Genomic DNA, 121,896 nt, shown 5'->3' on the forward strand with positions numbered 1-121,896 from the left:
GTGGCCCATGCGCAGAAGTTGGTTTTCGGCCTGGGCGAGTCTATTTTGAAGAAGTGGCGTTAGAACACTCAAGGGCCAAAGAGCCTCATGTGGCTCTCGAGCCACGATTTGCCGGCCACTGGGGTAGACCATTAGGGCTAAAGTAAAGAAAAATCAGTGAGCTTGGCTGGTGTGGCTCAGTGGTTGAGCATCAACCATGAAACAGGAAGTCACGGTTTGATTCCTGGTCAGGGCACATGCCCGGGGTGTAGGCTTGATCCCCAGTGTGGGGTGTGCAGGAAGCAGCTGATGAATGGTTCTCTCTCATCATTGATGTTTCTATCTCTCTCTCCCTCTCCCTTCCTCTCAAAAATAATATATATATATATATATATATATATATATATATATATATTTTAAAGAAAGAAAAAATCAATGAAAATTATCTGGGAGTGTGTATGTGTGTTTGTGTACAAGGGCTTTTTAAAAACAGGGTATTTTATTTTATTTGTTTTTTAAAATATATTTTTATTGATTTCAGAGAAGAAGGGAGAGGGAGAGAGAGATAGAAACATTAATGATCAGAGAGAATCATTGATCAGCTGCCTCCTGCGTGCCCCCCACACTGGGGATGGAGTTGAAACCCTGGGCATGTGCCTTGACCAGGAACAGAACCACCACCTCCTGGTTCATAGGTCGATGCTCAACCACTGAGCCACACCTGCCAGGCCAGGGTATCTAATTTTAAATTTTCAGTTGCTTGTTGGGCCTTTGCTACAAATCATCAGCCAGGTGTCCTACCTGCATGGCATGGAATTAGGGGAACTTTTGGAGTGAAAGCTTAGTAAGTGACCAGGAAAAAGGAGAGCTACAGAGGAGTCAAAAGCAGGTGGGAGATTCAGAAATCAGCAAAATTCAGAGATTCAGAGATCAGCAGAATCTAAGTTCCTTAAGAATTCCTGAGGTTTTTGGTAGGGATGCTGGCAATCCTACTTTAATAGGAGATACCTGGCTGGGTCCTTTTAATTAAATCTTAAGAGGCAAGGTGCTCTCAGCAAGTTGAATGAGATAGGAGATATTCAAGAGGCTGACATCTGGGGCACCTGTATCACTCATTTTTCAATGGAGTCTCTTCGCCCTTAGATAAAACTCCTCCCATGGCCTAGAAAGCCCTGAGTGGTCTGGTCCTTCCCAGCTTTTCTGACTCATCTCAGCATGACCTTCTTTGCTCCAATCACAATGCCCTTTTCATTGGTCCTTTTAGAAGGTCAGGCTAAATCCTCAGCCCTCCACCCCCGCAAGGACCTGGAATGGCCAAAAGTTCAAGGCCAGCTCCCTCTCACTACTGAGGCCTGGCTCAAACCTCACTTCCTCGGAGGTTTTTCCTGCCCACCCAATTCCTACCACAATACTCTGCTTTATGTTTTTTATAGCACTAATCAGTAGGTCAAATTCTCTTGGTTATTGATTTGTTTAATGGCTTATCCATCTTCTCTTGAAGGTAATCTCTGTGCCATGCAAACCAGAACCTGGTCTACACCTCTTCTTGCTCTGCAGCCCTAGAGCCCAGCATGGCACTTGGCCTAGCACACAGGTGCTCCAGAAATATGAGCTCATGTCCTACATTCACTGAGCAAATATTTGAGCACCTACTGTGTGTGAGATCCTGTGTACAAAGTTGGCCACAACAGACCCAGACTCAGCCCTCCAGGGTCCCCTGAGATACAGGGGATGAGTGCTGTCACTGGAGAGGTACAAGGTGCAGTGTGGACTCCTAGTCCAGATGGGGGAGGAGGGTTGTATCAATGAAGGCCTCTGGAGAAAATGAAAGCCAAGATATGAGGCTAAATAAGAGTTGACTGAGGGGAAGGAGGAGAGAAGGTGATGCCTATTCCAGGCAGAGAGAACAGAATGTGCAGAGGCTTGGTGGGAAGAGAGCCCAGACATTGAGCCCAAGAGAAATTGAAAGTAGTTCAACCTGGCTAGATCCTGACAGCAAGTGGTAAGGGATGATGCTGAAAACACAGGCAGAGCCAGACTGTGCAGGACCTTATAACCTGAGCTAAGGAGTTGAGGACGAGCACTGGGGAGCCATAAAAGGGGTTTGTGTGAGCAGGGGAGTGGCACCATCAGACTTGTAAACATTAGACAGTTTATTGTGTTGTGGGGAGTGGGTTGGAAGACAGGAAGACAGTGAAGAAATCATGGTAAGAAATGTGGAGATGGAGAGAAGTACACAGGTTCCAGCAGGATTTGATAGTTAGAATCAAGAGGGTTTAGTGATTAATTAGGCTTTTTTTGGGGAGTGGGGTGGGGGGAGTTGTTGGGATAATGCTCAGATTTCTAGCTTAAACTAGTGGTTGGTAACGCTACTTACTAAACAGGGACACCCAGATATAGGTGTAGGTGGCAAAATTCTTAGTGGGACAGGTTGAGTTTCAGGAGACTACAGGGTATTCAAGTCATCATTGGATTATTCTAGGAGTTTCTCAAGGACAAAAGCCTGTCTTATTTATCTGTATGGTCCCAATCCCACGCTGCCCTCACACATAGAACACTAAATTTGCTGAATAAACAGTGAACAGAACTAGCCTTAATAACTGGCTGGAAAAGAGGTTTCAGGTAAACCCACAGGTTTCAGGTAAACCCTCAGTCAGGATGGGCTATGTTAGGCTGCTCTAATAAACAACCCCCAATCTCAGTAGTTTGGAGCAGCAAAGGTTTATTTCTCACTCACTCTCTATGTCCATCTTGAGTCAATGAAGACTTTGCTCCTGGTTGGCTCTCAGAGCCACATAGGTTGATGGAGCCTCCACCTCCTGGAACATCACTGATCACCTTGAAGCAAGGGAACTTGACAATTGTGTTCGGGTCCTTGAAGGCTTCTGCTTGGGGGGGCACTTCCACTCACATTTCATTGGCCAAAGCATGTCATAGGGCCACACCTCACTTCAAGAGGGTAGGGAAGTGCAAAGCTACCACATACCAGGAAGGTGAAGAACTGGACATGTTGGTGACCAGTATTAATGTGCATCAAGAATCTTAGTCCTGGGCCCACTGTACAAATTTGGATAAGTCATTTCTCCTCTCTGAGCCTCAGTTTTCCCTGTCTGTAAAATGGGACAATAACAATTCCCTCCCAGGGCTGCTATGAGGGTCAAATAAGAGATCATCAATAAAAACACTTTGTTTAGATGGGAAAGGGGACTTAAGGGGTAGGAAGCTGTGATATTTCTGGGACAACAGAGAGGCACACTCAAATGTGGGTATGCTGGAGTGGCTATGACTACAGTCTAAGCAGATTCTGAGTGTGCTGAGTTCAGATCTGGGGGCTGTGAGGTGGATAGACCATCCCTGTCCAACTCCCTGAATTCTTAATTAAGCATTTTCATTCCTCCATCCTTCATCTCTCCAATGACACAGTGGGTCTCAGAGAACTCCCTAACAAATGGAGACAAGGCCATTACTGCCAAGAGCTTGGAGCTCATGTCTGCCTCCCTCCTTGGCTGAGAGCCAGGACCCAGATTTAGAGCCTGTGGGAGGCAAAATAATGGCCCCTCCAAGATGTTCACATCCTAATCCCCGGAGCTCCTGAATATGTTACTTTACATGGCTAAAGGGATTATGCAGATGTGATTAAATTAAGGGCGTTGAGATGGGGAGATTATCCTGGATTATCCAGGTGGGTCTAACATAAGCATAAGAAGCTTTAGACTGGAAGAGGGAGGCAGAAGAGTCAGAAGAGAGTGTGATGGTAAAGCAGCAGTCAGAGTGATGTAATTGCTGGCTGGAAGGAGCACATGAGCAAGCATGGAATGAGGCAGCCTGTAGAAGCTGGAAAAGGTAAGGAAGCAGATTCTCCCCTAGAGCTTCCAGAAAGAACACCACTCTGCAGACACCTTGAACTTAGTCCATTTCAGACTAGTGACCTCAAGAACTGTAAGATAATCAATTTGTGTTGTTTTTAGCCACTAAGTTTGTGGTCATTTGGTACAGCAGCTGTAGGAAACTAATGCAGAGCCTGCTGGCTGGACCTGTAGGGCAGAGGCTTGACGCCAGACAGCTGCTACTGGCAAGACCCTGGGGCTGAGAGAGGCTCTGGCAGGATCTGCCACTTCTCTAAGCCCCTAGGACTGCAGGTGAGGTGCCCCCAAAGAAGCCTCTGCAAAAGCCCCAATGCTGCTTTGCTCTACCTTATCTGCCTTACTGCCTCCTCTCAATTTTTTCTGTTCTAATGACTCCACCACCTTGCTGTGTGACCTTGAGTAGACCCTTCTTTTGCAGGACCTAGATTTCTCTATATGAAAATGCAAAACAGGGATAGACTAGGAGACTCTCTAGGGGCCTTCCAGGCCTGATACTGAGTCAGCATTTCCAGGATGTGATAGGTCTGCAGAGAGCTCTCTGATGATGCTCTTGAACCGTCCTCCATCCCCAAGCCTCCAAAAAATCTTTATCAGTCTTTCCTGCTGCCACAAACAATGCACTTGTGTCCAAACACTGACCTCAGTTAAAAGACAGGGGGAACAATGCTTTATTGACTTGGCACCTATGAATGGATGGCTACAGGCCCCCACAGTTCTTTGCTGTTGCAAAGTGGAGGCTCTGTGGTGGGGGCAGCATAAATCACAGATGCTGGTTCTAGCTGCAGGGAGGGGCCACTGTCCCCGCTTTGGCCCCTCCAGTCCCCTTATCCAGTCAAGCACCATCTGAGTCTGGGCCCTCATGGAACAACGACCCAGGTTCTTCTACAGTCCCAGGAAGGCTAAGGTAAGAGCTGCAGGTTTTTCCTGTCTCCCCTCTTCTTGGGGATCCCAAGATGGGTCGGGGGAAGGGAGAGACCCCATTTTCTCCTGAATCACCTGGAGTGGGTTCCAGGAAGGTAGGATTAGGGGTGCTGTACCTGGAGCCCTACCAAAGAGAGAGTCAGAAGTTTTGGAATTAGAATTTTCCCCACTTTTCTGTTTTGGCTGAGCAGAAAGTGGGAGCTCTCGTTGAATTGGGTCCACAGCAGTTGATGGGATAAAGCCAGGCTGTCCCATGCAGGACCACACCATTTGGGCAGGCTCTCCCCCAGGCAAGGGGAGGGAAGGGCTGAGTGAACTGCAGTTGTCACAGGAGGAAGGCTTCCTGGAGGCAGAGGGGCAGGCCATAGCAGGTTCCTAGAAGAGGTGGTCTGCAGGTCACGACAGCCGGCACAGAACACTGGCATCCTCGCTGTGGTCACAGTTGTGGGCATCCCAGCGGATATGAGAGCAGAGCAGAAGGGTGCTTTCGTCCCCACGGCACTTGACATTGTCCAGGAGGATAGGGCCTCGGCCTGGGCCAAAGTGGGCTTCTCCAGGGGCTGCCAGAGCTTGACCACAGCCCAGCTGGTGGCACAGGACACCGGCCGCCCTCAGGTCCCAAGCATCATCACAAACAGTGCCCCACCGCTGTCCTAGGAAGAGCTCCACACGCCCCTCGCATCGATGGGCTCCATTGGCCAGACGTAGGTGCCCTGTAAGGGGACAAGGCCGGGAGCTGGAAGGGGCTGGCCCATGCCACGCCACTCCCAAGCAAGGCCAGGGAAGGGGTAGAGGAGGCAAAGGGAGTTGGTATGAGACACAGCACTGCCCTGGGAGCCACTGGACAAGGGCAGACAAATGAGATTAAAATGGGATGGACATCAGTCAATACTCAGCCTCCACATGGAAGAACATGTACCAGCCTTTGTGGGGTGCTCTGGGCATGTTGGGTTCCATGTCTGCTCTCTCCTTAGTCCACGGTTCATAATCCCAGTACCTCAACTACAGGGCTGCTCTCTGGAGACTGTGATTGTGGCCCCTGAAGTCATCATTGTCTCCTGAAGTTATCATTGCCCTGGACTCCCCAGGCTAAAGAGCAACTTCTTTCATGTCCCTCCTCAGGAAAGGAGCCCTATCCCCTCATTTTAAGCTACAGATTCCTCTAACTTAAAATCCATCTCCCTCTTTCTGAACACTATACCTCTATTAACGAGACTTGAGACTAGCACAAAAGGGCAAAGGTTCCAGGACATGGTAAAATCTGCTGAGCTACCTAACCCCAGGCTGTGACCTCTCCTGATCCTGGTCCTTACTATCCTGATGCCTCTACTTCCCTCTTAGGGGTTGTGGGCACCTACCGTCCCTGGGCCGAGGCGTGGGAACTCGGGTGGTCTCAGAACCATCCTGCTGGACTTGCAGTCCTAGCTCCTCTGGGCCTGGCTCGTCAAGGACAAAGAAAAAGAGGTGGCTGTCACATTGGGGAACATGTTCCTTGAGGACAGGTCACCTCCTAACCTCGCAAGGGAAGTCTGACCTAGTGACAACGAACTTCACTGGACCCTGAAGAAGGACACCCTCCCCCCCCCCCCCCCCCCCCCCCCGCGCCGCACCCCTTGGATCAGAAATGGTGATTGTACTCTTTTCACCCTGGCGCCCAAAGCAGAATCCTTTGCAGCCTACCCTTTGTGGCCAAGGCTACTAGGCCCGGGGTTACCAAACTAGGGCGAATATATCAATTCCCAAACCAAGCAATGAACAGCATTTTAAAATGTGTAAGACTGCAAACACCCCTATCTTACTGATTTCTTCCAAAGGTCAGGCACTTGCTTCCAAAAGCTGATTAACTCTCCGTTTATTAGAGCTTTGCGGGGGAGGGGGGGGTCCTTGACTCAGCAGAGCAATAACACCCCAGCCCCGCCCTTGACAGACTTTCTGAATTCATCCGGGGTCTCGGTCTCTCCCCCCCACCCCACCCCGCCCCGCCCCTCACTGCGGCAGAACGCGCGCCCTCCCCAGGCCCGGCCCCACGCTCGCACTGCAGAGGCTCCCGTCCGGGCGGGCTCCGCCTCTGCGGATGGCGCGTCCGCTCCGGCTCCGCCCGCGGGGCACTGCCGCCGAGAGCCGTCACGCGCGGCCCCGCCCAGGGCTGAGCTGCCTCCGTGCGCGACCCCGCGGCGGGCTCACCTGAGCAGAGCGCTCCCGCATCCTCGTGGTGGCCGCAGTTGTGCTGACCCCAACCCAGGTGGAAGCAGTCGCTCAGGCGGACCTCCGTGCCGGCACAGCCCACGTTGTCCAGCAGAACGGGGCCGCGGCCGAAGCCGAAGTGACCGAGGCCGGTGGCGCCCAGGGCAGGCCCGCATCCTGCCTCACGGCAGGCCACGCGCGCATCCGCGAAATCCCAATCATCGTCGCACACGGTGCCCCAGCCCCCGGCGTACATAACCTCCACGCGGCCGCGGCACGGTCCCGGGCCGCCCACCAGCCGCAGCCGCCCGCCTGCAGGGCGCACAGGCCCGGGGCCAGAGGGACTGGGCTGGAGCCACCAGCTCCCAGGCAGGGCCCCAGCCTCATCTTTCCCCACCCGCCGCGGAATCCCCCGCTCTGCCACTTACTTTTCTTCCCCGCGACCCAGGAGGCTGTGGTGAACAATGCTGTCTCCCTGGAAGGCAGGGCACCAACTCTTGTAGCTGCGGAGACAGGGCACCTAGATAGAGCATTTGAAAGGGACAAAGAGGCCTTCTGGCCTACAGTAGGGCAGGGGAGCTCCTGCTGAAGTCCCACAACTGTACCACATGTGCACCCCACACTCATCCTCAACTCCAGAGTCACCATCTAGATTGGTGTGGTGGGGTTCTCTGGAAACTGGATTGGAATGAACCAAATCCTATTTCCAGGCGTTATCCTCATTTCAATCCCAATGATAGTTTCAACCCTAATTTTAAATGTACTTCTATCCTTCATTCAACCTTTATCTCAAACCTCTCACAAGGCCTCTTAATTCCCACCCTCACCACCAACCCAAATTTTACTTAAGAGCTTTGAAGAAATCGCTTATTACTTCTTCCCACCTCACTGAACTTTTCAGAGGTCTGGATTTCATCCTTGCTCTCTATCTGTTCCTCTGTTCTCTCACCTATCTCTACCATCTGGTCAAAAGCTCTGGCCTTCCAGTCAGGCCCCCTTCCTATGAATCTCAACTGCCTTCTCAATTCCCAGCCCTACACACCTTCCCCCTACCATTATAGCCTGGAGGCTAGCAGGCTCAAGCTGGGCTCCTTACCCTCTGGCTCTGTGTGCCAGGCCCAGTCCTCTCTTGTGGCTGAGGGTGGCAGTGCTGTGAGAGTCGGGGGCCCTAGAACTAGAGCAGGAAAGAAGGGAGCAGAGTCAGAGGCTGAGGTTCTAGTTCCTGGTCAGCCTTTGGCTGTCAGGATAGAGGATTTCTCTGACGAAGACCACAGAGTGTACTTCTAGAGCTGGGGGCTTAGCCCCAACGGGGGTCCAAGGAGGTCTGCCCCGCTTTGACAAGGGTCGTAATTCACTTGTGTTGTACAGGCGTACACATCACAGTTTACACAGGACTTTCACAGACATGCTTTCATTTCTTTCCGATGTTCTCAGAAACCCAATGGGTGTCCAAAATGGAGAGATAGAGAAGGTCTTGACCACAGGGGGAGGGCCATGCACAGTCCTGAGGGACTTGAAGAACAAGACTCGTTATCCCCATCCTACAGATAAAATAGGACTAGAAAGGGCAAAGGTCATGCTTGAGACCATGCAGCAAAGTTAGCCGTGACTTTGCCAAGGCTCACTGTGTGACCATGGGTGTGGCTCTGCCTCACTGGGCCTCAGCTTTCCCATCTGTAAACTGGAAATTATGGCCCCTGGTTTGCTGTGAGGCATGGGCAAGCATTTATATCTTATAGAGTGGAATCCATTTGTGAAGTGCCATTATTGGCCCTATTATTTTTGTATTGGCTCAAAAAACTTCTTAAAATGGAGAGGGGGCCAGGTGGGGCATTATAAGAGCATCAGGATTAAAGAGGGTTGTGCTAGGTAATTCTAGGGACATACTTGGGCTGCAATGTAGTGTTTCTGGGGCAATTATAGAGTTCTATTATTTTGAAGTGTTCCATGAAAAGTACTTAGGATATGCTCGAAAATTCCTGGGGCATTCTTGGGGTACTGCTGGATAGTTCTAGAGTATTGGTAGAACAATACTCCAGTATTACACAGCTGTGGAGCTCACCACAAAGAGTACTGGCGTTTCCTGGGGCACTTCTAGAGCAGCACTGATATTAACAGTAATTTCGGGGCCTTTCTGGATTACTCTGGGGAACATCAAGGTAGCCACCAACCCCCCTCACCGCCCAAGCCCCACTTAGGCTCCTCCGTTATCTGGACACGGCCCGGTCCCGCCCCCCGCCCCCCCCCCCCACCGCGCTCCGCCCCCGGAGCCCGCACCTGCACAGAGCGCTCCAGCGTCCTCGTGGTGGCCGCAGTTGTGCACGCCCCAGCCCAGGCTCAGGCAGGCTGCCAGGCGGGGCTCGCCGCCTTCACAGTTCACGTTGTCCAGCAGGATGTGTCCCGTGCCATAGCCGAAGAAGGCGTTAGTGGTGGCGGCCAGGGCCTCCCCGCAGCCCAGCTGGCGGCAGACCACGGTGGCGTCTGGCAGCCCCCAGTCATCGTCGCACACAGTGCCCCACAGGCCTCCGTGCAGGATCTCCACTCGGCCCTGACAGGGGCCTGCGCCCCCCACCAGGCGCACACTGCCCTCACCTGGTGACGGTGGAGGCAGAAGAGGGGGCAAGGAGCAAATCCCACAGGACTCTGCCTCCCATCACCTCCTAACCTAGCCCAATGCACTTCTACAATGCCCTAGGCCCACCCCATACCCACAGCGCATGGTGTCCGGGAAGCTAAAGCCCTGGAGGAGCTGCTCATTCACCCCCAAGGCACTGTCTCCTCACAGTCCAGATTGGGGGTGGTTTGTAGGATCAGAGGACAGACTGGCTTTGACTGTGTCTCTCCCTGCCTAAAAGCAACCCTCCCTGCCTTTGCCCATGCTCTCCTGAGCGTCTAGGTTGTGCTGCTTCCTCGTTGAAGACTGCAGTGAAAGCCTTCTCACCTTCCTCGGTGCAGCACCAACAACTCCTCCAGGAAGCCCTGCCTGGTCTCTGATGGACTGGACGCTCTTCCTCCTCTGGACTTCCTTGCCTTTCATCTGTTGTGCCTCTTTTAGATTGCTTTTCATTTTCTTGTTCTACATCATTGTCAGCATTTCTGTGCATATCTGACTCTCCCGTTAGATCAAGCCCTGGCGCTCACCTCTCACTTTCTCCAGCTGTGTGCTGACTATTCTTAATCATTCTACAGGAATGAATCCTCTTTCCCTATCCAGAAGGTGAGCAGCCTGAGGGGGTACAGGAGGCAGGATGGGGAGGAGGAATGACCAAACTCAACCATCAGTGATCCTCTCTTCCACTTAGGGTTGGTATCAGGGACTGTTCTCTGGGCCCCTCCCCTAAGACCCCGGTGGCCCCCCACATTGCCTTTACTTACCTTTCCCATTCTGGGTAGTGGTAGGGGGTGCCCTACTGGTTAACACTTTCTTTGTTGGGGGTTGTGTGAGCAGGAACTCTGGAAAGGAAGGGAGGATGACAAATGGATCTTTCTGCTCTCCATCCTCACACCCACAGGTGGATAAGTAGCGGGGCGTGGATCCCCTAAGGTGCCTGCTCTTCAGGGCCTTTGGTAACACAAAGGATGAGAGCCAGGGAGATGAGAGGTGAAAGGGCCCCCTGGGTCCAGAAAGCAGTAGCTCTAGAGGAGTTCTTTTAGTTCTTAAAGCAGCATCACATCATCTGAGAACTTGTTAGAAAGGTAAATTCTCAGGCTCAGTAGAAACTGGGATGGGGCCACAATCTGAGCCTTCCAGGGGATTTTCTTGAGAATTAAAACGACTGCTCTCAAGATCAAAGCCTCTCAGAGGTTTCTGCTGCAACTCTATGCCAAGTGGACCTGTGGCCAGTGTTGACCCCAATCATCTGATTTTAAAAATGGGAAGGGGCCTTTGCTGGAATAGCCAGAGTCCTATATGGAAGGAGTAATGTTGAGTTTTGACCAAAGTCACACGCTGAGCTAGAAGCACCTCTGGGGTCCAGGGCTCTTGGCCAGCCTGGAGCTCTTCCCCAACACCATGCAATGCAGCCACTGGCTTGGTCTTCTACATGGAACAGTGTTACCGCTGGGAAGTCCCTTCATTTATCTAGCCTTCAGCCCTGCTATCTGACACAGTCTGCCCTCCTAGGTCACGGGACTCTGCTCACCGTCACACAGGACAGCCACATCCTCGTAGTGAAAGCAGTTGTGGACTCCCCAGCCTCGGCTGCCGCACTCACTCAGAGCAGCTTCCTGACCACGGCAGTCCACGTTGTCCAGCAGGATGGGGCCTCGGCCCTGCCCAAAGGCAAGGGGCCTCGGCACAGGGAGCGCCAGGCCGCAGCCCAACTGACGACATACCACATTGGCGTCCACCACGTCCCAGTCATCGTCACAGACGCTGCCCCAGGAGCCACCATGCAGGACCTCCAGACGCCCCCGGCAGCGGCTCGGACCCCCCACCAACCTCAGTTCTGTGGAGAGGGTTGAACTGGCACCTGGGGGATCCCTGGGTCCAACCTACAGGATGCCCATCTTGCCATGAAGTTATGGGAGCCTCAGGAACAGTCCCTTCTAGATCTCATTTCTCCCTTCCTATATAATGGGGAGACTGGTGCGATCCCTTTGGGGCATCTAAAACAATAGAGGTCTTCTGTCTGAGCATCTGAGTACCTGGGGTCAGAGTGGGGGGCGGGGTGTTGGGAGGAGCAGGGGCACCTACCTGGAAAAGGCAGTGGGGTGGGCTGTAGGGCACTGGCTGAAACAGAGTGAGGAGAGCATTGGCCCCCCCTCTTCCATCATGCCCCTCCTCTTCACTACTCCTACTTTCCCAAAGTCTCACCTCTTTCCCTGACTGTTCCTGTTGGCCTCCTTGCTTCACCCCTCTCCCATTGGTCATGGACCACCCAGAGAGAGCTGCCTAAGACAGATCTGTTTATCTTCACTCCACGGCTAATTTTCTCAAAGACTCCTCATTTCTTATAGGAGTCCCAGCCCCTGAGCTTTCTCTACAAAGCCTTCTGGTATCTTCTGACCAGCCTCACCTTACTTCTTAATATCCCATCAGTCTTGTCTCCAGGACTTGAACCATGCAGTCTCCTCTGGTCAATCCTGCTCATTACAGCCCTAGGGAGCCTTCAAGACCCAGCTCGGAACCCCCTCCTCCAGAAAGCCTTCCTGGAGCCCTCAGTAAAAGTGCTCTCTATTCCTTCTGAGTCACTGGGCACCACATGCACCCCCCTTTCTGGGCCTTCTGCCTGGTGATGTGCCCATGCCTCTCACATCTTGGTGTGTCCCCCAGAGCCCTCTGCCCAGAGCCTGTTACTCAGCAGAGGCTCAGTAGCTCTGCTTTAACTGTGTAAACTGGTTTGGGGGTTCATTATGATTTTCCCCCAAAGCTTTACCTAGATGAGTCCTTCTGCTTCAGTTCTCATGGATGTACATTCCAGGCACTGTGCTCACTGCTTTACGTGGCCTGGCCCACTTAATCATCAGGACAACTTATAAAGTAGGTAGGATTTTGCAGATGGGGAAACTTCAGGTTTAGAGAGGTTAGGCAACTTGCTCAAGGCCACACAGCAAAAGGTAGAACTGGGATTCCAACCGAAATCGCCACACTCGCCTTTACCTTACAATTCTGAGTACGTGGCCTGAGAGGCAGGGAGGAAACAGGGAAACTGGCCTACCAAGGGAAATTGGAAACGCCATAATAGTCCACTTGCTCACAAGCTATTCCTGTGTTTAGACACTTTCACATACATCACTTCAGAGAATCCTTATAAACAATGCTCTGAGACATGTACTGAGGTACCCATTTTACAGAAAGAAGAAACAGACTTGGTTTCTTCATTTTTCAAGTTAGGATAGTCCCTAAGTCATTTGATTCCATTTATTCTACCAGCTGCCTTGCCCACAGCCATTAGTAAGCCCACCCCCTCTCCCTCCTTTCCTGTTTCCAATGTCCCTTAACTGCCCATACTCTGTGCTCATTGATCCCTCACCTCCAGCACTGAGCCCTCCGCTTCTCCAAGTCAGACCCTTAGCTCTAATCAACGCTGGACAAATGTCGGAGATGGAAAGAATGTTGGAAACGGCCTCATTTACAGACCACCTCCCTCCATAATTTTACAGAAAACTGAGAGTCAGAAAGGGAAGTGGTTGGGGTTAGGGGGACAGCACTCACCCAGTGGCAAGAGGAGGAGGAAGGATAGGGCTGGGGGGATAGGTGCAGCTACTGCACTCCGGTCTCCAGGGCTCCACCCCCCGCTCTGATCTGGTTGGGGACCAATTCGAGTTTCTGCTTCCTTGTGTGTCCAGCCAGTCGATGGTTCCATCGTGGAGCTGGTGAAGAAGTCACAGCAGGAACATCTGGAATTAAAAATTCCAAGTCACTTCTTCCAGCTGGAAGGGCCCAGGGAGAGCTTCAGGGGGAAGTGATATTTCCACGTGGGTTTGGCATTCTGAGTGGAGGCAGCAGGAGCAACAGCTGGGAGATGGGAAGGAAGGGAGCACAGATGGAAGCTAAGGAGGAGTTAGGTCTGGCTGAAGCAGAGAGTGTGTGAAATGAATGGTGGGAGATGAAGTTGGAAGGTTGCCTGGGTCCAAACCCAGAAAGGCCACTCAGTAGCTGTGCCCAGGACTGAGTTTGTCCTCCAGGGCAGTGCATCCCAAAGGGTGGTGTTGGTGCTTCTGGGGGCAACCCACATAAATTTAGGGCGAGATAAATGAATATTTATGGTTTTGTTTTCATTGCTTATTTTTTTTAACAATGCCTTCTATTTATGGCAAATGATCCTGATTTCCCATTTATTGGAACAATATAAAGTTTCTCTTTAAAGTTAATTTAAATCAGAAGAAATGAGTCAATTAAAAAAATCAAGGAAATATAGTTCCTGTGACTCACAAATATGCAAAAAAAAAAATGGTGAAGGGTTAAGAGAATAAATGCCAATTGGGATGCTCTGTCTTATTGGGATGAGAAGCCCTTGAGGATTTTTTGTTGTTGTTAAATTTTGGATTGCGGTATACAAATAAAAAAGTACTTAAGTCATAAGTGTAGAACTCAGTGAACATTTACATCATGTAACCAGCAGAAAGAAAGTCCAGAAAGACTCCCATGCCTGCTTTCTTCACATAAAAACAGGGGTGGGTGCTGGCTTAGGGGATAGTTCTGTTTTCAATATATTGAGAGTACAGGTACATGGGTGCCCCTCCCAGCACACACACCCCTCCCCCATCTCTCCCTGGCTGTGCCTCGGCACTGGCATACAAAGAGTCTGGTTGGGGAGAGGATGAAAACCTATCTGGATGTGAGCACGGGGTTTTCAATACCCCATTCATGGGGCCTAGGACAGCCCCCAGTGGAATAATCAGCTTTTGTCCTCCCTTTGCCTGGCCTGGAGACAGCTGGGAGATGGGAGTTGAGAGCTGTGAGTAGGGGGAGCCACAGCCCAATCTTTGCTGAGGAGATCCATAGTGATTGGGGTCTGCCCCCCCACTTCCTGGGCCTCAGGCCACACAACCTTCAGGCTGTTGGGACACTTGCCTGCAGGTCAGGTCAGCCCCCACCATGTGAATAAGGGGACACCCAGTTTCCAGGGACCCTGGCTGGGAATCCTCAAGTCACCCCACCGTATCCCCTGCTCCCCCCAGTCTAGGGGTGATGGAGAAGGGCCCTTGATCCTGATCTCCACTGACCTCAAGTCCCAGCTGACCCAAGAGCTCCCAGTGGGCTCTTGGAGCCTGCCTACCTCCAGCTCCAAACTTGGCCCCAAGCCTGCTTCTGCCTCACTCCCTGGGAACCTTGGTCAAAGTGAAGGTTAACCATTCCCTGCCCTCTTTGAACTTGGCTCTCTAAAGCAGTGACCGCCAACCTCTCGGACCTCACGGATCACCAGTGGTCCACGGACCACCGGTTGGCGACTGCTGCTCTAAAGCACTCTCTCGCTCCCTCCCCACCCTTCATGAGTACACCTTTTGCCCTGAACTGTCTCTTTAAGTGCAGGGCAGGCAGGCAGCATAACACAACTCCACCAGCTCCATCAACTACTATCTACTCTGTGTGACCTCACCTTGCTGAGTAAGACTCACTGTCCTCATCTGTAAAATGGGGTTAGTAATACACTTACCTCTTACAGTTGTTGCTGGGTTAAATAAGTTTATAAAAGGGGTAGCTCAGTGTCTGACCCACTGTAAGTATGGTAGCTATTATTACTATTACTGTCTTCCCATCTAGACTGTGGATCCTTGAAGGCAGGGACTGACTAGGTTTTATTCAATAGTAGGACCTGGCCCAGGATGGGCACTCAGGAGATGTTTATTGAATGAGGTCTAGTGCCGCAGAATCATGGAATGAAGCAGTCAGAAGGGGTCTGGGAGATCATCAAGAACAACTCCACATCTGACCAGTGGAAAACTCATCACACACACACCCCTCACCACCACCACCACCAAAAGTGAAGAATTCATACCTGGGGGAATGCTCTGGGCTCTCTCTGTCCCTTCTTCTACAGTCAATCCAAGGTCAAATCACTTTTTCTGCCCCCAGAAGTTTAGGAGGGGGTAGGATCCCCCAAATGCAAATCAACACAGATCTTTCTTCCTTTCTTTCCAAAGCTAGAAGGTGAGCAGAGGCAATGTCTCTGTCCATGGAGCTGGCTGGTGGCCCCAGCCTGTCTCCACCCGGCCTTAGGGGCAGAGGGAGGCAAAGGGAGAGTGGAGGTGTCCTGCACAGACTGGAGCAGCCCTAGAGAAGGGGCATCCAGGCAGAGGAGGAGCTATAAGGGGGGGTGGGGGACTGGCTTGGACACTCAGGGCCAGGCAGCCCCTCCTCCCCCTCCCCCCAACTCCAGGTCTCAGGTTTCAAAAATGCCTGGATTGGTCTCCACCCCTTTGCAGGGCAGCCAAGCATCCCTGATCTCCTGTGATGGCCCTGATTCAACCCCTTAGTCCTGTTGCCTGGGGAGTCCCTTTTACCAAGACCTGCCCCACAGCCCACCTGGGGGCTTGGAAACACGGCCACAGGAGCCAGAGTGTGCGTGGTGAGTTTCCCACGTAGGTAGGGTCTCTGATTTTGCTACTGATTTTATCTTACTGTGGTTCCTCTTGAGTTCTGGTACCTTTTGGGCCTTTGTAGTTATAGGTGACAGGAGGTGTGGCATGTGGCTTATTCTATAGTTTATACCTTCAGTAAAATGCTGCACCTTCTCCCTGGAACCACAGAGCTGGAGGCCCTGCAGGGTGGTTCCCAAACCTGACTATGCATCCCATCATGCCCAAGGGCACTTTTTTTCTCATGTGATTTTAATTTATTTTTAAAAATCCTCACCCAAGGATATTTTTCCATTGATTTTTAGAGAGAGTGGAAGAGAGGAAAAGACAGAGAGAAATATTTTTTTAATAAAGAACATTTTATTTATTTATTTATTTATTTATTTATTTATTGTTAATCCTCACTGGAGGATATTTTTCCATTGATTTTTAGGGAGAATGGAAGAGAGAGGGAAAGACAGAAACATCAATGTGAGAGAAATACATCGATTGATTGCCTCCTGCACATGCCTTGAACAGGGCCTGGGGCGGGGAGGAGCCTACAACTGAGGTACATGTCCTTGACCAGAATCAAACCTGGGACCCTTAGGTCCACAGGCCATGGCTCTCTCCACTGAGCCAAACCAGCTAGGGCCCAAGGGCACTTTTAAAAATATATAGGGTGTCCCAAAAATGTATATACATACTTTGAATAATTATAAAGGCAGTGTTTATTAAAATACATTTCATTTTCAATATTGAGCTATCAGCTGTTAAAGTGTTTATATATTTTTTGGGGACACCCTGTATATAGATTATTGCCCCCACTACTTCTGCCCCAGAGATTCCGGTCAAGGAGTTCAGGGATGGGTTCCCCCTAAAAGTGTATTTCTTAAAAGCCCCTGAGGCTCAGACATGTTTGGGGACCAGGGTTCAGCCAAAGCTGTTTATGTTGCAGGTGGGAAGACCAAGGCCAAGAGTAAAAAATGGAGACGCAGCCCATGCACCTAGAAGGACTTAGTTTCCTGACTCTCAGATCTCACCTTGCTTCCCACTTTTCAGAAAAAGAAAACTCTCTGATGGGAGGTCTGCCATCACCCTGCTCTCATTCCTCCTTCCCTCCTGCCTTTTCCTTCCTCCCTGGCCTGAGCAACCACTCCCCCTCAGTCCAGACCTCTTCGCCTTCTGCCTTCACAGGGACCTCCCTCTCTCCATCTGGGTGTCTTTTCTCTTCCCTAGTCATCTGCTCTTTCCCAACTGGATTCTTCACTTTGAGTTTCTAAGCACACTCTGCTCTTTATCATTAAAAGCAAACAACAGCCTGCCTGGTGTGGCTCAGCGGTTGAGCATCAATCTATGAACCAGGAGGTCACAGTTCGATTCCCAGTCAGGGCACATGGCAGGTTGCAGGCTCAATCCCCAGTTGGGGTGTGCAGGAGGCAGTCGATCAATGATTCTCCCTCATCATTGATGGTTCTATCTCTCCCTCCCTCTCTCTTCCTCTATGTTTCAACCTGTGTTGGTTGGGTCTTCAGGGTAGAAATAGCCAGGTGCTGGTATCCCTGCCATGCTCTGTCACTGACTGGGAAATGCCCGGGAAGAGTGTGGTCTTGGCTCAAATGAGGCAGTACACCTGGAAGGTGCTAGACTGGAGGCTGTCAGCTGACTGAATTCCTCACATCTCATCAGCAAGGCCTCTCTCCAGGGCAGGTCTGAGCAGCACTTCTGCAAGGCTGCCCCTGGACTCCACACCCCCTCCTCCAGCTAGTGCCCACCCCGCTCCTTCCCATCACGGCCACACTTCTCTAAAGAGCTGTCTGCACACACATCTCCATCTCCTTACCTCTCACTCACTGCTCAGCGTGCTCCAGTCTGCCTTCTGGCCTCACCTCTCCACTGAGGCAACTCTTCCTGAGGTCACCGTACCAAGGTCTGTTCGTGCCATGAGATTCAAGGGTCTATTTTCATCCCTTGTGTTAGTTAGAATATGAGCTCTGATAGGATAACAGAGAGAACCTGTATTCTTCAGTTTTTGCTGTGATAACATGCAAAACAAACAACCCCTAAATTGCAATGGCTTAAAGCAGAGATTTTCAACCGGTGTGCCACAAGAATTTTTAAAACATGCAATTCCTGATTATTTAGTGAGGGGCTCGGGCCACTTTTCCTTGAGATTATAAAATTTAAAAAATGACAACAGACAACACAACAATAGCTGTTTGGTATGAATGAATCAAAATGATATCTTTTTTTTTTTTGGTCAGATCCGCAAAAAATAATTTTTTTGGTGTGCTGAAGAATTTTAGTATTAGTTTATGGGTGCCATCCGATGAAAAGAGTTGAAAATCACTGGTTTAAAGCAAAAATTACTTTCCTCCCATGGTTCTGCATGTTGGCTGTGATGGTTCTGTTTCAGGCTGTGGGTTGGGTTCAGGTCTGTTTTATTAGCCTCTCATTCCAGGATCCAGGAAAGGAACAGCAGTTTCCTAGGGCATGTTCTTCCTGTAGAGGAGGCAGGAACCCAGAAACCAAACCAGACTACACAACCGTATCTAAAGTCTGCTATGGCATGATGCATATCCCATATGCTCAGATTTTGTTGTCTAAAGCAAGTCACATGGCCAAGCCTGTGATCTATCAGTGGGGCAGGGGAAATATATTTCTCTTATAAAGGGGAAGAGGAGGGGGAATGAATACCAGTATTTGCTGAAAAGTAGTATAATATACCAGAAAATAACAGGCTTGAACAACATCCAAATTTATTTTTCTCTTTCATTTACAAGTCCTGGTAGGAGATCTAGAACTGGAGATCTAGAGCTCATGATTGTTAAGGATCCAAATTCCTTGTCTTTTATTGCTCTGCCACTCTTTTCTTTTTTGGAAATCCTCACCCAAGGATAGGTTTATTGATTTGAGAGAGAGAGAGAGAGAGAGAGAGAGAGAGAGAGAGAGAGAGAGAGAGAAGGGAGGGGGAAATATCAAAGTGAGAGAGAAACATCGGTTGCCTCCTGCACATGCCCCAATTAGGAATTGAACCCTCAACCTAGGTATGTGCCCCGACCAGGAATCAAACCCACAACATTTTTGGTATACGGGAAGATGCTCTAACCAACTGAGCATTGGCTGGGGACATTCTGCCATTCTTAATACAGCACTTCCTTCTCATGCTCCAAGAGGGCTGCTCTAGTCTCTGCCATCAAGCTTTTATTTTAGCCAATGTATCAGTCAGATTGGGCTGCCCATCAAAATATCATAGACTATGTAGCGGAAACAACAGAAATTTATTTTCTCACAGTTCTGGAGGCTGTAAAGTCCAAGATCAAGCTTCTGGCAGGATTTGGTTCCTGGTGAAGAGTCTCTTCCTAGCCTGCAGTTAGCCACCTTCTCACTGAGTCCTCACATGGGAAGGGAAAGCACTCTTTGGTGTCTCTTCTTATAAGGGCACTAATCCTATGGAATCATGGCCCCCTCCTTATGACCTCATTGAATCTTAAGTACCCCTCAAAGGCCCTATTTCCATACAATGTCATATTTGGGGTTAGGGATTCAACATAAATTTTAGAGGACATGAAATTTTTCAGTCCATGAAAGAAAATTGAAAAGGGAAAGAAAGGAGAACCAGAGGGCATGCTCAAGCTTTTTCCTTAGAGGGTATGACCACACCCTTCTGCTTGTACCTCATGGCTAGAACTTCGTCTCACGGCCACAACCCAGCTATGAATTCCATTATTGCAAAGAAGAGAAAGCAGATACCAGGGGACAACTACAGCTTCTGTGTTGTCCTTGTATTACTTGATATCTCAGCAGCATTTGATACTCTATTAGTGACAGTGCTTTTGGCTACAAGTAACAGAAAACACAAATCAAAGTTGCTCAAAAAGGGGTTTTATCTCACTTAACAAGAAGTCAGAGTGAGCCCATTTCAGAACTGGTTAATTCAGTGGAGTTACATCATCAGGGGCCCGGGTCCTTCCTATCAGCCTACTCTGCCAACATCAGCAAGTTGGCTGCTCTTCTTTTTCTTTTTTAAAAAAATATATTTAATTGATTTTTTAACAGAGAGGAAGGGAGAGAGATAGAGAGTTAGAATAATCGATGAAAGATAAACATTGATTAGCTGCCTCCTGCAAACCCCCCACTGGGGATGTGCCCGCAACCAAGGTACATGCCCTTGACCGGAATCGAACCTGGGACCCTTCAGTCCGCAGGCCGACGCTCTATCCACTGAGCCACACTGGTTAGGGTTTGGCTGCTCTTCTTGGTGGCTTTCCTCATGGCTCAAGATGGTGGCCTCAGTTCAGAGTATCTCATGAATAGGACAATGTTCTGAGCCAGAAAAGGGAAAACATCTCTATCTTGTGTCCTGTTTTAAAAGCTAGGAAGACTTTCCAGAAAACTCCCAACAGATATCCCCTCATGCCTTGTTGGCTATACCCAGTTACTTGCCCATTGTAAAGAGTGACCGGCAAGTGGAGGGAAGCCCTAGGCTCAATCCCAGTCCTTCTCTGTCCATACTCCCTCTTTAGCAGACCTCCAACAAGCTCATGGTGTATGACTCTTTGGTTTTGAGTATATTCACAGAGTTGTACAACCATCACCGTTACCTAATTCCAGAACATTTTCATCACCCCAAAAATAAACCCTGTACCCATTAGAAGTCAATCCCTCTTCCCGTTCCCTCAGGCCTTGGGCAACCACTAATTTACTTCCTGTCTTTATGGATTTGCTTATTCTGGACATTTCAGATCAAGAGAATTTATATATTCCTATCTAGAATATGTAAAGAACTCTCAAAATTCAACATTAAAGAACCAAACACTCTAGTTAGACAATGGGTAAGCCATAAAGAGACATTTCACCAAACGGTACATCCAGTTGGCAAATGAACACATGAAAAGATAGTCAACAGCACTCTAGCCACTAGGAAGATGCAATTTAAGGCCACAATGGGTTATCACTACACACCTATCAGAATGGCTAAAATGAAAATGGTGACAATATAAAATACTAACAAGGATGTGGAGAAACTGGATACATTGCTTGTGGAAATGTAAAAAATTATTCAGGCACTCTGGGACACAGTTTGGCAGTTTAAAAAAGAACTAAACAGCCCTAGCCGGCTTGGCTCAGTGGATAGAGTGTCAGCCTGCGGACTGAAGGGCACATGCCTGGGTTGCAGGCTTGATCCCCAGTAGGGGGCGTGCAGGAGGCAGCCAATCAATGATTCTCTCTCATCATTGATGCTTCTATCTCTCTCTCCCTCTCCCTTCCTCTCTGAAATCAATAAAGAAATATATTTTTTAAAAAAGTTAAAAAGAGAACTAAACATATACTTATCATTCAACCCAGCAAATGTACTCCTAAGCATTTATTCCAGAGAAAGGAAAACTTATGTTCACACAAAAGCCTTATAAAAATGGTCATAGCAACTTTATTTGTAATAGTAAAAAACTGAAAATAATAAAAATATCCTACAATAGGTAAATGGTTAAACAAATCATGGTACAGCCAGTCCATGGACTGATTCTCAACAATAAAAAGGAACAAACTATTGATACTGCCCTCCCCTGCCGGCCATCTTGTGACCACATGCGGGCAGCCATCTTGTGCAAGGGTGTGATGGTCAATTTGCATATTACCTCTTTATTATATAGGACTATGAAAGATGTAACTAACTATTGTGAGACTCCAGGTGAAGGAACTTTCCTATACATTTCTTCACAACTTCTTTTTTTTATTTTTTTATTGATTTTTTACAGAGAGGAAGAGAGAGGGATAGAGAGTTAGAAACATCGATGAGAGAGAAACATCGATCAGCTGCCTCCTGCACAACCCCCACTGGGGATGTGCCCGCAACCAAGGTACATGCCCTTGACCGGAATCGAACCTGGGACCCTTGAGTCCGCAGGCTGACGCTCTATCCACTGAGCCAAACCGGTTTCGGCTCTTCACAACTTCTTGTGAATCTATAATTATTTGAAAATAAAATGTGTGTTTTTTTAAGTCTCACTGAACAAAACAGACTAAGAGTTAGAAATAAAAGCAAAAAATTTTTGCACTTCTCTAAATCATCACCTTGAGGTGTAAAAAATGGATTTGGACAAGTGGTTTTTCCCTGGTACGAGAAACTGCAGGCACCCAGGGGTCGAGTCACTGGTTTACCTTCTCAAAGATCGTTTGGAAGCACCGGGGCTGGGCAGGAGTGAAGGAGAATCTGGTGTACAGTGTGAGTGGCTTTCACTGGGCCTCCGCGTTCTGGAATGCCTTTCCCAGATGGAGTGCCTCTTCCACTATTCTGCTTCCTGGGAGGACAGAGACACTCAAATGCTTGAATGATTCCATTTAGGTCTGTTTAGGTTCCATTAGGAGGTCAGAAAAGACCTCCTAGTGTAATTCTTTTTTTCTGATTAATAATGTAGAAAATTATTAATAAAAATGCAGAACTTTTAGTGCATATATACATAATGGGGGGTGTCAAGAGGGAGTGAGAATAAGTGGAAGCAAAGTTTCTTTATCTATGATCTACTTCGTGGTGCTGTCATCTTCTGCGGTCTGTGAAATTGCCCTGGAAATCCTTAGTGTAAGGCCTCCCAGTTGTCTTGAGAATGATCATGATTTGGGTCTATTTTGGCATGGTTTGCATGGATCCAGGAAGTTTTTTGTATGTTTTTAAAATATATATATTTTGCCGAAACTGGTTTGGCTCAGTGGATAGAGCGTCGGTCTGTGGACTGAAAGGTCCCAGGTTCGATTCCGGTCAAGGGCATGTACCTTGGTTGCGGGCACATCCCCGGTAGGGGTTGTGCAGGGGGCAGCTGGTCGATGTTTCTCTCTCCTCGGTGTTTCTAGCTCTCTGTCCCTCTCCCTTTCTCTCTGTAAAAAATCGATAAAATATATTTAAAAAAATTTTTTTTTTAAATATATATTTTTATTGATTTCAGAGAGGAAAGGAGAGGGAGAGAAAGATAGAAATGTAAATGATGAGAATCATTGATCAGCTGCCTCTCTCCCCCTAGCACATGCTCCCATTGGTCATGCTCATATGCATGGATACAAGTCCTTTGGTTGATCTCTTACCTCACCTTCCCACCCTCCCCTGCCTTCCCTCTGAAGTTTGATGGTCTGTTCAATGTTTCTGTGTCTCTGGATCTATTTTTGTTCATCAGTTTATGTTGTTCATTATATTCCACAAATGAGTGAGATCATGTGATATTTATCTTTCTCCGACTGGTTTATTTTGTTTAGCATAATGCTCTCCAGGTCCATCCATGCTGTTGCAAATGGTAAGAGTTCTTTTTGTTTTTACAGCAACATAGTATTCCATTGTGTAGATGTACCAAAGTTTTTTAATCCACTCATCTGCTGATGGGCACTTAGGCTGTTTCCAAATCTTAGCTATAATAAATTGTGCTGCTTTGGACATAGCGGTGCATATATTCTTTCTGATTGGTGTTTCTGATTTCTTGGGATATATTCCTAAAAGTGGGATTACTGGATCAAATGGGAGTTCCATTTTTAATTTTTTGAGGAAACTCCATACTGTTTTCCACAGTGGCTGCACCAGTCTGCATTCTCACAAGCAGTATATGAGGGTTCCTTTTTTCTCCACATCCTTGCCAGCACTTGTCATTTGTTGATTTGTTGAAAAACTTACCATCTTAATAAGTGTACAGTTCAGTAGTGTTAAATATATTCATACTAGAAGCCCGGTGCACGAAATTCTACAGGGTGGGGTCCCTCCGCCTGGCTGGCGATTGGGGTCGATCAGGGCCATCTCGCCCAGTCCCTATGGGAGCCGACTGGGGCCGGTGGCTGGGGAGGGACTGCGAGAAGGACTGCAGGAAGGCTCCAGGGTGTGTTCGGCCCTGTCTCGCCCAGTCCCAGTCGGCCAGACCCCAGCAGCTGTGGTGCATCCATATAATGATGTTCTATTGCCATAAAAAATAGTGATTTTCAGCAGGGAAGATGTCCCCACATCTTGTTATGTGAAAAATCAATTTGTGTGATAGTGTAGAATATGATTCCCACTTTAAAATATATTTTTAAAATAAAGTTTTTCTTTTGGAATAATTTTAGGTGTACAGAAAAGTTGCCAAAAAGCTACACAGAGTTCCTATGTATTCTTTATCTAGTTTTCCCCTAATGTTAACATCCATTTTATATAACCATGATACTGTGAAAACTGATAAATTGACACTGATACATTAATGTTAGCCAAACTCCAGACTTTATTTAGTTAATTACTACCTGTTTTCCCACTCGTGTGTTTTTTCTGTTCCAAGATCCAATCCACATTGCATTTAGTTAGTGTATTTTGAAATGCTTATATATGCCTAGAAGAAAATGTCTGGCCCTGGCCAGTTTGGCTCAGTGGATAGAGCGTGGGCCTGCAAACTGAAAGGTCCCAGGTTCGATTCCAGTCAAGGGCACATTCCAGGGTTGTGGGCTCGATCCCCGGTGGGAGACTTGCAGGGGGCAGCCTATCCATGATTCTCATCATGGATGTTTCTATCTCTCTCTCCCTCTTCCTTCCTCTCTGAAATCAATAAAAATATATTAAAAAGAAAAGAAAATGTTTGGAAGGTCTCACCACTAACTGTTAACTATGGTTGGGGCTCGAAGGGAGTGGATTTCCTTTTTACTTTAGGCACTTATTTTTTAAGGTAATTTTTTAACACTCTATTATAAAAAGCCAAAATATTGTACAAAACTTTGAAAAATATCAATCTTCCTTAGCTGTGATGAGGGTCACATAGTCTGTCAAGTGGGTTATAAATTTTATATGTTATTTGACATTTAACAATGAGATAATGAAAAATTTCCCACATACTCCAGAGTCCCTTTCCTTTTGTATCCCTAAAATGCCTTTCACTTCACCCACTGAACAAAACAGTATACCAAATCTTAGTCCATTAGGGTCCCTCCAACAAAAGTCTGACTACAGAATTAACGAATGGGGGCGTGTACATAGGCGTGTCTGGCAAATTCCAGCTGCCCAATTTGTCTCTATTACATGCCAGCTGTTTTGTCTTCATAAGGCGACAGGCAGAAAGGAAAAGTCCTATTTTTTTTTTTACACTAACTGCTTTTTATTATTAAATTTTGAAATCTTTCACAAGATGATTTAAAAAAAAAAAAAAACAAGAAAAAAACACACACACAATAATGTGACAACCACAGCTGATGTAATTTCCCATTGTTCCCAGTCAGCTCCAAACCTCCTGTGTGCAAAGCCCATTTCCATGCACCTAAATGAGATACAGGTTCTGAAATCCTTTATTCTAGCTGTAGCAGCTTATTATGCAGGCGCAGCCAAACACAAAGCTTCAGGACAGAGTGCACACAAACTTTACAACGTGGGCTTTGAATTTCAAATATGGGAACAAAAAAATCTACTACATGAAACTGACGGAAACCGAGCACAGATGTCTAAGACTGAACCTTGGAACTTGAGTGTAAGTCTTGCTTCCTCAAGTGCTTTCCTCTGCTACAGAACAGGCAGGTGAAGATGTAGAGCTTTGTAGTTAGTTTACATTATACACTCTGTAGATACCATACCAATTTTATTTTATTTTAAAAATACTAGAGGCCCAGTGCACGAAAATCACACACTGGTAGGGTCCCTAGTGGCTGCCGGCTGCTGGCTGGGGCCTCCCTCCCTTCCCCCTGCTGGCCCTGCCCCCTGGTTGAACTTGCGGTTGAGGGGACAATTTGCATACTATGCTTTTATTGTATAGGATATTTTTATTGATTTCAGAAAGGAAGGGAGATTCCAGTCAAGGGCACATTCCAGGGTTGTTGAGGGGAGAGAGATAGAAACATCAATGATGAGAGAGAATCAATGACCGGCTGCCTCCTGCATGCCCCACAGTGGGGATCAAGCCCACAGCCCTGGCATGTGCCCTGATGGGGAATCGAACCATGACTTCCTATTTCATAAGTCAATGCTCAACCACTGAGCCACACTCACCGGGTGGTACTATACCAATTTTAAAAGTTACACATAGGCCAGGAAATGTCCATCTGTTCGTTTGAATTGACCAGACCTTCCAGCTGGATCGCTGAAAACCAACCAGGGCACATGGGTGCGGTTTACTGATGGGCACACTGCACTCCTGATCTGTGGTGGCTCCTGCTTTCCTCATCGGAGCTGTCGCTATAGGCTTTGCGCCTCTGCCTGCCTCTCGAGCCCCGAGTGCTGTTGAATTCCTGGAGCTCTACCTCCTCTGTGTCTCTGATAATGTTCTGGACTTCTGGTCTGGATGGCAGGTCTTCTAGTTCAGAAAGCTTCTCAGGGTTGATCCAGTTGTTTTGAGGAAACTGCACATCAATCTTTATGTAAAGGTCACCTTTCACGAAGGGATTATAATACTGTGGCATTTCCTCACCTCGAACCACATGGACACATGCTGGTTAGTGACTTTGCCAGGGGGTATTTCACCATGACCTGACGTGCATCACGGTGCTTGAATGTGAACTGAAACCTGCAGAGGGCTTCCACAATGCTATCTTGTGTGTCACGTGCAAATCGTTGCCATCCCTCTGGGACACCTCATGTCCTTTCTCTTGTATGTCTCCTGGCTCCACTCCTGGGGTCTGGTCTGCTTCCTCAGTGAATGTAACTCTCCATCCATGTTTCATGCCTTTGTCTACGTGGGGAGCCGGTGGGGAACAGTGGACCCTTGTTTGTACCTGGCACTGCAGGGTGGTCCTGGGTATACTTCTTTAGAATTTTGTCAACTGCATCAAGTAAATGTTGATGTAAGAAATGTCCAACCCTGTAGAAAATTTTTATAAGAATTTATTTGATTCAAACTTACTATATATGCCAGGGAGCAAGATTTCAAATGCTCCCTGTTCTCTTTCTTCAAAAGTCTTAGATTCCTTGGCCCTTAGCCTTTCCATATAAATTTTAGAATCAGTTTCTAAAGTTTCTCTCTGTCTCTCTCTCTCTCTCACCTGTTGGAATTTTTATATAAATGATAGATTAATTTAGGGGAAAATATCTTTATGATATTGCATTTCCCATCCATGAATATGGACTATCTCTTTTTGCATTTAGGTATTCTTTGATGATTTTTCAATAAATTTTCATAAAATTTTCCTCAGTCCTAACTGGTTTGGCTCAGTGGATAGAGCGTCAGCCTGTGGACTCAAGGGTTCCAGGTTCGATTCCGGTCAAGGGCATGTACCTTGGTTGCAGGCACATCCTCAGTGCAGGAGGCAGCTGATTGATGTTTCTCTCTCATCAATGTTTCTAACTCTCTCTCCCTCTCCCTTCCTCTCTGTAAAAAAAATCAATAAAATATATTTTAAAATCTCACATTAATTAATTATCATGTGCTCTGCCCTATGCTAAATACTTCACCAACATTATAAAAAAATAAAAATTTCCTCAAAGATCTTACAGCTCTTTTGTTGGTTTGTTTTATGCCTAGTAACCTCGTATTTTGTTTCAGTAGTTACTTTTGCAACTTGTTAATAGCCTTTTTCTGAAATTGGATCCCATTGTCTTCTCTTTCACTTGAATCTGACTTAGAGAGGGTTTATTTTGGGAGAGAGAGAGAGGTTGATTTGTTGGTCCATTCATCCAGTGGCTGATTCTTGTATGTGCCCTGACCAGGGATCAAACCTGCAACCTTGGCTTATCAAGATGACACTCTAACCAACTGAGCTCCTCTGCCAGGGCGAGAGAGGGTTTGAAATTCTGTTCACCCTTTACCCAGATTCAGCAAATGTGACCATTTGCTACACATGCTCTCTCTGTATCTCTTTACACGTGTATAAATATGTGTCTATATATGTATGTACATATATACATATATACCGACATATGCTTTTTTAAAAAACACTCAGCATCATCCCCTCACATCAGGAGGCACCTGATGTCAGTTTATCCCATTATCCCACTAATGGTTAGTTAACTTGGACAATATGGCTAAAGTAGTGTCTGCCAGATTTATCCACTATAAAGAAACCACTTAATCCTTTGTAATTAATAAAGAATCTTTAGGGAGAAATTTTGAAACTATGCATTCAAACTTCCATCAACTAGGTTTATTGTGGTAAAACATACATACCATAAAATTTACCATTTTAAATAATTTTAAGTGCACAATTCAGTGGCATTCAGTACATTCACATTTTTGTGCAACCATCATTACTATCCATCTTCAGAACTTTTCCTCCAACTTTCTCAAGATATAAGTGACATATAGCATTGTAGACGTTTAAAGTGTACAGCACATTGATTTGATACTTTTATATATTGTAAATGATCATCACCATAGATTTAGCTAATATCTCCATCATACCATCAACTAACTTTTTAACATGCATGGATAATTCTTGCCTGAATCTATTACTGTGATGATTGCAAATGGTTATTAGCTGGCATTCTAGTGTAAGGAAATTTCAATTTTACAGAAAAAGTTTTCCCACCTATGTGTTTTTATCATCAGCATGGATGCTCATGGATTCTTATTCAGTGTGTAGTTTTTATTGTCCTATTCATTTGATGCACAGTTGTCCCCAGTTGGGCCAGTGGGATTATCTCCCTCCTCCCCTCCCCCCACCCAGTCACCACCACCATTCAGTTTGCTCTTGTGTTCTTTTGACACATCCTTGTCATTTTGTGAGCATTTTTTTTTTTTTGCTTAACAATATGTTCCAGAGTCTCCTTGTATTTTTCGGCCTTACCCTTGAATCAGCCAACTCTCCAAGGATCCCTAGGTTCTGCTTTTACAGCGGAATAGTACTTAGAAATCAACATCTGGGAAGATACGAAAAATGCTATGCTCTGGGCTAGTGGCCGGGCCTTTGATGCATTCTGGCCACCAGAGGGCAGCACTTCTCAGAAAAACAATGCAAAAGACCCAGAATCTGGCTTGGGCTGGGCAGGCCATGCTTCCTGATGGAAGTGTCTCTAGTTCTCTTTCCAAAAAAGAGAAACACACACACACTCACACTCACACTCACACAGAAACAAACAAAAAGAGAGAAATACAAGCCTCATACCACTTGCTTACCACCACTCCATGCGTTTAAAGACACTCCTATCACCCTAGCTGGTTTAGCTCAGTGGATAGAGCATCGGCCTGAGGACTGAAGGGTCCCAGATTCGATTCTGGGTCCAGGATTCGATTCTGGTCAAGGGCACATGCCCCAGTTGTGGGCTCAATCCCCTGTGGAGGGCATGCAGGAAGCAGCCAATCAATGATTCTCTCTCATCATTGATGTTTCTATCTCTCTCTCCCTCTCCCTTTCTCTCTGAAATCAATAAAAATATATATATTTTAAAAAAGACACCCTTATCCCTCACCCAGACTGCCCCCACCAGTACATGCTTCATCTGACCCTCACCAATTTCTTCATGTCTTTTTTTCTGAAGTCTTCTAATTGGGGTTAGCTCTGAGGCAAAGAGCAAGAGGGGATGGATATGAGGCTTCAGGGAGTTCCTGATTTCTCATTACCGGCCCACCCCACCCTATTGCGAGCACAACTCGAAAACACAGCTGTGGGTAACAAATACAAGAGGCCCCTTCCTTCCCCAGTGAGGCCCCACTGGTAGGATACAGTCTCTCAGCTCATTGTCCCTCAGGGCCTCAGGCCACAGCTGGCTCCCTCCTTCTGGGCCTGGAAGGCAGGAAACCCAGAGAGGAGGGCTTCCACGGGGGCAGGCCACCAAAGTGAGCTTGCAGCCTGTGCTCTGAGTTCCTACCTGCTTCTCTGTTGACTGTATCTGCCCTCCACCCCCCATGTTGATCAGCTCAGAGGAAGTTGTGGGGTAATCTCTTCCCTCCGTTTATTTATTTTTTCACAAGTAAACTAGAATATTAAACACACACACACACACAAATACCAGTGGGGTATTTCAGCAATTTAAATTTATGGTTCAATTACTTTATTTTATTTATTTATTTTATCTTTTTCTTCCTTTTTTCTTTTTTGTGGTTCAATTACTTTAGAGGCATGCATTTACAACTGAGTACATACTTCTACCCTAGGAATTAAGTGCCATTAATTTTTGTATTTCTCCTTCCCTCCGGAAGGAGTTTTACCCAGGCCTGGCAGAGTAGGCCATTGTAAATGCTGACCCTGTCCATCCTTCTCTACCCTCTGCCACCAGGACTGGTGCCATAGCCTCTTGACCCTTGACTCCAGTCAAGGCTTCCAGGCAGAGCTAACCAGATTCCTCACCTGATTCAGGCCCCTCTGTGGTGCTTCTCCACAGCAGAGTAAAATCCAACCTCTCAGCCTGCACCTTCAGGATCCTCCCCAGCCCTCTAAACTGCCACTCTTGCTCTTCCGCTCCCCCAATCTGAAGCTCCAGCAACTCTGAGCTCAAATTGCTCCCTCCCCCGCCCATCCAGTGTCCTGTCTACACCTCTACCCACACAGCTGCCTCTACCTAAACTGACCTCCCCTCCTATCTTCCATAATGTTGGGCAGCAGGTCAAAATTTGCCAGCTCCTAATGATGCCTCTTCCTGCTCTTACTTGGAATAAGCTACCTGCCTTCTCCAATAAAATTCTACCCACCCTTCAATCAAGACCTTTCTCTTGGCCTCCCCCATCCACCTGGGACAGCTCTTAGCTCCCTCAGTAGGCTATGAGGACAGGGCCAGCAAAGGATGGGCACGAGGGGTGGGAGTAGAAAGGGATGAGAAATTATGATTGACCAGGCTGCCAGGTCACACTTCTCACACTTTAACATGAATGCAAATCAACTGGGGAGGGAGTGTAAAACCAGATTCTGACTCTGTGATTTGGATGGGGCTGAGAGCCTGCATTGCCAACAAGCTCCAGGTGATGCCCATGCTGCTGCACGGGATGCCAGTTTGAGCAGCAAGAGCTTAGCTGACTGGATTGGCTGAGGTGGGGGGGCAGGTGGGAGCCCAGGTGTGAGTGGCCATCATCCAGGGTATAAGAGGGCAGGTGGTGGCTGCCCAGCAGTTACTAGAGGGAGTGTTTGGAGGTGTCATGGCGCTGAGCTATGGGCTTTTCATCATCTGCTTTCTGCTCTGGGGAGGCACGGAGCTGTGCTACTCCCAGCCCATATGGCAGAGGGGGACCCCCCGCATTGTGGTGAAGTGTCTGGAGGCCCAGCTCATGGTCACTGTCAGCAAAGACCTTTTTGGCACCGGGAAGCTCATCAGGCCTGCAGACCTCACCCTGGGCCCCGAGGACTGTGAGCCCCTGGTCTCTATGGACACCGATGATGTGGTCAGGTTTGAGGTTGGGCTACATGAGTGTGGCAACAGCCTGCAGGTGAGGCTTGGGCCTGGCATGGGTGGGAGGACACGGGAGAGGTGGCCCCCAATGGGGAGTGTGGATTCAGAGATAGTGTAGCTGGGACTAGGGCAGCTCCCTTTCACTTGTGGGGTGGGAGGAGGAGCAGCTGAGGCCTAAAGCTGGGCTGGGGGGAGAGGAGGGAGGAGGCACTGGGAGGGGGGGAGAGGTGGTGGCTTCTGCCTTTAGTTGGCCAAATTAGGTAGGTGGGTGGAGTCCAGAGGGCAGTGCATTTTAGGTCAGACTGGGGAGTGAGGGCTTAATGTAGGAGGCATGTTTGGGAGGAGAACTGAGTTCTCCAGGCCAGACCTCTCCCCTAAAGTGGGGGGTTAGTAAGTCCTCACTTAATGTCATGAATAGGTTCTGTGCCTTTCAGCAAAATGGCCTATAACGAAACCAATTTTACCACAGGCTAATTGAATTAATGCATTAATGAAACTGCTATCCTCAGACTAGGAGGGACCTTCCGGCAAGGCAGGGCTGGCGGGGCACAGATCCCTAGCTGGTCCACAATCCCCTGGACCAACTTCATTCTGCTTCATGGAGAACCTGTCCTCCCCTCCATCATGGGGCTCCCACTTCTGCCCACCCAGCTCTGGACTGGAATCTTAGTAGCTGGCTGGGGCGGGACAAGCCCAGCCCCTGGAGGCATCCCCTGGAGCTCTAGCTTTAGGTGTGGTTCCCAGGGTTTGCCTTGAAGACTCCTGGGTCCTTGTATCCCTGGGGAGAGGGCTGGGAAGCCAGCGAGGTGCGGTAGTTATTTAAGGAATTAGTCTAGCTTAGTAACTCTCAGATCCTTGCATTAGATTCAGCTGTTAAAACTAAGCTGGGGCTTTTAGAACTCCCGGTTCCCATAGGCTAAACCAGAACAGAAGGGGGAGCCAGACATCAGTATCTCTAAGATCCCAGATGGCTCCACTAGCCTGACAAGTGCAGCGTTTCCCACAAGTGAAAGGGAGCTTTCCCAATCTCGCCTGATAAGGATCACCTGGGGTCAGGGCTGCTTGGGAACGACTCCTGGGCCATTCCACAGCCCACACTTGGTTTACTACCCTGCTGTCCTGAAAATCTTACCTTTTCAACCTTTTCATTTTGCAATGGGCCCCACAAATTATGCAGCTGGTCTGTCTGGGCACTCTTTACTAGAAAGCTAGGGCTCTCCCCTGAAGGTTGAGGGGTTGGGTGGGCCAGGCAACCACTTGGGCCCCAGGTGATCTCCTGAAAAGCTGATTAGAAGCCGCAAATTGCTCCAGTGGCACCTGCCTGTACTCGTCCTGCCTCAGGCAGCCACTGAACCCATTTGGCTTTCTGTGAAATGGGCCAGAGAACAAGTCAGAAGAGGCAGGGCACCCTGGTGCTGACTGAGCCTCCAAGGGGACCTTAACAAGGAGCAGATGTGGGCCTAGAAACCAAAGTAACTTGGAACTTTCTGGCTTCATCCTGGTGGCGTTCTGGGCCCCAGGCCTCCCCTGGAAGAGGAAACTGGGTGTGGATTGGGGTGGCAGCCTGAGCAGAGGAACATGCCCAACACCTCGAGCTCTGGGAGTTGAACCAGACCCCTGCAGTGCCCTCAACACTTCAAGAACAAAAAAACCGAGGTGTGCGGGTGGCGCCTGCCCAGGCTCTCCATGGTCGCAGCAGAGCAGGCTTTGGGTCGGGGCCTGTGTCCTCCCGGCCTCCGTTGGGCTCCCCTCCCTGCTCCCTGGCATAGGTTGGGCCCAGCTCTGACAGGTGAAGCTGGTGGGGTTGACCCTCCCCTTTCCTTCAGGTGACCGAGGACGCCTTGGTGTACAGCACCTTCCTGCTCCACAACCCCCGCCCTGTGGGAAACCTGTCCATCGTGAGGACAAACCGCGTGGAGGTGCCCATAGAATGCCGCTTCCCCAGGTCAGTGCGGGAGGAGCTGTCGCTGCCACTGGTGCCAAGGCCCCTTGGCAATCCCGTCGGCCTCCCAGCCACATCTGGCAGCATGGCTGCAAGAAGGTGGACGTGCGTGGGCTGTGGTCACTGCCCTCAGCCCTGGGTAGAGTCAGGGGCCTCCTGAGCCTCTGAAATGCATCTGGGCCACAGCTGCCCCTTGGAGTTCAGGACACTTTTTCAAAAGTGTAGGGGGAGGTTCCGAGCTCTGACCAACACATCCGGCTGTTTCCCTGTGGTTTAACCCAGTCCACGTGTGTGGGTGGGGGAAGCCCCTCAAGCCCTGAGCGCTAAGCAGTGACCGTGAACTTTGGCACTGCGGTGTGAGGAGAGGGTGGCTGTGGCTTATAACACAACACAGGGTCCTGTGCTGGGCTGAGTGCACAGTGTGTAGGTCTTAATCCCTGTCCTCCCCTCTGGGGGAAGGTAGGGGAGGATGGTGCTGATACCATGAGGGTACAGGGATGAGCTTGCGCCAGGAGAGAGGTCAAGGGAGGAGTTCCCAGAACAAGATCCTGGATGGGGCCTTGGGACAGGTGAGGCTGAGATCTAGGCAGAGCCACATACACCCCAGGGGAGAGCAGTGAGTCACTAGTCGGGGCTACAGCCCGGGGGCCTGGTGCCTATGGCTTAATAAAGGGAGGGGGACAGATGGGTTCTAAAGGCCAGAGATGCAGTGAAGGTGTTCAGGCTCAGTTTAGCAGGTGCCCCTCCCCAAGCACCAAACAGAATGAGAACTGATTCTTCAACCTGGAAGGTCCTCTGGTAGCTGGTAGGAGAGACACGTGGGAGCTGGTGGGACCAGTTGGAGACTGGGATGAGAGAAGACCTGACCTGTGGCAGCTGACTTAGAGAGCTAAGGAGAGTTGGAGGAGCTGGGCGCCTGATGATGTTGGGTGGGGGAGATGGAGTCACCAAGGGCAGGGCTCTGTGCCTGCCCTCCTATTGGCCAGAGAGACTTGAAGCCTTGCTGGGATCATGGCCATCTCTCACTTCAAAATAGCTCTGCTGGGGACGGAACAGAGCATGTTGGCTCACCGGCCTGATGTCTGCGGACCGTGGGGAGGCTTGTCTCGGGCTGAGGTACCTTATCCCAGCTCCAGTTAGCGGAGGTCTGGTTCTTGAAGTAGCCTTTTCCATTAGACCCCCCTGGGGTCAGCGGGGCAGATGTCTTGAGACACCTGACTGCTTCCAGGGACTTCCTGTCTCAGTTTAGGCTCAGAGTATCTCACTAGCTTCTCAAGAACCAGAGGCCTGCGGACCCCGCCTGCTGCTGCTTGGTCCGGAAGGAAGGGTGTCTGGTCTAATTAGCATACTACGCTTTTATTATTATAGATTGTTTAGTGAATTTTGGTGCATTGCTAAAAATCCTGGCCTAAGAGCAAGGTCAAGCATGCACACGTGTTAGAGAAGTGGATTTAAAAGATTGCCTCAAGCCCTGACCGGTGTGGCTCAGTTGGTTGAGCGTCATCCCTTACACCAAAAAGTTTGCTGATTTGATTCTGGTCAGGGCACATGCCTGGGCTGCGGGCTCCATCCCCAGAAGGGAGTATGCAGGAGGCAGGTGATCAATGTTTTTCTCTCCCCCCCCAGTCCCCTCTCAAGTCAATAAAAACATATTTATATGTATAAAAAATAACCAGAGGCCTAGCTGCATCTGTCTCTGAAGACTCCTTCACTAGGACTGGCCTCAAGAATCCTGAGAAGTACAGAGAGGGACTGTGGCCTCAGACCCCACACCTGAGCCTCCCAGGTGAACCTTAACAAGGAGCCTCCCAGGTGAACCTTCACAAGGAGCAGATGTGGGTCTAGAAACCAAAGTAACTTGAGATGGCTGCCTTCATACTGTAGCTCAGATGTCCTCATGGCTGGGAGGAACCACTCACACATGTTGAGTGCAGGAGGTTAAGGGACAGGCTGAGACTTCATGTGTCTGTTCAGCTGCCTTGACTAGCTGTCTGGCTGGGTCACAGCTAAAGACTTTGCAATGAGGTAGAAGTGAGACCCCCTCTAATGTGGAGCCATATGGGGTGAGCCCCACGACAAGTAGCTCCTGTTCTCTTCCCAGGCAGGGCAACGTGAGCAGCCATGCCATCCTTCCCACCTGGGTGCCCTTCAGGACCACAGTGTTTTCGGAGGAGAAGCTGGTTTTCTCCCTGTACCTGATGGAGGGTAAGCAAGGAGGGCTGGTGGGGGGGAGCTGGTGGGGGGGAGCTGGCGGGGAGGGGAGCTCTCACTCCTGACTGTGTCCTTCAGAGAACTGGAGCTCTAAGAAGAGGTCCCCCACCTTCCAGCTGGGAGACACAGCCCACCTCCAGGCCGAAGTTCACACTGGCAGCCACGTGCCACTGCGACTGTTCGTGGACCACTGTGTGGCTACACCGACGCCAAATCGGAATGCCTCCCCGTATCACACCATTGTGGACTTCCATGGGTGAGGGCTGGGCTGCCTTTCTGGGGAACCCTCATAACATGACCTATGCCACCTTCCTCGGCCTTTAACTTCATTCTTCACTCATTCTCTTCAAAGTTGTCTCGTGGATGGCCTCTCCGATGCTTCATCTGCTTTCAAAGCGCCCAGACCGGGGCCAGAGACTCTCCAGTTCACAGTGGATGTGTTCCACTTTGCTAATGACTCCAGAAACATGGTAATACCTCTTCTTAATACCCAGAACTTTAGGGGTCAGGCCAATCAGGCTTACTCTGCTGCTTTAGCTCACTAGTTGTCTCAAGTAATAACTTAATAGCTCTGCCCCCTTCCTAGTAACTCCACAACTTGCCAAGTAGATAAAGCCATGGGCTCTAGAGAGATCTTCAAGCCATGGGTGACACAGTCCCTTAGATAGGTAGCAAATCCATGAAGGATAGAGACAGAATCAGGGATCCTAGAAATAGAACAAAGAAGAGGAACCCAGGAGACTTAGCTGATGGTTCAAATAAGATGAGCACCAACAACCATGGTATTTGGTGACCAGGTTACTGATCTTGTCCTTGCCAAGGTCAGCAGGGCCAGAACCCAGATGATGGGGAGGGCGGGTGGGTTTGAGTAAAGAAGTTGACAAAAGCAGGTGTCAGCTTTCCAGAGGCTTTCTAGAAGGGCAAGGAAAGCAGATGAGAACTTCTCATACAGCGAAGCATCTTAAACTTGATCATAGGCTAGACCAGTGACTTTGTGAAACCCAAATGCATCAGCATCGCCTAGAGGGCCTGTTGAACTAGATTGCTGGGCCCTGCCTCCAGGGTCTGGCTCAGTAGGTCTGGATTGGAGCCTACAATTTGCATTGCTGACAAGTCCCCGATGCAAATTCTCTGGGGGCCACCCCTTCAGAACCACTAAGTGAGAAAGCCCACTTGAAACTAAGGGGATGGAGGGAGTGGGAGCTAAAATGTAGACTGCTCCTGATGACTGAGGTATGGACAGATGGGACATGAAGCACCAGTAGGACTGCCCTATAATCAGACAGTGCTGGTAGAATTTGACAAATAAAAATCAAGTAGCTTTTATTTAAATATATTTTGATTTCAGAGAGGAAGGGAGAGGGAGAGAGAAACATGAGAATCATTGATCAGCTGCCTCCTGGATGCCCCTTACTGGGGATCTAGCCTGTAACCCGGGCATATGCCCTGACCAGGAATCCAACCATGACCCTCTGGCTCATAGGTTGACACTCAACCACTGAGCCATGCCAGCTGGGCTCAAGTAGCTTTTAAGCAAGTTAGGAATAGGGGTTGTAAAGTTTGGAATAGCTGGTCAGGAGGGAGAAGTGATTAAAACGGGGGTTCTCAACTCCAGCTCTATACTAATCCCCTGGAAAGTGATTATGATACTTGCATATATTCCCATATAGTTTCACTTAAGTGGGGGAGGGGGTTGGCAATGCCTTTTCCAACATCTTATAAAAATCTTCAAACATTAAGCTGAAAGAATTTTATAGCAAACATCTATGTACCTACCATCTAGGTTCTACCATTAATGTTTTACTATATCATCATCCATCCACTAGTCTATCTTGTTTTACTTGAAAATGCATCAAAAGCCACTTAAGCTCCCCATGACGCTAATAAGCAGCCAGGTTTGCAAACCACTGAACCAGAGGCTCAAAGGCTGGGAGGCATCAGGGGCAAGCAGTGGGAATTTGTAGAAGAGTATGTTGCTGCTCCCTCACCTCGCCCAGAGTTCTGTTCTGAGAACAGAAGTAGTTTGATACAGACTGGTAGATAGCAGGAGGGGCAGGAATGAAAGCTGTTAGTGCGATGTCCCAAAGCTTCTGATGGCAGGTCCTGGATTGAACGGAACTGGGGATAAAGGAGAACAGACTTTGAGAAAGGGTCCTGGTCCCCCCCTTGTGGGTCATAGGCTAGAGCAGTGGTCGGCAAACTGCGGCTCGCGAGCCACATGCGGCTCTTTGGCCCCTTGAGTGTGGCTCTTCCACAAAATACCATGGCCTGGGCGAGTCTATTTTGAAGAAGTGGCGTTAGAAGAAGTTTAAGTTTAAAAAATTTGGCTCTCAAAAGAAATGTCAATCGTTGTACTGTTGATATTTGGCTCTGTTGACTAATGAGTTTGCCGACCCCTGGCCTAGAGGACCCTTTGGGGGATAGGGAGTTGAGGTTGACTTCCGAGGTGGTCCAGTGGGGAGGACGGGCCTAAGATTTCGTACAGGGGGTCGCCTGAGCTGGTATCTGCATCTCCAGGGATAGGGAGGTACTAAGAGACCAGAGGACAATGCTGATCAGTGGCAGGTAGCCCAAGCTCTGGGAGGGTTCTCCCTCAAAGGTGGGCTGTGTGGCCTGGCTGACTGTGGCCATGGCAGAAGAGAGAAGGAACAGCTTATTCAAGAGCTAATGGGGAACCACCCTAGGATCTTAGGCCCCAGTTAGCATCCGAAAAAATGTACTGAGAAGAAGCTGAGGATAAGAACAGTTCCCTCCTGGAATAGGGACTCTCAAGGCCCCAGAACCCTTCTGTGGTGGGGCCGATAGAAGTGCCTCCTGCCTTGTTTGTTTCCAAAATGGATTCCCTGCCTGTATACTTGGCCACTAGGTGGTGGCCAAGGTTTGTGGCTCTGCAGAAGGCTTCAGCGAGAAGGTGATAGCATTTCCATGCCCTTGCAGGGTTGGCAGGGGGCTGTTGATGTGCCACGTAGAGTATAAAATAGGACCTCTGGCTGAGGATGTCCCTCTCAAGAGGACCAGAGCTGACTTGAGCCTTGGCTTTGTCCAAATTTGACCTATCCCAGGTGGTCTGGGGGATAATAGCCCCTTTGGGCTTGATTCCTGGCCTGGGCCCCAAGATTCTGATTTAATGGGCCTAGGTTGGGCATGCTTGGTGATTAGACAAGTTTGGGATAGGCTGGGAAGTTAAAGATGATGGGTTCCAATTTAGAATCCAATTTGCTACTTGCTCTGAAGTTTTAGACAAGTTAACCTCTGACCTTCTGTGGCCCATCTCTAAAATGTAGCTCTTCCACCCCTCCTCCCAAGGGTTAAGGGTTATATAAGAAATGACTTTTTATTAAAGTCACTGATACAGCTTAGAGCTCCCCTAGTAATAACTGCTTTTACTTCCAGATATATATCACCTGCCATCTGAAGGTCACTTCAGCTGACCAAGTCCCAGACCAACTAAACAAAGCCTGCTCCTTCAGCAAGTCTTCCAACAGGTGAAGAGAGGAGATTGGACATGGCGGGGGTAGAAAACCTGACTGACCACCCTGTGTCTGTTCCCCAACATGAATATTATCAGCAAACTGCTTCTTGCAGGCAACCGTCATCTAACCCTCTCGTCTTTCCCTCTCAGCTGGTCCCCAGTAGAAGGCACTGCTGATATCTGTCACTGCTGTAACAACGGCAGCTGTGGCATTCCAAGTCGGTCCAGGAGACTGGTGGGACAGCGGCAAGAGTCTGCTTCCCGCAGGCGCAGGCACGGTAAGTCTTAAGTTGGCCATAGGGCTATTGCTCTCCCCTTGGGGTACTTGCTGTCATTTTAGGGTGACATTTTCCTCCCTTATCCCCCATTTAAAGATGTTTACTCCTAGGGGTGCAATTTTGAGCTTTCTTTTAACAATATATATTTTTATTGCTATCAGAGCGGAAGGGAGAGGGAGAGAGAGATAGAAACATCAATGATGAGAGAGAATCATTGATTTGCTGCCTTCTGCATGACCCCTACTAGGGATCAAGCCTGCAACCCGGGCATGTGCCCTTGACTGGAATCGAACCTGGGACTCTTTAGTCCACAGGCCGATGCTCTATCCACTGAGCCAACCCAGCTAGGGCTTGAGCTTTCTTGATTAAAACAAAACCTAGTTCAGTCCACCGAGGCAGAGCAAAACCCTTAACCTGATTCCTGGTGAGGGACAAAGGTGACCCTTGGGTGTCTCATCTTTCAGTGACAGAAGAGGCAGATGTCACAGTGGGGCCACTGATCTTCTTGGGGAAGACTGCTAACCCTGATGTGGAGGAGTCGACCTCTTCTCTCACCTCTTTGATGCTGGGGTTAGTCCTAGCGATGGTGGCTTTCCTGACTCTGGCCAACATTGTTCTGGGTCTTGCCAAGTGGCGTCGGGCTGCTTTCCACCCTGTGAAGTGACCTGTGTATGCTTCCCAATAAAAGTGTTAGCAAAACATTCAAACCTGTAAAGAATTTTGTGAGTTTATTTGAGCCAAACTGTCGACAATTGCCAGGAAGCAATATCTCAACGGAATGGTGGTTTCTCATCTATTTTTATACATTGCAATCAAAGGAAGGGATGTAGGTAGGTTACATGAAATTCATTGGTGATAGATTCGAGAGGTGGGAGAAAGCAAAGCGGGGGCGGGGGTGGGGCAGAAACCCCTGGGATTGGATAAAAAGTAAAATTATAGACACGTACTTAGGTGGGTGCAGGAACAATTAACATAACAATGAAGGAATTTGTGGTATCTGTCCTGGAGCCCAGGCACATTAGGTTGAGCCCAAAGAGGTTTGTAAAAAGGGAAGTTACAAGTTACCCAGACATTTCAAGGATGTTATTATAGATGCAAAAAGACAAGCTCAGTTAAGGTAAACGTTGACCTTGTCAGTGAAGATACAGGTCTAGGATGTAACTACCCACCATAACTGCTTTTAGTTAAAGTGTAATTTCAGACCATCCTTTGTGGTTACTTTAGGTCTCCGAGTTTGTAAGACCACCATGCAGGCCTTCCCTGAGCTTGTCAAGTTAGCATGTGGCCCCTTTCGTCCACAAAAGAAAGTAACCTTTGGGGTGTAGCGCAGTGACTACAGATGGGGGTGAATTGGAGTGGTTGTGGGCGGGAGGGACAGACTGGAAAACAGCACCATAGGTTCAAATAGCACAATCTTAGGTACTGTTGCGCCTCTAGTGTGAGTCTGCCTATCTACATAGTGGAGAGGGCAGGCTGGTTTGTGAAGGCAAGTCTGTATTTCCCTGGCTTTCAGCCACATGTCCTTCCTGGGGGGAAGGTTCATCTTCCCAGGGACAACTATAATGTCCTGTCTCCAAGGAGGACAATACAAAAGCTGGGGGCAAACGCTGTGAAGCCCCTCAGAGTGGGCTGGCCCTTAGCTGGCTCCAGCATCATCTGAGATGGGACTCTTCTCTCTGGGTGAAGGTTGCCTTCACTGCAGAATCCCAGCTTTTCTAGTTACTTGTTATGAGTCCTGAATAGGCTGGTACCTGCTGGCCAGGTGGTTAAGCATAAACTGATCGGAGCCAATAAATGTCATGTCTTATGGCTCTGTTTCCGTGGCCTTGCGTCTGGCTGAGGCCAGAGGCTCAGATGTGTTGACATGGGCATAGAAGCCGACGTCTAAAGTACATTCAGAGCAGGGTCTTGTGATTCTGGGTCTGAGAAGTACAGAAAGGACCACGACCTAGGTCCTTGCCCCTCCTAGCCTGATCTGCAAACACCATGGGCATCACCTGGGGATTTGTGGGAAGGTTAATGTTTTAGGCCCCATCCTAGAATCTGCATCGTAACAAAATCCCCTAGTGGTTCAGGTGTGTTGAAGTGCACTGGGTCAGGGGATTTGTATCAAGAAGGAATCATGCCCCCAAAGTAGGTCATGGTGTGCTGTGTGAAGGAGTAAAAGACTAGGTGTAGGAGGGGTGGGCTTCCTGGAGTTAGTGATCCTGTAGCAAACCCTCAAAGAACTAGCAGGTGCTAGATCAGCAAAGGGGGAGCCATGGGTGTGGAGGGAGGAAAGAACAGGGAGAACCTGTGCCCTGGAGGAGGATGGAGTAGAGAGGGAGTAGGGCTTGTGAAAAGGAGCCACTGAAGCCATGGAAGGACCATGCCTGGTTAGGAAAATCAGCTGAAGCAGCAGAGAGCATGGCCTGGAGGCTGAGAGAAAGCCAGCCTGTCTCCTTGCCACCGCGGGCTTGGCAGGTCCCTTCAGGTGTAGGATGGGAATGTCTGGAGGCTGGGTAAGTAGAGCACATGGGCTCCTGGTTCATGCTGCAGGACTCTCAGGGCCAGATGGCTTGTCTCTCAAGCACCCCGCTCTACCCCTGCCGGAGCCTGTTTACTGCTGCTTAGCAACATCATCCTGTTTCAGATGAGGAAGTTCTCCACTTCAGGGTTGTTGTGAGGATTAACGTGAAACGTGGTGTCCAGCATGTGTTCAATCCAAGCTGTTTTATAAGCAAAGGCTACTCCCAGGACACCCTGGGGACCGTCCCTGCCTTAACACCCATTACTTGCCCTCATGTTCCTGAATGTTGCAACACCCTGGGAACTCCTCTCTCATTCAACTTCTGTTGTCTTCCGCAGAAAGAGGAAGTAGATGTGCCTGGTGTGGAGAGGAAGGGTGACCAGGAATTGACCTGAAAGTTAGCCCCAGCCAGTTCCAGATGGCCTCAACTCAGCACGAAGCTGGTCCTGGGCAGGCCCAAGAGGCAACCTCCAGCAGTAATGTCAGAGGGTCCTGCCTTCCTCCTCAAGATGGAACTTGAGTGGGAAAGGGAGGGAGATGGCAGAGGACTGTCAGTTGTCCTGATTTCATTGCTTACAGCTGCCCCTTTCCCTGGTGTTTGGGGTAGCTTCATGTTCTATTCTGTGACACTCTCAGTGAACTAACACTTTTTGTGCAGGTTTAAAATTTTGCCTTTTCAGTCAGGAAAAAAAAAAAAGGGATGAGGTATGTTAAAGGACAAGAGAGGAAAAAAGTAAAGTCATGATCATGCAAATACAAAATGAAAATGAGTCAAAGATTTTGTTTTAACTCATGCACTGAGGGAAACTAAGATGTAAAAAACTGGTTCAAAGGAAATTGCAAATAACAGATTTATATAAAAGGCAATCAGGAATGCAGAGATGAATTTGCTGATAGATGCACAAATGGCTTCTCCCATGGGCAGAAATCGAAATTGATTGCATCTCTAAGGACACGATCATTTGCAAACATTTGCATTACTATAGATTTTCTACAATTTACAGAATTGTAAAATATCTTAGACAAAGACTAGGAAATGCACAGACTCTTATGGAATCAGATAACCTGAAAGAGCTGGAGAACACCCAGTAATATTTTTGCTTATTTCAAAGACTTGTCACAAATCTTCCTCACAGGTTACAGGTATTTTTAGTGATGGATTCTAAGCTGCTCCTAAGGGCTAATGGAAGTTTTCATGGAAAGGATGGAGACCACCAGAAAGATAAAGCTGTGTCTCCCAAAGGGCCTCTCGCCCTCGGGCTTTAGGATAAAAAGCCTGGTTTGTCCACACACTATAATCGATCCCTTCTCTTGAGCAACTCTAGATCCCAAACCAGGGTGCCAGAGTACTTATAACTAGAACACTATCTGGGGATGGGGTGATACAGGTCCACTGTGACTATTTAGTGTAAAAGCAAGCTCCTTAGATGAATTCACTGAGTGCAGTTCATTTCGGATTTGCCGCAAGGGAACTAGCAAGGATGAGCCAGTTCAAAACGTATTCCACAGGGCAGGACTTACATAAGACGATTCCTTTAGGGAAGGGGGCTGCAAAGCCATTGTACTTTCATTGGCTGTGTAGCTCACACCTAGGCCCTTGAGCGGGCACCATCACCCAGAGATGCCAGGTGTTATTAAATAGAAATAATGAGCAAAGCAGCTGTGGCTTCTAAACAGACACTCCCTCCAGAGTGTTGGATGGAGGCCAATTAGCTGAGGCACTGACTGAGCAACAAAATTCTGCCTTCACAAGCAAAGTATCAGAAAGTGCTCAAGCCCATTAACAGCGGCCTGGGTTTACTTTGATCTGTGCTTGCTCCAGGGAGAGCTGGGGGCTGGTTCCAGGATTGGAGCCTTTGAAAGCAGTAAATCCTGACACCTGGAGTAAGGTTTAAGAACTTTTAAAAAAATTTTAAGTTTCTCTTGGTTTCTCGCGGCCACCACTCCCCATTCCATGGCTAATAGCCACATTCCATCTTGCGCCATGTCATTCATTCTCAGTTATTGGGAAGGCCTGAAGGCTACACTAACTCCAGCCTTTGAGACATTAAAAAAGCTGCCTCTCTGGGCAGATGATTTAGACAGTGGTTCTCAACCCTTTTAATGCCGCGACCCTTTAATACAGTTCCTCATGTTGTGGTGACCCCCAACCATAAAATTATTTTCGTTGCTACTTCATAACTGTAATTTTGCTACTGTTAATGAATCGTAATGTAAATATCTGTGTTTTCCGATGGTTTTAGGCTCTACAGCAGCAGTTCTCAACCTGTGGGTAGCGACAAATCTGTGTTTTCCGATGGTCTTAGGCGACCCTGCTAGCGGTTCTCAACCTGTGGGTCGCTACCCACAGGTTGAGAACTGCTGCTGTAGAGCCTAAAACCATCGGAAAACACAGATATTTACATTACGATTCATTAACAGTAGCAAAATTACAGTTATGAAGTAGCAACGAAAATAATTTTATGGTTGGGGGTCACCACAACATGAGGAACTGTATTAAAGGGTCGCGGCATTAAAAGGGTTGAGAACCACTGATTTAGGACAAAGAGCCCCAACCAGGAAGGTTTCAGCTCCCACTTACCCCTAGGCTTCATGCCTGTGTGCAAGGCAAACCTAATCCACTGTGTGTGTGTGTGTGTGTGTGTGCACGCATTCTCACATTTTTCTAATAGAAAAAAAATAGTATAAGTACATAGTAAATAAAAATCTTAGCTCATCCCCTACTGTCTTGGAGCATCTTAAGTTTCCTCCCAGAAATTTTCTATGCCTACAAGCCTGTTTGTGCATTAAAAACAAAACAACACACCCCAACCCTACCCCCCACACAAATAGGTACATGTTCTACTTTACACTCTGCTCTCAAAGTTTCTTTTTTCACCTTTCTTACCCTTTTTACTTAACAATAGACCTGTGAGTCTTCCTCAGTCTTTCTACCTAGCATTCCAGGGTTATTGAACCAGCCTCCTTCTGCTGTGCAGGTGATTCTGACCCTTGGCCATTTGTATTGGTTTAAAGTTCCGTTTGCAGGGGGCCAATCCTGCTTCCCTCATTTCCAGCTTCCTGAAGGCCATCCTGCTGCAGCCACAGGACACAGCACATCACTCTCTCCTGTCTAAAAAGTAGAAGTCTATTCTCGCCATACTCCCTCTTGCTGCTGTCCTATTTTGCTTCTTTTCATGATCAGAACTCATTATTTCCCCCCAAATATAGTCTTTCTTTTCAGGTTATAAAAATGGAAACTATTCATTGGGATACACTCAAATGATATAGGAAAAGCACAAAGAAAGTGAAATTCACCCGCTATCCTGCCCCTTGGATGTTACTGTGTTGGCTGGTGTCCTTCCAGGCACACATAGCCATGAGCAACCTTATGTAAGTGGCATCATTACACACAAGTGAGTTTATCCTCTGCTGCCCCCTCCACCCTACCCCATAGTGTGTGGAACACAAAGATTGTTCTTGAAAGAGCTGTCTACTCCTAGATTGCATTCCTGACCTTCATGACCACAGGTATATCTGCTCCAGCTCCTACCTGTCAATGGAAACACTCTGTGGTCACCAATGGCCTCCGTGTAGTAAGGTCAGAGGTTTGGAACCTTTCTTGAAGTCAGCTGGCAGACTGAAAGCTGAAAGAGCCCAAAGCTGGGAGGCGGGAGCCGCTATCCCAGAGATAGGCTGTCCTCCCAGGAGACTAGCCTGTTAGGCTTCCCAGGAGTGTCTGTTACCACTGAGCACCGCCTTCCTGGGTTCTCTGCCATCATGCTCATCCAGTGTCCCCAGTCCAGCCTTCTTCCCAGACACTTCCACCTCTCACCTGTTCTTGGAAGGCCAGTGTTCCTCAACCCTGGACTCACTTTTTCTCATCTGTGGTCTTTCCAGGTGATCTGGAAATGTCATTGCCGGTGACTCCCAAATCCCTATCTATACCCCAGATCTCTCCAGAGCCTCACACCTGGCAGTGCTTCCCTCTCCCCTTATTCACACTCAATGTGTTGACTTCCCCCTTTTCTAGGGTTCTCTCCTCCATGCAACCCAGTCTTCCAGGCAGTGTCCTTCCTGCCTCTGTGGAGCTTCTCTATCCCGGCCTCCCCACATTATCCTTAACCCTGGCAGGCTCAGCAAACCTCCCCCAGAGCTCCACCTCTTCCCCTCTCCAGAGCCTTGGTTCCAGAACCTTTCTAGTCTACCCTCCCACCAGTATTCTATTGGAGTCCCTAGGTGTGTATGCAGTGGGTATTTAAAAAACAATAATATGGGCATACAGTTTATTTATTTAATCTTCACCCAAGGATATTTTTTCCATTGATTTCTAGAGAGAGATGGAAGGGCGGGAGGAGGGAGAGTGAGAGAGGAAAAACAGCAATGTGAGAGGGAACCTATAACTGAGGTTACATGCCCTTGACCAGAATTGAACCTGTGACCCTTAGGGTACACAGCCAACACTTTAACCACTGAGCCAAACCAGCCATTGCTATAGTGGGGTTTTTATCAATAACTACCACTTCAGCATTTCACTAAGGGAAATGGAAGCACTTAAGAAAATATCTTTTGAATGTTAAAAGCCTTTTCTAATACTCAGACTATGTCATCTGTACCCCTCCCCCAATTGGGGCCAGTCATATGGGGGTGCTCAAATCTGGAGTTAGATACTACCTCAATTTAAAGACGAGTTAGCCCAGCCGGCGTGGCTCAGTGGTTGAGTGTCCACCTACGAACCAGGAGGTCATGGTTCAATTCCCCGATTCCCCGTCAGAGTATGTATATGCCCAGGTTGCAGGCTCAATCCCTATTGTGGGGCGTGCAGGAGGCAGCCTATCAATGATTCTCTCTCATCAATGATGTTTCTATCCCTCTCCCTTCCTCTCTGAAATCAATAAAAATATATTTTAAAAATAAATAAAGATGAGCTCTGCCAGTTGCCAACTGGTGACCTTAGACACATTGTTTAAGCTCCGAGCTTCAAAGTCCTCATCTTTAAAATGGAGATAACAATAGCACCTACCTCATTGAGAGGATTCAGGGAAGTGATATCTGTCAAGTGCTTGGCACATGCTAGGTGCTTTAGAAATGTTGTAGGTGGTTATAGCTGAGAAAACAGAGACTGAGTGGGGAAGGGAAATGTTCCCATCCTAAACTGTAGCCAACAAAGTCATCTGGTGTAAATCACAGGTAAAATGCTACCCTTCATTTCTGAATGGATTTCTGGCTCTGAAAGTAATTGGGAGAACCTGACTTTGGTGTCCCTCAGACTCAAGGCCTGTGTCCTTTAAGTCAGCTCCCAGGTGGGTGGTAGAGCCCTGGGTACCAGAGACTTGGCCTACTATAGGCACTCCTCCTCCTTCACTAATTTTGGGTGGGTGACTCCCCCTTTCTAGGCCTCAGCTTCCTCTTCTATAAAATGAAGTTTTTAAACTGAATGATTGGGGATGTCTCTTCCTCTATCCCCAGCAGTCCAAGTCTTCTTCAAATCCCTGATAAAGTATGAGTGACATTAGATTATGTAAAAATACTTAACTAGAGTTTAAGAGTCAGGGGACTCTGTACCCCTGAAACTATATGCAAAATATGTGTGTAATGTGTATGCATACATGTGTGAAAACTGACACTTGAGCATTTTTCTGGGAATGGCTTTGGAAAACAGGTCTGTGATCTCAAAAGATTAGTCACCAGCCTTATTTAGGCCTCATCACCTTCGACCTGGACTAGAGCAACAGTCTTCAAACTGGTCTCCCACCTACTTTCTCAAACTTCAATCTATCCTCCACCCACCACACAGGGTATCTTTCTAAGGTGAATGCTGACCATCATTCCCCTGCTTAAAATCCTTCCATTGGCTCCAGTTGCCTAAATTCCTTGCATGCCATTTAAAGACCATTATAATCTTACCCAGTCTTCTCCCCATACTCATATCCTGTCACACCCTAATCTATTTTCTCTGTCCTCAGCCCCTTCATGAATCCTCTGCCCTGGCCACAAGGAACATTTTACTGCTTGCTGAGTGCATCAGGCACTTTCACATCTCTCTTCTTTTGCATGGGGTTCCCTGCATTCCATCAGGCAAACCCCTATGTGGGTTTGGAAATCCAACTCAAACGTCACCCCTCTGTGATGTCTTCCTGACCCAACTTCCAAATTAGGGGCATCCTTCTATGCTCCCACTCCTTTATCATAATATTTATCCCACTATATTGTAATTGTGTGTTTGTGTCTATTTCCACAACTAACAGGTGTCCTCAAACTACGGCCCGCGGGCCACATGCGGGTGTTTTTGCTGTTTTGTTTTTTTACTTCAAAATAAGATATGTGCAGTGTGCATAGGAATTTGTTCATAGTTTTTTTTAAACTATAGTCCAGCCCTCCAACGGTCTGAGGGACAGTGAACTGGCTCCCTGTTTAAAAAGTTTGAGGACCCCTGTAGGTCCGAAGTTCTTCCAGGAGAGAAACCAAGTTTTCAATTGACATGTTAATCCCCAGTACCCAGCACAGGGCCTGGAACCATGTATATACCGGTAAAAAGTATGTAAAAAAAAAACACGATGTAAAATAATCAGTAAATTAATGAAGGAGCAAGTCATGAGCAAACAGGCTAACGAGAAAGGATAACAGCTGAACAGGTCTGCCCCGCCTCCGCCCCACGCCACGCCCCCAACCCAGGGAACTACATAACCCAGAAGCCCCCGCGTGCTGGACATGCGCACCGGAGCGCAAGGAAGCTGCGACGCGGAGTTTCACTCTGGCTGTCTCCTGAGAGTCGGAGCCACAGCCGGAGTTGTGCCCAGGCCCGAGGGTAGCGGTGCCCCCCTCCTGCCTCCTCGCCCTCCTCAGCCTCGGTGAGAGGGGGCGGTCAGGCCACCTGCTGGTCGCCAGGGCTGGGGTTCCGTGGGCGGGGGGAGACCAAACTGTGCTGGGACCGGAAGGGGGCGGGCGTGGAAGTGAAGGGGGGCTGGGCCGGCCGGAGGGGCGTCCCAGGACGCGGTCAGGGGGGGATTGGGAGGACTGGTCTCTGGACTGGAGGTCTCTGAGGTTAGAGTTGAGGAATTGGGAGGCGCTGGGAGCTTAGACTGGGTGCCGGGTGGGAGGGTAAACGCCGGGGTGGAAGCCAAAGGGCTAGCAGGTGGAGGGGCGCAGACCCTGGGAGTTGGAGTCGGTCGGTTGGAGTGAACCTCGTCCCACAGGACCTGGAGGAAGCGGGGCGATACTGCCGCCGGGCTACGGGTTAGGGTGTGGTTTCTGTTGGGGTCTGCCTCCTAGTGAACGACTCACTGGAGCGGGGGCTGTAATTGAGAGAGGACTATGCCTCCTAACTCGGCTTTCCTGTCCCGAGTGGGGTCCGCCTTCCGGGAATCTCCTGTTTCCAGAGACCTTGGGTTACTTTTGCGGGGTTCGTAATGTATGCTGAAGAGGATTTAGAAGATTTTTTTCTGGAGCTACCCTTCCATCCCGCCTTTCTCAGCCAGTTACTGGTTCCACTTCCCTAAGTGCCGGTAGCAGTGGAAATAGTGTGTGCACAGACGCTTGGACCCTTAAGAAACTCAAAATATTTCTGCATGCCGTCCCAGCTCCTCTAGAGTTCTAGAAGGTGGACTTTCTGGTGGCCAAAATTAGGCTTTCACTTAAGCCATCAGAGTAACTATAACTAGGCCTCTTGTTCATTGGCGTGTGACTTTGGCTAAACTTGAACCCTCTCTGGTGTGTTGATTTCCTTGATGCGTATACAACAGACTGGGCTTATAAAGTCCCTTTGGGCTTTTCTATGAAAGAGCTCAGGTTATTATAATTTTTTTTTGTTGTTTTTGACCATTCCCTTGATTATTTGAGTGGGCAGAGGAAGACTACTGTACCGTCTGCTCTGCCTAGGGTTTTGGGAAATAATTCTGGTGGTTTCCAGTCCCCAGTCACACGGACCCAACATCTGTGCATTCATTTTCACTAACTGCTGTTTCTCAATTTAAAACCTGATCATCTTCTTCCTTGTTGGCAAAGGTGTCTTGAAATTTGTGTTGCTGAGTCAGCAAGCCTTTCAGATTTGCCTGGGTTTTGTTGTTTGCGTTTTATATCAAGATGGGAACTTGAACAAGTCATTCCTCCTAAGGATCTGGTGTCGCCACCGAGAAGGGACTGTTTGTGCCAGCTCTCCAGAGAGAAAAGGTGAGAGCCATGGGGACTTTACATTGCTGCCTTCTTTATCTGGTTTTCAATAGAAAAGGTGAGGACTGGGGAGGGTAGAATTTGAGATCTCCAGGATGAAAGTGAGCCCTGGGTCTAGATTGCTATTGCTCTCTCAAAGAAATTCAAGTGGCTTCTTGCCAATGACTTCTCCTGTTTAACCAGTCTTAGAGGGTGCTTTCTACATGGTTTGCACTTTAAGACATGCTTTATGGGATGAAGGACATAAGCCATGATTTCTGCATTTGAACTGGAAATTTTTATTTCTTTTGCATGAATCTTGACTGGGTGCCTCCTTTGTGTCAAGTCCCATGCTCAGTGCTGGGGGTACTGTGAGGAGCAACAAGAGCTCTGTCTTCTGGAACTTGTTTTTTTTTTGGTAGAAAAGACAGACAAGGCATAGACAGTGACAGGTTTTGTCAGTGTGATATGCGTTGAGGAGGGGGGGACTAACAGGACAGAACTACCACCATTCCAGGAAGGGGGTAGGAAGGAAGGTGAGACGCTCAGGAAGGCTTCTAGAAGATGACAGCAAGGTGAATTGTGAAGGAGAAGGATTTAGAAAGTAGGGGCAGTAGCCTGGCAGAGGAGTGGGCAAAGCTGTGAAGCTACCTGGCATGTCTGGACCACTATAAGTAGCTCAGTGGCTAGAGCAACAAAGGGTCGGTGTGGGATAGAGGATGCTGGATAGGTGGGCAGAGGTCTGAGTGTGGAGGGTTTGGTGAGCCATGCCAAGGCTCTGGGGAGCAGAAGGATTTTAGGGGAAGAATTCCAATTGGGGAGGGGGGACATTTAAAGTTTACACACTCACCGGAAAGTGTAGGTTGGATTTGATTGGATTATTACCTTTGTGACTGTTCCATGCCAGCTTCTGGTAAGGGGGAGATTTTGCCCTCAGCTTGATGATGAACATAGAGAACTCTGCAGGACAGACAGAATGCTGTGCAAGTTGATAAAAGGGTATTTTCTTTCAGTTGGGCACACCAAGGCATCATGGAGGTGCTATTTATTTATTTATTAAAATACATTTTTATTGATTTCAGAGAGGAAGGGAGAGGGAGAGAGAGATAGACACATCAATGATGAGAGAGAGTCATTGATCAGCTGCCTCCTGCACGTCCTCTACTGGGGATCGAGCCCGCAACCTGGGCATGTGCCCTTGACTGGAATCAAACCCAGCACCCTTCAGTCTGCAGGCCGATGATCTATCCACTGAGCCAAACCAGCTAGGGCTGAAGGTACTATTTAAATGGGGCCTTGAAAATATGGGTCAGGTGAGGGTGGGTGCCCAAGTGAATGGGATTCTGTGTGGAGCTGAGGCATAGAGGTGGGGAAACAGGATGTATATGTGGTAGCAGATCATCACTTAAAATCTTTGGGAGGGGTTGGGGAGAGGGAGGTATAGATGAAAGAGGGTATTGAAGGGAGGTGCACTGGCAAATAGGGTTGATAGGGAAGGACCAGATTGTGATGAGCTTCAGTGTCAACCCAAGGAGCTTGAACTTTATTCCAGAAATGCAGTGGAGATGTGGAAGAAACAGGATCAGAACTATATTTCAGGAAGCACAATCTTGCACCTGTCTCTGAGGTGGACTAGGAGGAGAGACAAGAGTTGGGGAAAGCCAGTAGGAAAGAATACTTATCAAGGTGAGAGGCATAGAAGTCCCAACCAGAGGGCTCTGAGGAGTTGAGGAAGGAGGAGAGAGCAAGCCATGGCAGCTGCGGGGCAGTGGGAGAGAAGGTTGAGGAGGAGCAAGACTCCTAGGTTTTACTTCTAACTGCCTGGGTCAGAGTGGAGCGAGCCAGAGAATCTAGGAGGAAAAGCTAATTGGGAAGAAGGAAGGTGAATTTGGCTTTAGACATGCTGAAAGTACCTAAGGTGCCAACAGGAAGGGGATGGTAGGCTAGGGAGAAAAGTCCCTGATTCATTCTACACATGCCTGCAGAAATTGTAGGCCAGGGCTTGCGCTTGGCACTTGGAGTACAAAGATAAATGGTCTCTTTTCTGTTTGTTTTAATTTTTACCTCAGACTTGTTTATATTTATTTACTAAGCTATTTTTAATGAATGTAGTAAGCATCTGTATTCCAACCACTCAAAACAAAAGCTTGGGGCTTGAAACAAAAAAGTATACATCTAAGCATGAAATCTTTCTTCCCATTTTCATCCTCAGATAATCATTACACCCTTGCTTTCATTTTAATAGTTTTATTGTACCTATATATTTCAGAGGAAAGTAACATAATATAATTTTGCTAAGATTTGTCCTCCATATTGTTTTATGTCATTTGGTTCATTTGTTTTTACTACTAATATTCTATGGTGTAAGTACACCACAGTTTATCACCTGATCTTCACTGATGGACACTTAGTTGTTTCCAGGTGTTAGCTGTTGCAAGTGTGCTGCTCTGAACATTTCCATATACACATCTCCTGTTGAACATGTGCAAGAGGTTTTCGTGGGTATAAACTTAGGGGTGATGTTTTGCTGGGTCATCAAGTAAATGTTCGACTTTTGTTGATATTGCCTGACTGTTTTCTGAAGTGGTTGTACCAGTTACATTCTGCCAACAGCCGTGTTCAGGACTTCCAATTGCTCCACATTTTTGCCAACACTTGATATAGGCAGACTTTTTATTTTATTTTTTTTTTGTCAATTGAATGGATATAAAATGGGATCTTTGGATTCTTGATTTCTATGTCTCTGAGCCCTGACATTGAACATATCCTTTAAAAAAATATATATATATATATATTGATTTCAGAGAGGAAGGGAGAGGGAGAGAGGGATAGAGACATCAATGATGAAAGAGAATTATTGATAGGCTGCCTCCTACACTGGGGTTTGAGCCTGAAACCTGGGATGAGGTGGGGTGGACCTTGTGGCCTGACTGGGAATTGAATCGTGACCTCCTGGTTCATAGGTAGATCCTCAACCACTGAGCCTTGCTGGCTGGGCTGAACAGCTCTTCATCAGTTTATTGGCTTATGAGTTTCTTGTGAAATATTTGTTCATGTCTCTTGCCAATTTTTCTTTGGGGTTTTTGGTGCTTTATTATTATTATTGATTTGTAAGAGTTCTTTATATATTTGTTTTAATTCTTAATGCATAAGGCAGATATTTTTTCCAGCTCGTAACTTGTCTTTCTACTTTCTTTAAGGCATATTTAGTTGAATGACCATTGTTGTTGTTTTTTCTTTTTTAAAAATATTTTTATATGTTTTTATTTTTTTAGTTGTTTTTTTAATCTTTATTGTTGAAAGTTTTACATAGGTCCTCGTTTTTCCCTCATTAACCTCTTCCAGCCCGCTCCCACCCCTCCCTGCCCAGGCCCTCACCACCCCATTGTCTGTGTCCGTGGGTTATGCATATATGCATACAAGTTCATTGGTTGATATCTTTGATATGTTTTTTATTTCAGAGAGGAAGGGAGAGGAAGAGACAGATAAGAACATCAGTGATGAGAGATTTATCAGTCGGCTACCTCCTGCACTCCCCCTACTGGGGATTGAGCCTGCAACCCAGGCATGTGCCCTGACTGGGAATCGAACTGTGACCTCCTGGTTCCTGGGTCGATGTTTAACCACTGAGACACACAATTCTTAGTTTTAATATAGTGTAATGTCTTTTTTCATTTTTAGTCAGTGTTTTGTGTCTTGTTTAAGATACCTTTTCCTGAGCACATCCTTGCCTTGAAGAAGCCTATGCCCTAGTGGAGGGGACAGGTAGATAATTGCACTCAGATGTTACCTGGACATTGATTGTTGTCCCTGTGTGGCAGGAGCGGCTGTAGGAATGATTTCACAGTATAGAGTCTCAAGCTGGGAATTAAGAGAGGAGTAGGTGGACAGGTAGGGTAGACATTCTCTCAGAGGGGTTGAAGGGCATGGAACAGCCTGGCCTCTTCTGGGTCCTCCCTCGAGTTCCTGATGGCTGAAGCAGAGGGCTCATCTGAAAAAGGATTTGGGTGATCTGTGTGCATGGCATTATAAAAGATAAGAGGGTCCAGGGGAAGTGTAGAGAGGGAGGGCAGAACCTGATTTCCTTACACAGGGAAAGGTGTTAATGCCTGGTGTGGCTCTGGGAAGTAGTTGTGGTTTCTAGGGGTGGCGCTGACAACATGCTGCCTGCTGTACTATTGGATGCGGTATTTCACCATCAGATGTTGGGCAAAGACCACATGTCTGCAGAGGGAAGGGCATGTCCTTGGGGTAGCTAGCCAGAGACATAGGCACTCTCCTATTTTAGTAGAAAGAATGGGTTCAGATAAGTGTTTCTCATTTATAGGATAGTGGAACACAGTGATAGATGTTGGGTAGGTAGTAGGGGAGAGGTCGACACACCATGGCCCATGAGTCAAATTCGGCTCACTGCCTGTTTTTGTTAATAAAGTTGTTATTGGAATTGTGTACCTGAAACCTGTATAATTTTGTAAACCAGTGTCACTCCAATAAATTCAATAAAAAGGGGGAAAAAATTTTTATTGGGACACAACCACTCCAGTTAGTTTACACATCATCTGTGGCTGTTTTTGCATTACAGTACCAGGGTTGCATAGTTGCAACAGACACCCTTTGTTCTGAAAAGCATAAAATAAGTAGTTTCTGACCTTTTATAGGAAAAGTTGGCCGACTCCTGCCAAGGGGAGTCATGGTAACTGTGGTAACCTGGAGAGTGTGTACTAGCAAGTTGTTTCTGGATGAATAATGAATCTAGGTCAGGCCTGCAAATGCTGCCAACTTTTCTGGTTTTCAAGAAGCTGGAAATCTGGATTAAAAATGTTTTATTTATTGATTGATTCTAGAGAGGAAGGGGGGAGAGAGAGAGAGACATCAGTTTGTTCCATTTATTTATGTATTCATTGGTTGCAGTCTGTGGACAGGGATTTGCAGCTAAATTCCACAAGAGAATAAAAGGGAAAGCAGGATGGTGGCTTTTTTTTTGTGGTCACAGCTGTTGATATTAAAAAAATTTTTTTTTTGTTTGATCATAAAAAGTAATATGTCCACTGTAGGACATTTGCAAGTGCAGAAACAGGTAAAAGAAATCCTACAATTCCATCATTGCTATTAATATTTCAGAGTGGTTCCTTCCGGCCTTTTACAAATTGTTTTATATAAGGTAGAAAGAACATGGGCTTTATGGTGTCTCAGACTGGCCGCCTGACCTTGGGTAAATTCTTAATTTCTTTTGGCTTCAGTTCCCTTGTGTGCAAAATGGAAATAATTTCTATTTTCAAGGGTGGTTGAGGGTTGAGAGACTGGATGACAAAAGCACCAAGCAGAGCGTGTGCCACATAGTAGGTGCTCAATAAATGACATACCCGCTGCCTAAGAACATAGTGTGTCCACTGATATAGCCTGTATTTTTTATTTGTTGTGAGCATTATCTTAGGTCCATAAGCTTTTTGTAAAACATTTTTCAAGACTTATAGTCCATCATTAGGATGTACCATAATTTATTTAGGAATTTCATTATTTTAAGGTGTTTAGATTGCTTCCAGATTGAGGATTTCTTCCATGGCCAGTAATAATAATAATAATAATTTTCATAATTAAGAACACTAAATAGCCCTGTCATTAGGAGCTGAAACAAATTAGATTTTTTGAACAGAAGCTCCCCAATGGCTGAGGTAGTTGTACAGAATGGGTGCATTGACAGGACTGCTATATGCACATAATTGCTGTGCTCAAGTTGAACGCCCGTGGGCATTTCTGGTCAGTGCCTCAACTGCCTGGCCCCTGCAGCTGAAGGTTCACCTCTCTTTTGTCCTCTGGTGTATCAGACCCTCTGGGATACTGGACATTGAAGAGCTGCAGCTGCAGCTTTGGGTCAGCGCTAGGTCTGCCCTTGAGTTCCTGTTCCAGTGGGGAGATAGACACTGAGGCCAAGCATAAGTGGAATGTGTGTAAAGACACTGATGAAGGTGGAGGTCAGAAGGCTCAGGAGGAGGGTGCTGTGGCTGAGTTAGAAAGATGGACAAATTTGCTTGATGCTTAGGTGGAAAGAGGACAGAAGTCTAGACACATGCACCAGCAAGATCAATGGCTGGAGGTGGAAATGGCTCTGAATGTTCTGGCATTTGCTAGAATTTAATGTGACTAGACATGAGGTGGAGGTCTTGAAATGAGTGGGGACAGCAGCTGGGCACAGAGGGGCTGTGTGCCATGACTGTTTCATCTCTGGGTCTCCAGTACCTAGACAGGGCCTGGACCGTGGTGGGTCCCGGTCTATGGAGACTGAACACTTTTATGAAAAGATTTAGCTCAAGTTCTCAACTGTCTTTCTCAGGCTGTTTGGCAAAATTCTACGAGTTGGTTCATCTGGGAATCTGTGGACATACTATGTGCTGATATATAGGAGGCTTCTGCTGCCTGAGAGGTGAATGATGCCTGCCAGGAGTTGCCAGGGAAGTCTGGATTTAGGAGTAATTGGCTCTGAAAGTGGTCCTGGGATTTGTACCGGATGTGGTTCCAGAGACTTCTAATTGCAGGCACTGAGCTAATAAGCCAGCCTGCTATCCCAAGGGCATCCCAGGCCCAATCCTCCAGTGCGGGATGTGTCCTTTTATTGGAGCAGTTGGCAGCTCAGTGGCAGCCTTGGCACTCACAGGTGTGCTCAGTTATTGCAGGTCTGACTCATCGCCTGTGTTCTCCTGCTTTGTGGCTCAGTGCTGCTGTAGGCTGCCACGCCTCACCCAGACTTGAGGGTTGGGGAGGTACTGGGGTTGAGGGAGCAGGGAAAGGGAGGGAGGCCAATATTTGCTGATACCTGCTGTGTCCCTGGTGCTTTGCTGGGTTCTCTATACACATCTATGCTTTAATCCCCATGAAAGGCACTTAGAATAGATGTTGGTATCTTCATTTCCAAATGAAAGAAAAATAAAGCAAGCTTGAAGAATTGAGGTACCTTTATCAGGATGATACCTGAATAGAGTCAGTCAGCAGCATGTTGACACCAGAGCCCATGCCTATTCCTTTTCATGTGCTGCTCCAGATCTACCTTCCTTGTGGGGTGGTGGTCTTGGCCTTCTTACTGAAACCTTAATGGTGTAGTGCAATATTAGGGACGTCAGCAAAAGCCCAGGGTCCCAGCCTTATTACTAGCCATATAAGCAAGTCACTGCAACTGACTGGCCTTATTACTAGCCATATAAGCAAGTCACTGCAACTCAGTTTTCTCACCTGCAAAATGGGGATAAATTTCAATGTCTGCACTTAAGTGATTTGTATGGGAATCAGAGTAGATGGTATGACTGGGAACCCTGCTGGTACCAGGCCTGCATGAGCATGCTATAACAGACTTGAGATGCGGGTTCCTCTCTCTGTTCCTCCTTTTCTGTCTCTAAGTGGGGCCTATAAGTAGAGCCCAAGGTAGAGTTCAGGCTAATCTTTCTTCTCTAAGAAAATGGGTGTCAGAGCTGACACTTAGCAGTATGTGTGTGACCCTCAATAAGACCTTGACCTCTTTGAGCTTTGGATTCCTGTCCATAAAGTAGAAGAAAAAGCACCTTGTTGGTCTGTTAGGCTTAAATGACACGCACATTTCGTGTTTGCCACTAAATGTTGGTCCTGTTCCTCACACACTCTGGGGCACCGCCACGATATAGTGCATTCACAGATTTTTCTCCTTCAAACAGCTGCAGGTGCATAGTACCATCATCCCCTTCCATTCAGCTGTGTTTTGAATCAACATGTGTATAACACTGTGTGACACGGCCTTTGCTGGGGCTGGTGATATGGCTGTGGACAGGACAGACTCACCAGGTTGTTGTTGGTGGGGAGAAAAGGGGTAAAAAGACACAGAACAACATCATAGCCATACATGTATATGGGCATAGAATACTGGCTGGTGCTGTGAAGAAGTTCATATACTGGGTGGCTTGGGAAAGGCTCCCTGAGTGACAGGCTGGGCCTGAAGGATGAATAGAGTGCACAAGGGAAGAAGGTGGGCTGGAGTGACTTGGAAAAGAATGTCTTAGAAGATGGGTGTAAACTCTCTGGACCTGACCCAGTGAGGCCCAGGCACAGGGAGTGGAGTACAGAGACCAGGCTTCAGCAGCCAGGAGATTTTAATGTTTATCAAGGGCATCCTTCATGGTTAATGATGCCTCCTTGGGCAGCCTGCAGACTCAGTGGAGCTAGGGCCCGTGCTGTGCGTCTCAGCTCTGCCATTGAACTCCTGGTATCCTAGAGCCCTGGTCTTTTTTGAGACAGTTTTCTTTTCCCATCAGTAGCATGGGAAAAAAAACAACCTGCTTTGGAAACCATAGCATCCTCACACAGGTCCTGAGAGGTCATGATAACCTCAGTCCATTGGGGGTTTGGAGTCATGAAAACACATTTAGTACTGGGTCAGAGAGAAATTGTTGGTAAAAAGACAGAAGCTGGGCTGATGATCAGCACCTAAAATTCTCTTCACTGTATCTTCCTGAACAATGCAGAGGTAGGTAGGCTGCTAGATTGAATTCTTCCTGGCTGCCTGAGCAAAGGACAGGGTTGGGTACTTGATTCAAGATGCCTTAAGATATTAGGGAAAAAAGCGACTGTGGAAAAGCATGATTTTTTTCTCTGCATTGAGGCTGACTCTGCCATTGTTTGTCCTGTTTACAGGTCTGCTGGAAACACTGGGCAATGAGCCGGAGACGCCAGCCCAGAGTGGTCTGAAGCCATTTGGGAAAGCAGAGAGATCCTGGGGAAGATGGCCATGGCCCCAAGCTCTTCCTTGGCTCAGGTGTACGCCAGCCCTGTGGCAGTGGTCGTGTGGGAGTGGCAGGATGAGATGGGCACCTGGCACCCCTACAGTGCCACTGTCTGTAACTTTATCGAGCAGCAGTTTGTCCAGCAGAAGGGCCAGCGCTTCGGGCTGGGGAGCCTGGCCCATAGCATCCCCTTAGGCCAAGCTGACCCCTCGCTGGCCCCTTACATCATCGATCTCCCCAGCTGGACCCAGTTCCGCCAGGACACTGGTAAGACATGTTCTGCTTCTAGTATTATCCAAGCACCTGCTTTGGGTCGGCTGCCACACTAGATGTTGGAGTTACAGAATTGACTCTCAGAGCTTAGCCCTGTCCCTGATATGCATACATTTGGGAGGTGGGTACTGTGAGTGACAGCAGGTACCACACAATGTGCGATGTACAGTAGGTCTTCACTTAACATCATCGATAGGTTCTATGACTTTAAGTGAAATGATGTACGCTAATGAAACCAGTTTTACCACAGGTTAATTGATAGAAAGAAGAGTTAAGTTTCTGTGGCATCTCATCAACATTTTAATGAGATAATGCTGTTTGAGTCCCTGCTAGTAGTAGAGGCCCTCACAGCCCCTTTCCTCGTTTCCCAAACCAAAAATGCCTGTTTCTACCTGCAGAGATTTGATGATCTCGTTGTCAGGCGGCTAGCATGGAGGTGGTGTGCCATGCTAGTTCTGGCTCCAGTGCACCGTAGCTGTGTGGCCTGGGCAGGTTACTCCTGTGCACTCGTGTTTGTTTTTGTGTGTGTGTTTTTTAAAAATATATTTCTTTATTGATTTCAGAGAGGAAGGGAGAAGGGGAGAGAGAGATAGAAACATCAATGATGAGAGAGAATCATTGATCGGCTACCTCCTGCACACCCCCTACTGGGGATCGAGCCCACAACCCAGGCATGTGCCCTTGGCTGGAATTGAATCTGGGACCCTTCAGTCCGCAGGCTGACACTCTATCCACTGAGCCAAGCTGGCTAGGGCTCGTGTTTGGTTTTATTATAGGTTTTGATTGGTATTACTGAGAATGGGGCCAACAACTTCCTCCCAGAGTTTGCCTTGTTTCTCTAGGCCAGTGGTTCTCAGCTGGGGGTGATTTTGTCCCCCAGTAGATGTGATAATGTCTGGAGACAGTTCTGATTGTCATGACTGTGGGGCAGGGCACTTCCGGCATCTGTTGGGTAGAAGCCAGGGATGCTGCTAAACATCCCATAGTGCGCAGGACTGGCCCTGTGACAAACAATTATTACCCAGAGTATCACTTGTTTCAAGAAATCCTGCTCTGATCCCTGTAGCAGCATCCTCAGGCTAGTGAGACTAAGGCTTCCAATCAGTTGGATGCAGGTGCAAGTCCCTGCCTTCACGATGTTTGCAGGAAACTGAGAAAGGTGGCACACAAAATAAATAATATGTGCATTGTGTTTTATGTTAGATAGCAAGCAATAAGTGTTCATCGGAGTGGAAGTGAGGGTAGGGAAAGGTTGATTTGAAGTTTGAGCTTCAGTGGCATTGGCAAGGGACAGAGATAGACCTGAAGGACGGGCAGGAGAGGGGCAAGTTCTGCGGTGCTTTTCAGTCACTCGGAGGGATTGCTTTTATTCTGAAAGAGGGAGCCAAGGAAGGATTAGGGCAGAGCAGTGATGTAATCTGATTTGGAGTAAAGAGCATCGCTCTGGCTGCTGTGGATGGAGGGAAGGGCTGCTGCAGTTGAGAGACCAGGTGCAAGGTAATTGCAGTGATCATCTTTTGGCAAGTGCTTGGAAGCATGGCCTAAATTTATCTTTTTCTTTTTCTCCGTAATCTTCAGGTTTGATTTTATTAAGTATATAGGCTAAGCTAAGCACAGGGTGTTACCCAATATTTGCTACTTAAGAAGTCAAAGGAAATGGTACATCCATGTAAGAGAATTATGTAACAATAATGAGTTTTACGAAGTTTTAGAGACACACAAAATACTTACGGCATAATATGTGAAAATAGCAGGAAACATTTTTCAGTATGATTCTCAGCTACCTGAATGTATGTGCCTAGATGGGAAGAAATGCATTGCAGTATAAATGATGTGCTTTCCTTTTGGTGGTTAGATTATGGATGGTTTCATTTTCTTTATAATTTTTTTTCATTTTTTTAAGTGAAGGTGCATAGGTTTCATCATTAGAAATATTTTTATTTATTTATTTATTTTTAAAAATCCTCACCAGAGGATATTTCCTCCCTCCCCCATTGATTTTTAGAGAGAGTGGAAGGGAGGGAGGACATGGGAGAGAGAGCGAGAGAAACACCCATGTTCTCACATCAGTTGGTTGCCTCCCACACACCCTGACCCAGGCCAAGGATGGAACCTGCAACCCAGGTACGTGCTCTTGACCGAGAATCGAACCCGATACCCTTCGGTGTGTAGGCTGATGCTCTAACCATGAGCAGTGCCGGCCACGGCTAGAAATCATTTTTAAAGCCTCATTGAGTCTGAGCCACAGCACTTCTTTGACCTAAACTTTTAGCATCCCCCATTCCTGCCCAGGAGCATGGATCCCCTGCTGCTACTTGATCCTTTTGGGCCACAGGTTTTTTACCTAAAGAGTGCTCTCTAGCCTTCACCCAAAATTTGGGAAGAACAACCAATGCCAGACTTTAGGTCAGATGGCACCATGACCCTATATATACCGTGATCATATTAATTTAATTTGGTTGTGGAAAAAAATAAAACTCCATTTGTTTGGGGTGCTAGCAGATTAACCATTTATATGTAACATTCCTTGCAAAACAGGCACCATGCGGGCTGTGCGAAGGCACCTGTTTTCCCAGCTCTCAGCCCCGGGCCGGGGCATTGTCTGGGAGTGGCTGAACGACGATGGCTCCTGGACAGCCTATGAAGCCAGCATTTGTGACTATCTGGAGCAGCAGGTGGCCAGGGGCAACCAGCTTGTGGACTTGGCACCTTTGGGGTACAACTACATCGTCAACTATGCCACCCACATACAGACCAACAAGGCTTCGAACTACTGCCGTAGTGTGCGGCGCCAAGCAGGGCCCCCTTACCCAGTGACCACCATCATCGCTCCACCAGGCCACATGGGAGTCGCCTGCTCTTGCCATCAGTGCCTCAACAGTGGCGGAACTGGCCCTGTGTTAGGTCGCTACCGCCACTCCATGACCAGCCTCCCTGCATACCCTACCCCTCAGACCCCCCAAAGGACTGCTGTTATCTTTGGGGCCCACCAGGCCTTTGCCCCATACAATAAGCCCTCACTCTCTGGAGCTAGGTCTGCACCCAGGCTGAACACCACAAACCCCTGGAGTGGGGTGCTGCCCTCCTTGGGGAACCAGCCCTTTTACTGCTCCAGCCTCTCCCACCTGGGACCTCAGCGCCAGCCCCCAGGATCATCCACTGCCAGTGGAGCCAGGTATCTTGTGTTATTGAGGGTCGTTTTGTCCACCTGTGTACCTGGTCAGCAGGCTTGGGTTTTGCTTTTCCTTAGTTGGGAAGACTCACCCAAATACCTGCAGACTTAGCACCTGCTTCTTTCGTTGTTTCTGCTATGTCATCTCCTTTGCATGTGCCATGTGGTGCCACAGCTGTCCACAGCCTTGCATCCCACAAAGCCTTGACCTCTGGGACTTGAGTGTTGATAGTTGCCACACAGGTTAAAACCAGTAATCCCTCCATTCACTCAGGAGAATCGCACTCTCTGTATAGAGCAACTAACCACTTTTGACTGTGCCTGTGTGCCATGTGGCTGGTACCATGTGCCTGAGAACATTTCACTGACATTTCACCTCATAAACATGGAAGGTTCAGTCCCCTTCCTAAGTCCACAGTCTTGTCCAGGAGAAAGTTTGGAGCTCAGCTTTGGTTGAGGGGAGAGCAAAATGTTGGGGAGGGGCACTTAGGAGGTGGCAACAGGTGACATAGGACAGCCCCTCTGTGCTGATGCATTCTAGCCCGCTGTCTATCAGAGCTCTCTGCACCTTGAGAAAGATGATGAAACAGGCCCATCCAGACCAGTTGGCTCTTTAAAGTGAGAAAAGTTCCTGGAGTGGCCAGTTGGGCTGTGCTCCTGGGGTGCTCAGACACCTGTCAGTGACAAGGGCCTCATTGGTCATTACTGAGAGAGTTGGGTTTGGAGAACATCTTGAGAATTCAGAGTGGTAGTTGGGATGGGGGCTGATTTCTGAGAGAGGGTGACCTGGGCAGGTAGTGATTGGACATGTGGGCCCGTGGCTGCCCTATTTCTCAGGGAGTCAGCATCTTGTTGATTCGCACTGCTGTCAGCCAGTCAGTATCTTCTTGCTGCCTCACTCACCCAGCTCCCTCCCTGCCCACTTGACCACGGTAAGGGCTGAAGCTTTCTAGTGTGGCCAAGGCCTTGGTACTTGGGCCTTTAGCATTTTTTAAAGCTAGGTTTCAGAGGACCCTGCCAACTTCTAGCCGACACAGTGACAGCTGCCGTTCACTGAGTACGTTAAGCCAGCCCCATTGAGCAGGCTCTGTGAGTGAGTTCATTCATCCTCATAACAGCCATGCGGTGAGGGGTGTCCTCAGCTTACAGGTGAGGACATTGAGGCTGACAGGGTTGGCAGCCCAGCTAGCAAGTGGCAGAGCTGGGATTAAACCGAGGCCCCAGAGTGGGCCATGTGGGACACATGGAGTTCTGAAGCTCTCTTAAAGGCAGAAGGAGAGGAAGATAGAAGGTATCTGGAGGGATTAGTGTGGAGGAGTCCAACAGACAGGAGAGGAATGGGTCCTGGATGTGTCAGGGCATCTTCCTGGGCATTTTCTCCTGAGAGTTGGGGCATGTGGAGCTAAGATTTTTCTGGGAATTGGGAGCACAGGGAGGTTTTACTTGAGCCTTCTCTGTGGACTTTTACATAGACATTAGCAAGCAGGACTCTGTGCGAGCCCAGTTTCACCCAGTGCCCTTTTGAAGCCCCCTCCAATGTGTAGGTTAGTCTCTTTTAGAGAGAAGTGTGCTCTATCAGCCAGCCCAGAATGATCGGGAGGGCTAGAGTTTCTACTGGCTCGGCTTTGCCTAGCCTCCTGGGGCTTCTTAAGTTCTTACAAATTATTTTAAGGGAAACTTCTGGATGATTCTAGAGGTGGGATTCTGGGATTGAGCCAGGCAATGTATAAGCTTGGTTGCTTTCTCCCGGTGCAGGGCTTCCATTGCTTTCACCTCCCCAGCCTGAGGCCTGAGAGACTGTTGATGTGGGCCCAGCTGGTACAGGCCAAGCAAGTTACTGAAGGGAAAGTGGCTGGGCCAGACGGTCTTACCTTTATTGCTGGGCCATGCGTGTTGGTGCTTGTCCTGTATTGTATGCCAGGAGGGAACCAGGCCAGCTGGCTCTATTAGTTAAAACAGCCTCAAAGGGACCTGCCTCCTAAGGTGGATGTTCATCTTTATCTCCTCCAGCTTTTTGGGAACTGGGAGGGGCGATCTTTACTTGCACGGGCCTATCCCCACTTTGAGAAACTAGGTTTTCCTGTATCTAATTTGTAGTGGGGCCCTCTTCAGTTAACCCTTCTCTGATGGGTGTTGTAGAGCCAGAGGGGGTTTAATAAATGGCTGACTTCTTAACCCACTGAGGGTGGGAGGATTGAAAACACTTGGCAACTTGGTCTCCCTAGGGTCTGTGATACAGTTCTTGAAGCCAAATGAATGTCAACAGCAGTAGGTGAAAGTTACCATGTTTGTGGAGGAGAGGAGAAGGCAGCAGGGCAGGCAGTGCCATGCTCTGGGTAAGCCTGAGAACCAGCTGTGTTTAGTGGTAGCCACTGGAAAGAACATGTGAGTAAAATAAAAATTTGTGGAACCCATGTGGTTTCACATAGCTTCTTGCTCAATCTGGGTAAAACCTTGACTGACTGATTTCCTTGTGCCCTGAGAGGCTTTCTGAGTAGGCAGCAGTACATTGACACAGTACACGATTTGTCACTGAGCTGCTGGATTTAAGTAAATCTCCTGGTCGTTGAAGTTTATCCCTTTAAGCACAAAACTTGTGTTTTAATGATGTTGGATGGAAAACTTTCCAAAATGTGTCATGTATATATTCTTCTTTAATAGAGGGTGTACCGGCTTGCCCATTTTAATGACTTGAGGTGGTGATTATGACCAGCAGTCTATTGCAGCTCTGGTGTGACTAAGCCTCAGCACGCTTTGTCTCTGCATTAAGCAGCCCTATAAAATGGCTCTTGCAGTCTGCTTTCATTTGTTCTGTTCTTACTGCCGTTCTCCCTTCCTCTAAGGCAATGGTTCTCAACCTTTTTAATGCCACGACCCTTTAATACAGTTCCTCATGTTGTGGTGACCCCCAACCATAAAATTATTTTCGTTGCTACTTCATAACTGTAATTTTGCTACTGTTAATGAATCATAATGTAAATACCTGTGTTTTCCGATGGTCTTAGGCTCTACAGCAGCAGTTCTCAACCTGTGGGTTGCGACCCACAGGTTGAGAACCGCTAGCAGGGTCACCTAAGACCATCAGAAAACACAGATATTTACATTACGATTCATTAACAGTAGCAAAATTACAGTTATGAAGTAGCAATGAAAATAATTTTATGGTTGGGGGTCACCACAACATGAACTGTATTAAAGGGTCGTGGCATTAAAAAGGTTGAGAACCACTGCTCTAAGGGCACCCTACTCCCTCCTGCTGTTGGCCAGGCTCTTTAGGTTTGTGTGATTTGAAATCCTGCGTTCCAGGTAGGACTTTCCTCCTGGCTCACTGCAGGTGTCTGGGCCAGCTCTGTTCCCTTTCCAGGTCTCTCTTTTCGCCTCTTAAAATTAAGGAGGTGGGTTGGCCAGTTTCAGAAGTTTCCTTTTGCTCTAATATTGCTGTTGGTTTTAGGGTTTAGTGAGGCCTCTGCAGAAAGGTGTTCGGCAGCCCTTCAGCTTTCCTGTACCCGCTTTGCTCCTCTGAGACCTGGAAAACAATGGATATTTGTATTGGGGTGCTGATCAAGCCTCGTAACTGCCCTGGGGGCCTTTGGAATTATTTTCATCTTACAGATAGAGAAATCAAAGCTCAGGAAGGGGACTCGACATGCCTAAGGGCACACAGCTTTAAGCAGGAGCAGGCACTGGAAGTGGGGTGTCAGATTCCACATGTGACCTCCTTGTCCTGTACTTGGTTGGTGCTGGCTTCCTGGTCTTTGGGAAGCTGGAGGGAGGCCTTGCATTTCCTTACTCTTCAACCCCCTAGCGCTGCCCCTTACCTGGGACTGTCAAATTCTGTCTGTCCTCATGTGTCATGTTCTCATCTCCATTGGGAAGCTCCAGGCGATGGTCTCAGACAGGAAGGCCAGGTGGGCTTAGTAGGTAGGCCCAGGAAGGTGAGAGGCCAAGAGGGAGGCTTGAGGCAGTGACTGAGGGAATTCTCGGAGAAGGGCACTGCACATGATGCCCCACAGAGGGAGGCTGCTGTTAGTCTGAGCCCTTTGAAGAAGATGGAATGGATCGATGGCCACCAAGGTTCTGTCCACTCTTGGAAGTTCCCATCGTGGGAACCACTGGATCCTTTTTCTGCTTCATTCTCTCTGATCAGAGCAGGGAAATGGGGGGAGGAGCTAGGATAATTCATAGGGGAAGTGGCCACATTGGGAGACCCCTAAGCAAATAAAACTTAGTCATGATTCTTGGTTCTTGGTCCCTGTTCCAGGGTGAGTTGCCCACTGGAAGCCTCATTGCATATCTGTTTTGTGCTCTAGTTTCTGAGGGGATGAAACATAAAATTAGGCCTTCTCCCTTAGATATGTGCCTCTCTCTGTTGAAGGGAGACCTCACTTCCTGGAGCCCCTCTGGGCCATTAGTGCTGAGCCCACTGAGTAGCCCATTAATTTTGTGCTGTTGTAGAGCCAAGCTTCAGCTTTCTGGCTTCCTGGTTAAGGGCGCAAGCTCAGTGCTCCCTGGAAAGTTGGCTTGGGAGGTGAAAGATGACTGGAAGGGCTATATCTTCTTGAATTCCTTCATTTACAGAACCTGAGAATTGCAAAAAGAATTACCTTCCTTTTAAAAAACAAATAGGGGCCGTAGCCGGTTTGGCTCAGTGGATAGAGCGTCGGCCTGCGGACCAAAGGTTCAACTCTAGTCAAGGGCACGTACCTTGGTTGCAGGCTTCTCCATGGCCTGGGCCCTGGTCAGGGCTTGTGCAGGAGGCAAATAATCGATATGTTTCTCTCACATCAATGTTTCTGTCTTTCCCCCTCTCTTCAATGGAAAAATATCCTCGGGTGAGGATTAACAACAAAAAATACAAAACACCAAAAATAAAAATAAGAAAACAAATGGGGGAAGAGGCTCAGAAATTAGGGTAGGGAGTTGGGGTGGAGCTTGTTCCAAATTAAACAGAGTTTAGTGGGCCAAAACCTTAGCCCAGGTGTCCTGAACACCCAGCCCCGCCATTGCATTATCCGAGCACTCTAGGTCCAGTTCCATTGTTCTTTTCGGGAGGAGAGTAGATGAGGAGGGCAGGTAGCATGGCCACACAGGATATTCTGTTTGGGAGAACAATCCAGGAATGAAAACAAAACCACCTCTTTCTTCACTCAGATGTACCAGAGCACCTGCTGTGCTACAGACCCTGTGCGAGGCGCTGGCAGCTTCAGCACTAGCCCAGTGGGAGGTTTTTCTGGTTTGGATCAGAACCAGTCAGCTCCCTGTAGTTTCCACCAGCGGGATCTATGACTTGTGGCTGGTGGTAGGGAAGGATCAGGGGCAGCTTCTGGAAGCATTTGCCGTAATCAGGCAAGTTGTTGGTTTACTGGCAGATGTAAGGGTAGCACAGTAGACTGAAGCTGTCCATCATTTCCGAAGCCACCTTCCCAGTACCTGGTTCCTGGCTGGGCCCGGGAGAAAAGAAACAAAGGCCCTATCCTTGACAAGTTCCAGTGTAGGGATTAGGTGGAAGGATTTTATAACTCTTTCTATTTCATCATTTTTAACATTGGCAAGGAAGGATTTTATAACTCTTTCTATTTCATCATTTTTAACATTGGCAAGGACACAGGAACCAGGATGGGGGTGTTGGCTGTCACCTTGGGCCATCTACACCAATTGTTCTCCAGTGCAGGGCTCCCCCCAGCCATAATGGCATGGATTTGTTATTTAAAAATATAACGGCCTAGCTCGAGTGTTTGTGAGAGGTCGGCCTGACAATGGCCAAGAACAAATGGAAAGGGCAGGAGCCCAGGAATGTGTTTCACATAGCCAGCCAAAAAAAAAAAAAACTTAAAGGGTAAAAGTAAAGCAAAACCACGAATCTTAAGGAGATAAACATTATGAATGCTGAAAAAGCTAAAAGAATGAAGGAAGCTTTTGTGGACATAGAGAAGGAGCTAGCTCACTTCTCTCAAGGACTTTCCCTCGAACCTCTGCAGAAACAGCTGGCTCTTCAGCCGAGTCAGGAAAACAGACCAGTGAATGTTGACGAAGCTCTAAGATTAATAGCTCCGTTGTAATGCACCTGGTGATGCATCAGATTCGCCCCAAAGACCAATAAATTAAATGTTTTATACAACGGCCTAGCCTGGTCTATGTGGCTCAGTGGTTGAACATCGACCCATGAACCAGGAGATCAGGGTTTGATTCCCAGTCAGGACACATGCCCAGGTTTCGTGCTTGATTCCTAGTATGGGGTGTGCAGGAGGTAGCCAATCAATGATTCTCTGTCATCATTGATGTTTCTCTCTCTCCGTCTCCCTTCTCTCTGAAATCAAAAGTGTATTTTTTAAAAAATATATAATGGCCTAAAGCCAAATTAGTGACCTGAACATAGTCTCTGTGAGAAGCAAGACCATCTTTTTTTTTTTTAAATCCCTTAATTTTGAACAATTTTATATTTACAGAAAACTTACAAAGATAGTACAGAGAGTTTCCATATCTCCCTTACTAGACTTCTCATATTAACATCTTTCATAACCATAGTGCAGTTTTCAGAACCAAAGAGTTACTATTGGTGCAGTACTATTAATTAAACCAGTTTTCAACCACTCTTCTCATTCTGTGTCTCATTCTTTGCATCCAGTTGTCAATTCTTCTCTTTCTACCATCGTGACTGTTCCTTGGTCTTTCTTCATCTTCCTATAACCCTGACACTTTCATAATTTGTCAAATGTCTCTTAATTTGGGTTTGTCAGATGTTTTCTCATAATTTGGACTGAGTTTTTGCAATCTTGGCAGGAACTGCAAAAATGGTGGTGTGTCCTTGGAGCATTGTTCCTTGGGGTTCCTGATACTGATTGGTCATATTACTGGCGATGTTGGCTTTGATCACTTGTTAGAGTGGCTTCTGCTGGATTTTCCTTCTACAGCTATCATAGAGCTCTCCTTTTTATGAAGCTAGCAAGCTCAAAATTTTTTGTCTTCGGAGTCTGGATTTGCCAGGAAAATATTTTTTGACAGTTAAAGCTTTTTTTTTAAATGATGAGACCTCATACCCCAGCAGTCGCTGCCTGGCCTGAAGTTTGATTCTTGTCACGTGATTTTTGCAGAGGAAGTGATGGTGGACCAGGCTCTGCGCTTAACATTTTGAAGTACTCAGATGCTATAGGTTAGTTTGGGTCTGAGAGTGGTGAAATTCAGATTTCTTTGCTCCTCTTTTCAGATACTCTTAATCAGATCTTTAATTAAAAAAAGAAAAAAGCAGAAGCCCTCACTCACACAGAAGCAGCTGTGAAAAGTGAAACTGTGAGGGGGCCTCAGCAGCACCAGTGTGTCTCTAACTGGTGTTTCTCTGACTCTCCTTTCTACTAAGTCGGCTCCACACACTAAACTTTGCTCTCTTCTCCCCAAGTGCCTCCATGCCCAGCGGTCCTGGGAGCAACCCTGGGAGCATCCCCACCACTGTGCCCGTGCAGATGCCGAAGCCCAGCAGGGTCCAGCAAGCCCTTGCAGGTAGGCATGCTGCTCTCGGGCTCTAGGCTCTGGAACAGACTGTGTTTGGCAAGATTTAGGGGCAGTGGGAGGAGATTGTGGGGTGAGGGTTGTTACCCTCTGTGTTCTCATGGAAACCCAAAAGGGCTCCTTTGAGGGGGCAGTGCCTCTTGTCAGTGATGGCATACACCTGGTGAGTGAGCCTGGGGTACCCTTCCTTTCTCTCTTCAGGGGTGGGTGCCCTGGTGTGGACCTTTCCCTATCTTTAAAATTAAAAAAAAAAAAATTCTTTTTAATTTATTAATTTTTAGGGGGGTGAGGGACAGAGAGAGAGAGGGAAACATTAGTTTGTTGCTCCACCTATTTGTCTTTATTGGTTGACTGGAGGCCTGGTACATGAAATTCGTGCACTCATGCGGGGGGGGGGGGGGGGGGGTCCCTCAACCCAGCCTGCGCCCTCTCGGGGGATGTCTGACTGACCTGACGGCTTAGGCCTGGCAGTCAGACAGTCTTAGCGCTGCCATGGAGGTGGGAGAGGCTCCCGCCACCACCTCTGCATTCACCAGCCATGAGCCTGGCTTCTTGCTGAGTGGCACTCTCCCTATGGGAGCACACTGACCACCAGGGGCCACCTCTTGCATTGAGTGTCTGCCCCCCTGGTGGTCATTGCGCATCATAGCAACCGGTCGTTTTGTCGTTCTGTTGATTTGCATATTAGCCTTTTATTATATAGGATTATTATATAGGATTCTTGTATGTGTCCTGACCAAGGACGATGCTCTAACCAACTAAGCTCCTGGGCCAGGTGCCATCTTTTAAATTTTCACATCATCTTGAATTATGTTTCAAGAATCACATTCCTATCCTGAAATGCATTAGGCATTTCCTTAAAGGGGCCTCTGGGAAACTATTTTGAACTATTTTGGCTAGAGTGACATTATGAATAAGTGGCTTTTGTGTCTAGCTAGATCTTTTGTTAACCATACCTCTTGGAACTGTTTTTTAAGTTCTTTTTACAGATGTTATGGAGGCACTGAAAGTTATTTTTTACCTTATGAGAAATATAAAGTGCTCTAGAAAGGTAGACTCAATGTAGTGAACCTTTCGTCATTTAAAGATCAAAACAGGGGAATAAGATCAGTGGAGTGTATGTGTTAGGTGAGTTGCTGTGATAACATGGGGAAGACAGTCCTGGAGGCAGGGAGACCCTTGTGGAGCCTGACTTCATGCCCCAGGTAAGCCAGCCAAGGCCCCAGTAGTGCCGTGACAGTGGGATGGAGGTAAGAGCTCTGACTTGGTGATGGACCTGATTGTGAGAGAGAAGGGCTAGAACGAGGCCTCGTGTACAGCTGCTGATGACAGTGCTGTAAGAAATTATTAGTGAGGGTTCACTAGAAGCTTTGTATGTGTGTTGATTCACTTCATCCCAATCAGAGCTCTGTGAGGTGGGAACTTTATTCCCATTTTACACTGAGGAAACTGAGGCTCAGAGAATTCCAAAACTTCTCTAGATCAGCCACCCTCTTCTTGGAGAGCTGGGATGCAGCTTCAAGCATTCTGTCCTCAGAATCTAGCCTTTCAGCTGTTACACTGTGCTGCTCCTGAGTCTGGTGGGAACACTGGGAGGGGAAGGGCGCAATGGCTGGTATAGATAGATGGAACTGGCCTAGAGGCAGTGGGAGTTTGGATGTGCAACTCAGACAAGCAGTTCGGGATGGCCTCTTCCCCCCATGGAAGTGTGTGAGCTTACAGGGACCATGGGTGGGACACTGGGAAGAAGAGCCCTTGAAGGAAATGGAAGGACCAGTCAGGAAGGTAATAGGAGATGGGAGAGTGGGGCTGCAGGCCCTCTGGCACCAGCTTCAGCTGTTCAGCCATTAACCCTCTGCTAGAACAGAGAACAGTGAGCAAAGATGGTGACTAGAAAGTTCCTGCTCAGTTTAGGTCTTCTTGTGGCATCAGCTGCCATATATGAGTCAGACTTGTGTGTGTGCGTGCGCGCCTGCGTGCATGTGTGTGCATGCACGTGCGTGAGTGCATGTGTTTGGTGGCAGTCTTGTTGGAGAAAGTTGTGGGTGAACAGTCTTGGCCTGCACGTTACATGGCTCCAGTCCTCTCTGTAATCACTAAGGCTTTAACACACATGTTTATAAGAACCTCCAGAAGTGGTCTGGGTATTGAGTAGCTCTAGCTCCCTTTCTTCTACTCTTGAGTCGAGAACCGTAGCATCTTTACTACAGACATTTTTGCCACCTAACTATTTGGCCATAAGGCAGTTTTGCCATAAAAAAGGTAAAATAACTGGTTGACATTTTTTATTTTGTTTTTGGTTGGTTTGGTTTCTTTTTTGTTTAGTTGGTTTATTTCTCCATTGACAAAAGAACTTAAATATAGTGGTGGTTAAAATAGCATTTCTTCCAGATGACGATGATTTCCCCCGAGAGATAGTTGGTTTCTTATTTTGGAACACACAACATTGGGTAGAGAAAGAGAGTTGAACCACATTTCCCATAGGACAAAGACAAGTGCTCAGGTACAAGCCACAGAATAAAATCAGGTATTGGTGCAGTACCTGATTTTATTCTGTGGCTTGTACCTGATGAACCTGCACACATTTTAAAGGTGTAGTCAGATGGCCCTGGCTGGTGTGTTTAGTGGTTAAAGCACTGGCCCACACACCAAAGTGTCACGGGTTCAATTTCCGGTGAAGGGCACGTACCTGAGTTGCAGGTTTCCTCCCTGCCCTCTGGATGGGGCGCATGTGGGAGGCAATCTGTTGATGTGTGTCTCTCACATCAATGTTTCTCTCTCTCTCTCTCTCTCTCTCTCTTCCCTCCCTCCCTCCCTCCCTCCCTCCCTCCCTCCCTCCCTCCCTCCCTCCCTCTTTGAAAGAGCAATGGAAAGAATGACCTCAGGTGAGGATTAACACACACACACACACACACACACACACACACACACACAGGTAGTCAAATATTTTATATTTCACAATATATATTTTTAATGTTATTCCTTTTTAATGTCCCTCTTTTGTCATGATTTTGTGTTTTTTTATGGCAGAATTGCCTAATGTCCAATTAGTTATGCAGTGAAATGTTTATGGCAAAAATGCTACAGCGAAAGTACCTAAAACTGTTCTCAATGTCTCCCCTTGCCTTGACTCTCAGAGCAATCCTGGAAGTAAGTGGGTATTTTAACCTTCACTTTACTTATTGGGGAAACAGACCCCAAAGGTTCAGGAACTTGGTCCCAGCTAGAAAAGAGTAGAGACTGGATTGGAGTCTATGGTCAGACGCCACCTACCCTGAATGCAAGCCTCTGGCTCATACCTGTTGTTGGGACCATTGTTTAGGGCGCCGGGGAACAAGAGATCCCAGGCCAGCCCCCCAGAAGCAGGGTCTGGAGAGTGTTCTCTCAGCCTGGACTATGTTTATGGGTTTGGGAGTATGGATTCAGGCACGGCTGCAGTGAGCTGAGCACTTAGACACAGGCTTGTGCAGGTAGGTTTACAAACAAGTGGCCACGTTGGACTGTGTGCCCCTCTGCACTGGCGGAGGAGGTCCACAGAGGAGCCACCTCCAGGTCAGGCCAGGAGTGCCTCAGGCATGGCCCGGACCTCTCTTTTGGGGAGTGGGTGATGCTGGGGCTAGGTTCCCACCCTGGGAGGGAGGAGGAGTATCTACATTTTATGCTGCTACAACCTGCCCAAGACCAGTCATCCAGGGAGGAGGGGTGCTGGGCTTGAACCCTGAGCTGGTCACTGGACGAAGGCGGATCTTTGGTGCCAGAAATGGGTGTTCACACATCTGCCTGTCTAAAGGCCTGCAATATCGGGGGCTCTGACAGATCAGATGAGCGGAAGAAAGCTGTGGCTGTCTGAGCGGTTACAGTTATTTGGGGATGTTAGGACTTTGGGTGGATGTCCCGAGCCCTTGCTGTTGGGGAAGATATGATGGTCCACCTTGGTGTCCCCTGACCATTCTGTTCACTACATGCTGCTTTCCCACTTTTTCACAAGAAGGCAGACCTCTGCAGGCTTCTAAGTGGAGACCTGTGTCTGCAACTTGAATTCAGGAGAATGGGTCCTGCCTTGAAGAGGGCAGGAGCGTTGATCGTGCTTGGCCTCTTGGGGACTGGTGTCCCCAGGGGTAGATGCCACAGTGGCTGGCATGATGGATCCCAAGGCCAGGTGTCACCTTACCCCTCTGAATTGCCTCTGGAGTGGGCAGCTCTGTTGGCCTTGCTAGGTGGGGAAATGGGGCCCGGCAGGTCCAAAATCTCCACTTCCTCCCCCAGGCTGCGCCCAGCTCCCTAGCCGGATTCTGAGCACCCAGAATGCCACACTCAGGGAGGTACTCAAGGAGAAGCCCAGAGCTCCCCTCGGGAGGAGGTGCTTTTGAGCTAGACTGAGGACCGGAGGGATTGGGGAGGTGGTGCTGTGGACGGCAGAATAGGCTGAGAGGGTGGCGGGAATAGCCACTCCAATAGGAGGTCATGCTATGTTCCAGGAAGTGCTAAGGGAGCAGTGTGGGATGAGGGTCAGTTAGGAGACGGGTAGGACAGGTGGAGCACCTGGCTGAGTGAGGCCTCCCCCTGCAGGCATCAGGCAGTATGACAAGAATGGACATCCATCTCAGCTGGGCTGCCTTTTCAGCCCCCTCCCCCTGTGGACATGCCCACCCAGGGCCGAAGGGCGGTTTAAGCCTCGGCTGAGGTTACAGAAGCGGAAGCCATGGCTTAGGACTTGTGCTGCTCTAGAGGAGCAGTCCCCTGGGCCATGGGGACACCTTTGTTGGGGAGTAGGCTCAGGGTCCGCTTTCCTGCTTGCCCATCCCAGCAATGGCACTGAAGCCACCTAGACCAGCGGTCGCCAGCCTTTCGGACCTCCGGTTGGCGACTGCTGACCTAGACAGTCCGGATAGGGCACAGAAAGCATACAGTGCCTCCTGGAGGCAGTGACTGGGAGCTGAGGGGGTGTGCAGGGAGAACATGGGGAGGATTGTGAGCTTGAGAGCCCCTCCATGTTTTTAGCTTGGCTGCACCCTTCCATGTTACCCTTCTGCTCTTTCTCCGTGCCTGGCATGGGGAGACGCCACCTGGAACTGCTCAGGAGGCTTCCTGGGGTGGCATTCTGACCTCTGTCCTCCTGAAGCAAATGGCCTCACCCTCCTGCATGTCTGGGTGCAAGCTGATCAGTTGCTTGGATAGACACCTGTGGAACTTGGGGCCAGGACTCCAATGAGCCAGGCATCTCACTGGCTTGCCTGGAGCTTTGCTCTGCCAGCCTCAAGCCGCCAGATTCTCCAGGGAGACCAGTGGGTCCTGATGGCCGTTCACAGTGCCACCTGGACTCAGCTGGGGTTTATGGACGTCACGCACCAATTGACTTCTCCTAATGTTTCTCCCCTCTGCATGTCTGATCTCGCACCCCGTGTAGGCATGACGAGTATTCTGATGTCAGCCATCGGACTCCCTGTGTGTCTTAGCCACGCACCCCAGCCTGCCAGTCCTCCCGCCTCCTGTCTGGCCTCTAAAAGTCACAGCTCAGTTAAGAGATTGAGGAAAATGTCCATGAAAGGTAGTTTCTGCTCACAAATACTCTCTGGCCTCTGCTCGGCCACCTCCAAGTCTTGCTGCCTCTGACTTCCGCATCAGTTGCTCTTCTCTGGCTCCCATGGCCCTTCTCCGCTTCCTTCACCTGCTGGGAACGTGGGCTCCGAGCCCTTCTCCCTGCCCTCAGCAGCAGAGGTGGCCCCTTGGGAATCTAAGTCCTTCTCCTGCAGTCCCCGAGTTCAGGTCCTGTCTCCCTGGCACAGATGGCAAGCGGCCTGTTTTTACGGACTGTGACTTTGTAAACACAGGTGGGGGGTGAGGCCTGGTTCAGGATGAGAGATAACTCTGTCCCTTCCCTGGGGCCAGTGTGTGTCTCAGGAAAGGCCCCCAGACCTGTCTGGCCCCCCGGGTGGGTCTACTTCACAGGGGTCCCCTATGACCACCGCCCTGCCCATCACCCTGCTGGAGAAGTGGTTTCAGAACCACTGTGAGTTTTAACAAGACTTGGGTGAGAAGTTCTAAACCTCTCATTTCTAAAGCCGTTTGTGGCTCCAGCTCCATCATGGGCCCAGGGAAGCATGGACTGCTGAGAGCCAGTGACCTTCGGGATGATGTGAGCAGGGAGCACAGCCTGGCTCAGCCGGTCCTGGGTTTTTGTCTTGTTCCAGCACTCACCAGCTTTGTGAACTCACACAGGTGTCTCCTCCATTCGTGAGCCGGTGCCTCCTACTTAGCAGATTGGTTGTGGGAGGAGTAGACGGTATACACAGGAAGCACCTGGCACATAGTGGGATGGCTGCTCTGATCATGCCCACCGCCTGTCTAACCGGCACCCCACAGGACAGATGAAAGGCCCAGGGAGGGGGCAGGGCTTTACCTACCCAGCCCCACCCCACTCCCACCCTCACCCCCAGCAGTCCGGGCAGGCTCAGGTCCTGACTCCAGTCCAGTTCTTACTCTCCTTGGAGGTGGAGACAGACAGGTCTGTGGGCAGGGCAGGCCAGCAGCTTCCCGAGGCACTCGGGTTTGTCTTGAAAGAACACGTCTGCTCTTGGCAGACCTGGCCTTCTTGGGCTCACATGTCCCTTTCATGGGGTTGGCTGGCTCCCTTGGAGAAATGTGGCTCGTGGAAAGCTACCTTCAGTTCTGAGAGGCTGCCTGGGCCAGGGCGGGTAGGTGGGGAATGGGATGCTGAGCTGCGCCTCACCAGAAGTGGGCCAGTGACTAGTCCTGGTGGATGGGGTCCTAAGCTCATCTGGAGACTGGTCTGTAGCCACAGGTTTTTCTGAGAGGCTCCTCCCACAAATGTGAGTAGAGTCTCCGATACCAGGACAGCCACCAAGTTGGTGGTCATTGTGCTTTGGCCTGGCTTTCTCACCAGTCAGGTCCTCAGAGTTTGTGAGTGTCTGTGTATGTGTGGGGGGAGAGGGGGCCTGTTGGTATGTGTGTATGTGTGTGTGGGGGGGCATGTAGAGTATGGTATTCTTTGCCAGCAGCTGCCTTTCAGGTAATAACAGTTAATGCCTTTACAGCCATCGGCTTTGGTCGGTATTAGGTCTCCACTTTTTAGACGAGGTAACTGAGACTTGGGTAGCATGATTTGGTCCCAGCATAAGAGCCAGACATTGCCTGACCCCAGCCTATCTGCTCCCCTCACAACCATCACCTGGCCTCTGGTCTAGAGGGAGCTCAGCTTTTGAAGCCTCAAGCCTGTAAGTCTTTGCAGCCACAAGCTGATGGCCATGAGCTTGGGTTCAAGCCACAGCCCTTTGGTGTTGGAGGCTAGGAGCTCCCCAGTGACCTTGAGGCAGGACGAGGAGCCCTGCAGGACTGTGTTCCCAAGTTGCCCTGGTCTCCCTGGCCCCTCCTCTCTGCTCTCGCACAGGCTTTGCTACCGTTCTCTCTGGTTCTGCCGCTGTCTGTCTGGACAAGCCCCCCGGCTGTACGGATTCCCTCTTGTCCTTGGGTGAGGCCTGTTGGTACAGGGTCAGTGTTTGTGTGGGTGCAGGGCTCCCCGCCCAGCCTCTTGTTCGTGTGCACAGCGGAGTGGGCGGTTTTGAGAGGAGCGGGCGGCCAGGGCACCCTTCCTGCTGTATACCTTGGCTGCTTCCCAGATCACTCGCCTTAGGAACCGAGTAGGTGTGTCACTAAGATTCCACAGTCCGGGACAGACTCAGGAGATTTGGCAGCTTGTTGTGACAGTGTCAGTGTGGCCGTCGTCTGCTGTCAGCGTGCACACAGACGCTCACAGGGTAGGCACCCGCTACACACTCACCTCTTAAAACTTCTCTTACCGAGACTTTAGTATAAGAATAATGAAACGAGTGAAATAACACTGCCAGCACACGCTCCAGAGTAGTTTGTTCTAAAAACTGCTGTTTGACTTTCCGCATGTCCTCCAAGGATCCTGGGTCTGGTTTCCTGACCGAATGTGCACAGGGACCTGAGGGCTGTGACCAGCTGCTGCCTCTGCTCCTCTTCCTCTGCCTCCGGGGCTCCTGGGGCTCGGCTCCCGGTGTGTGGGCCTGGATAGGGCTCAGCCAAGCAGAGTGTTGTGCGCCTGGCTCCAGGTCTCTCCTCTTGCATGCTGATGTTCCTGTCTCAGCCCTCTACCATCCCTCCTGGCAGCTTGGACTTCTCCCTTGTCCTCCTTTCCCTGTGGTTTCCGCATCTCCAGTTCATACTCCCTGGGACACTGCTGATGTTCTTCTCTTCTAGGAGGGACTCCAAAGCCAGAGCCTGAGCAGGTGATAAGGAACTATACCGAAGAGCTGAAGACTGCCCCAGATGAGGTAGGTGCACAGGAGCCAAGCTGCTTGTAGTTTTGTTTAGACACAAGGGGCAGCTCCAGACGAGAAGGCCGCCAACCTGGCCTCTGCTAGAAGGGCACCTCCAATGCCTGCACCGTGCCCTGGCCCTTGGGTTTAATCTCCCAGTATCCCCATGAGGCAGGCCTTACCAAGTGAGGCGGCGGTAGCTTTTGAAACTTAGATTTCAATCTTAGCTTTGTCACAAACAAGTGTGATCCTGAGCAGAGCTCCTCGCTTGCTGTACAGGCCTCTGTGTAGCCCGGTGCCATCCTGGGGGTTGGGGGTCCAGGAGACAAGGAATAGGAGAGCCTGCCCCACTCCCCGAGGTTGACGCTGGTGTAGAAGGGAAGTGGCCTTGTCCAGAGAGCAGTCCTACCCCTTAGCTATGGGAGAGCTGGTCAGGGTGCCTGTAATTAACAGGGCCTACCAGACCCTGTTAAAGCCGTCAATAGGACCCAAACCTCTCTCTGCTGAGCCACCTGGAGGGGCCATGAGTGCCACTTTTCTCTGATGTGAATGGAGAGTCCTGAGCATCTGGAAGAGGTGGGCTAAATGTCAGTCCTTCCAGAACAGAACCGAGGGCTCTTCACTGGCCTGTTTCTCCTGCAAGTCGAGTATGTGAGAAACGTAAGGTTGGTAAAGGGTTAAGACAGAAGCCTGAAAGGCATCCTTGTGTCTCCCATCCTCCCTCCAGTCCTCTCTGTTCCCACTTCACAGCACTAATTTGTCTTTCTCTTTGCCCTTGTGCTACAAACCTGCTAAAAACCTCTCCATGAGGCCTGATCTATAAGACAAAGCCCCAACTCCTGGGCATGATCAGAAGCTTCTGGGATCTGATCCTCGCCTATCTTGTCTCATCTACACCCTGTTCACCCTGCCCCTATAGGTGCTACCAGACTGTACGCTGGTTCATGCTTCAGATCATTCTCTTCCCTGTAGCCGGAACGTCCATTCCCACTCTTACCCATCCAACAAGTTCCCCTTTTCCTTGAAAACCCAGCGTGGAGGGCCTTTCCTCTCTTCTTCCTCTCCATCTGGCTGTTTCTGCCGCTGTGTTGGCCTCCCCTTCTGTTCCTGCACTGGCCCCGGCTCAGTGCTGTCTGTCCTTTCTCCGACTCGGGTAAGCCCCTGAGGGCACAGATCCCAGTGACTCATCTGTTCCCAGCCTCTGGAACAAATGACTGTTGAATTGACTTTGACTGTAACTCTGGCAGGTCAGCAGATGAAGGCCTTTTCCTACAAGTCTCGCCTCTGGGTGCAGTGTCTGTTTTGGTGAACGTTGCCTGTGTTTGGTCCCCCTCCAGGACTGCATCATCTGTATGGAGAAACTGTCCATGGCGTCTGGGTACAGTGACGTGACCAACAGCGTGACCATTGGACCAGTGGCTGTGGGCCGCCTCACCAAGTGTAGTCATGCCTTCCACCTGCTCTGCCTGCTGGCCATGTACTGCAATGGGAACAAGGTGCCTACATGCTGACCCAGGGTGGGGGCCGGGGGGGCCTGTCTGGTCATGCTGCGTCTGAGCAGGTGACTAGCTGCCTTGTGAAGGACCTGGGGTGTGCTCAGAGGCAGCCCCTTCCCTGCAACAGGATGGGGTTGGGGGCTGGGGGTGGCGGGTGATGTCTGGCTGCTCTTCCTTCAGTGGCGTTCAGCCAGAGTGGACAGAGGTTGGGAGGACGGAGAGGACTGAGACGTGGCAGACCTTCAGACGTGGCTTGGCCTTTCTCCACAGTATCCCTGTGTGTCCTGTTCCAGCAGGGTGCCAGCACCAACTGTTGATCAGTCACAGGGTTTCTTGTTTGACTTGAAATGTGATTAGACTGTGGGGTCTTTTGTTCATAAACCTGATTTTTCTACCTGATGCCAATCTCCTTTAATGAAAATTACATAACGAGTTTCTGGTACAAAACTTGTCTTTCTAAGGAAGCTGTTGGAATCAGGTTTCTGTGTGAGGAGGCTGCCTGGGCGTTGGGCCACATGCCCAGACCCGATGTGTGATGTCAGCCGACCTGTCCCCCTGCAGGCCTCCTTCCCATCTAGATGGTGGGTGGCGGTGCCTAGGTGCTCCCTCAGGGCCTCCAGCTCAGTGTGTGGCGTTCTGCCTTGTCTCAGGATGGAAGTTTACAGTGTCCTTCCTGCAAAACCATCTATGGAGAGAAAACTGGGACCCAGCCTCGGGGGAAGATGGAGGTGTTCAGCTTCCAGGTGTCCCTCCCTGGCCACGAGGACTGCGGGACAATACTCATAGTTTACAACATTCCTCATGGCATTCAGGTAAGGGCCCCGGCAAAGAGGAGCCTCCTGGGTCTACCTGGAATTGGCCCTCTCCCAGCAGTCTGTCCTCTGGGCACTGTCAGGATGTCAGGAACAGGAGGCACGAGTGCAGGGGGTTACAGCAAGTCTTAGGAAGCAAAGGTGGCCCTCGGCTCTTTCCTGAGATAGGGAAGGCTTCCTGGAGGCAGAGATGTCTTAGCTGGATCTGTACGTGGCAGAAGGTCAAGTGTATAAACAGGAAGAACACTTGTGTTGAGGGGCAGGACCCTCTTGGGGCCACAGGACAGGACGGGGAGGTGCCAGCAGTGAAGACTGATGGAGGGACTGGCTCAGTAGCCAGATGAGGCTGGGTTGGGAGTGGCAGGGCTGGGTCTCGATGTCAGAAACAAGACAAAGATCCTAGCAGAAGGCTGCAGGATCCCAGTGGAGACCCAGACAGGAGCACTGGCCCCTCAGGCCTCCTTCCTTGGGCCAGGGTTGATCTCAGAGCCTGGGGCAGTTTGGAAAGATGCAAGGCAGTGGGGACCTGGAGACTGAGGGGGCCCATCTGCCACAGATGGGACGTCCCATCCCTCTATTTTGTTTAATCATGTGCTCTTCCCTGGTTAACTTCTACTTCTCCTTGGCTGAGAGTGAAATTGTAAAGCGTTCTAGACAGGGTTGGAACCATAGGGCCAGAGGGAAACTTGTTGCTATACGTGACGCGTCACTGTGTGGAAGAGGACGGAGCAAGGGCTGTCTGCCGTGCCAGCCCCACACTCCTGTGCAGACCACGGCCACTGTCCAGGGCCCTGCTCCAGCCACTTCTAGAGTGAAGACTGGAGGGGCCTGTGTGCTGGAGTGAGGGTGTCCTGAAGGCTGGCAGACCTGCTGTCCAGTCCAGAGAGCCCCATGCCTGGAGGATTGCTGAAGGAAGTAGGAGCCTCCGTCCAGCCTCTGAGGGGTTCTGGTGCCAGGGGGAGTAGCACACACTCAGGGAGGGCAGCCATGTTCACGCTGGGTCTTCTAGGGGCAGGATTTGAGAGAGGCAGCCATTTATTTGGCCACTGAGCTTAGGAATAGCCCCAGCCAGGAGGGTAGAGGGGCGAGGCTGGGCCTTGCATGTTTTGTGCAGCTCTAGTGGGTCAGCCTCTCTCAGAGCACCCCCACTCCCTTGTCTGTGTTCCTCCTGCAGGGCCCTGAGCACCCCAACCCCGGGAAGCCGTTTACTGCCAGAGGGTTTCCCCGCCAGTGCTACCTTCCTGACAATGCCCAGGGCCGCAAGGTAAAGCCCCGTGCCACCCTTGGGAAGGGCCCCCTGCTGGCAGGCCTGTGCCCAAGTGCTGGTTCCAGGGCAAGGCCACTCCTTCCAGGAACCCTGCTGTGGGCTGGGCATCCTCAAGGTGCCGGGAGTACCGGGTCCGTACCTTACTGGGGTATGGGGAGGAGTGACAGTCTTCGAGCAGCCTAGTGGGCCAGGCTGTGCCTCTGCACCGATAGCCGAGGGAGGACTTTCCTTGCCTGTGGGAGACAGAACAACTAGTGTGACAGCTTTGAGATGGGAACAGGCTGGGAAGATGTGCGGAGCCTGAAGGAGGACCACGTGGGTGAGGGGGAGTGAGCTGCACAAGGAGTGAAGGTGGTCGCTGGCCTGTGCGACTGGGGCTTTAGTCTAAGCCAGTGATGGGCAACCTTTTGAGCTTGGTGTGTCAAACTTCGCCAAAAAAACTGAGCATAACTCGGGTAGTGTGTCACTTTGAGGAAAAAACATTATTTCGCAAATGTTTCATCCTCAGGAGCAGCAAATGTTTCATCCTCGGCATGCGGCCGCCTCAGCGGCCGCGTGTCATCAGAAATGGCTACGCGTGTCATAGGTTCGCCATCACTGGCAAGCACTGTGTGATGCCATGAGGTGAGGGTGTGTCAGCAGAGTTGTAGGAGCTGCAGATTTTAGTTTTGATAAAGCTCTCCTGCTGCTGTGGAGAGGACAGACTCCAGGTGGCTGAGCGTGGAGAGCAGCAGGAATAGGAGAGAGCAGGGAGGCCTGGATTCAATGAGGAGGGACAGAAGGAAGCTCATCCAAGATGTACTTGGAAATAGGGACTAATCAGGTGTCAGGGGCTGAGTAGATGGCAGCACTGTCTGAGGTGGGAGGGCCAAGACTTGAGTCGTGGAAGTGCTCAGTGTGAGGTCCATTGGACTGTCAGACCAGCAGTTGGCATTCCAGAGGGGTCAGGGTTAGAGCTAAAAGCTGGGGACCCCCACAGATGGGATTTCATCTGGGACTGTGGATGACACCACTTAAGGTGGCAACAGAACAAAATGGAGAGAAGAAAGGGCCCAGCTCCCAGGGACCCTGCTGGTGGTTAATGGCACATGTTGAATGAACCAAGGCCCTGGCATGCAGCACCGACACAACCCACAGCTGACCTTGGTGGGTGGCTGGTGCTGCTGACCTTATCCTTATCACTGGGGCAAATTAGGGGAGGGCAGTGGCTGCTCCCACCTTGTTGCCTGGCAAACTCTTCCCCAGGGTGGAAAAACCTGTGAAGGCCAGCGCTTGTTCACCCTTCCTTCCTCCCTCACTTCCTCTTCCTTTTCTTCCTCCTCCTCCTGGGGCAGGTCCTGGAGCTGCTAAAGGTGGCCTGGAAGAGGCGACTTATCTTCACAGTGGGGACGTCCAGCACCACAGGCGAGACTGACACCGTAGTGTGGAACGAGATCCATCACAAGACAGAGATGGACCGCAATGTGACAGGCCATGGCTACCCTGACCCCAACTACCTGCAGAATGTGCTGGCTGAGCTGGCTGCCCAGGGAGTGACTGAGGACTGCCTGGAGCAGCAGTGACCACCAGCCTGGCAGCCGGCCGCCCATCCCCACTGCCGGCTGGGCTGCTCTTGAGATGGACAGGCAGGAAGGTGCTTTCCGCAGAAGCTGACATGTTTATTGGGGGTATGGGCGTTTTCCATCGAAGCTGGGGCCTCTCCTGTTTGCCTTTCCTCCTTCCTCTTCCCCTCCAGGCCTGGATTTGCATGGGAACCCGCAAGCCTGGGGAATTGTACTTGTGGGGGCTTAAGATGCAGCTACCTCAGTGCTGGGGGCCTGGCATGGGCTGAGGAGAGACTGCCCCACCCCTAGCCAGGGGCAGGCATGGGTCTGGGTCAGCTTCTCATACCTCAGATGTTCTGTTTGCAATAAATATCCAATAGCCAAAGTCAGCAGGCCCTAGTGTATTTGTCAGTGGAGAGGATGTGTGTGTATCTGTGCGCACGCGTGCCCGTGCGTACGAGATGTCTGAAGGCCCGCACACACGTGTCCTGCTGGAAAGGACCTATGGGCTGCCCATTCAACTCCCATTTCCTAATGAAGACACGGGCTGCAGTGAGAGCCAGAGAGCCCACGGCACTGACCGTGCTGCTTCCCCACCCCCACTCCAGTCCTTGCTGTAGAGCAACTCCGAGCCACATCCCATTACTTCCCCAATTCTGGGGAGCACTGTTCATAGGAGGCAGGTGCTGCTGTCTCCATTTTACAGATGGGGAAACTGAGGTTCAAGGATATAGTGACTGGCCCAAGGTCCCAGCTAGTGGTAGAGCCGGGACAGGATTGGTCTGATATCCTCAAAGTCATAATCCTTCTGAACCCTCTCAGAAAAGAGGATCAAATACTCTCAGACTTGCTGTCTGCTGCCGGGGGTGGAGTGGAGTGCTTGTGGCCTGAGCCTGGAGGGACACACGGCCACATTTTGGGCCAGGGGCACTTTTGCCTTTGTGGGATCCTTCCTCTATAAGAAAAATGTTAGCCGAAACTGGTTTGGCTCAGTAGATGGAGCGTCGGTCTGCGGACTGGAGGGTCCCGGGTTCGATTCCGGTCAAGGGCATGTGCATTGGTTGCGGGCACATCCCCCGGTGGGGGGTGTGCAGGAGGCAGCTGGTCGATATCTCTCTCTCATCGATGTTTCTGGCTCTCTGTTCCTCTCTCTTCCTCTCTGTGAAAAATCAATAAAATATATTTTTAAAAAAAGAAAAGAAAAATGTTAGCCTTGGCCAGGTGGAGTGTCGTCCTATACACCAAAATCTTGTGGGTTTGATTCCCGGTCGGGGAAATACCTAGGTTGTGGGTGTCTCCCTCTAAAATCAATAAAACCGTATCCTCGGGTGAGGATTAAAAGAAGAAGTTATGCCTGACTGGCGTGGCTCAATGGTTGAGCATCAACCTTGAACCTATTTCCAGTCAGGGCACATGCCCAGATTGTGGGCTCGATCCCCAGTTATGGGGTGTGCAGGAGGTAGCCAATCAATGATTCTCTGTCATCATTGATGTTTCTTTCTCTCTCTCTGAAATCAATAAAAATGTGTTTTAAAAAAAAGGAGAAAAGTCAAATTCTGTTTTATGATGTGTTGATATAAAGATGAAAATATGTTAGAGCATTTTCTTCCATTTAGAAGTTTATTTTTTTTCCTTTTGATTTTAAAAGAAACTAGGACTTTTCCTGGGCCCCTGACTGTATTGTGGGCCCTGGGCACTGCCCACTGAGCCTAATGGGGAGCTGGTCCTAGGGAGGGCAGAGACGCCTGGCTGCCCCCAACCTGTTTGATTCCACAGTGAGACCCACTCCACAGGCTCACAGGGCTCGGGAGTTGGGTGGGCACCTGCGTGCCGCTGCCCTCTTGACTCCCACCATTAAAGTATAATGAGAATCAGAATGGGAGAACATGTTTGCAAATCATCTACCTTATAAGGGTCTAGTACCCAGACTGTATAAGGAACTCAACAATAAGAAGAAAAATAACCCAATTTTTTTAAAAAAATCAAAGGACTTTTCTCCAAAGAAGATATGCATATGGCTGACAGGCACATGAAAAATGTTCAGTGTCATCAGGGAAACAAAACCACAAAGTGGTACCATTGTCATGCCCAAGGAGAAGGGTTATTATAAAGAAAAAGGAAAACAGCAAATGTTGATGAGGATGTGGAGAAATCGGAGCCCTTTTCTGCTGGTGGATGTAAAATGCAGCTGCTTTGGAGAACGGTTGGGCAGTTCCTCAAAAAGTGGTTGCCGTATGACTAAGCCACCCCACTCCTAGGTTCTCATCCAAGCACTGAAAACATGTCCAAACCAAAGCTTGTTCATGAGTGTTCCTGGCAGCATTATTCATAATAGCCAAAAGGTGGGGAAACCCAACTTTTCAGCTGATGAATGGCTAAACTAAATGTGGTCTGTCCATGCCGTGGAATGATACTTAGCCGTAAAAGTGAAGTACTGACCTACGGCAGCATGGATGAACCTTGAAAACATGATACCAAGTGAAAGAGCCAGACATGAGAGGCCGCATACTGTGTGATTTCATTATGTGAAATGTCCGCAATAGGCAAATCCGGGCAGAAAGTGGGAGTGGTTCCCAGAGGGGAGGGAGGAGGAGTGTGTTTCATGGGTACTGTGTTTCTTCTTGAAATGAAAAATTTCTGGAATTAATGTTGATTGCACAACCTTGTTACTATACTAAAAACCAGTTAGCTGTACACTTTAAAAGGATGGACTTTATAATATATGGATTATATCTTAGTAAAAAATGTATGTGGTTTACACATTTACAGTTGTGAGTGAGCAAAACAGTTTATTCTTGTATTAGCTATTGATGAACAACTAACTGTAAACCTACTTTTGCCCCACCCATGTATATAGCGAGAACCAAAGGGAGTAATGTAAGTGGGGGGGCTTGTCAGCTGTCAAGGGCTCTACACACCTTCCTCTGAGTTCTTCCCTTGGACAGGGGAACTGAAGAACCGGGGAGGATGTGGCCCCAGGAGGGAGGGCGGGGCGCAAGGTGGCTGCAGGGCCAGGCGGGCTGTGATGGGGTGGGAGCTGGGCAGGTTGGAGCTGCCCCAGGCTTGCTCCTGGGTGGGGATGGGAGGCCAGAGGTTGTCTCCTGGCACCTGGGGTGCAGGAATCTCAGGCATGTGGCCCTGAGCCCAAGGTTCCAGAGATTGGTCCTCCTCCCCAGGCCTGGGAGGCTGGGTGGGGCCTAAATTCAGACGTGGGGCTCTGAGCTCCAGTGGCCTCTCCCTCAGCCCAGGCCTGCCCCTCACTAGTGCCCTGCCCAGGCCCCTCCCTGTGGGGTGCATTCACGTTTTCAGGTCTTTCCAGCCCTTGGCCAGCCTGGCAGCCTGACGAACCAGCTTCTCCAGGCCTAGGTGTTGGGGGAGGGGCGCAGCAGGAGGCAGCCAGACCAGCCCCAGGCTGTGGATGTGGTAGAAGGTGGCTGTCATGGGGCTCCCTCAGAGGCAGCCTCACTCACCACTGCTGTTCCTCTTGGTGGCGCTGGTCTGGCCCCAGCCCTGCACGAGCCTAGGTGAGTGGGGGTCCAGGGATTGGATGCACCGGGTCGGACCCAAGGGGCTGGGGCACCTGCTGGTGTGTTTGGACCCTGGGAGCCCACATCCTCTAACCGGGAGAGGCAGCCCCAGGGCAGGGGGCCCCAGGACCCTCACACCTATCTCCACGGCCACAGAGCTGATCCCCTACACGCCGCAGATAACAGCCGGGGACCTGGAAGGGAAGGTGACGGCCACCACGTTCTCCTTGGAGCAGCCGCGCTGTGTGCTGGACGGTCATGCCAGGGCTGCCGACACTGTCTGGCTGGTGGTGGCCTTGAGCAACGGTGTGTCCCAGTGCAGGCGTGGGGCCTGGGGTGAGGGGTGGGGCCGAGGAAAGCTGCAGGGTCTGGGGAGCCCCTCACTGATTTTCCACAACTGGGTGTGGATTGGGAGTTGGGCTTTATGGAGAGGGGCTCTGAGAGGGTGACTAACCCTGCTTTGTGTCACAGGGGCCCTCTGGGTGCTGAAGGGCCAGGGCTGGAGGCCATGGACCCAGCCGGGGTTGTGGCAAGGAAGGCCTGGCTTCACTCGCTTACCAGCCCCATCGGTCGGTCCCTCCGTTCCACAGCCTCCATGGACTTCCAGAACCCGAAGACACTGGCTGAGATCCCAGCTTTCCCACAGCTGCTGACGGATGGCCACTACATGACGCTGCCCCTGTCCCGGGACCAGCTGCCCTGCGAGGATCCCGTGGGGGACAGCGGCATCGCCGTGCTGCGGGTGGGCAATGACCCTGACTGCCTGGCTGACCTCCACCAGCCATCCTACTGCAACACCCCCCTCCCTGGCCCCGGACCTTACAGGTGGGTCTCTGCCTGGAGCCTGGGAGGGGGCCTGGGAGCGGAGGGGTTCCAGGGACCAGCGTTGCCCTCCCTAGCCTTTCCCCAGGCCCCATCCTGGCTGCAGGCCCTTTCCATTCACAAACCTTGGCTTCTTCCTCTGGGGTTGGGTGGGAGGGCTGGGGGAGAGCAGCACTCATCACAGCTGGGGGGCAGGCAGAATTCCAGCTTTGGGGTGGGCCCAGGGGGAAGAGGTGGCACCAGAGCTGGTTGGGGGGCGGGGAGTGGTTGGCATGGCTGCACTCATGGGCCCACTGTTTCTCCCATGGGTAGATCTGGTGGGAAAGGAAGCACAGGGCTGAGTTCAGACCCAGTCAGTGGGTGTGAGGCGGGGAAGCAGAGGAAGAGAGGCCCCAAAGCGCCCAGTGGCTTGCTGAGGTCAGGTTAGAGCCGGGGTAGCAAAGCAGGCGTCCAGACCTGGGCTGCCCGGGCCACAGGATGAGGCCAGGTGTCCTCGGGGGGAGGCCAAGTCCAACTGGGAGAGCCACAGGGGTGCAGGGAAGGTGTTGTGGTGTGGGCTGGGCCAGCATCTCCATCCGCCTCCCTCTGCCCTCTCACCCAGCCCTGCCAGGTCCACCTCCCCCACCCAGGTCCACTCCCTGGCTTGGCCTCCATCCCTAGCAGCCACCAGAGCCAGCTTCCCTCAGTGCCAGCCTGTCTGAGTCTCTTTTCAAAAATATGTTTTTATTGATTTCAGAGAGAGGAAGGGAGAGAAGGATAGAAATATTAATGATGAGAATCATTGATAGGCTGCCTCCTTCACACCCCCTACTGGGGATTGAGCCTGAAACCTGGACATGTGCCCTGACTGGGAATCGAACCATGACCTTCTGATTCATAGGCCGACTCTCAACCACTGAGCCACACTGGCCGGGCTGCCCGAGCCTCTTGATGCTTAGAAACCTCCCAGAGCTCCCCAGCCCCCTCAAAGCACGACCCCTCTTCATGGCCCTTGGTGCCCTCAGTGCCAGCCTGCCTTTCTCTGTGATCCTGGACTCTGCATGCACCCTCAGTACACCCCTCCCTCTCTAGGCCTTTATCTGGGGTGCTTGCCCCTATTGGGGAGGGGTCTTCCGTGGCTTCAGAGACTCCATGGGGCCAGCAGTACTCCCCTGGGGGGCCTATAGCCCCCAGCTCGTACTCCCCGCAGGGCCAAGGCTCACAGCTGGCCCAGAAGAGCTGCCTAGAGTCTGGCTGTGTTGGGCGCCCTGCCTAGGGCAGCTGAGGCTCTGAGCCTCACCCCTCCTCCTCTCCCCAGGGTGAAGTTCCTCCTGATGGACGCGGGGGGCTCACCCCAGGCCGAGACCAGGTGGTCCGACCCCATCACTCTCCACCAAGGTAGCGCTGGGGAGGGGGTGTCCTGGCTCCAGTCTGTCCCTTACACTCTGCGAAATGGTCGTGCTCGGCTGCCCCCTCCACCCCCCGCCCCCCGCTGCCGTGGGACTGGGTGCCTGGTGGCAGTGTTCAAATCCGGCGAACCCTTCCCACAGGCACCGGTGCTGGGGGTGGGGCACTGGCTCTGTCCAACCCCACATGTTTGCCACTCTTGGGGGCCCAGGCCCCAGCTCATTTATGGGCGGCAGCAGCCTTCCCTTCCGATGGGGAGCCAGCCCGGGCCCAGCTTTGCTGGGGGAGAAGAAGGGCCAAAGCAAGGAGGGCAGTCCGTCAGGGCCCCAGGTTCTGGGAGGCTTCCCTCAGCAGGGCCCCGGGAAGCCAGCATGAGGCACCAGGCCGAGGACACTGCTTGTGTGAAGACCAGACGTCCGGTGTGGGTGACGCCTGGGAGATGGGCTGCAGGGGCCGGGGAGGGGGCGGGCGCTTGTATGCCAGGCTCCAGGGAGCAGGGCAGCCAATGGTCAGGCTTCAGGTCTGCCGCTGCTGGGTGTGCCAGGGGTGGGCACTTTGGTGGGAACAGCCTAGAAGGTGAGACCAGGGTGGAGGCTGGAGCGATGGGTGGTCCAGGCTACAGGGCACAGATGCCCCTCTGAGGTGGACAGATGTCCGTGGAGGAGAGAGCCCAGCCTTGGGTATGAGCATGGGTGAGGGCGACGGCCCTGGGGTCCAGGGCAGCCTCTGAGCATCGCTATGTGTGCAGGGAAGTCTCCAGGCTCCATCGACACGTGGCCAGGGCGGCGGAGTGGTGACATGATTGTTATCACCTCCATCCTCTCTTCTCTGGCCGGCCTCCTGCTCCTGGCCTTCCTGGCTGCCTCCACTGTGCGCTTGTGAGTGGTGACACTCCCGGGGCCCCTTCCCCCCCGGAACCCCTCCCCTCTCCCTGCCCCCTGAGCCTGGGAAGCCTCCCTGACCCTGTGGTTTTGAGCTGGGACGTGTCCCTGGGGCTGTGCAGAGAATTCCCACCTGAGTCTCTCCCCTGGGAGGTCAGAGAGGGCGTCCAGCAGCTCTCCTAGCCACAGGCTCAGAGAAGGGGCCCCCTGGCTCTGCCCCGGCCGTCAGTGTGTCCTGTGCTTTGGCCCTTGTCCTCCCGGCCTCGGTGTCTCTCCAGTGAGCCCACCTATCATTTCAGTGAACGGACGCTGGGGTAATCAGGGGGGCCACCTGGAGGAGGCAGGCCTCCAGCTTGTTCTAGAAGGGAGGACAGGGAGATCAGAGGCTGCAGGGGGAGGGACGTGGGAGGGGGGAGGAGGCCCTGAAGTGGCAGCCAGCTTCACCCAGCAGTGACCCCGCTGCTCCTCCTCTCCCTGTCCAGCTCCAGCCTGTGGTGGCCTGAGGAGGTCCCTGAGCAGCTTCGGATCGGCTCCTTCAGGGGCAAGCGCTACATGACCCACCACATCCCGCCCAGTGAAGTGGCCACCCTGCCCGTGGGCTGCGAGCCTGGCCTGGACCCCCTCCCCAGCCTCAGTCCCTAGCCTGGCCTACGTGCCTGGGGCTGGGGCACTGGGCGGGGGTGAGGGGGAAACAAGGGTACAGTGTTCCTTCTCAGCCCTTTCACCCACATGGCCTACCCCATCACACTTCCCCCCTCCCTGAAATCCCACCACTAGCCACCGGAATGCATTCCCATTCTGCCCTCCCCCCCCTCCCACCCAGGCAACTGAAGTTGTATGCAGGGGAGTTTGGGCGAAGGCTGTGGTCAGGCTGGGTACCCAGCCCCCACCTCCGTCCCTACCTCTTGCGAGCTGAGGCTGGAGGTAATGTGGAAAGGCCACCCTGACTGGGAACTGCTAGGCCCCAGGAGCAGGCCTTGCTCTGTCCTGTGCAGGGAGCTGAACTGGGCCCATCACTGAGGCTATGAGGCCTGAGCCTCCCTGTCCCTCTGTCCCACCTGCCAGTGTCTGGGGCTGCAGCGAAGTCTCCAGACGCCCCTTCATTGTCCCTGGGCACAGGCCCTTCCTGAGGGTGGCTAGAAGGTCAGACGGAGCGTAGATGCATGTATGACCATCCGGCCACTGATCAGGGCGGCCACTTCCAACCCCCTTGCACACACAGAGGGCTCACACACTGATCTACTCACTTTCACTCCACAAATGTTTATGGAGTGCCTGCTGCATGCCGTGCACAGTGTTAGACAGGGGGCCTCAGGCACGTCTTGGGGAGCTCACTCATTGCTCTGGACCTCAGATGACCACATGTCCAGATGTGACCTGTCACTGTTGGGAGGCTGTCACGCCCTCAGATTGTCACATACCCTGGGGCTCACACACACACACACCCCACCCCAATGGCTCTGGGTTCCATGACCAGCCCTCACTGGAGGACAGGCTTTATTCCCCCGCCTCCATTGGCCTACAAACTTGGTGGTACCCGCCATGGCCACACGAGGGCGCCAGTGCACCGCAGCTGTTGCCGCACAGCCCCGCAGGCTCACTCCTATTCACAGACCCGCAGGGCTCTGTTGGGCCGAGGGCTCCCACCCGCTGACTCAGCAGGGTCTCCGGAGGTCAGGGCTCCAGGCCCCATCTTGACCAAGCCAGAGGGATGAGCAGCCACGCTCCCGCTTGAGGGTCCACTGCGTGCTTTCCAATCCACGCAGCCCCCTCCGTTTTCTAGATGCAGAAACGGAGGCTCAGTGACTTGCCCGTTGTGCTCTAACCACGGCCACCTGGCCCATATACCCTGGCCACACTGGACTGCCTGTGGCGCCCTGCGGGGCCTGCGGGCACAGGTGCCCTCTCTTTCGAGGTAAATAAATGCTGTCTGCCTTTCCCATCCGCGTGGTGCCTGTGCTGATCTCAGAAGGGCAGCATATACGCTTGGGGTCCAGCCTGGCCATGCTCTGTCCAGCCCCACCGCCACCAGCCTAGGGCTGCCCTGAGCCTGTCCCCTTGATTGCTAGACCTAACTGTCCTTTGGGGTGCTCCCACCTCCTAACAGGCCCTGGGAAACCCATGTGTTGCAGGGCCAGGAACCAGCTACTAAGCCATTTCTGTGGATTTAATAGTGCTCCCTCCCGGGCAGACACTTCAGGGGAGGCTTTGCTTTCCAACCCCATGCACTCCTGGCTCCGGGTGGTCTTTCCCCTCTCCTGCCTGCACCCCACCAGGCACACTACCCCCTCCAGGCGCAGACAGAGCAGTCAGATGCAGCCAGGAGCTCAGGCCCCCGTGTCCTGGGTATCATCTGCTCATGGGAGCCAGCCCCTTTGGGCCACCACCTTTGAAATTCTACTACTTTGAAGCCCAGGTCCCTCCTGACCTGGAATTGGAGGAAGGTTCAAAATGCCCCCATCTCACCCTCACCAGCGGCCCCTGGCTGAGTCTCTCACACTGTCCTGTCCAGACCTGGTTCCAACTCCAGACGAGGAGGCCCTCGGGGCCCCGGATGCCCAGCGTGGGGCCTGCCAGGAGGGTGTGGTGGGGAGGGGGCAGGGTCTGCTGGTGTTCGCTGAGTGAAGCCATGAACAAACCCTCCGGGCAGGGGGATTGGCCAGGAGCAGTACGTACCCCAGGCTCTTCCCTGTCGCAGCATCTCTTGCGGCTTGTTCCGTGCCAGCGTCTGCGCTGACCCCAGGCACCGCCTGGGACATGCTGAGCACGCCTAGGACTGCCCTCCTTCCTGAGCAGCCCCACCCAGCCCTCCGAGGAGCTGCTCTCATCCCATCTGGCTGCCCGGGGCTTGAACAGAGAGACACACTCCAAACAGACATTGCAACACCCGGGTGAAGACTGTGACACAGCCGAGAGCCCAGGGGCAGCAGCTGATCCCACCCGAGGGTCACGGGGCTTCCTAGTGGTGATTTCTGAGCTGAGTCTTTATTTTATTTTATTTTTTATTGACTTCAGAGAGGAAGGGAGAGGGTGAGAGAGATAGAAACATTAATGATGAGAGAAAAGCACTGATCGGCTGCCTCCTGCACACTCCCCACTGGGGATCAAGCCGCAACCTGGGCCTGTGCCCTTGAGCTGAGTCTTGAGAGGTAAGTGGAAGTTAGTGAAGTAGACAGGAAAGGAGAAAGGAGACCATGTTGCCCTTAGGTGGTATAGGTAGTGCTGGGGGTGGGCAGGGAGGGGGTGGGGGGCAGGCAGCGGGCCCTGGGGCCCTGAACCAGGGCAGACAAAGGGGGTTGGAGAGGAAGAGGTGAATTCAGAAATATTCAGGAGGTGGGGGAGGAACTGGGGACTTAGATGAGGGAGATGAGGCAGAAGGAGAAGGCTATGCCTGGTTTCTGACATGAGGATGGGTGTGCATGCAAAATGGAAGCCCTGTATGTGGTGGTATCACCGAACTTCCCTCAGCAGATCCCCAGCAAAGGGAGTCCTGGGATCGCATCTTAGCAGGTGGGTGAGTCCACAGCACGTCAACAAATGGTTAACATTTTACAAAGATGGAAGCCTACCCTGGTCAGCAGGAGGCCACCCTGTGAGCTTGCATAATGCGGGGTGGGGGGGGGTTCTGCCCCAGGGCTGTGCTGGCAAGCATGCCAGGGGGTCCCACATGGCCACACTGTCACTGTCACGCTGAGCCCTGGGCCAGGGCACTGCCCAGAGTCACGCTCGAGAGGGTCATCAGCCAAACCCAGCCCTTCCTGGGCCAGCTCATGACAGCTCTGAGCAGCATACACCGTGACAGCCGTGCTGTGCAGAATCTTTTATTAAATGGAGTTTTGGAGACTCTTTTGTTAAATGGCATTAAAAATTTTCCCCAGGGCTGTATTTGGGGAATCCATTGGCCCGTCACATAATGGCTCAGTGGTTAAAAACAAGTTCATTGTTAAAAAGGAAAACACAGCAATCAATGTGGGTGTGATGACTCACAGGTGACTCATCAGACCTGAAATCAAAGGAATCAGAATGACAGCAGGTGGAAACGCATGCACGCACGCACGCACGCACGCACGCACGCACGCACGCACGGCAGCCTGTGTCTTGCTGGGATGTCAGTAGCTGCCCTTTGCTGGTCTCCCCACACCAGTGTTGCTGCTCCCCACTTCCGTCCTCCTCCCAGCATCCTGTGGGACCAGATGATAAACCTGAAGGTGTCACACCATTGCTCACAGCTCTCAGAGACTTCCTACTGTAAGCACAGACTCTGGATTCAACAGTTCAGTCGTGGGGGCCCATGATCCATCCCTTATCCCCTATATTCCAGCCACACAGGCCACAGGGCCTTTGCACGTGCTTTTCTCTCCATGTAGAACACTCCTCCACGTCGCTCCCTTTCCTCTGGCCCATTCCCTTCTTCAGGGACGCCCTTCCTGACCCCTCAGCTCTCCGACACTGTGTTCCTTCTCTTCTCAGCACGTTTTCCACCTGCAATCAGACATTTGAAACGGGAGCTTTGCCATCTTCCCAGGAAACTGAACTTCAGGAGGGCAGGGACTGACCAGATCTGGTTTGCTCACCAGGGTGCTCAGAGCCAGCACAGTGCCCAGCTCCCAGCAGGTGCTTAATAAATAACTGCTGACTGAATGTCTTATCAAAGGCACTTTACACTCCTTTTAAAATACCAGCGTCATCGAGATATCATTCAAATATTATACAATATACCTATTTAAAGTGTACAATTCGGTGACTTTTAGTATTCACAGAGTTGTACCACTATCAACTTTAGAACATTTTAATCACCCCAAAAGGAACCCTGTACTCATTAAACAGTCATCCCATCCCCCCCACCCCATTCCTCTCCAACCTCCCTTAGTCCCGTCCCTGGTAACGCCTCGTCTGCTTTCTGGGCATTTCATAGAAACAGAATCACATAATATGTGATCCTTTGTGACTGGCTGGTGTCATTGAGCACAATTTTGGGGGGAACGGAACAGAAGCCCTGGCATTGCCTGTCGTGGGCTCTGTCACTCACTGTTCCTCTCTCGTGTCTGAATTGTTTTTTAATCCTTTGTTCCTGGGTAGAACTGCAACCTAGTGTCCGGCCTCTGGACAAGCAGGGTCTCTTTCACCCAGGACACACAAGACAACTACCACGGGGGCTCCGTCTCCTCAGGGGCCCAAACCCCTCCTCCACCCCCACCCCTGTATTCTCAGCTGCAAACAGGAGAGTTGGTGTGGAAAGGAACTTACGGGAGGAGATCGGGGAGCTCCTGAAGGCTCCAAGAGCAGGGTCTGGAGACCACACAAGCTGCATTCCTGGTCCCACCCTGGGAGTGTTTAGTTCTGTCACGCCTGGAAGCTGGGCACGGTGGCCGCTGCACTGGCCATGGCACCCTGGTGGGCACCCTGGTGGGCACCCTGGCTGCATCAGAGGCTGGAAAGGCACCCACTCTGACTGCCGCAGTGAGAGATGGGCCGTGCACGAGGGCCCCGGTGTGGATGAGGGGCCCAGTCTGCTCTGAGAAGGGGCGCCTTTTTGTGATTCTCACAAAGATACCATATGGCTAGTGCTGGCTCTGGGGACATGTGCGGCAGGAAAATGTCCCCTACCTAAGGGGGAGTGGCAGGAGCTGGGAAGTAGAAAGAATGACAGCCACCTCCCACATCTGGGAGCATGGGGAACTTACGCTGGTCAGCAAGTTCCACTATAATCAGAGAATTTCAGTGAATGCTGGGCATTCCTCAGAGCCTTGCTGGGGTTTGTGACTGGGGCCAGTGTGGAGAGGAGGGCCTCTCTAGGGTCAGCCCTGGAGCGTGCACACCGCACCCCGAGCCTCAGTGTTGTGTCTGCACAGTGGTGGCAGCGATTGTTGGCACCCAGGGCTGCTGTGAGTGGCCACAAGAGGAGGGAGTTGGAAGGTCTGACATGTAGATGCTCAGTGAATGTTTTTATATTTTCCTTTGAGGTTTTTTTTGCTATTTCAGAGGAAGACGGAAGCTGTCACTTTGACCATTGGTTGCTGCCACCTCAGAGCTTCCCAGTCCCTCCCAGCATGACACCAGGACCCGCTGCAGAGCTCAGCCCCTCCCCACTGTCCACAGGAGGAAGCTGGGCACAGAGGGAGCGAATCCAGCTCCTGGCCCCATCATGGCCTCCTTGTGCTCCTGGAGCCCCTCCTGTCTCTGCCGGGCCTGTGGTGGAGGCGGGCAGGCTCTACCTTCTCAGGAGGGACCTGCCTGACACAGGAGCAAAGGGACACAGCTACACCTCACTGCGCACTCTTCAGCCTGCCCACCTCCCCCTGCCCGGAGGTGGGGGAGGGAGAGGAGTGGGGTGGAGTCAGGGGGAGGGGGCAGTTGCTGGGCACCCATTCTAGGCAGGACAACAGGCCTAGAGACCTGGCCCAGAGACCCCACAGGCCTTGCAGAGGCTCAGGTCCAGTCCCTGTTCTCAGAAAGTGCCCCACTTACTAGGAAGGTATACCCACTGTTATAGACCAAATAGTGTTAGTCAAAATTCATATGTTGAAGCCGTGATCCCCTCTCAGAATGTGACTATTTGAGATAGGGCCTTTAAAGAGGTAAGTCAGTAAATTTAGACCTTTAGGGTGGGCCCTAATACAATAACCCAATCTACCTAATAAAAGAGTAACATGCTAATTGACCGTACCTTCGTGACACCCACCAGCCAATCAGGAGTGGGTATGCAAATTAATCCAACAAAGATGGCGGTTTAATTTGTATACGCAGGCACCGAGCGGCCAGGGATGGGGCGAGATGCAGGCATTCTGCACCACCCCAGCCGCTCCGGGCCTCTGGGCAGTGTGGGAAGGCAGAAAGGCGGCTCCGGCCAGAGTGAAGGTGGTGCCAGCAGCCAGGGGAAGGAAGGCCCATTCTTGCACAAATCTTCATGCATTGGGTCTCTAGTCTCCTATAAGAAGGGATTAGGACACAGAGACACCAGGGGCCAAGCACAGAGGCCATGTGAAGAGCGGGCAAGAAGATAGCTGTCTACAAGCCAAGGAGAGAGGCCTCAGGAGAAACCAACCCTGCCGACACCTTGAACTTGGACTTCCAGCCTCCAGAACTATGAGAAATAAATGTCTGTTGTATAAGCTGCCTGGTCTGCGGCATTTTGCTATGGCAGCCCAATCAGAGCAATCCACCCGCCATTGTGGTGTCATGGGCATGAGTGGTGATGAGGGTGGCACGCACAGAGCAGGTCAGCGGTGAGATGTTTGACTGAGAGCCCACAGGCAAGCAGAAGGCCGGGGCTTTGCAGGCAGCAGGAACAGCTTGTATAGAGGCTCGGAGGTAAGAAAGGGCCTTGGCAGGTTAAGGCTTTCAAAACGGACTTGGACGAGTATAGGCTGGAGCTTGCCTGCTCTCTGGCCCTGGCCCTGACCCTGCTCACACTGGACCCTTGGCCCAGCTTTTTGGGCTGCTCTCTCTCTCCCCTGCAGCTAGAGACGCCAGGAGCCACTGCAGCCATCCTGGCCCACCTCTGCTGTCTCACACAGGCCGCAGCCTGGATGTCCCTGGCCCCTGGAGACGGCCTTGGGACTGAAACAGGAGCCCAGGGTTCCCCCTTTACGCCTCATTTGCTGTGAGCCCTGCCCACCTCCAGGCCTCAGCTTTCCCTCTGTAAAGTGAGGGAAGATCTCAAGGCTCCTTGGGCCCAGACACTCCAGTCCCAGCTCCCCGAAACCCCACTCCCTGTGGCTGGGTGACGCAGGCCAGAGTTATCCACAGCCACCGGAAAGAATGTGTTGCCCTTGACAACCATTCTTCTCCTTGACTTCTCCCTCAAAGGGACAGAGAAGAATGTCACATTAGTCATCAGGGCCTCTCCCTCCCCACCTCCAGACCCCTCCCTGCTCCTTGTGGAGGAGGCCCAAAGCCCCCAGGAGTAATTCATGAAAACTCCAGGCTCAGCTTTGCTTTCTCAGCCCTGTGCATGGAGCCCTGTCCTTGCCTGAGCCCTAACTCCATGGGACCAGGGCAGTGGGCGTTCCCAGGGCAGATGGGATGGGCATGGGGGCTAAGGGTGGGGGGATGGGCAGGAAGGGTGGGAAGCTGAGTGGGCTCAGGTCATCAGACATCTATGGGCGCCCCTTCCACGTGGGGTCCTCTGCTGGCCACAGCTGGGGTGCAGATAGAACTGGGCACAGAAAGTACAGTACAGGGGGAGGGGACCTGTGATGGGGGCAACAAGACAGGCCTAGGGTTAGGGTTAAAGTTAGGATTAGGGTTAGGGCTGGGGGAGGCATCAAACATGGGGTAGGGGCACACAGGGGACTTCCTGAAGGAGGTGGTGTCTGAGCACAACAGGTGTGTGGAGGGGCTCAGGTGGCCGGGAAGAGGGAGGTGTGGAGCCGGGGACGTCAAAAGGTGGTGGTGGTGGGGGGGGGGGACATGGCCCGGGGCAAGGCGTGGAAGGCCCTGAATACCAGCGGAGGAGTTGAGCGATGCAGAGATGTTCCAGGTGGGGCAGACGGGTTTTAGGAAGGCCTTCGGTGGAGTGAGCGGCAGGGAGAGATGAGCAGAGTAGGGAGGTGGCCTGAGTCAGGCCTCGGGGACAGGGTCTCCCATGAACACCCCCAGCTTCTTGCAGGGTGAGCACAGGGATGCTTGAGGGTGCCTGGTAAGAGTAGGTTCCACCGGCTGCCCCCAGCACTGGGGGCCCCAGCCACCTGGACTGCAGTGGACAGACTTCTGAGCTTCGGGAAAACTGAGGCGCAAAGCCCTCTCAGGGGGCCTCCTGCACAGCGTGGGATGGAAAATGAACTTAGAGAGGCTCCTGGCTGCCCCCAAGTTGTCTCTCCCCTGCACCACTATAGTAGTCTCCTCACTTGCCCCCTGTATTGGGTTGAATAGTGTCCCCCCAAAATTCATGTCTATCTGGAAGCCAATGTGACTGGTGTCCCTGTAAGAAGAGGAAAATTTGCCCTGGCTGGTTTGGCTCAGTGGATAGAGGGTTGGCCTGTGGACTGAAGGGTCCCGGGTTCAGTTCCAGTCAAGGGCACATGCCTGGGTTGCGAGCTTGATCCGCAGTAGGGTGTGTGCAAGAGGCAGCCAATCAATGATTCTCATCATTGATGTTTCTATTTGTCTCTCGCCTTTCCTTTCAGAAATCAATAAAAAAAATTTTTTTTAAAAGGAGAGGGGAATTTGACCCTAGAGAGACACACAGAAAGGAGAACAGCATGTGAAGATGGAGCCAGAGATTAGGGTGATGCCAAGGAGCCCCAAGGATGGCCTCAACCACCGGAAGAGAAGAGGAGGAAAGGGAGGATTCTTCCCCATCGCCCTCGGGAGCCGCAGCCCCAGGCCACCTGGGCTTTGGACTTCTGGCCTCCAGAATTGTGAGAGAATAAATTTCTTTTTTTAAAGCCACTCTGTTTGTGGTTCTTTGTTACAACAGCCAGGAGATGATACACCTCCAGCCCAAATCTGTTCTCTCTACAGCAGCCCAAGGGATCCTGGCCACATCCTTCTCCACTGTAACCCCACACTGGCTCTCATCTCTCTCAGGGTCAAAGCCAAAGTACTGACAGCAACTTGCATGGCTCCACGCCACTTGTGCTGCCCCTTGACCTCAAGGGCCATTCTCCTACCCCTTCTCTCACTCGCCAATTAATTCTCCAGCCACACCGATCCCAGCAAATCCACCACCACTGAGACGCTCCCCACTCGGGCCCATGATGGATTGTTCCAAGGACGACACTGGCATTTCCGCCATCCCTGCATGGGTGTTGCACTTCCCTCCAAGTGACATCCCCTCCCCTCCCTTTGAAGCTGGGCTGGCCTCTGGCTTGCTCTGGTCCTAGAATGGGGCTGCACTGATGCTATACACTGTTCAGGCCTAGCCCTGGAGAGGCCTGCCAGGTTCCATGTTTGCCCTCTTGAGGTTCTTGCTGCCATGTAAAGAAGCTTAGACTGGGTCACCGAATAATGAGCAACCTCATGGAGAGAAAAAGAGGAAGGGAGAGAGAGGTGAGGGAGAGGGAAGATAAAGGGGAGGGGAGAGGACAGAGGAGAGGCCTAGCCAGCGGTCAGTTGTTCCAGTCCCTCAAGACATGTGAATGAAGCTGAGCACCCTGCTGGCCATAGCCACATGAGTGACTCCAGCTGATGCCATACAGAGCAGAAGAACCACCCAGCTGAGCCCAGCCCTCCTACAGAATTGTTATATGATTATATGGCTGCTGTTTAAATCATCCGAGCTTTGGAGGCATCTGTTACACAGCAATAGACAACTGACCCCCAGGCCTTTGCACCTGATGATCCCTCCGCCAGTAGAGTACTCTCTCAAGGGGTCTCATGGTTCGCCCTCTTCTGGTTCATCCAGGTTATGTTTCTCTGTCACCTTGTGAGGGTTCCATGATCTCCCTGCCTAAAATAGCCTCCTCTTCTATAACTTAACCTCCTAGCTTTTGTTTCCTCGCAGCTGTATCTCTCCCAGACTTTCTGTTATACCTGTATTTGTTTATTTACTGACTGTCCCTCCCCACCAGGATGTCAGACTTGGTTTATCTTCCCGGAGGTACCCCAGAGCCTGGCACAGAACAGAGGCTCTATGATGACCTGCTAGAGCAGTGGTTCTCAACCTTTCTAATGCCGCGACCCTTTAATACAGTTCCGCAAGTTGTGCTGACCCCCAACCATAAAATTATTTTTGTTGCTACTTCATAACTGTAATTTTGCTACTGTTATGAATCGTAATGTAAATATCTGTGTTTTCCGATGGTCTTAGGCTCTACAGCAGCGGTTCTCAACCTGTGGGTCGCCTAAGACCATCGGAAAACACAGATATTTACATTACGATTCATAACAGTAGCAAAATTACAGTTATGAAGTAGCAACAAAAATAATTTTATGGTTGGGGGTCAGCACAACTTGCGGAACTGTATTAAAGGGTCGCGGCATTAGAAAGGTTGAGAACCACTGTGCTAGAGGAATAAATGAATAAAGTGCCAAGGGGCCAGACCACCAGGCAGGAGAGAGTCGGGCCCAGGGCAGGGTCGATGAACTGTGAGGTCTTTCCCCCTTGATATTAGCACAAATGGGTCTGTCAGGGTCTGGTGAGTGGCCCCAAGGCAAAGCTAGTGGAGGAGGAAGGGACTGGGTCACCTGCAGCTCCCCTCTCTACCCAGACAAAGTCCGAGGCCACAGATCTGGGGCTTCTCTCTGCCGGGGAAGGGTGAGGAAGAGCCCTGCCCTGCCTCCCCGTGCACCTCCCGAGGACAGGGTGTGATGGCTGTCAGGAGTCTGGGCCTTGTTTGGTGACACAGGGCTGGGTGGGCCTTTGGGAGCCTTTTGCTGGCTGCTCTAGGTGAGGGGGTGAGTGGGAGCCCCACCCTGTCCCATGAGTCACCCTAAAGTTACACAGCAAGGAAGGTCCTTAGAAATAGACTATATTCCCCGGGCTTGGCATGCTCCCTGCCACCTTGGCCTCTTTGAGCATCTTGGGCCCACTCCCTGCACACAGGGACGCACTGGGCTGGGCACATCGGGAGCAGGAAGAGAGGACACCGCAGGGAATATATATTAATGTTATTATATAAGAATATGTACTATAGCTCTGGCTGGTTTTCTCAGCGGTTAGAGCGTCAGCCCGCGGACCAGAGGATCACGGGTTCAATTTCTGGTCAGGGGCACATATCTCAGTTGCAGGTTCAATCCCAGGCAACCAAATGATGTGTCTCTCTCACGCCACATCGATGTTCCTCTCTCTCTCTTTCTCCTCTCTCTTTCCTGCTCCCCGCTCCCTTCCACTCTCTAAAAATCAGTGGGGAAAAAATATCCTCACTCTGAGGTTGAGGATTTTTTTAAAAAAAGTAATATATAAAAATCGATTCTAGCTCTTCAGAGGCCGACGCAATGCGGAGGACAAGCCCAAGAGTGAGATGAGGAAGAGTTTAACACGGGCCCACCCTCCGTGCTCACGCAGTCAGTCAAGAACAGCACCCAGGTGCTCACCAACTGTCGCAACAAGAAGCTCCTGGCCGGGTGGAGGCTTTTGACAGGCACTGCCACATGGGGCCGGGGGATGTGACGGAGATGTGGACCAGGTCCCCGAGCGTGGCAAGGGTAAGAAGAAGTGCAAGCCAGTCAACAAGGACGGCTGCATCTCCAAGATGTTCCTGTGGGGGATTCGGTCACTGGTCCTGCAGAACCCGCTCATCGCCGCAAGTAGGGGCTTGCTCCCTGCTGTCAAAACTCACTCCCCCGTCCTGCAAAGACCTGCCTTTGACATGAGAACAATAAAGTCCTGTGTTTTTTTCTAAAAGCAAACAAACAAAAAAACTATTGTATAAGCATACATACTACATGTAATGTTAACGTAAGAAACATTCAACCCTGTAAAGAATTTTTGTGAGTTTATTTGAGCCAAACCGTCGACAATTTCTGAGAAGCATAATCTCAACAAATTAAGATAATGCCCCGGAGAATGGTGGGTTTTCACCTTGTTTTATACATGACAATCAAAAGAGGAGATGCTAGTGGGTTACACGAACTCCATTGGCGATAGATTAGGGAGGCGGGAGAAAGCAAAGTGGGGAAACCTCTGGGATTGGATGAAAAGTAAAATGATAGACACGTACTTCTTTTACTCAGGTGGGTGCAGGGTAGTTAACAGTCAACAATTAACTCAATAACAATGAGAGGATTTGTGGTCTCTGAAGAGCCGTGCCTGTGCTTTGAGGGGTCTGGAAAAAGGAAAGTTACTTTGAAATTCCAACGGAAAGGTTCGGGGTTGGGCCGGGGTCACACAGAATGGACTCAAGGCTCAGTGTAATCAAAATGATATTTATTCCTGTCACCTGGGCGCAGGTGGTCTGACTGGAGAGGAGGGAGCAGGCTTTTCATGCGCTCAGGGGGAGCTGCAGACGGGGCTTCGGCTTGACACACGTCTCAGGACCGTAGTTGCCCTTTGTCCTTCTGCTGGCGCCAGATGTCCTTTCTCGGGGGCTGTAGGGGTTATGGTCTTCAGGAGTTTCTGTAAAATAACCACTTAAGGGGAGCATGTTTGTGCAAAGCTTAGGCTAGCACCGTGGTCGGCAAACTGCGGCTCTTTGGCCCCTTGAGTGTGGCTCTTCCACAAATACCACGGCCTGGGCGAGTCTATTTTGAAGAAGTGGCGTTAGAAGAAGTTTAAGTTTTAAAAAATTGGCTCTCAAAAGAAATTTCAATCGTTGTACTGTTGATATTTGGCTCTGTTGACTAATGAGTTTGCCGACCACTGGAATGGGCTTTCTTTTATTAGCCCCTACTAAAGTAGAGCCCTGTATCTTGATTCACCCTTTCACCAACAATATTGATATTGTAGATGCAAAAAGGCAATAGGCTCTGTTAAGGTAAAGATTGACCTTTGCCCTAGCTGGTTTGGCTCAGTGGGTAGAGGGTCGGCCTGCAGACTGAAAGGTCCTGGGTTCGATTCCGGTCAAGGGCACATGCTCTGGTTGCCAGCTCAGTTCCCAGTTGGGGGCCGTGCAGGAGGCAGCCCATCAATGATTCTCTCTCATCATTGATGTTTCTATCTCTCTCTCCCTCTCCCTTCCTCTCTGAAATAATTAACCTTTGTCAGGGAAGATACTGGCCTAGGACATGACTATCCACCATAACTGCTTTTAAAGTTTTGATTTCAGACCATCCTTTGTGGTTACTTTAGGTCTCTGAGTTTGCAAGACGGCCATGCAAACCTTTCCTGAGTTAGTCAGGTTAGCATGTGGCCTCTTTACGTGCACAATACATACACGTGTGTATACACAGATGTTAGCAGCGAAACACAGGTATTGCCTCTGTCCTTGAGAATTCAGAGCCAAGACTGAATTGCAACATGGTGCCATTCAAAAATGGCACCATGTGAGGTCACAAATACAAGTGAAAGTGAACGTTTATTTAGAAAGTCACAGAGGTACGCCCAGCTGGTGTGGCTCAGTGGTTGAGCATCAACCATAAACCAGGAGCTCCTGGTTTGATTCCTGGTCAGGGCGCATGCTCAGGTTTCGTGCTTGATCCCCAGTAGAGGGCGTGCAGGGGGCAGCTGATTGATGATTCTCTCTCATCATTGGTGTTTCTATCTATTTCTCCCTCTGCCTTCCTCTCTCTGAAATCAATAAAAACATAATTTAAAAAAAGAAAAGAAAGCCACGGAGGCAGAAGGAGTGAGCCATGAGAGAAGTGAGAGCTAGGCTGTGTGAGCTCCGGAAGCAAGTTACAGAGGCCAAAGAAGGGCTCTTGGAACTTAAGAGAAAGAAAGGCAAAGAAAACACACCTGGGGAAAGGAGGGGGGTGGTATTGGGGGGGGGGGCAGCTGAGTCCTTTATCTTGAGGGTTCTTATCTGGAGGTCTCAGGGGAGCATCACATCAGACTGTTCATCATCTCTCCCGGAGTCTCCGCAGGGTCATGGTCTCACTGATTGGCCAGCACCAGTGCACGGGGTCATTAGTCATTGCAGCTGGTCCTGATGTCAGCCCAGGTGTTGCTGCCTTCCTGGGCCTGGAGCTGAAACACCACTGAGGCCTAGATGTTATCTCTAGTTTGACCAAAACTCTGTCTCTGTGGTCAACAGACCCCAGGCTCTGCTTCCAAAATCTTTAGCTGTGGGTCAGAACCTCATTGTCCTGAGGGCTTAATGCTTAAGGGCCTGGCCACGCAAGGGACCATGGAGGCTGTTCCCGCTCTAAGGGGGTCTACCCCATGACTAGCGACATGCCGAGGGAGGAAAGGTCTGGGGAGGGTCCCAAACGCAGGACCAACAAACTGCTAGGGGAGGAAAGGTCACCTGGGGCTTTCTCCCTGGTGACCTTCCGAACCTGGCTCATGGTTCCTACTCCGCTCACGCCTGTCTAACTGCCTCCTACAGATGTATAGAGAGTAACACAGTATATATATATATATATATATATATATATATATATATATATATATATATACTGTATATATACTAGTATATATACTAGTATATATACTAGTATATATACTAGTATATATACTAGTATATATATATACTGTATATATACTAGTATATATATATATATATATATATATATATATATATATATATACTAGTAGTAAATCTGTCTGTCTGGGAGGGAGGGATCCAGAGCAAATATAGCAAAATGTTAACAATTGTTGGATCTGGGTAGAGGTTATCTATTCAGGCATTCATTGTATTATGTACTTTTATACTATAGAGATGTGGCCATCCTATTAATAAAAGCCTATGTGGTTGTCACACCCTCACACCACAACAAGCGATCACTAGAAGGCTGCGTGCGCAGCGGGTGCATGTGGGTGGGCGGAAGCTTGATGCTGCATGCATGGCATGGAGGCAGGTCCCGAAGCTCTGTGTGCAAGGCCTGGGGGGTCCAACAGCTTCGGCCTACCTCTTTGGGGCAATCCATCAAGGAGCCCCGGATGGGTGGGCGGGGCATACCTCTTTGGGGCGATTGATCGTGGGGCTCCCACACTGTCAGAGGGCACAGGCCAGGCTGAGGGGACCCCCCCCCCCCCCCGCCAGTGCATGAATTTCATGCACTGAAGCCTCTAGTTTCTATAGTAAAAAGCTGGGGAGGTAAAGAAAGCTTTCCAGGGCTGGGTCTGACTGGGACTTGCTGGCTGGGCCCCAGTCGGACCCACTCGTGTCCCCCTCTCTTCTGCGTCTGGGCAGAGCAGCTCTGGTCATGCTCTCTCTCCAAGGCCAACATATTTGCTTACAATTCTGCCTGTCCCACCTCCGTGCCCTCTCAGCACTGATTGCAGGACGACCGGCATCTGAAACCCAGCAGTGTAGCCGCCATTGTGCTGAGACGGCTGCTCTGTGGAGGGCCCCATGCAAGACCCGGGAGCCCACCCACTCCGCTGCCCTCCGCCCTCCGAGTAAGGCCCAGGTTCTGCCTTCAGGGAGCTTTCAGCGGGAGGAGGCACAGGTGCGCTTGATGTAACAATACCTGGTTACAGTGATTAGAAAGGGGAGCCCAGCCCGCCTGGCTCAGTGGTTGAGCATCGACCTATGAACCAGGAGGTCATGGTTCAATTCCCAGTCAGGGCACATGCCTGGGTGTGGGCTCAATCCCCAATGGGGGACATGCAGGAGGCAGCTGATCATCTCATCATTGATGTTTTTATCTCTCTCCCCCTCTCCCTTACTCTCGGAAAAAAAAAAAATAGAGTTAAAGGAGTGTAAATGCATTATAATAGCTAGAAAATATTTATAATGGTTAAATATATTTTTTATTTTTACTATTCCTAAAAGGAGATTGAGTTTGGGGAGGGTATCCCTGGCCAGGTGCAGACACCTGGCTGAGAGGGGCTGGTGCCCGAGGCCGGAAACCCATGTGGGGCGGCCGCTCCTGTCCAGGTGAGACGGGGTCCGTCCATGCTCTTCCCACCCGCCTGGGCCCTATTCAGTAATCTGTGCTGTCCCGCCTGGGCAGTGGCCACAGTTGGAGAGAGGGCAGGTCATCTGGGTGAGGAGAGGAGGGAGGGTGATGTCAGGGAGCCCCCTGTGAGCTTGCCTCTGGGTGTGATCCTCTAATTGGGGCTCTGCCTGGCTGGCTGGATGATCTTGAACACAGCTCCTTCCCCTCTCTATGTTTCATCTAGGAAACGGGGGGCAGGGGGAACCCCTTTCTGCACAGGAAGGCTGTGGAGAGCTCTCGCTGCCAGGTTGGGGGCTGTTTGGATGAGAAGATTTCATAGGGTGTGGCAGGACTCTCACGGGGCTGCCTCCTCGCTCCACGGCCCCTCCCTGGCCCTCCTAGATTTGGGGTGAGGGTGTTCAGGCTTGTCAGTGTCTTGGCAGCAGCAACTGATTGTTCTCTTCAGACCCCTCCCTAGCAATGCCAAGTCCATGGGGCCAGCAGATTCTGCCCAAAACCTGTCCAACCAGTTGTTTGGGAGGAGGGGGCACCTGGGAGGGGCAGCAGGAGGTGCCAGCAGCAGCCTCCCCCCCACAGCCCAGCCCAGCCCAGCCCAGGAGCTCGGAGCTCTGGACGCTGCAGACAGACCCTCTGACAAACCGTTGGACTTGGCCGGGCCATGGGGCTCAGTGGGGGACAGTCTGGGCTGCTGATGCCACCGTTGCTGCTGCTGATCTGCCTGCAGCTGGGGACAGGCCTGGGTGAGTGAGAGGGGAGGTGGGGCAGGGGTGCCCACTGTGCCCAGGCTTCAGGACAGGCCTCACCTCCATGCCTCACGGCTGGGGACCGGGTCTTGGGTGGGTCAGGAGAGACAACCCACCAAGGAGGTCACAAGGCAGGTCCCCGCGCCAAGATAGGGGAGTGAGCAATGCCTCCTCTCTCTCTGGGTTTCATCTCTGTGCACCCTGAGCCCGCACCCCATTTCTCACCAAATGGTCCCCCTTCTCCCCTCCTTGCCCCGCTTCCTGTCCTGAGCAAAGGTTAAAAGAAGTCTACAAGGACAACCCCAAGGAAGCTCTCCAAGGGGGCACAGGCATTGGTCACTGGGAGCTCTCAAACCAGAGGGGCTTAGAGACGCAGCCTCCCTGCCTTTTCCCTCATTAAGCAGCATGAAGTCCTTGCTGTGTGCACTGTGCACTGGGCCTGAGACAGAACTGGGAGCTCAGAGAAAGGAAGGTGCTAGCTCTGAACCTGGGGAGTGAACTGGAATAAAATAGAAATGAATCTAATTGAACCGAATTGAACCAAAATGGGGGGAGAGGGTCCTGGAGACTTGCATAGAAGCTCACCTCATTTCTCTGCGGCTCTCCGGTATTTGGGGCTGAAGAGAGGAGGAGCACTGCTCTCAAGGGGCCCAGGGAGGAGTTAGGGGTTCTGAGCTCCCCCAGCAGCAGGGCTGGACACGGATGCTTTTCCCAGATGAGACTGTGAGGGGCCAAGAGGGGCCAAGTTCCAGAGGGAAAGTGCCTGAGGGCGGGACGGGTGAGTGAGCAGAGCGCTGGGTGGGGAGGAGAGGGTGTCCTAGGCTCTGAGCCAGGACATAGCCCCCTCCTTGGTGGCCCACATCCAGGCTGAGGTCTTGGAGTGGAATTTCCTCTGTCACTGTCCCTGCCCCCCCTGCACCCCAGCCACTCATTTCTCTCATCAAGCAAAGCAATCTGGGCCATGTGGGTGGAGCTGGAGGGAACTCACTGGGCACCAGAGGGTTCAGGCTCCCTCAAATCTGAGTGTCACCCTAAAAAAGCCTATGATCCCTTCCCCAGAAGAACTTCCTGCAGCTGGGAGGAGGGCCTCCTGTCCCCTTCCCTGTCCCCTGTCCATCACACAGAGGCCCAGGCAGGGCAGGGCCAGGTGGGCCTCCCCGACCTCCCGGAGCCCATCCCTCCAAGGCCCAAGGCAGGGCCAGGGCTGGACTCGCGGGCACAGAGCTGCCAGGGCCCTCCTGACGAAAGCCTGAACAAAGCTCCCAGGAAAAGCCCTCAGTCTCCCTCAAACTCGGGCCCCAGGGCGGGGCCGTGCCTCTCCCTCAGACTGGGCTCCTGGCTCCCTCCTCCCCTCAGTCTGGGCTGTGGGAGCTTGGTTTTCTGGCTGAGCCTCTTCTCTGACCCACCGGCCCCAGAGCGCATCCACTATGTGCCCCAGCTCTCAAGTGCCACGCTCGCGGGGACACTCACGCAGTCCACCTTCACGCTGGAGCAGCCGCGAGGCCAGTTCAGTCGCCTCAACATCTCCGACTTCGACCCCATCTGGCTGGTGGTGGCCCACAGCAACGGTGGGTGCCCCGGGGGCGGGCCTTGGTTCTCCCTCGGTGAGATGGACGGGGCGTTGGAGGAGCAGCAGGGGTGGAGGGAGTGGAGGAGGTGCTGCCGGGGATGTGGCCAGGGGCTGCCTGGCCTGGTGGGATGGGCTGGAGCCCTGCCCATGTGGCCCCCCTGCCATATGGGGCCAGGTGAGCAGGTCAAACACTAGGCCTGGGGACCTGCAGGCTCCTGAGGACTGGGGGTGGACCAGCCCCTATTGTCAGAGCCATCATTCCCCACCATCTGACCCAAATGCCATCCTCAGCCTCCCAGAACTTCATCGCCCCACGGAGGGTGGAGGACACCCCAGTCCCTGCCGACTTCCCCCAGAAGGGCTACTACCTCACGCTGATGGCCAACCGGGCGCTCTATCCGGGGAGCCAGCCTGGCAACCAGCTCCGGGTCCTCCGTGTGGGCAATGACACCGGCTGCTCCCCAACCACAAGGGGCTGCAACCACCCCCTGCCAGGCCCAGGTCCCTACCGGTGAGCAGCTCTGCCTGTGCCCAAACCTGAGCTGGGGCAGCTCCCCGCTGGTGCCCGGGTTCCCTGCCCTAGTGCTGCAAGTGGGAGGAGGCCTGGGTGAATTCTCCTGTCTTTCTGGAGCAGAGGGACCCTGACTTGAGCCCCTGCCCCTATGGGCAATTTGGATCCCACAGGTGGAGTCTCCCCATCCAGGCAGGGTGCCCCTGAGAGGGATGGTCCCTCAAGCCATCTCCCCTCACTCAGGGCGTGACTCACTGATGTTCAGTGCTGGGGGATCTAGTCCGCTCCACACACATTTCCCAAGTGAGGACACCGAGGCCCAGAGAGGGTGAGGGATGGTGCACACAAGGCCACACAGCTGGGACATGTCACCGCTGTCCTTGGAGTCCAAGGCTATGCTTTCAACCTTAGTCCCCCTCCCCCACCCACCAGGACCTGGGCGTCAAGGGGGCAGACTGATAGGCACCAGGGTCCAAAAGTCCAGGACCCAGGGACCCTCACCCCCAATGCTGGGCCTTCTGTTTAGAGTGAAGTTCCTGGTGATGAGTGACAGAGGACCCGTGGCTGAGACAGAGTGGTCCAGTGACACCCATCTGCAGCAAGGTATGGGGACAGATGAGCAGATCACACACTAGGGAGATCCTGTCCTGAGGACTGGGTGTGGGCCAGCCCCCGCCGGTCAGAGCCACCGTTACCATTGTGCTGTCGGCAGGTACCCCGCCCCCAACCTGGGTGTGGGGTGGTTGATCTGGAGGCTGTTCCAGGCCCCCCTTCTCAGGTCAGATCGTATCTCTTTCCTCCCTGCATGGCCTGCCCTGCCTGCCTGTGGGGTCCCCTCATGCCCCTCAGCTGAGGCACTCCAGACTACCCCAGGGCTCCAGAGCGCGGGTACAGTGGTCATCATTGCCATCCTGTCAGTCCTGCTGGCTGTCCTCCTCACGGCCCTCCTTGGCCTGCTCATCTACACCTGGTAAGTGGACAGGGCCCCTGGGATGAGGTCCCTGACCTGGACCACCTTTATCCCCTTTGCCGTCTCTCGATTCTTCCGTAGAAGCCCCCGGCCCAGGCCCCCAGCCCAGCTCCCCCTGGCTAGGCTTGCTGGAGTGGCTTTCCCTGAAGGCCAGACATGGGTAACAATTATTGAGCAAGGAATCCCCAAGGTTCCAGAACCTCTTAACCTCTCCCTCCCTTGTCTCTCCCTGCTACCTGCCCAAGGGGTTCACAATTTCCAAGTGAGCGCCACTGCCCCCTGGTGGCAATAACTGGAATTGTACATGGGGGTAGGCAGCAAACTCCAGTCGGGAGTCACCCAGGTGAATTGCTTTTAGGCCAAGTGCTAATCGTTGCCTCAAGCTTTTCATTCAGAGTTCATGTGGGGGCCTGGGGAAGAAGGGGTGTCCAAATAGCCCTAGAGGAAAGGGGAAGCCTATCCCTGGGTAGGATTTGGGGAGGAGAGAGAGGGGGAAGTGCTGGGGCTGGAGGGTTGCGGGCAGCCAGGCAAGGGAATGGCTGTATCCTGAAGGCCGGAGGAAGCCAGTGGTGGGTTTTTATTAGGGGAGACAGGCATCCTGGGGTGTGGGGAGTGGAAGAGGAGGGCATGGGGGCTGGGTGCTGACAAAGGCCGGGGAGGGGAGAGCTGGCTTTGTGAAGTGTAGAGGAATAGGCTGGTTTCCTTTGGTTAGTCCAGCCTGGCCAGTGGAGCTTCAGTTTCTCCGGCTCCTATGCCTAGAACTCCAAGCTCTAGTCTAGGCAACAGTCAGGGGGCCTCAGGCCCTATGTTCATCATTCTCTCTCCTTCTCTCCTCCCTGTCCCCCACCCAAGCTATGACACCTGTGGGAGCACCCCCATTTCGGGACCAGGGGAGTTGGCGTTCATGAGAAGATATAACCCCCACCACATGTTCAGCCGTCCAGCTGTGGGGGGCTCCTGAGTGGCTCCAAGGGGCTCCCATCTATCCCTCAACCTCCTCCCTGGTCCAGGCTGCAGAGCCTGGGCTGGGAGCATGTCCTGCAGCTTCTGGACCTCAGAAATAAATGTCCCTGGCACTCCCCTGTACATCTGTGTCGTTGTATACTCGTACCTGCATGTTTCCCAACCCGCTGCCCCCAGATCCTCGGGGGTGAGGGTCTTAGGAGGATGTAGTGCCAGGGCTGAGGCCCAGGGTCCCAGGCCAGCTCACCCATCTAGGGCAGAGCGAGCCCCTCTTCCAGCCTCGGTGTCCCGATGGGGATCTGTAAAATGGGGATGATCACACTGCCCACTGGGCCGAGGTGAGTCCAAACCAAGGAGGTGAATGGGCTGCCCCGGCTCTGCGTGTTTGACACTTGCTCCCCTCACCCCCAGCATCCTCCCGTGGCCCCTCTCTCCTGCTGGCCTCGCCTCCTGGCTGGAGGACTGAGGGCCCTTCACCTCCCCTTTCTCCAGTTCCTGTACAAGAGGTGCAGCGTCTAAGCTTCACCCAGCCCTGTGCTTGCTCTGGGCCCGGGGACCGGAAGTAAATGTGAAACTCAGCTCCCAGAGAAGCCTGGGCTCAGCCCACAGCAAACTCCAGCCCTGAACCTAATCCCGGCACCCAGCATTTCCATGATCAGCTCCACGCCGGGTGGGCCCTGAGGGCTGGAGATGACTCGAGCAAGCTTCCGCCCTCCTTGTGAAGGAGGAGAGGGGGTTATTATCACGCACAGTGATGGAGGGAAACAGGCACGGAGGCTCGAGGAGGCTTCCTAAGCGGGTGTGGCCTTGGGGAAGGGGCTGCACTGTCCCCGGTGGGCACGGGAAGGGTGCCCAGGCGAGAGCAACAGCATGTGCAAAGGCCTGGAAGTGGTTGGGGTCTGCTGGGTGGGCAGGTTGGGGGCAGCTAGAGGGTGGGGTGGGGTGGGGACCATCAGGAGGCACCCCATGCCAGGTGGAGGGCCTCACCCACTGGGGCAGGGGATCGGGAGGGAGGGCGCTGGCTGGCTTTGCAGCTGCCTGTCTCTGGGAGGTGCACATGGCCCTAATTGCTTTATTAGCCGGTGCAGACACATCCTGCTCCTGCTGCTGCAGGAAATGCTCACTTGGCCCTGGGGGAGCCAGGCGGGGAGAGGCAGGCAGGGGAGGAAGCAAACAGACCTCCAACTTGTCCTCATCTTTCCACAGCCTTTCCAGAGCTACCATGAGCCCCACCCCTGTGGCTGGTGACCCCGGACAGATCACTCACCCTCTCTGGGCCTCAGTGTCCCTTGCTGTTAAAAGCGAAGGTTGAACTAGGTGACCCTAAGGCCTTGCACTCCACAAACCTACGCCCTGTGTGGGTTGGCCCTGGCAGGAAACAGATGGCATGCCTCTAGCAGGGCAATTGAGAGAGTTTACAGAGGTGTGGGCAGCGTTAGGGAACCAACAGGAGAGGGTGACCTAAGGCACTGATGGGGCCATAAGCACACCTAACCCGACGGCTGACTCGAGGGGAGGGCGTGGTGTTTCAGAACCAGTGACTAGGAGCCACGGGCAGGGTCCACCTGGCAGAAGCGGGGGCTGCAGGGTGAGGGGCGCAGCCACTGGAGGGAGCTGGTGAGTACATATCCCTGCCTCTCTCCTGCCTTCTGATGGCTTACTGGTGCCTCCACGGACCACACCTGACCAGAAGCAAGAGGGCAGAGGGGTTGGATGGTGTGGCCCATGGTCCATGGCCCAGCCTCCGGGGCCCATAGCAGGACAGAGAAGGGCCAACAAGGAACTTAGAGGGTCTGCAATCTGCTTTTACTCACAGCACTTCTGACACCAAATGTGGGGGGGTTTTCACACCAACTAGTTCTCCAACTCTCCAGACACCAACGGGGTGTCTATAATTAAACTCACTCTGACACTCACTGCCTGGAGTCAGTGCAGACCCTACAGCTAAAGGGCTCAGTCCCACAAGACCGCCCCTCTTCAGAGTAGTTGCAAGCAGTGCGTGCCCGGGGTACGCACACTTCCGTCCAGCTTGTTTATAAATCAGGGATTCCCATGACCACCTCCTCAGTTCTGATAGTTTGCTGGAACGCGTGCAGAACTCAGGAAAAACAGTTTACTGAGCATTACCGGTTTATGACAAAGGATGCAGCTTGGAATAGCATCATAGGAGGGGTGCACGGGGCTGGGTCTGAAGGGGTTGAGCAGAGCTTCGTGCCCTCTTGGAGGGTGCCCCCCTCCCACACCTCTATGTGTTCTCCGGCCTAGAAGCTCTCTGAACCCCATTGTCTGGTGTTGTTTTTTTCTATGGAGGTTCCACTACCAGGCATGATTGATGAAAGCACTGGCCATTGGTGACTGAACTCTTTCTCCAACCCCTCTCCCCTCCCTGGACATCATTGGGATGGGGGTGGGGCTGAAAGTTCCAACCCCCTAATCCCATGGCTGGTTCCTCTGGTGACCAGCCTGCACCCTAAAGCTGTCTAGGACTCACCCCATGAAGCATAACCTCAGGTAGGGCTCATTATGAACAGCAAAAGATGCTCCTCTCACCCCTACCTCTCAACATTCCCAGGGTTTTAGGAGCTCTGTGCCAGGAACCAGGGACCAAGACCAAATACATGGGTAGCCCCCCCTTATCCACAGGGTATATGCTCCAAGACTCTACCGGATGCCTAAAAACTCAGATGGTATCGAATCCTATATACACTGTTTCCCCCATGCATACTTACTTATGATAAAATTTAATTTACAACTAGGCACAGGAAAAGATTAACAGCGATGACTAATAATCAAATAGGACAGTCGCTCTGATAAGTGAGATGGCTACTAAGTGGTGAAGGAGTGAGGAGCAGAAGCAGGGAGGACACGCTGGACAAAGGATGAGTCATGTCCTAAGCAGGACAGAGCAGGACTTAACTTAATAATGCCACTCAGAACGCGGCACACTTTAAAACGTATAAGTTGTTTATTTCTGGAATTTTCCATGTCATATATTTGGGCCACCGTTGACTGCGGGTAACTGAACCTGTGAATAAGGGGGGACTACAGTGTTTCTTACGGTCTCACAGGGACATGGCTGTCTTTGTGCCGGTCCTGTGGCATCAGACCCTCCCCTCGTGGTCTCCAGACTGGGGAGGGGTGGACAGATGACCACACAGTCCTGTCCCGGACAGAGGGCTGCCCGAGGCCGGGGAGGGGACTCTGCAGGAGCTGATCCCAGCGCAGTTAGAGGACAGGGATCCTGGCTGCCTCTGACGATATCCCAGAGACCCCTCAGGCCGCCATGCCTCCCCACAGCCAAACCTAGAGCTGCCCCCGCCCGCACCTCCTGGTTCTGTGGTCCTCCAGCCCCCAGGCCGAATGCTGGAGAAGACCCCCATGAACCTCTCTCCCAGACCACACGCCCCCCCCCCCCCCCGGGGACACGTGATAGACACAGCCTGGCCACAAAGACTTAAACCACTTTCTTGGGACCTGCCGTGCTGAGTCCAGAACCCAACCTCAGGGGCTGGGGGAGGCCAGCGTGGTATGGGTGGGATTCTCCCCACCCCCGAATTCCCGCGGGGACCCGGCCACGCCTGGGCCCTTCTGGGGACCTGGAGCGCGAGCCGGGGAGTGACACTGACCACACGGTGTGGCTGCAACAACCCGCTCGGCCCTCCGGCCCTCAGGGGCACAACCCTGGGGAAACAGGCTCAGTGACAGTGGTCTTAGGTCATGAAGTGTCGTCCAGTGGGCCACATGTCACCTGATATCCCCCTGATACATGGACACATGCATGGGGCGGGGACCTGCTGCAGCCCTCGCTGCCTCCTTCTGCCCCTCTGTCTTCCTGGCTGTCTGTCTCTCTGTGTCCCCTTCTCCTATGTTTCTTTGCCTGTTTCTCACTGTCTCCTGCCTCTATTTTTAACTCGGACAAGCCATGAGAACTCACTTCCTGGGGGGGAAGCCGTCTGAGCTGGCCCAGAGCTGGGCACAGCCGTTTCCCAATGAACACAAAAGGCTGGTTCCAGGTTTGGGCTCAGTAGGGAAAGGGGCAAAAATAGAGCAGGAAGAAGAAGAAAGAAAGAGAATGTATGTCAGGGACGGGACCATTCACAACCCATCACCCCAAACTGGTGATACAGAGGGGATCACCCCATGCCCCTCTCCCGTTGGCCCGGCCCCCAATGCCCTTTGCAGCCGCTAGTCCTCCTGTGCTGTCTCCATGCCCTGGCCCCTTCCCCAGACACCCCTGTGCCCCCTGCAGCAGGAGCCTAGGTGGCCAAGGGGACTGTTGTAGGAAATTAGGCAGCTCTGCTCCCCACACAAGTATTTGCACCCCTTCTTTGGCATGGGACCCAGGGCTCTCCTGGGAATGCTGGCTCACAAAGAGGGGCTCTGAGGCCCCAGAGAGGAAGGCATCAGCTGGTCCTGGAGTCTGGGGGGTGGGGTGCTTCTGGGTCTGACCCCATCAGCTCCCTGGGGCACAACGATGCAAAGGGCCTGACCCAAGAGAGCCACCCCATTGGAGGCACCTCCCTAGGGGAACATTTCAGGCCAAGATGCAGGATATTTCTGGGGTCCCCCTAGGGACTTGCAGGATGCTGGGGACATGGTGTTACAGCGTCTGGAATTCCTGCTTGCTGGGAGGTTTGAGCTGCCCAGAGTCAGGCCCTGTGTTATTGGGGTGATAGCCCAAGGGCTCACACATGTTCTTTTTACCCCACATTCCATCCCTTTTCTGGAGCCCAAATCCCCCTGGTCCTTCACGCCCAGCTCATATGTCACCTCCTTGTGGCCACCTGTGACCCCTTGCACTGCAAGTTACTGGTCCCCTGGGAGTCTCAAGGATCCCAAGACCATCTCCTATCTGCCCACAAAGCTGGCTCTCCCTTGTCAGCCTCCCTGGTCACTCTCAACCCAACCCAGAGAAGGCCACACACAGAAGGACATGGTGACTCAGAAGAGAGGCTGACCCCTGTACAACACTTACTGGACACCAGGCACTGGCCTGAACAATTCACATGTGTGAACCCCCAAATCCTTGGGGCAATCCCATGATTAGCCTCATTTGCAGATGAAAAAATAGAGGCTTGATACGTGCCACCAGGGCAGAAAATACAGGGGATGGGAACCCAGCTGGAGGGTCAGGGAGGGGTCTCAGAGCTTGGCTGGAGGGGCAGGGCTGGAGGAGAGGGGGCTGCAGGGGTGCCCAGTTCTCTGACGCCTGCCCCGGATCTGAGCACAAGCCCAGGGTGGCCCCCTTACCGCCCCCCACTCCCACCCCCAGTTTCCTCTGTGGGAGAGGATGAGGCAGGGCGTTTCCACTCCTTTCTGGAAGGTTCAGAAGGTTAATGAGGGTAAAGCACGAAACTCCATTCAGGGGGATGAACTTCTGGGAAGAGAGGAACCTGGGTCTGGGCTGAGGGCCAAGGGCGCCGTGGGCGAGAGCACCGATGGACCCGGAGCTGAGTCCCAGGGCCACAGCCCGGCCTCTCTGACCAGCCCCCGGCCCCAGGTGTCTGAGAACGTCCCAGACATTGAGCGAGGGAGGCCTTCTCTGTCTTGACAGGGCAGGAGACCCCTTTCCTTCCACTGTGGACCTGCTCCAGCCGGGGCTGTTGGGGGAGGTATGGCCGATGTCGCCTTGGTCGTCCCCAAGTGGCCTGCTTTGAGTGTAAGGCTCAGTTGGCCAGCGTGAGGGGAAGAACAGGTTCTGAATCCCACATGGACCCTGAAGGGACCCCAGGCCAGACCTAAGGCCCTAAGAAGTCAAAAGCTGCCCCTGTGCTCAGGGAGACGTCCTTGAGCCGATATCTCCAGGCTCAGTCCCCAACGGGGGGCATTTGTCTACGGGCTATTCCTCGCCCCCCCCCGCCCCCCTTTCTGTGAGTCCTAGCTGCCTGTTGTCTTCCCCGGGCTTTGAGCTGTCCCTGTCCTATGAGGGGAAGGTGGCTAGGACACCAGGACATACCCCAGGTGACAGTCCTGAAGGGCCATGAGAGCAGACCTCAGCCTCCAGGAAGAAAGTTCTGTGTCTCCTTGTTGACCAACCCAGTTGGCCCTTCAGCTGGGAGAGGGAGGCCTGGCCCACAGGAGCGGCAGGAGCGAGCTCAGGACGGCTGTGTGGCTGAGGAATCTGGAGTTTCTGCTCCTCGGATCCTGGAGGGGAAGAGAGGAGACCAGGTGGGCCACTGGTGAGGTGGAGGGGGCAGGTGTGAAACGCTGGGGGCGGTGATAAGAATTGACCTGCTTAGGACTCAGCCAAGGACCCAGCAGCTCTGCTCGTATGTTCCCCTGAGAGGACTGAGTCGCCTGTCCCCTGGAAGACTCACACTCAAGAATGTTAGCAGCCTTCTTCCTAACAGCCCCAAACCGGACACGGTACAGATGTCCATTCAGGATGAAGGGCCCAGCAGCTACGGAGGGAGCTGCCTCCACGCTGTAGAATACGTTCAGCAATGAGGACGAATGGACTGTTGCTACCTACAGTCACGTGGGGATGTCCTGGTCATTCTTACACTACGGAGGAGAAGCTTGGCACAGAGGGACACACAGGCCTAGCTCGCTTTATCGCACCGATACTGCGCTTTTTACAACTTGAAGGTTTCTGGCAACCCTGCGTCAGGCAAGTCCATCCGCACCTTTTCCCCACAGGCTCGGATGATGGTTGGCCTCTTTTTGCACTAGGAGCTGTGGGAGTGGAGAAGGGGACGGCAGCTGGGGAGCCCTGCCAGAGGGGCTGTTGGATGTGAAGGGTGTACAAGAGCTGTGTGAGCAGGAGTCAGGCTGGGGACCAGGAGCCACTTCCACCTCCTGTTCCCCCTCCCACCTCCTGTGGCTCCAACTTTCGCCCCACGGCTCTGGTTCCTGTCACCCCGGCCGGGTCCTGTCTGGAGCTGGAGCAGGGCGGCTGTGGCGCCAGAAGCCACAGCAGGTTTATGTTCCAGCTGCAGCTGCACTGGCCCCCGGCCAAGTCCCCTGTCTGGCACACATACATCCTCTCCCCTTCGGGCCGGAGAGGCTCAGCATGTGCATGCGCCTCCTGAGGTCTGGTGACATCAACATGCTCTATTCACAGCTACTCGGGGTGGTGGGTGATGCAGCCGCCATTGCCCCACTTCACAGATGAAGCAAACGGGGCCCAGAGAGACAGAGTGACTTGCTTGCAGCCACACAGCAGGCTCTATTGCAATGGAGGAGCCAGGATTTAAACGCAGGGGGCTGGTTCCAGGGCTCCCACTCTTCACTGTGGGCCTCGGTTTTAAAGTTGTATTTAATCCTATCTGTCTAAATGGGACAGGTAGGGGTGTCAAGATGGGCAGGGCCGGGGGCAGCTGGGCACAGAACGCCCCTCAGCCTGCCCCCTCCAGGCTTCTCACAATTGCTGAGTCCAGACCTGTTGGCACACCGCTGTCGCTCAGCCCGGAGCCTGCCAGGGCTCCCTGTGGCATTGAGTTTAGTGCAGCCTCCTGTGCCCAGCATTTGCAGGTCCATAGCTGGGCCCTCTGACCTTGGTGTGAGGGCTGCCATCGAGGCTTGGCACCGGCAGGACAGGCGCGGGCAGCCGCCGTCTGACAGGGAAGGGCGGAAGGAGGCCATGAGGAGGCCTTCCCTCTGGGCAGGGACAGTTTCCCCATGGGCATGGGCTTCCAGCTCAGGAAAATCCTTGAGAAGGGAAGCAGTGGATCCAAAATATTAAAACCACAAAATGTTTAAAAATAGTCCGTGTTTACTTAAATACCTTCTAAATGTAGCACCCTGTCAGCTTCATCCACGGTGAAGTTTAGTATTTTAAAGCGTGTCACTGTGCATGAAAACAATTTGTAGGTCACATTTTCTCACTCGGTAAGAATCCCCAAGTTCCCAAGAATGCATGATGTTTGCAGAGAAGTCAAGGCCAGCAGTAAATCAAACTAGCTGCTTGTACTCAACCAGCTTCAAAAGCTAAGTTATAAAAGTCTCTTCAAATATTTTTACAGCAAAAAAACAAAACAAAAACCCATATAAGTTGGGATGTATTTGCATTTTGGGGGGTAAAAAATACATAATATAAAATTTACCATCTTAACCATTTTCAAGTGTACAGTTCAGCAGTGTTATCCATATGCACATTGTTGCGCAACAGATCTCCAGAACTTTCTCATCTTGCAAACTGAAACCCTATGCCCATTAAATAACAATTCTCCATCCTCCCTCCCTCAGGCGAGAACCCTGGCAACCACCACTCTACTTCCTATTTCTATGAGTTTTATTACTCTAGGGATCACAGATAATGGAATCGGGCAGCATTTGTCTTTTTGTGGACAGCTTATTTCACTTAGCATGATGTCCTCAAGGTTAATTCATGTTGTAGCGTGAACCAGGATTTCCTTCTTTTTTAAAGCTGGGTAGTAGTCTATTATATAGATGTGTGTGTATCCCACATTTTCTTTACCCTTTCTATCTCTTGGCAACTGTGAAAAAATGCTGCAATGAATATGAGTGTGCAAATATCTCTTTGAGACCCTGTTTTGCATATATACTCAGAAGTGGGATTTATAATTGTATTTTTAATCTTTTGAGGAACCTAATACGAGTGCATGTTTATTTATTTCTACTTTTATTGAGATATAATTAATGCACAACATTGTATTAGTTTCAGGTGCACAACATAATTTGGTATATGAATATTGTGAAATGAATACCACAAGTTTAGGTAATGTCCATGACCTCATACAGTCACTTTTTTTTTTCTTGTGATGAGAACTTTTAAGATCTACTCTCTTAGCAACTTTCAAATATACATTACAGTATTGTTAACTATAGTCACCATGCTGTACATCACATCTCCAGGACTTATTTATCTTTTAGCTGAAAGTTTATAACTTTTTAAAATATATATATTTTATTGATTTTTTACAGAGAGGAAGGGAGAGGGAGAGAGAGTTAGAAACATCGATGAGAAAGAAACATTGATCAGCTGCCTATTGCACACCCCCAACTGGGGATGTGCCCGCAACCAAGGTACATGCCCTTGACCGGAATCGAACCTGGGACCCTTGAGTCCACAGGCCAACACTCTATCCACTGAGCCAAACCGGTTATGGCTGAAAGTTTATAACTTTTAAGCCTTTATTTTATTTTATTTTTTTATTTTTTCAGAGAGGAAGGGAGAGGGAGAGAGAGATGGAAACATCAATGATGACAGGGAATCATTGATTGGCCTCCTGCATGCCCCACACTGGGGATTGAGCCTGCAACCCAGGCATGTGTCCCAGCTGGGACTCAAACTGTGACCTCCTGGTTCATAGGTCAAAGCTCAACCACTGAGCCATGCCGGCAGGGCTGGAAGCTTGTAACTTTTGACCCCCGTCATCCATTTCACCTCCTCCCCCCGAGCAGTGGTGCATTTTTAAATGTTTATTGGGGTGTGGAGTGGAGCTCTTGCTGATGGGCAAGGCCTACAGTGTACAAGTTCAGGAGTTTCCAGAGTAAAACTTTATTTTTCTATCATTCAATGTAGTCTTTATTTATTTATTTATTTATTTATTTATTTATTTCATTAAAGTTATTGGGGTGACATTGGTCAGCATGAACATACAGGTTTCAGGTGTGGGGTCCTATGTTACAAGATCTGTATATTGCACCATGTGCCCACCACCCAAAGTCAAATATTCTGTCACCATATATTGGGGCCCCCTTCCCCCTCCACCCACTTCCCTCTGGCAACCACCACACTGCTGTTTGTGTTCAGGAGTTTCAGTTTTATATCCTGCATGTGAGTGAAATCATGTGATTCTTAGCTTTTCCGGACTGACTCATTTCACTTAGCATAATGTTCTCAAGGTCCAGCCATGTTGTTGCAAATGGCGCTATTTCATCCTTTCTTATGGCTGAGTAGTACTCCATTGTGTATATGGACCACGTCTTCTTTACCCAGTCCTCTATCGCAGGACACTTTGATTGTTTCCTGCACAGCAAAAGAAGCTGACAGCAAAACAAAAAGGCAGCTAACCAGATGGGAGGTAATATTTGCAAACAGTAGTTCTGACAAAGGTTTAATTTCCAAAATATATGAAGAACTCACAGGTCCAGCCGAAGTGGCTCAGTGATTGAGCGTTGACCTATGAACCAGGAGGTCACAATTCAATTCCTGGTCAGGGCATACGCCCGAGTTGAGGGCTCAATCCCCAGTGTGTGGCATGCAGGAGTCAACCAATCAATGATTCTCTCTCATCATTGATATTTCTATCTCTCTCTCCCTCTCCCTTCCTCTCTGAAATCAATAAAAAATATATTTTAAAAAAAGAATAGAGCTACCATATGACCCAACAATTCCTCTCATGAGTATATATCAGAAAAACTAGAAATCATGTATTCCCAAAGATATATGCACCCCTATGTTCGTTGCAGCATTATTCATGGTGGCCAAGACGTGGAAACATTCTATGTAATCTTGATTGAATCTTCATTTCTCATCTCAGGCAATATGGCATCTGACCCCCTTCCTGGAGTAGTACCCAGGGGACTCCCTCTTGTCTAAGGCTCTTCCCTGCCCCTGATGGAGGCTGGCGTGGTAGGTAACTGGTCCTTCCCACGCTCCTCCGATGCTCAGAGACCCAGACTCTGCAACTCAAACACAGTTTTCTTTCTGCGTTGCTAATCTGCTGTGTTGAAACTCAAGAGCTGCTCCCGTCCTGTGCCGGGGAGCATGATGATTTTGATTTTCATGAGCCCCAGGCACTTTAGATTAGTGTGAATCAAGATATTAAATTTATATTTTACAACTACTTTGATATAAAGATGAATACAATCCAGGATGGGTTCATTGTTACATATTCATTACTATTATACTCATTTTTCTTTCTGATTCTAAAAGAAATGAAAACATATTTGTGGGTCCCCAAAAGTATCATACGAGAAGGGATATTCCATTCCATTGACCACATGGGTGAGGGGCACAGCATGTTCAGGGCGGGAAGGAGACCCATATGCTAACACTTCAAAATGCCAAGTCACTGCATTCCCAGCACCCAAGTCCATCCATGTCACTCCTCTGCTCGAACCCTGGGCAGGAAAACATCCAAGCTCTTTCCTGGCAGTCAAGGTCCTTCATTGCTGGTTCCTATCTGTTTTTACCGTCTCATGTACCACAGGCTTTCGACACCTCCCTCTTGGATGTTTCAGAACACCCAGCCTTCATCACACCTGCACATTTCTGCCCAGGCTGCTCCCACCTCGACCACCGCATGCATATGTGCCACATCAGCTCAGATGTCACCGGCTCTCTCTCTCCTTTACGTTCCTCACTCATGTCTCTGCTCTAGCACTTCAACAC

The 121,896-nt window shown here is 50.9% G+C and overlaps 5 protein-coding genes across 12 annotated transcripts; 4 read left to right on the forward strand and 1 right to left on the reverse strand.

Moving 5' to 3' along the window:
• Positions 1 to 4,743: 4,743 nt before the first annotated feature.
• On the reverse strand, positions 4,744 to 15,653 carry SSC4D (scavenger receptor cysteine rich family member with 4 domains). Its single transcript, XM_079798609.1, has 11 exons — positions 15,395 to 15,653; positions 13,108 to 13,292; positions 11,647 to 11,682; positions 11,093 to 11,398; positions 10,326 to 10,403; positions 9,228 to 9,542; positions 8,047 to 8,124; positions 7,379 to 7,453; positions 6,951 to 7,262; positions 6,125 to 6,202; positions 4,744 to 5,479 (listed from the first exon to the last, which is right to left on the reverse strand). Exons 2-11 carry the CDS (start codon positions 13,256 to 13,258, stop codon positions 5,163 to 5,165), a joined length of 1,746 nt encoding a protein of 581 aa, XP_079654735.1. The 5' UTR covers positions 13,259 to 13,292; positions 15,395 to 15,653; the 3' UTR covers positions 4,744 to 5,162.
• Positions 15,654 to 30,934: 15,281 nt separating this feature from the next.
• On the forward strand, positions 30,935 to 39,752 carry ZP3 (zona pellucida glycoprotein 3; the record flags this gene model as incomplete). The annotated part of the gene is made up of 8 exons (XM_079795772.1): positions 30,935 to 31,222; positions 33,012 to 33,134; positions 35,233 to 35,332; positions 35,417 to 35,594; positions 35,691 to 35,808; positions 38,732 to 38,823; positions 38,961 to 39,088; positions 39,553 to 39,752. The coding sequence occupies 8 exons, from the start codon at positions 30,935 to 30,937 to the stop codon at positions 39,750 to 39,752; spliced, it is 1,227 nt and encodes a 408-aa protein (XP_079651898.1).
• An 8,547-nt stretch (positions 39,753 to 48,299) lies between these two features.
• DTX2 (deltex E3 ubiquitin ligase 2) lies at positions 48,300 to 84,291 on the forward strand. 5 transcript variants are annotated; one of them, XM_079788415.1, is made up of 11 exons: positions 48,300 to 48,427; positions 49,581 to 49,745; positions 58,377 to 58,732; positions 61,277 to 61,913; positions 69,304 to 69,404; positions 74,821 to 74,961; positions 77,655 to 77,728; positions 79,051 to 79,209; positions 79,860 to 80,021; positions 81,196 to 81,285; positions 82,623 to 84,291. In XM_079788415.1, exons 3-11 carry the CDS (start codon positions 58,465 to 58,467, stop codon positions 82,848 to 82,850), a joined length of 1,860 nt encoding a protein of 619 aa, XP_079644541.1. In that variant the 5' UTR covers positions 48,300 to 48,427; positions 49,581 to 49,745; positions 58,377 to 58,464; the 3' UTR covers positions 82,851 to 84,291. The 5 variants fall into 5 exon arrangements, with proteins under 5 accessions (XP_079644541.1, XP_079644544.1, XP_079644545.1 ...); XM_079788416.1 differs by having other exon boundaries at positions 48,337 to 48,427; positions 49,659 to 49,745; XM_079788418.1 differs by lacking the exon at positions 81,196 to 81,285.
• A 1,788-nt stretch (positions 84,292 to 86,079) lies between these two features.
• UPK3B (uroplakin 3B) lies at positions 86,080 to 97,335 on the forward strand. 4 transcript variants are annotated; one of them, XM_079780732.1, is made up of 6 exons: positions 86,109 to 86,356; positions 86,516 to 86,665; positions 86,950 to 87,184; positions 88,479 to 88,558; positions 89,316 to 89,445; positions 89,931 to 91,814. In XM_079780732.1, exons 1-6 carry the CDS (start codon positions 86,272 to 86,274, stop codon positions 90,088 to 90,090), a joined length of 840 nt encoding a protein of 279 aa, XP_079636858.1. In that variant the 5' UTR covers positions 86,109 to 86,271; the 3' UTR covers positions 90,091 to 91,814. The 4 variants fall into 4 exon arrangements, with proteins under 4 accessions (XP_079636859.1, XP_079636860.1, XP_079636857.1 ...); XM_079780734.1 differs by lacking the exons at positions 89,316 to 89,445; positions 89,931 to 91,814 and adding an exon at positions 95,431 to 97,332 and having other exon boundaries at positions 86,086 to 86,356; positions 86,539 to 86,665; XM_079780731.1 differs by lacking the exons at positions 89,316 to 89,445; positions 89,931 to 91,814 and adding an exon at positions 95,431 to 97,319 and having other exon boundaries at positions 86,094 to 86,356.
• Positions 97,336 to 106,397: 9,062 nt separating this feature from the next.
• LOC307104944 (uroplakin-3b-like protein 1) lies at positions 106,398 to 110,717 on the forward strand. Its single transcript, XM_079780236.1, has 6 exons — positions 106,398 to 106,577; positions 107,996 to 108,148; positions 108,442 to 108,661; positions 109,188 to 109,264; positions 109,511 to 109,631; positions 110,484 to 110,717. Exons 1-6 carry the CDS (start codon positions 106,496 to 106,498, stop codon positions 110,590 to 110,592), a joined length of 762 nt encoding a protein of 253 aa, XP_079636362.1. The 5' UTR covers positions 106,398 to 106,495; the 3' UTR covers positions 110,593 to 110,717.
• Positions 110,718 to 121,896: the final 11,179 nt, after the last annotated feature.

The sequence above is a fragment of the Cnephaeus nilssonii genome, assembly GCF_951640355.1.
Source record: "Cnephaeus nilssonii genome assembly, chromosome: 2".
NCBI lineage: Eukaryota > Metazoa > Chordata > Mammalia > Chiroptera > Vespertilionidae > Cnephaeus > Cnephaeus nilssonii.

Bases quoted from the DNA above. Each gene is read 5' to 3' on its own strand.
- SSC4D (XM_079798609.1), bottom strand. From the start codon at position 13,258: ATGGAACCATCGACTGGCTGGACACACAAGGAAGCAGAAACTCGAATT. The intron at 7,263-7,378 runs GTAAGTGGCAGA...TGCGCCCTGCAG, and splicing joins CTGGGTCGCGGGGAAGAAAA to GCGGGCGGCTGCGGCTGGTG. The intron at 6,203-6,950 runs GTGAGCCCGCCG...TTGACGAGCCAG, and splicing joins TGCGGGAGCGCTCTGCTCAG to GCCCAGAGGAGCTAGGACTG.
- DTX2 (XM_079788415.1), top strand. From the start codon at position 58,465: ATGGCCATGGCCCCAAGCTCTTCCTTGGCTCAGGTGTACGCCAGCCCT. The intron at 69,405-74,820 runs GTAGGCATGCTG...CACCCCGTGTAG, and splicing joins GGTCCAGCAAGCCCTTGCAG to GCATGACGAGTATTCTGATG. The intron at 74,962-77,654 runs GTAGTTTCTGCT...CTTCTCTTCTAG, and splicing joins GAGGAAAATGTCCATGAAAG to GAGGGACTCCAAAGCCAGAG.
- UPK3B (XM_079780731.1), top strand. From the start codon at position 86,272: ATGGGGCTCCCTCAGAGGCAGCCTCACTCACCACTGCTGTTCCTCTTG. The intron at 86,666-86,949 runs GTGTGTCCCAGT...TCCGTTCCACAG, and splicing joins GGTGGTGGCCTTGAGCAACG to CCTCCATGGACTTCCAGAAC. The intron at 87,185-88,478 runs GTGGGTCTCTGC...TCCTCTCCCCAG, and splicing joins CCTGGCCCCGGACCTTACAG to GGTGAAGTTCCTCCTGATGG.
- LOC307104944 (XM_079780236.1), top strand. From the start codon at position 106,496: ATGGGGCTCAGTGGGGGACAGTCTGGGCTGCTGATGCCACCGTTGCTG. The intron at 108,149-108,441 runs GTGGGTGCCCCG...TGCCATCCTCAG, and splicing joins GGTGGTGGCCCACAGCAACG to CCTCCCAGAACTTCATCGCC. The intron at 109,265-109,510 runs GTATGGGGACAG...CATGCCCCTCAG, and splicing joins TGACACCCATCTGCAGCAAG to CTGAGGCACTCCAGACTACC.